Genomic DNA, 136,261 nt, shown 5'->3' on the forward strand with positions numbered 1-136,261 from the left:
CATTGGAAACTGGTTAATCTCAAAGATATTCAGATTCACAACATGTACTCAAATGGCTTAAACTCTAAGCTGTGCTGCTACTCAAAGTGTGAATTATCTTTTTGAGATAATTCTGGTCAAATTCCAAAGTTTGGAATGATCATCTTGGTATTTCAGATTATTCTGTAAGGATTTTGTGAGCTATTTATGATGTCTACCATCTTTAATTTGACAGTGTTAACTCCACCTTTTTATTGTAGCTGTCTTCTTAGTATTCTTACCATTACCTTAATATCATGAGCCTTCTTCTCAACAATTCTCAAAACTTCTAGAAGAAATCCTGATAATAGAGCCCACATATGTATGAATAATAGTGTATTCCTCTTTCAATCCTCACAAAAATATCTCTGTGCCAGGAAGACATGAAAAGAGCATAAGGATTTCTAGGAAACCCTAGTCCTCAGGTATAGTCAAGTGTTCCTTTCACATGTACTTTATACATAACATTTTTGATGTGGCCAGCTGATAAAAGAACAGGGATCTGCATATTGTCCTTGTGAGATGTTTCCTAAAACCCATTTTGGTTTTGAAATAGAGGAGTTAAAATTAATTTATATAAATGAATATTTGCATAAAATTTGATTATACCTTTCAACAGGTTCTCATGGATTTTCTGGCTTATTCCTCATCAACTGAAGTTGTCGGAGTTGTTGCCTTGGTGTTGTTTTAGTGATTTTATCTCCTTTGTCTCACTTATTCTGCTTCATACTCCCATATTAGAAGAGTGAAGTAAAAAAGAGCTAGAAGCACATAAAGAATAAGAAAAAATGACAGAGCTCGTAGGCAATATAGGCTATCTTATGACATTAATTAGGCAACCCTTGCCTTCAAAAATCATTATTTCCTTTCATTATAATGTGCACTCACAGGGTATATCTTGCCAAAACCTGAAGGGTGAACTTCCTCTGGGTCAACCAGCTGTGGTTATACTTCTTAGAGCAGGAGAAAACTTTAGATAGCTATTAAGGTGGGAAAGTCCAGGGGAGGAAGGGGACCAGAGAAGTTTACAAATGGCAGTAAGGACTGGAAGTAGGCCAGAGCTCCACAAAGACCAGAATCAGACAACTGAAGTGGGATGATGTTCAACCTGGTGGCCAAGAAATGATGGTTAACATCCAGGGGCATGACAGTTATAAATTCTGAGATCGGGACTAAGGTAAGGCAAGGAAATGGTGCTCATCACACGCAGACAGAGGTGACAGGGGTGATGGACAGAGATCTAGAGACATTTGCAAGGATCTCTTCTCTGGCTTAGTGGTTCTTGAAGGATGCTGATCTTTCTGGACAAGGGATGATTCAGAACTGCCCTGGAGCCCTGGAGTATGTCTGTGGATGCAGAGGCCCATCAAAGAAAAGACTATTTCCCTAACTTCAGAAAAGGAACTTCTGTTTATATTGAAATTAATGCAATTATTTAGAAAACTCTATTTAGAAGGTGCATTTTAATTTTTTTTAAGTTGACAGTTCAATACCCCAGATTCTGCAGCTGTCTCTTTCGAGGAGCCCTTGCTATAAAAGGGCAACAAATTTGAAGTGAGACCAAGAAGACAGTACTAAGAAAACATGAGATGATGTCCTTTCAATACAGACTTTGAAAAATTTGGGTTCCCATAAATATTTTGCACTGCAAGAGGAGACACAGGAACAGAAATTTCTACAAGAGATTCTGTGTGATGTCAGTTTTGGATCACATTTTGAGAGTAATGGTTCCATCCAGGAGTGATTAGATGTTGCTAATCTGCCATGTTTTAAAAAGCTTTGTTTAAATCCGTATCACAAAGATAAGAACATGCTGTGGAAACCAAGCAGTTTCATGGGAATGGCATTAAAGGACCATTAAGCTTTGGCCTTAAGGTTTTTTGATCAAATATGCTTTGTGAAAACTAATTGTTTACCAGTAGTTTATTCACTGAGATCCACACAAAAACAAAGCAAAACACATTGTGACTAAAGACACATATTAAATAGTAAAGATTTGTTAAATATTAAACATGCAAATTAGATGATGGGTAGTAAAGATACATTAACACATCTTTGTAAAATATGAATAAACTGAATTCCTCCTTAGAAATCATGTTGAAACATACTACCTTTCAAAGCAAGTAGTTTCAGACCTGGCTTCCCAAATTTATCTTGAGAAGAATTTAAAGAAATATGTAGATCTTGTGACAAAAAGAAAACAAATACATTAAATCATCACCATCATCACCAGATGTTATTTAACTCCATTTTTGCACACTTTGGTATGAACCAAACACAAAATTTTGGATCCATTGACAACCACGGTATTTAAAACGCTATGAAGGAAGACTGAAAAAATACAAATTTAAAGTTACCTCTTTTGACTTTAGATATGAAAAATGCTATTAAATCAGAAGAAAATCTTTCCCCAAATTTTATGTAAAAAGAAAGTATATTTGAATAATTCAATGATATATTCAATTTTTCATTTGGATTTTAATAACTATGAAAATAAACTGTGTTCAGAAATAAAAACAATACTCTCTCTTTCCTTGTAAAATAGGGGAGATAACACCTCATCAGTTATTCCCCTAAATAAATCTCATCACAGGGATATTGCTCAACATATGTTCATTTCCTCTCTTCAATGACAGTGATCAAACTGTAACTATGGGAGTTCCCGTCGTGGATCAGCGGAAATGAATCCAACTAGGAACCATGAGGTTGCAGGTTTGATCCCTGGCCCTGCTCAGTGGGTTAAGTATCCCAGAGTTATTGTTATCAGCGGTGGTGTAGATCGCAGATGAGGCTCGAATCTGGCATTGCTGTGGCTGTGATGTAGGCTAGTGGCTACAGCTCCAATTCAACCCCAAGAGTGGGAACCTCCACATGCCATGAGTGTGGCCCTAGAAAGACAAAATAAAATAAAAGAAAATAAATAGAATATACAATTGAGTCACTGATTTAAAAAAAATGTAATTATGAATATTCCTCTGGATCACTTAGGACAAAATAAATCGTGACCAGAATTTAATTATTTTCATTCTTAGATCAAAAGTAGGAAACTGCAGTGGTAGAGAAATCTGTAGAAAATTATTTCCCCCCTTCCAAGAGTGCACTCCCATCTACCCTCGGTAATATTATTGAACTTGGCAATACTAACACCGCATCCAGTATTTTGTAACTCTGATGTCTGTAATTAACAGAGCTAGATATTTAAGAGTTACTCTTAAAATTTATTTTTTAAGCAAAACTATAAAGTAATTCAGGGTGAAGCAATAACAACACAAAATAAAGGCAACTTGAAGACACTGATTTTATGATGGAAAACACGTAATATCTATAATCACGAGATCTGGGTTTCAATTCCAGCTACACACATAAGCACTGTGTGCTGGAAACCTAATTTCCTTTCCTGTGAGATAGAGATGATGCTTGCTGCGAGAGTAAAATAGTTTATATAGGACATCCAACCCACTGCTTATCTTACAATATTCACTCATTCATTCATTCAGCAATGTTCAATGAGTTTTTACGCTATGTCCAGCAATGTGTTAGACACTGGAAATACAACAGTGAAAAAACAAACATGGTTTTGTTCTTACGGAGCTTAAAAATTAGGGCAGAAGAAGCAGATCTTAGGAATAACACGAATAATTGTTTGATAAATAAGTAAAATTTATTCTAACTAAAAATTAATTCCCTTTTCCCTTTCCTCATTTGTCATAAAGGGAACATTTGGCTTTCCACTGTCACTTATGAGATTTAAGTGAATTAATGAATGTGAATCCACTTTTGAAATTTTAAAGCTCTCTGTAAATGTCTATTGATATATTTGCCATAAAAATCTATCAAGTGCATTCTAAGTATAAAGATGAACTGGATGCAAGTTCGTCCTGCTCCTGTGGGGGGAGGTAAGACAACTGGCACTGTGAGCTATGATTCCAGCATGATTCCAGTACTAAAAGGTGCTTTGAGAGAAGGAGGAGGGAGTACAGGAATTTTTGGAGGAGGCAGAGATAGGGTCAGTTAAGCCTTAACGGAGCAGGTGCAGTTGGACTTGACAGTTAGGAGGCACCTGCTCTCGAGGAGATCAGGCAATAAAATGTTTAAGCAAGCGTACAAAAGGGGAGATCATCAAGAGGCAACAAAGAAATAGTAGGCAGTGCATCTTGTCCTGACTGAAGAAGGCACTAATGGCAGTAGATGGCAATAAGAATCTGGACAAGCAAGTTTAAGATCAGATCATAGAGGAGTTTGGAGGCAGAGCTAGAAAGTGTGTGGCCTGTATTTTTGACAGCTGCAAGCCATTAAAGGAGTTTGAGCAAGACAGTAACATGACGGGAACTGTGACTCAGCAAGAGTAATCATCCTACAACAGCATGTCAAGTGGATGGTTACAACTGCTGCTATGATTTGGCTCAAGGGTTTGGAGAAAGAGCTTTTGAGGTCTTATATTTTGGTCTTCTTGAAATCTAGGGTCCTGAAGCCATCAGAGTTGGAGCGATCCAGGGAACTTGAAGTATTTTTCTATTTGCTGGTGCTGATGCATCTAGAAAACAAACTTCCTTTTTTGAATAATATGGAACTCATAGAACCAGAGAGCATATTTCTTTGGTGAAAATAAAGCACTCTGTAACTACATCTCTCATTTGCCTTAGCACAGGTCACATTATGTATAACCTTGTATCATAGAAATAGGGAAGAGAGAGACACCCGGAGGTAAAAACAATTAAAAACTAAGCTGCGGAGTTCCCGTAGTCGTGGCGCAGTGGAAACGAATTGGACTAGGAACCATGAGATTTCAGGTTCAATCCGTGGCCTCGCTCAGTGGGTTAAGGATCCAGTGTTGCCCTGAGCTGTGGTATAGGTCACAGACGCGGCTTGGATCTGGCGTGGCTGTGGCTGTGGCATAGGCTGGAGGCAACAGCTCCAATTAGACCCCTAGCCTGAGAGTGCTGCCCTTAAAAAAAAAAAAAAAAAAAAAAAAAAAAAAAAAAAAAAGGCAAATAGAGAAATAAAAACTAAGCTGTTATGACTCACCATTCCAAAAGGTACAGACCAGACCCTCTGCTTCACATACACATCATGCAATAATGGCTGGCTGATCAGAGCAGCTTAATGAAATATCCCTGCTCCTGGAACTCCCATGGGCTATGCACATAGGACAAGCTGACCCTGACTCCCTCCTTCCCCACCCTTGAGCCTCTCAGAGCCAAAACAGCTGTGGGAGATGAGTGGTGGCTGGTCAGCCAATCAACAAACAGCTGACAGATGACAGGCTCCACTTGTGACTCGCAGAGATGGTGGAAGAAGCCAAGTTGCCCTGCCCAGCTGGGTTCAGAACCTTTCGACTGAAAGAGAATAACAGATGTTCATTTAAAAAAAAAAATGAAAAAAAAACAAACCTACAAACCCCAAACATAATTTTATTACAAAAATTCATGCCAGTGAATATTTGGAGAATAAGAACATTTTTGCCAGCTCTCACAGGGTGTCTGGAAGACGGACAGAGAGAAGAATCTACATATTTCTAATCTCCATCACATTTCCATGATGAACTCCAGAAAGTGTGAGACATTGTCTTGGTATGTCTCACAGAGGAGTTTTCAAGGCTAGCTCTGGGTTTGTTTAGAGCCAGGGGCAAACATGGGACTGGCTTTCCTATTCCCAAGGTGAGAAGACCTACTTAAGTAGGAGTAAGATAAGTAGGTAGCTGAAGATGTTGTCCTATTACTTCATGTAAAAGTCGTTACATTAAGTAAATGCATATTTGGCCTGCATTTACCAGTGTAGAAGAAAATGATACTAAACCACCCAGAGAAGCTCAATGTCCAGTATTTAATATTCTCTTCATCCAAATAAGCAACCAGCAACTAGGGTTGGGCCCTCAATGAAGAACAGATTATGCAATAAATGGAGGCAGCCAGAGGTTAAGCCCTTTCTCCCAACAATCGCAAATAAGTGAAAAACTCCCATAAAGGGGAGTGCTACCTCAGGACCTGTTCTTCAAAAGCTTCACCTTGCTGCTTTGGCTCAAAAGCCAGTGTGTTTATGACCAAGGTGTGAGGTCATGAGGTCACAAACTCTGCAAAGGGCAAGGAAAGGGCCAGAAAGCTCTCGAAAGACTGTGTGGACTGATCATCTACATCTGAGGCTATGTCTTATCGGAAACCTCCTCCAAGGTCTTCCTAGTCCAAGTATGAAAAGACCTAAACATCCACCTCAGTATCAGGATTTCCTGAGTTCCCAGCTGTCTCCTGGGGGATTGATTTGTAACTAGGAAAGAACCAAGTTGGCTTCTGGTAAACTTGAAGTTGTGCCTGTCCAAAGCAATCTTTCTTGATGATTTACTGTTGAAGTGGAGCCTTGGGTTAGAGATCAATTTACACCAAGAACCCTAGGCAATGCCCATGAAAGAATTTCATCTAAAATAGAACTGGAGACTATAAAGAGAATCTCACACACATGCCCTCAAGAAGACAAAACTTAAAGACTAAGGGACTAATTTCCTATAAACCCCTGATTTACAGAAAACTGAGAGTGTCAGAATTTTCTCAGATAATCCAGGCCAATCAGAGGTTGTCTCATATCAACCCTGGGAAGTTTTGTCAAAGGCACAAGTAAGAGATGACCTAGGTTGCTTTGGTCTCATGAAGTGGGCTGAATTGTGCTTTGTGTGACTGAACTGATTTTGTTTTTTATTTTAACAGACTCTAACTGAACTCTCCCCTCTGCTTTCCCTGCCTATAAATACTACCTGTTCCAAACTCTCAACAGACTTGCCTGTGGCTTACTGCAATTTGCTTGTCCAGAACTGCAAATCCTCTGCTACTCCCAGATAAACTCATTTTTTTGAGTTTGCCTCAGTTTACTTTTTATTTAGGTCAGCACACCTTTGAGGATTGTGGCAGCAAAATTAACTCCAGCAGGCACCTAGACAGATGTTCTGGACCCTGAAACCCTAGGGTTAGGTCAAGAGGTCAAGGCAGGGCTCATAAAGCAGAGGTCACAGGAAGATGTGAAACAGCACTAATCCAGGAATAAAGGCATCTGTGAAGTTACGCTACATCGCCAGGAAATATGACCCATAGTCACACTTACTTACATTCAACAACCGCCATCTCAGGGGATGCTTCCTGCCTTGTGCAAACTGTTTTTGGTATAATTAATTGATGGAATTATCTTAGATATCCAAAGAGGCTTCTGACACAAAAGGCTCAGACTTTTCCCTTTGAGGTTGACATACATAGGCTATTTCTGCTGTGGATTTGTGTACACTGGAAAATCTTAAATAATTTCTATAAAGGTATTAATACAATGCACTCATTTTATATGTTTGTTTCCAGATCCTTTTGAGGAGATCTTTGTGAAAGTACGAGAGGTCCATGTAACTCAACAAAAATTTAGTCCTGAGGAAAGATCATTAACATTAATCTACTTCAGCAGTCACTAAATGTCATAGCGAATGATTTAAAGTTTGTTTGCAACCTTACCTTGAAATCTGACAGAAAAATATGAAATTTATTTTATTTCAGATTTGACAAATTGGGTTGTAATTGCAAATGTGCACTAAATTCTTAGGATGATGAAAAAGTGACTCACCTGTTGATTTGGGGAAGAGTAAGATTTTCCAAACAAAATTGCAGAATGTGGCCTAGTATCCATCGCTTCGCAGTTGGACTTTTACAGCACAGTCTCCATGAGGATCACATTTTTAAGCTTTCCTTTCTTCTTTCTTTTTTTAAATTTTATTTTTTAATTTTTAATTAAAGTAAGTTGATTTTTCTTTTTTAAAGCATGAAACATTATTTAAATTCTACAATGCTTTACTCCTCAAAGGTTTCACACACATGATTTCACATAATCCCATAATAACCCCTTTTTAAAATTCCCTACCCCTACATTGCCTTGCCCCCATTCCTTCTCCCTACTGGTAACCACTAGTTTATTCTCTATATATGCTAGTCTTCTTCTTTATTGTTTTATTCACTAGTTTGTGGTATTTTTAAATTCTCATAAAGGTGATGTCATACTTGTATTTGTCTTTCTCTGACTTATTTCACTTAGCATAGAGCTCTCCAAGTCCATGCATGTTGCTGCAGATGGCAAAATTTCATTCTTTTTTATGATTGTGTAGTATTCCATTGTGTGTGTGTGTGTGTGTGTGTGTGTGTGTATACAACGATTTTTATCCATTCATCTGTTAGTGAACTCTTAGATTGCTTCATCCATTGGCAGTTGTAAATAATTTATACTCTTATACAAAAATTCTGATAATTTAGACATATCACTCACCACAAAAAAGTGTACATATGTCATGTTATAAGGTACCTCTATTTTGAAATGTTAAATTAAAAAGTCACAATCTGGGAGTTCCTCTCATGGCTTAGTGTGTAACGAATCCAACTAGGAACCATGACGTTGTGGGTTCAATCCTAGCCTCACTCAGTGGGTTAAGGATCTGGTGCTGCCATAAGCTGTGATGTAGGTTGCAGATGCAGCTTGGATCCCGCATTGCTGTGGTTGTGGCAAAGGCCGGCAGCTACAGCTCCGATTTGACCCCTGCCTGGCCTGGGAACCTCCATATGCCATGGTACGGCCCTAGAAAAGACAAAAAGACAAAAAAATAAAATAAAAAAGTCACAATCTTTTAAAAATAACATAAGTTATTTTATTTCTAAAAGTAATTAAAACCACAATCTTCTTTCTGCCTTTTTTTCTTTTTCTAAGTTTTAAGTGTAATCAGGTTAATTTAGACCTACTGTGGTGAAAATAAATTCTTTCCATCTTATTCCAAGTTTACACTCCAGCAAACTTTCTTATAACCAAGTTGTTAAAACCCATAATTAATGGAATCAGCGCTCCTTGATTTCCAAATCATGCAATTAAGCTGCTCTTTAATTGGAAACAGAAGCCCTGGGGCTCTGCTTTCCCTTAATACATGGTGATGTTCTCTATTCCATGTACCCTGTTGAGATGTGTCTCTGGGGGGTTTCATAGCTCCAGTAAATCTGTGGATCTCACAGTCACACTATATGTTCTCCTGAAGACCATGGCCTTGAGACATGCACTTTGCTTGCTCCTTAAGGCATCTTCTACAACATGCTCATCTGTTGGTTTCCTTTTATGGGAGGAAATCTCAGGATGCCAAGCTCCACTTGGGTATTATACTGCAGGCACACACTCTAGACTTCCTTTCAACTTGATCCAAATTCACACCATTACCGGGTTTCCTTCAGTATGGCTGGCATTAGCACCTACTTTCCCATCTCACTTCTAGGGGTGGGGAGTCTTGAGTTTTCTCTCTGAAGTTCTCTTCTCACTGTTGAGGAACTTGCAGCAGGAATGAAACATTGATGTTGGAAGAAAGTTATACTGACAGTCATTTGGAGGATGGTTTGGAAAGGATGAGTCTGGTGGCCAGAAGACCAGTTGGAAGACTAGAACAAGCTTAGAAGTGAGAGCCAACAGGAGACACAAAGTGTAATAAACACTGCTCTGGCTTCTGATTTCATGACAGATTGGCACGAAATACATAATAGGTGAATTTCCTTCCAATGCTTAATCATTTCTCTTTGTGTTTGGTGCTTAGCACCTCTGTCTGACCCTTAGCTCCTTCTGCCACGCTGTTTTGCTAGCCTTCAACTTAGGCTGGAAGCCTGAGTTTCTGACTGCTCTTGGGCATACACCATATTCCTCACCATCAGCTGAGTGTTAGACAGATTTCATGCATTAAAAAAAGCATTCTCAGTCATAGAGACAGAAAGTAGAAGAGTGGTTACCTGGGCCTGAAGAAAGGGAAGAACAAGTAGCTGTTTTTTAATAGATACAGAATATCAATTTGAGAAGATGAAAAAGTTGTGGAGGTGGACAGTAGTGATGGTTGCACAACAATGTGAGTGTACTTGATGCCGCTGAACTCTACACTCAACATCGTTGAAATGGTAAGTGTTATATATTTTACAACAAAAAACAGAAAAGATAGTGAATAAAAGCTTGCCACACTTCAACATGTTTCATTTGTTTGAGCTGACAAATTTCCTGTTGTTTATAGAAGTTAGCTGTACATTTGCTGTTGTTTGAACCAGGAAGCCCTCTAATAAAATTATTTTTAGAAAAAAATTAACCCAATTATTCAAATTCAAAAAACCATTCACATTTTTATAGTTGAAGAAACTAAAGTTCATGGAGGTTGACACGTTGCCCACATCACACAACTAGTGAACAGTGAAACTAGGATTCAGTCTAAGGTTTGTATGGCTGCAAATTTTGAGCTGCTTTCTCAGAGGCAAAACAAATCTTATCCAATGAATGAGTGAAATCTCCAAACACGGAAAGTGTTCTTTAATCAGGATTTTTTTTTTTTCAATCTAAACTGTTCCTCTAATTTTGATGTAGTTACTCACTAGCATTTATTTATACTGACTCTGAACTTTCCCAATAGTTAATGCCAAGACTTCTGCCAAAATCTGCCATTGCAAATTGTTTGTAAAGCAACCACATGCTTTTATTTTCCATACTTAATTTTAAATAAAAATATGATATAAAAGTTTGGAAAGTCACCTGTTAACACATTCAGAATGATTCTACATTGAACTTTTTAACTTGCTTTGAAGACCACATGGTATTTTATCTTCATTCTGGAGTTTTTGTGACAGACTTTGGTTAAACCATTCAAGTTATAACAATATAGCTTTTAAACAGAGATTTTTGAGATATAATTACAATTGAATGTCTGCTTTTTTTAAAAAAAAAGCAGAGTTCAAATTAATGTGATTGACTTCAAAGTTGTCATCTTGGGAGACTGTAGATAGTGATGTTTTGATTATTCATTCATTGAAACACATAGTAAGTAGTTATTCTATGCCAGACACTCAGAGCACTTTTAAAATTCCTTTTTCGTAATTCTTCCAAAGTCAGTTAATGAACTATGCAGGAAACATATTACTTTAAAAGTCATTTATTATTTTGATCCCAACCAGAAGTATACAATTTGATCACCCACCACATTCAGTACACTTAGTGACCAGAGACTTCAGACTATGACTAAAACTCAAGTCCAGCATCAAAGGTTGAAGATACGCCATAGATTTCTTGCCATGCAGCATGTAACCACTGATCACCTCATCTTAAATGGTACCTTCATTCCCTATTACTTTTCCCTGCATTGTTTTTCTTTAGAGTGTTTACCTCTCACAAATAGAATGTGAGTTGCATGAGAGCAGGAACTCTTTGTATTCCCCAACACTGGAATAATGTCCATTGTTGTCCAGTGGATAACATACAGCTATTGCTGTATTCCCAACACTGGAATAATGTCCAATCCATACAAGGTTCTCCATAAATAGTTTGGGAATGAATGAATGAATGAATAAAATGAAGATTTATATTAATTTACATAAAATATTTTGCCTCAATTTCACAATTCCATAATTCAATACAAGTATAAGTTTTAATTTTGATGGTTTATACAGCTACGTCTCTTGTTTCTACTATTATTTATTTAATAAATAGAGATAAAGAGACCCTCTGGTTCATTAAAAGTTTAGGTTTTTTTCCTTATTTTCTTTCTTTCTTGAAAGGGATACGTTGTAGTTGGATTGTGTTCTAAGATTTTGCCATCTTTCCTTTTAACTGTATTTGATTGGTAGAGGCTTATAATTTTTGTCCCATCACTATAATGCAATGTGCTAGGAAGGATGCAAAATAAATGTAAGGCTATTCCATGTTCTCAGAAGCTTAAAGATCTTCTTGGAAGGACAAGAACCCATATCTGAGTATGCTGTACATGATATCTTCTCAGAGAAAGGCGAGTGCTTCTGAGAAACCCTATGGAAGAGATAGTACAGGGCCTGGACATTGCAGAATGAACTGAATGAGGACATGTGTAGTAAGGACCCACGGAGAAAGGGCCAGAGGTAACTTGTGGTTCAAAGTGTGGGTGAGAAAAAAACCACCACATGCTCCTCCTGCCTTCCTTCCCCTGCAAGATGCTCCGCTTTCCGGTCCATTACCTTCTTCTCATCTTCTAAATATTGTATGCCAGGCCATAGAAATCTTCATCTCCACCTATATTTGCTATTTAAGTGGTTTCTCCCAGCTTCATGCATTAAATAGCCTTCCACACTTACAACCCTTGCCCAGTCCTCCTTGAAGTTCAGACTCATGTACCAACAGCCCACTCAACATCTGCTCCAGAGTGTTGAACAGAAATTTTAACTAAACTTGATTGTCTTTACCCCAAACTTCTCCTGTGGCTCTATCTTCAAAATAGATACCAAAGAGGATTCATTTTCTGCACCTACTTGGCCCCAGGCACCCAAGGCAATCTACCAGCCCTTTCACTTCCTCCAGTGCAATAGTTTCCTCACTGCTCCCTGCCGCCATTCTTGCCCCCAAACCCTGTCCTCCAGGTAGCACCCATTTCAAACCAGGTCTCAGGTTTTGACACATCCTTGCTAAAGTTGCTCTTCTAAGACAGTTGTGACACAGTCCCTGCTTCAGTGCTTATGCACTTGCTGTTCTCTCTTACTTAGAATGTTCTTCCCTCCCCTAATTCTTGAGTAGCTTACTCTCCTCACTTCAGTTAGGATGATTCTCCTTGACCCTTATCTAAAATGGCCTTCTCCCTTCATTGCATTTTACTCCCCTCCCCTTTAAAAATTTCCTCCAAGGGAGTTCCGGTCATGGCTCAGTGGTAACAAATCTGACTAGTACCCATGAGGATGCAAAGTTCAATCCCTGGCCTCGCTCAGCAGGTTAAGGATTGGGTGCTGCCGTGAGCTGTGGTGTAGGTCAAAGACACAGCTTGGATCTGGTGTTGCTATGGCTGTGCGGCAGGCTGGCAGCTACAGCTCCGATTTGACCCATAGCCTGGCAACCTCCATATGCTGCAGGTGGGGCCCTAAAAAGCCTTAATTAATTAAGTAAAATAAAAATATCTTCCAAGCACATGCCCAGGTCTAGGTCTATTTATTTGTTTATATTCTTATTGCCTGTTTCTTATAACTGGCACAGAAGCTCCATGAGGTCAGGGAGTGTTCATCACTGTATCCCTAGTGATTGGAACAATGCACTGAATTGCATTGTTGAATGAATAAACTGCCATCCTATTGGCCGACCTTTCCTTAAGTGAGTGATGGGATCAGAACCTGGAGTGCAAGGTCAATTAAAGAAATAAGTGAAGGACAGGGCAGTCCTAGCAGGGCAGGTGCAGGAGACAGCCAAGACGGGATCTGGGAAATTGAGGATGACAGACCTGGCAGGCAAACCAGCACATCCTGCCAGGTAGAGTATCTTGGACTCATAGATGCTAGTGTACTTTACAGCCAACAGAACATACTAAGCAAGTTTTCCAGGTGCCACATAGTAGCTGCCATGGGAAGCCTCTTTCGTGGTAAAGCCTGCTCCAGGAATCAAAGACGCAAAGTCTCCAACAGGAATGGAACCACAGCCTGTACTGAACTTTTATATGAAGAGGAAGTTGGCAGCACTGCTGAGGAGAGTTTATCTTCTCCAATAGACTATGAGCTTCTTAGAGGAAGAGACTGCCTGGTTCTCAATCATTCCTGATACAGAGTCTACACTCTTGGCAAAAGAAGGGGTAAAATAAGGGAGAAAGAAATTGGATCATTGGTCTCTCCTTGGTTATATCAAAGGGTATGGAGAGACTCAGAATTGTCCCCGTGGGATAGGTATAAATCATTTGTATGTATTAAATGGCCAATGGTTAAGACTTTGATCTCAGTACTGTCTACTCCTTTTCAATTCAAAACTAAACCCCCAAGCAGCAAAATGAGGGGCTGAAGATTTAAAATGAGCCATTAAGTTATTCACATAGTTCCTTAATCTCTGCTACGGCAAGATACTTCAATTTGCTTTAATTAAGAATTCGATATTTTCCTTGGCCATCATCAAAAAGTCTACAAACAATAAGTGCTGGAGAGGGTGTGGAGAAAAGGGAACACTATTACACTGTTGGTGGGGATGTAAATTGGTGCAACTACTGTGGAAAACAGTATGGAGATTCCTCAGAAAACTAAAAATAGAACTACCATCTGATCCAGCAATCCCACTCCTGGACATCTAGCCAGAGAAAACCATGACTTGAAAAGATGCATGTACTCCAATGTTCATTGCAGCACTCTATACAATAGCCAAGACATGGAAACAACCTAAATGTCCATCAACAGAGGAGTGGATAAAGAAGAAGTGGTACATATACACAATGGAATATTACTCAGCCATTAAAAGGAAAGAAATAACAGCATTTGTGGCTATGGACTTAGAAATTATTGTGGTAAGTGAAGTCAGTCAGACAATGAGACACCAAGGTCATATGCTATCACTTACATGTGGAATCTAAAGAAAGGACACAATGAACTTCTTTGCAGAAGAGATACTGACTCACAGACTTTGAAAAACTTGGGGTTTCCAAATGAGACAGATTGGGGGAAGTGAAGGGATGCATGAGGGTTTGGGATGGAAATGCTATAAAATTTGGTTGTGATGATCATTGTACAACTATAAATGTAATAAAATTCATTGAGTAATAAAAAAACTACAAAAAAAAAAGAATTCAACATTTTCTTAATTAAACAACTTTCCACTTGGAAAAAAGTCCTTTAAGTCCCCCCACCACCACCAAAAACAAACAAATAACAACAGCAACAAAAAACACAAAAAAACTGAAGTAATCAAAACTAAATGAATAAAAAAAAAGGATATTGAAACTGTTCTCCCCCAAAGTTTTGGCCCATATCTACCAGGTAACTTTTATTTTGATTTATTTATTTTTTTTTTAAGTATACATATACCTTAACTTTGGATTAAGCCTGTGACCTTGTTGACATTTCAGGGACAAGTTCAGGGTGTTTCTTTTTGGGGATTACCCTTTCTTCGGAGCCTCCCTGGGCCGCAGCAGCAGCCTGATTATGGGCTTTCCCCTTGACTTTGCTGTTTATTACTTTAGTTTGTCCTATACTAAGAAAGAGAAGAGTTCGTTTTCACTCTGAACACCATAAACATGGCTGAAAACTGAATTTTGATTAAAGTCTGCAAATGGAAAAAGGGAAGAAAATGGCTCTGCTCTTTTTCCTGCTGGGGGTACCGGTTATCACAGAGTGGGAGAGGTGGTTTCCCTTCAAGACCACATGAAGAACTTGCATCTTTTTCCTCTTCATTTGTTTTCATAGTTTCCTCTTCAGTAAATAATTTTTTTTTTTTTTTTTTTTTTTTTTTTTTAGGCAGTAGAACAATGTTTTGAATCCAGTCAGTAAGATCCACACAGTGTTGCTCTGTGCAGAGGATCAAGTGTATGTGACAGAAACGATAGTTTCTCTCGGGTGCCTGGGACAGGATATTTTCCTGAGTCTTAGTCCCAGGTCAGTGCAGTTCTGCTCAGTTAGCACACCCTCCTCTGCTTGCCTCCTTATGTTTAGTATGATTTTCATCAAATAATCCCCCCTATCCCAGTGTCACTGAAGTAATTCTGTTTTGCACATTCTTTCCTTTACTCCCTCCAAATTACTGTGTGACAAATGTCAGGCAGTGTCTTGTCAGTGTGTTCCTAAATTAGGATTTCTAAAATCTAGTTTTGGATTTTATTCTTTTTACATTTCTCTCAACATTGATCTCAAAAATCTCTCTCCACTCTCTTTCTCTCTCTCTGCAATTAGTTACTATTTCTTTCTTAGGTAACAGAAAAAAAAAAAAAAAAAAAAAAAAAAAAAAAAAAAAAGGAAAGATCTAGGTGGAGTGCTTTTAAAAATAGAGATTTTAGGAGGAGTTCCAGTTCTGGCATAGAGGAAACAAACCTGACTAGTAACCATGAGGTTCTGGGTTTGATCCATGGCCCTGCTCAGTGGGTTAAGGATCCAGCGTTGCCGTGACCTGTGGTGTAGTTCACAGAGGCAGCTCGGATCTGGCGTTGCTGTGGCTGTGGTGCAGGCTGGCAGCTGTAGCTCCGATTGGACCCCTGGCCTGGGAATCTCCATATGCCATGGGTGTAGCCCTAAAAAGACCAACAACAACAACAACAAAAACCAGAGATTTTAAGCCTAGAAATTGACTAGAAATGGACTAGAAATTGAAGATCATTGCAAATCATACATCGGTATGGGCTTTTCCAGAAAGAGGTGCATGCTAACTTGCTTCCTAACTGCTCTTAACAGATGTATGCTCCCTGGACTTTCCTGGGAATATTTTCTGAGGTCCCAGGAGAGGCTTTATGTGTTGAGGTTGAAAAATGCTTGTGAGTCTGTGAGAGGGTGCGGTGGGGAAAACTGGGGAGACACTGAGGTGGCAGTTAGGTTTTCTCCCTCCTGTGTGTTTAGCGTGCCATCTAGTGGCTGATGCTTACAGGAGGGAAGAAAGTCTGAGTCCCCCCAGGAAGACACAGGTCAGGATTGGGCTGGCTTTCCCCGTACAATCCAGGTTGCTAAAGTGACTTGATTTCAACTTTACCATTGCATAGATGACGAATGTTATGCACATTCTGTGTAGGTTAGTGGAAGCCATGGGATATTCAAGAAAAAGAATAAAAGACTTTAAGGACCTATTAAGAAAGGCAAAAAGGATGGTTACACAATTATTCCAGAATGAAGGACTCTAAAAGTACAAGTGCTCTGGCTAAGCAAATAAATGAAACTCTTTTATGAATTGGGGAACACAAAAAGAAATTGAAGAAAAAGGAAAAAGAGAAGGCAGAAGGCATGGGAAGAAAATGATGGGGGGGGACAGTTTAATACAATGCTTTGTAGACACCTGGGTTCAAATTTCAGAGCCACCTCTTAGCATCTGTGCAACAGTAGGCAATACTTCCGTTCATTCAGTCTCAGGTTGTTTATCTGTAAAATGAGGACCATCCCATCTATCTGTTAGGGATGCTGTGAGGGTTAAAGACTACATGAAAGTGTCAAGCCCAGAGCCTCACGTGAAAGTGCTCAATAAATGGTAGTTGTTGTTAGCAGGGAGAGGCGCAAAGAAGGAAGGGAGGCAGGCCAGTAGGGGACTGTGTGGAACACATGATGATTCGAGAAAGAAAATCACATCCAAGACTGTCCAATTTAGCACAGGGCATTTGATCAACTTAACAGGTGAATCCCAGGAAAGAGGAAATCTCTAACTCCACTGGACAGAGGATTTCAGCCTGAAGCCCACCTTTGTTCTGTGCTCATGGGTGTCTGAGAGGGCTCCACAGGAAGGCCTTTTCCTTGGCACCCTTTGGTCTTCATGCTGTGGTCTGAGAACCTGACAGTCAACCCCTCCAGGTGGTCAATTCACTGCTGGGAGCTTATGTGAAGGAAAAGTAAATGACCAGTCTGAGGTGGGGCTGATCAAAAGGAGTAACTAGGCACCATGTTTTATCCAGAGACAGTAGCCACTGATACAGCCTAGCTTATAGGGATCCTTCTGAAAACCCTGGGTCACCAATCTCTATGGCAGTTAATACTGCTTGAATGCACTTGGAGAGGCTGGAAGAAATATCTACATAACCCAAGGCACCTTTCCTCCCCACTAAAAGCTGAATCCTCATGGCAGATCCAGGAGGCATACTCACAGAGCTGCCTCATTCTCTCCTTTGGGATCTGACATGGTTACTTCTAAGGACTGCCTAAAACCCTCTGGACACGCAAAGCCTCTGGAGAGCAAGATATTGCAACACACACACATGCACACACACTCATGCATACACACTTGTGTCCTCTGAGGAAGCTCTCGGCCTACCTTCTCTAGCCTGAACCCAGAACTGGAGGTCATAATAGCCTTTCCCTGTGTAATGGCTGACCACAATCTCAGGAGAACAGCAGCCACTGCCTGCATTTCTAACCTTTTACCAGCTTCCTTTCATGCCAAGTAGAAACTAGGAACAAGAACACAGTAATACGATCTCCAATTAGCATAAAATAAAAACAACACCAGCCATGTTTTCCATGGACTTTTCCAACCTCAAACTAAACTCATGAAGCAGGGAGAAAGAGATAAAAATATACCCATGGAACTAATATATATATACTGTCGTTGTACGTACAGCCAAGCACTCTGAGCCAAATGAGTATCTGTCACTAGGAAAACCAAGCAGTCAGATGTAGAAATCTGAGAATTTTCCCTTTTCCAAAGTGCAGTGTAAGTACAAACAGGAAGGGACAGTGTCCTGATGACTCGGTGGGGAAGGGGTTAAGTCCTCAGCCATCCAGTTCTTAAGTGATTTATGATGATGTGCAATGTTTCAAAACTTTCCCCTACCCCAAAGAACAGCCCCCTCCCCTACACCCCCTCCCCAGTCCAGGCTCACCGCTCACCGTGCTGAAATGGGAAGGAGGCGGTGTTTTGCTGATCTGTTAAATTCTTAGTGAAGTTTCCTTGATTTCCAGTGGCTGCTGTTGTTTGAGTTTGGTTTGGATCAAAACTGAGGTTGTCCTGGCATTTCTGGGATTGAATCCAGGCAAGAGGAAGAAGAAAAAGGAGAAGGAAAAAGAGGAGAGGAAAAGGTGGCGAGAAATAAAGGGAGGAGAGAAGCCTAAGGAAAAGAGAAAAGTCCTTTTTCAACATCACATTCCTGTGTTTTCCCTCAGCCTGGAAAACATATTAATCCCAGGGCTTTTACGCTCGGAAACAAAAGGACGAAGCCAGACTGTGGGGGAAAGGGTGATAAGAATCCTGGAACTGGAAAGAGAGAAAGAGCAAGATTCAGAAAGAGCTGGGGCTCCACTTTAAGGGGAGTCCAGTGCTGTCGGCTGTGGGGACTGGCACACACAGACACAAGAAGCCCCAGCAGAAGCGGCAGACACATGGAGATGCAAAGACTTAAAAGGACAGCTCCTTTCACCGCATCCTACTTGTCAAGAAGGTAAAAAGGCACAGCCAGAAAGAAAAGAAGACAGCTCAGCCGTCAGGTCCGGACAGGCGGTGGTCTGTGTGCGGCTTTGGGAGCTGGAGCTGCAGCACACCCCTTTGTATCAGCCAGCCTCTCAAAGGAGAAGAGAGTTCGGAGGAAAAGTATTTCATCTAGGAACTGTCCTGGGAGCACACTTCAGATTGCTTTTTAAACCCTCCACATTCCATCTCCATGAGCCACCATGTAAGTGTGTAACCCTGCCTGTCTTTGCTGTGTCTGTTTGTTTCTTTGTTGCTTTTTTTTTTTGAAGAACTGCAATAGGAATGTTGTCATAATTAATATGCTCAGTGTGCCTTTTCTCTGGAGCATCAGTCAGTTGAAACAGTGCAAGCATGCTGAATGGGGAATTGAGTGGAGTTTCCTGCTTAATGTAACTGTCTCTGCTAAGCACGGATAAATTACAGGGACTAAAAAGCAACAGGATCTCATCCGATTTTCCACTCCCTGACCTCCCTCCTTCTTCCCTATCCACCCCTTCCCCCTCCCCCTGGCGGAGATAGTGAAAGAGATAATGCCCAGTTCTGTTTGCAATTAAATGATTTTCTTTCTTTCTTTTTTTTCTCTGGCCTCCCCTCTCTGTCTTTTGACCCTGCTGCCTCCTCAAAGTGGATTGCACAATGATATGGAGAATGGGACCCAGTTTTACCATGCTGTTGGCATTGTGGCTGGTGTGCGGATCAGAGCCCCACTTGCAGGCCAGGAATAGAGTGAGCCATGGAGGGCGGAAAGCGCCTCTGGTTTCCCCCACCAACAGAAGGCCAGCTCGGTTACTGAGGCACACAGGGAGGTCTCAGGGAATTGACAGAACCACTCTGGGAGAACCAAACCTTCAGTCTCTCCAAAGAAGGAGGAGCATACCGGTGTTGAGAGTGGCTCACGCAACGGCACTGCCAGCCTCGCTGGGCATCAGTGGGGCCCCGGTGAGAACTGAGCAGAGACCAGCAGCCCAGAGCTCTCCCCGTCAGATGGTCCGAGATGAGGGGTCCTCGGGTCGGTCAAGAATGTTGCGCTTCCCGTCTGGGTCCAGCTCTCCCAACATCCTTGCCAGCTTTGCAGGGAAGAACAGGGTGTGGGTCATCTCGGCCCCTCACGCCTCGGAAGGCTACTACCGCCTCATGATGAGCCTCCTGAAGGACGACGTGTATTGTGAGCTGGCGGAGAGGCACATCCAGCAGATCGTGCTGTTCCACCAGGAAGGAGAAGAAGGCGGCAAAGTGCGGAGGATCACCAGCGAAGGCCGGGTCCTAGAGCAGCCCCTGGACCCCAGCCTCATCCCAAAGCTCATGAGTTTCTTGAAGCTGGAGAAGGGCAAGTTCAGCATGGTGCTCCTGAAGAAGACACTGCAGGTGGAAGAGCGCTACCCTTACCCCGTCAGGCTGGAGGCCATGTACGAGATCATCGACCAGGGCCCCATCCGCAGGATAGAGAAGATCAGGCAGAAGGGTTTTGTGCAAAAATGTAAGGCCTCTGGGGTGGAGGGCCAGGTGGTGCAGGAGGGGAACAATGGTGGAGAGGCAGGAAGACCAGGCCTGAGCAGTGAGAAGAGGAAAGAAGAGCAGAGGAGAGCACAAATGCCACCAACCAGAGAAAGCCGGCTGAAGGTGCTGAGAAAACCGGCCACCCCGACGGGGGCCCCTCCCCCACCTCCTCCAACCCCACGGGCCACCACCCTGCCTCCTGCTCCAGTCACAACAGTGACTCGGGCCACCTCTCGGGTGGTGACCATAGCTGCAAGACCTACAACCACCACGGCCTTTCCAACCACCCAGAGGCCCTGGACCCCCCGGGCCCACCCTTCCGACCACCCCCATAGGTCCCCTGCAACAGCCGAAGTGACCACTGCCAGGGGGTCCGTGGCCTCAGAGAATCTCTACCCTCCACCCAGGAAGGAGCAGCCTAAGGAAAAGCCGCAGACCACCAGGAAGCCCAGCAAAGCCACCAGCTTCGAGAGCTTCACGGCTGCCCCTCCCACCACCATCTCCGAGCCCAGCACCCGGCCCGGCGCGGGCCGTTTCCGGGACAACCGCACAGACAAGCGGGAGCATGGCCACCGGGACCCAAATGTGGTGCCAGGTCCTCACAAGCCAGCAAAGGGGAAACCTCCCAAAAAGAAAACCCAGGACAAAATTCTTAGTAATGAGTATGAGGATAAGTATGACCTCAGCCGGCCGACGGCGTCTCAGCTGGAGGAGGAGTTGCAGGTGGGGAACCTACCCCCAAAAAAAGCAAAGGAGTCCAAAAAGCATGAAAAGCTTGAGAAACCCGAGAAGGAGAAGAAAAAAAAAGTGAAGAGTGAGAAAGCAGACAAGTTACTCAAGAGTGAAAAACAAGTGAAGAAGGACAAGGCTGAGAAGAAGAGCAGACAGGAGAAAGAGAAGAACAAGAAAAAAAAGGCAGGGAGGACAGAGCAGGATGGGCAACTGAAACCCACCAAACATTTCACTCAGAGTCCCAGGAAGCCTGTGACTGACCTGCTGGGGCCCTTTGAAGGCAAACGAAGGCTCCTGGTAAGTGATCTTCTCCTTGGCTTTGTTCTGTGAGCTTGAGGCAGTGTTAGGGTTTGGTGTGTTATTTTTCTAAAATCACATTGTTGGATGGCAGGCTGTGTCAGAACATGTACTATGTTAAGATCAGGAAGTTTGTCAAGGAAGGGCAGCCAGGCCAGCAGCTCCTTTTGGTTTAGATATTCTTTTAATTTTTATCCCCACGGACTCATAGGCTGTACAGAGTCAATGGCTGGGGAATCTTAGATATGAGCCCAGGAAGCACCTGTACCCACCTTCTTCCAAACCCATCAGCCCCAGCCTCATCCGTACCGCTCTTTTCCATGGGACAGTTCTAGGTAGAGCTCCCTTTTGCCAAGTTCAAAGAATAAAAAAAGAGTTCCTAGAATGGAATATGTTGACTGCTGTCACAATTTAGGAAAATGGTTTCTCTCAGTATGAGGTTATGAACTAGAAGCATATGTGTGGGGAAATGACGAGTGTCTTCCTTTCCCCCTTAATTAGGTCTGTATCAACAATTGGAAGACTCTAAGGAGAAAGTAGCTCAGCCTGGGGTTGGGGGGACTGGGAGTGGGGAAGGGTCCTGGTTGGTCTGTCCCCATGAATACTTTTAAGAATACAAACTATTATATTTAGAATGGATAAGCAATGAGGTCCTACTGTACAGCACAGGGAACTATATCCAGTCTCTTGGGGTAGATGATGGAAGACAGTATGAGGAAATGATTTTATATATATATATATATATATATATATATATATATATATATATATAGCTGGGTAACTTTCTGTACAGCAGAAATTGACACAACATTGTAAGTCAACTATACTCTAATAAGAAAAAAAGCCAAACAGTTGGCTAAAATCTTCTCTCCTAAGGCTGCCTCCCTATGACTTCCCAACTACCAGTAAGAAGCAAAAAGGATGGAGTATAGGGAACTGGGTTAATTGTTCCAATTTCTGATACCCCAGAGACACAGCTGGATTTGGAGTCAAGATGTCACATCAGTTTCTCCTGAGGCTCTAGAAAATGAGTGTGTGTGAGAAAAGGAGATAAGCAGTCCTTACTTGTACTTGCCCTTGGGTTCTGAGTGCCCTAAGTGTTGAGCAAGTCACAGGTCCATTTCAGTAACTCTTTTGGAAGTTCCTTGCCATTGTCCAAAGAATGATACCAGAATCTAGTCAGACTGCAAAGGGCTTTGGATGGGAACAAGCCCCATGTTAAGTGTAAGGACAATTCTCATCAGCAATGAGAGCGGCTCCTTCTTCTTCAGTGTCTCCTTGCCCCTCTTTTAGTGCTCTCCCAAGATTTTACCCCTAGCTTTTCAATGCTATCATTTTACTCTAGACTGTCTAGGAGGAACAGGTATGAGGCAGTTACTCCAGAGGAAAAGATCAGTAAGTTAATGTTGGGTCTCCAGAATCAGGAATGATTCTCTCAGAGAGCTGGGTGGAAGGGAGCCGTCTCCTGCAATTGGTGCAGCATCTGTTCTGCTGAAGGAACAGAGTGCCTCCATACCCTGCTTTCCTGCCACCAAAAGAGATAGACACTCTTCTCTTAACACATCTCTCAGAGAGTCTTTTAATTTTTTCAACTAAATTTGGACAAATGACCTGAACAAAGCGACTCTGCTGTCTACTTATCTTTAGTGGTTTTAAAAAGCTAAATGAGCGTTTGCGTTTGAAACACTATTCAGAGCAGAGTGTGTTGTGTTTTTCATGGCTGGGCATGATCCCAGATTCTCTTAGCTGTTCCATCCAAAGCTTATCTTTGTATTAGAACAAAACCTAACTTTTGGTTGATTCTACAGGTTTGTGTGTGTGTGTGTGTCTTGTTATATACTTTTTGTATGTTGTTACTCGTTTTTAACCAAAGCTTTAAAGTAACTATGTAAACAGATTAGCAGAGGATAGGCTGACTGTTAGAGTAGTTTAACAGCTGCTTGGTTATTCCCTGAGTATATAAGTTTAAGTGGAAATCTTCCATTCAGAACCAAAAGAATCACTAACTTCAGACTAGAACTCTACCTGGTACAGAACCTGCAGGGGGCAAACTGCTCTCCTTGGGGTGTGGGAAAGTGTTAGTGCTCTATTGCTTAGAGTGCTCTAAGTGTTTTATTGCTCTCTTCCTGAGGACCTGTGACTTCGTCCACCCTGCTAAAGCACATCACCCAGCCCTGGCCATTTGGTTAACAGGGCAGGCATCGTGTTCCTCATGGTCAGGTTTAAACCAGGGGGGAAATAATCATGGGTAAAATGTCAGGATTGTTATTGTGCACCCATCTGGCGAATACTTCCACTGCCTCTCGTTTGTGAGTCAAAAGAAAGGGGTTTTCATACGATATCCCTGATATTAGTCATGCCTTTTTTTTTCTCTCTTTCTTTCCACTCCCTTAGTCAGGGGTTTGAAAACCCAGCTGGGTCTTTTCTGCCTTTAACGGTATTCCTTGATCATAAATTTCTAGCAAATGAAACTCAAACAACAGCTTCTAGCTGATGTCATGTGAGGCAAAACAGAAACCAGCTGGGATTGCTCGTGGCAGTGTTACACTTTGGGGCTGGACAGAGAACCAGGATTGTTATTAGAAAGAAAGTACCAACAGGAGGCATTTCGATTTTGTGATCCCACGTGAGCCCAGCTGATGATCATAGCAGAACTGTGTTCTCTGAAGAGCTAAGGATGTCTAAAATAAGAATGAATTTGAAAAGATATGATGAAATAAACAATGTAAAGTCAAAAGATGGAGAGAAAAGAGTATTTTCACCTGACAGAGAAGAGACCTGTGTTTCTGGGTGAAAGATACTGCTGGTGCCATTTATCTTTTTATCCATTCATTTTTCCCTTCAAACATGACTAATGCATTCAGGAAGTTTCAGTGATTCAATTAATATTCATTATGGCTTCGCAGTCTCCAAGCTGTTCAAGTACAGCTGATAACATATCCATCCCTCCAACTGGCCTCTACCTAACCCAGTGCACTAGAACTAAAATAAGGCTTACATTCCAAGAAATTCTGCAGGCCTTTTAGCTCATCTTTCCATATTTTCTACATTTAATCATAAACCCCTAGTGTTTTGCATTTATTTATATAATTCTTTAGTTATGAAAATATCACATAATTGCTACTTAACCAATTACTTAGAGAAACACTAGCCATGACGGTTTAAGTTATGGTAGAGTGAACAGCATCCTAATGGCTGTAGATATAGCCAGGCATCCTATTCTTAGGCCAGAGGTCAAGCCTCCAAACCCCCTGCCTTTCAGCCTGTCAACCAAAAGGAGCACATCCTGCAAGGTGCTTTGCTGAGTCTGTGTGGGTTACTCTTCAGAACAATTCTATGAGGCAGGATTTATTAACTCCATCCATAGAGGAGGAAACAGAAACTTAGTAAGATTGAGAAGTTTCCCGAGGTGTATAACCAATATGGGACAAAGCCAAAAGTAGAACTGAGGTCTGTTTAATTTTAAAACTCAAACTCAAGCCGCTCTCCCATGCTGCCTTCTCATGGGTATGAGCTTATCGTGGGCATCAGCCATAAACTGAAGAGGAAACAGAAATTAACCTGTTAGTTAATAATACAAAAGTTTGGGAGTTCCTCTGTGGTTCAGTGGGTTAAGAGTCCAGTGTTGCAGGGAGTTCCTGTTGCAGCTCAATGGAAACGAATCTGACTAGTATCTGTGAGGATGCAGGTTCCATCTCTGGCTTCACTCAGTGGGGTTAAGGATCTGGCATTTCCATAAGCTGTAGTGTAGGTTGCAGACACTTCTCTGATCCCGTGTTGCTGAGGCTCTGGCATAGGCCAGCAGCTACAGCTCCAATTTGACCCCTAGCCTGGGAACCTCCATATGCTGCTGGTGCATCCACCCTCAAAAAAAAAAAGACAATAATAATAATAATAATAATAATAATAATAATCCAGTGTTGTCACTGCAGCAGCTAAAGTCACTGCTGTGGCGCAGGTTCAATCCCTGGCCTGGAAACTTCCACATTTCCACATGCTGTGGGGCACAGAAAAAAAAAAAAAAAAAGGATGTTTTAAAATTCATTCTCAACCTTAAATTACTCAGATATATGGTAAGATATACTAATGGACAATATTTTGTGCTGAGCACCAGTGTAGTGTTTCTGCCTTTGATACCCAGCTAGTTCTCTGTGTCTCAACTTGATGGTTTTCCACCCAGTCCACGGAGAACAACAGATTGCATTCCAGTTAACCTAATCCCTCAGACTGGTTGGTGTCCATTTGGGACTGACGACAGTGAGAATACAGATAAGCTGTTTATCACGGAAACATTGGACTCTGTGTGTATAACTAAAACTAGGACTAAAATGCAGGACTCCCAGTTTTGACTGCAATCCCCTTTCTCTGTACCACTCTGCCTAGATTCCTCTCATTTCATGATATAGATTGGCTATAGGGTAAAGAGGTCATGCAAGGGAGGTATAGCAGAAAAGGTTAGCAAGAGAACCCATGTGTATAACTGAAAAGCCATCATGTTGGGCCCTGAGATTTTCCTACTTGTCAATGAACAAGAGGACTCAGCATGCTGAATTCCATGGATTGGAGTTCAGTTTAAGCATTCTTTGGAGAGTGCATCTCCCGTAATTCAAGTCTGCTAACACTTTTAACCTAACCTCAGAAATGTGGATATTGGGACAACAATCTACTTATTTGGTTTAATTTTAGAAAAGGATATGAAGCTCCAGTTTACTAAGGCAGGCAACCAGCTGGAATGTTATTTCTCAGAATCCTGTAAAAATCTAGTGCTTTGAGTCTAACACAGTATTCAAATAAGATAAGCCTTCGAACAGCCTCTTCCCATTCCTGCTGGCGTCCTTTACTTATGCAAACTGGCTTCATTACACTCTGAGGCTCCTTGTGGCAACACACCAGTTGGAACAGAAACATAAAAAAGAGCAACACAATTCTAAATTCATGAAACATGTTCTGATTTATCACCAGCACACTGGAAAGAGGCCAAATGCGAGACAATATGTTTACCGAGATGTTCTAGAATGCTCTTTTTAGGAAGAGGGGACTGGAAATGGTTACCATGTTAAATACTGTTTGAAAGGCTGGCATCATAGAAAATGAATGGTATGAAGATACCAATACACAGGGAAAGAGTTGCTGAAATACGCTCAGATGATGAGCCTCCTCTATTCTCCCTGATGCAAACTCAAGGAGCAGATTGAATGTAAGGGAGAGTATCTTTACCAAGGGTTGGTGGGCTGCATGTGGACCTCCATAACCACGGGAACCAGTCCTCTGGCTGGACTGATCTGTGCACCTCGAGGAACCTGGGCCGGCACTGTGCTCCTGCTCTCTGCACAGCAGTGATAGGGCTGGGGCTTCAGGGCCTTGAAGAATTTATACTCTGGTTGGTGGAATGTGACATAAACATAAGCCAAAAAGGTAAATCAAGGAAATAGATAAATTCCAGGTGAGTGGTGCAGACAGTAGGAACAGTCTTTAAAAGGAGAAAGTGATGGTTTAGGGCTAGAAGAGACTTGGATGCTGTAGCTGAAGAATAACTCAGATTCTAATAAGGGGGAGAGGAGGGGAGGGCTTCCTGGATGGGAAGGGTGATGTAGGTCAGGGCAGAGGAAGAAATACGAGTGAGTTATTCGGAGGCAACATCCATCTTACAGTGCTCTGGTGAACACAGCCTGTACATATACCTTTTTTTTTTTTTCTTTTCTTGATTCTCACTACTTTATGAGTTGGTAGGGAAGTGGTTCCATTGTAAAGGTGAGAAAGCTAAGGTCCAGAAGGTTAAGTGGCCTTGTTGAGGTTACGGAATAGCCAAGGGTTGAACTAAGACTAAAATGCAGGACTCCCAGTTTTGACTGCAATCCCCTTTCTCTGTACCACTCTGCCTAGGTTCCTCTCATTTCATGATGCAGATTGGCTATAGGGCAAAGAGGTCATGCAAGGGAGGTATAGCAGGAAAGTTTAGCAAGGGAACCCAAGGCCAGGCTGTGGAGGGAAGCTGGGAAGTGAGTCATGCTAAACGAATGTCACCTCAGGAGTGGGTCAAGGCTTCCTTGGGCAAAGGGCCTGAGGTGAAAACAAACATCAGAGCTCTTTATTTATTTAAGTGCAATTCCCACTGGGTATCCATGGCCCAAGGCTACTGTGTTCAGAATACTTGGAAGAAACTGCCTGGAAGAAAGAATGAGGTTCTGTATGACTATATATTCCCTAAAATTCTCAATTATGCACAAGGGAGAAAAAAAAGACCAGAGGGAGCTTCGAGGACTCTTAAAATTATGTCGTATCAGTCTGTCCATGGACGAGGGTCCATAAATGAAATGCAAACTCTGTATGGATTTGAAGTTACAGACGCAAGTAATCATCAGTAATCTAGCATATATTCTAAATAAAGCCTAATTCTTCATTTAGAATAAGGAGTCCAAAATCACTACCAGTAAATCTTACCTTTGTTTTTGGCTATTTTCTGTTCTCACTTAAATAGTCACTTTATATATTCAAAATAACACATTTGTGAGCAGAGAAAAGCCAGAAAGAAAAACCCAAAGCATACCACCTAAAAATAAAACTCTAAGATATGGGCTACCATCAAAACCTAAAGAAATATTTTCAAAGGTCGAGTAGCTAATTAAAAATAACAAACAAAGCAAAGGTACCATCACTATATCTTTTAATAGCCACCTTAAATCTTTTTTTTTAAAGCTAGGTATGAATCCATGAATAAATTAGGGGAAATTTTATTATTTTTCCTCTTGGGAAACTATATTTCTAAAACAAGCATTTCCTACCCACCCTGTCCATCTGAAGAGGCATATAAACACAAAACCAAAAATAGATGAAATCATGTGTACTTTAAAATAAATAACAACCTGCGAAAAAAATAACTTCATCCTGGAAAAACCTTTCTTAATATCCCACTCAGAAGCTGTTGAACTCACTTTGATTTCCATGAAGGATAGTATTTTGTCAAGCACAGAGAATTCTTAGACGGGAAAGCCTGCAGGCAGCAATAAACACATCTGTGACAGAGAAAAATAAACAACAGGATGAGCTGGGACCAGATTTATTACCATTTTGATGAAGTATTTGATAAAGAGGTTAACGGCAACTTCCCCTCTGAAACATGCTGAGACAATAGCCACAAACTTCAGAAATATTTTATAAGGTTAGATGGGTAAGTAGAAAAGTGGCTAATAAATTTGAATTGGTTAAATGCAAGAAAGTGTGTAGAGGCTGGCCTCTGAGCTGATGATGAGCCTGAAAAGGGTGACTCGACAGTGTTTACTGCAGATGTCAGCCTAGTGAACTATTTGGGGTCGAAGAGATCAACAACTACCTGGTTGGTCTTCATCAGAATAAAACTTCATGTCCTTCCACCTCCAGGGTGAACAGCATATGTCCACGCACACATGAGTATGGCACACAGTTTGGTGTCTGCTCAGGAAAAACCTGGTAAAATTGGAGAAGGCTCAGGAAAAGGCAACAAAAATAATCACAAGAGTGAAAAGGCTTTTATATCAGGCTAGATAAAAACACTGAGGCATTCTTAGAGTTTAAGAGGAGCCCTAAGAGTTCCCATTGTGGCTCAGCAGCTTATGAACCCATCTAGCATCCATGAGGATATGGATTCCATCCCTGGCCTTTCTTGGTGGGTTAAGGATCCAGCCTTGCTGTGAGCTGTGGTTTAGACTGGCAGCTGCAGCTCTGATTCGACCCCTAGCCTGGGAACTTCCATATGCCGCAGGTGCAGCCCTAAAAAGCAACAACAACAACAACAACAAAAGTACCTTTCTTTTACCCAAAATAAGGAAATATATGTTTTCTCAGGTAGCTGGTGACTAAAATATCTCTTTCTATTGCTCTTTTGTTTCCCCAGATGTTAGGGGTTCAAAGAGAGACACAGGGGCTAGGCAAAAAATACTGGGTTTGAATTGGAGAGAAGTCTGAACTGAAAGAGGAAAATCCATCCTGCTGGAGGACTCCAACATCAAAGACATCCACCACAAGCTCTGTGCAGTTCCAATATGACAATGATTTCATTCTATGTGACAAAATTGGGCCCAAATTCCATCCTAAAAATTCTTTGCAAGGTTACTGAAAAAAGATTCTAAACCATTGAATGTCCTGTAGTGCCCAAGGCCTGGCTCTGAAACTTAACCCTGTGAGACATGAAATAATAGTAACCACTGAACTCATGAATGTCTGACCAACCAATTAAGGTAGTGAAGATCAAAATAAAAGAAGAGAGCATTTGGAGGTCCCGCTGTGGTGCGGTGGGATCAGTGGCATCGCTGCAGTGATGGGACGAAGGTTTCATCCCCAGCCAGCATAGTGGATTAAAGAATACGGCATTGTGGCAGCTGCAGCATAGGTCTCAGCTGTGGCTCAGATTCAGTCTCTGGTCCAGGAACTCCATATGCCATGGGTGGGTCGGTGAGGGGAGGGGGAGAAGGCAGGGGGAGTCCTTTCCAAATGGTCTCTTTTTGGCCTTAATTGTGTTAACTATCCAACAAAACAATTTAGTCTGGTTTCTTTAGCATAGGTGTCAGGCACTGCCAGTCCTCTATTCCAAATCATCCCTTTGGATATTGCCTCAGTGTGAAACTAACACTGTGAGTTAACATTTGCTTGCTTTTACCCTCCTCCTCCAGCTGATCACGGCTCCCAAGGCTGAGAACAACATGTATGTACAGCAGCGAGATGAGTATCTGGAAAGCTTCTGCAAGATGGCCACGAGGAAAATCTCCGTGATCACCATCTTTGGTCCTGTCAACAACAGCACCATGAAAATCGACCACTTCCAGTTAGGTATTCACTTTAATTATGTTATTGTTTTTCTCATGGCTCAAGTGGGGCACACCTTATGGGAGAGGTTGGTGAGGAATCGGAAGGAAATTCAAGAGGGCTCTTTTCTGGTAGTTAACAAAGGTCAGCCTGCCTAACGCCTTGTATAACCATTCTGGATGGTTCTGGTTGTTTGGGCATTTTATTTATTTATTTGCAGCATGTGGAAGTTCCTGGGCAAGGGATTGAATCCGAGTCATAGCAGTGACCCATGCCATAGCAGTGACAATGCGGGATCCTTAAGCACTAGGCCACCAGGGAACTCCCTGTGTGGGGCACTTTAAAATGAAAAATTTTGCATGCCCTCTATGCTTTGAAAGTCGGTAAGGTAGAGGAGATTGGATGAAGTGTTACAGTGTGGGGAGACCCAAGAGAGGTATTCTGACACTTTCTTTTTGGTCTGGATCCTGGGTCTTCTTGCCTGTGCGCAACATCTTCCACCCTCCTGCAACCTCTAGGCTGTAGACAACGCATTCACAGATGGGGTCCCGCCAGACCCTCGGGAGTTCTTGACTCTGGCAAGGCTGGGGAGGGAGTGAACCAGGACTGAGAGAAGCCATGAAGCTAATGAAAGTCATTGGAAATATGGACTGAACTGCGCCCACGTCCTTGTGGAAAGCAGAAGAATTTGGCTGAATGTAGTTTTCACAATTTTTCATGTTAATGATGCGTGTAAGGTGTACAGCTCAGCACTGGGCAGCTGAGGGCTAACTCATTGCAGTTCTCCTGGGAACCTTGCAAGCCTTACTGTGAGTGGCTATGCCTCATAGTCAGAAGCGCTAGATCTAACCCACCCAGTTTCTTTCTTTCTTTTGTTCTTTTTGGCCACACCCATGGCATATGAAATTCCTGGGCCAGGGATCAAATCCAAACTGAAGCTGTGACCTAAGCCACAGTTGCAGCCATGCTGGATCCTTAACCCACAGTGCCAGGCCAGGGATCAAACCCATGTCTCCACAAAGACAATGCCAGATCCTTAACCTGCTGTGCTACAGTGGGAACTCCCACCCAGTTTCTTTTATAACTATTCCATCTCTAGAGCTTTACTTTTTTTTAACTTTTTTCTTACATGGGTTCTGTACTTTTGTTTATTGTTGTTTCAATTATAATGAAAATGCTTCTTCTTGTACTGTTTGCACAGTTTGCATATTTTTCATAAAGTATATTTCATCTGAAACCACCTAAAAGAATATAAAACATACTTTCCCCATTAGTTAACATTTAACTACAACACATAATACATGTTACCTCACAGATTTTTCTGGCATGTGATCTTGATATAATTGAACACATATCAGTTGTAATTATGTCATGATAATGTCCATTTGATTATAATATAGCCTAGCTTTCTAAGTCATATATTTTTATTGTGGTAAAAACACAGCATGAGATTTACCCTCTTAACGAACGTTTAAGTGCGCAATACAGTATTGTTTACTATAGGTACAATGTTGGACAGCAGGTCTCCCAAATTTATTTAGGTATGAACTTCAGTTATGCATTCCCTATTTTTATTAGCTCACCTTTCCCTGAGATAGTTCCAAACAAAAATAAATAACATCATTATTTCCAACGTCTTATCATAAGTCATAGTAGATCCATGATTGTTTTGTGAACATTTATCCCTGTGCTGTGTCTATACTATGGCGGGAGAACAAAAAAGAGAGAGAGTGAGAGAGAAGAGTGTGTGTGTGTGTGTGTGTGTGTGTGTGTCTCCTTACCAATAACAACAATAATCATACAAAGGGAAGACACAAAAAAAGTTCTAGAGTCATACAAACAGGTTCAAATCCATAGTCATAATGTATTTGTTGTGTGACCTTGGGAAAGTTACTTTCTAAGTCTCAGCTTAGAACATAGTTATCCATTTAATAAGGTGAGGATTTAATAAGATCAGGATGTAGATACCTCTCACAGAGTAAGTACTCTTACTGTGGTCATCACCACCACCATGATCTGACTGGCATCTGGAGATCTGTGAGGTGTCATGGGACTAGAGCATCCCTAATTGAAAAATCCTTATTGGTGCTCTCTGCTAATTACACAATGTTGACAGGGAACCTTCACAATTGCTCCTCACGGTCAGGCTGTGTTACTACTTTTGGTGATAAAACTGAAGCCTGAGGGCCATATTACCAAGCCTCATATTTAGTGGTTAACTGATTTCAACTATTGGCTTCCTGGATTTTCAAAGAGTAGCATGAGCCAGTGAGTTTGGTTGTAATCCAGACGTCTAAAGAGGAAGTAGGTATTCAATCCAGTACAGAAACTGATGCTGGCTGGTGATGAAAGCCTTCCTCCGCCAGGTGTTCCCACTGTCAACTGTGTAACCCACCAACTCACGCAAAGAGTTCTCATTCTTTATTTCAGAGAAGTTTGGAGAAATCATTATATCTTCCACCTCAGCCTCTGTATGGTCCTAACTGTTACAAGCATCTGGTGCTGCTTTGGCCGAATTTTAACATTAATCCTGCTGTTTTTTAGACATCTGGATTGAATATAAACTGTAGAGGGCTGAGGTTTTCTCTTCTGCCTTATTGGAAATCAGGTATTGTGATTTGGGTGTTTGCCACTCACTGAATGGCAGCTTGGACATGATTTGGGGGGCCTTTTATTTTGTTCCTCAACTAATTCCTGGAAGGCCTTTCTCTCCTTGTGTCATGTCCCAGGTTACCCTTATGGGAAAGGCTGTGGTACTTTCAGCCAAGACTGGGAGTCAGCCATGGGAAAATAGGAATTGGCATGCGCCATGGTCCCAGTGAACCAATCTCCAGCCCTGACCGATTTTCAGCTGGAAATCTATCAGATGGCCTTACTTTCCTTAAAAATAAATCAAGTATTCTCTACTCCTCCAGACTTTTACTGGGCCTTAAAAGCAGAGGCCCATATCCAGCTACAGTGTGGGCTGTTTCACCAGCTGGTCCATCTTGCTAAATGTATTTGAACATCGATGATGGATCTGCAAACACCAGGAAACTTTAAGATTTAATCATTATCCTAACGAAAGTTATTCATGCTTGGGCAAATTCCAGGGCAGAAGAAGCGCATCTGGTTTTGTCAGTCCAAAGCATGTTATATGTGAGGGTTTAGAAGGACCTAACAGAAAAAGGAAAATTAAAATTTTTAAATAATTTAAAAATTAAGTTTAAAAAAATAGAATGACCTAACACATAAAGGTATTCTTAATTGTTAGATGTTAGAAATATCAATCTGGGAGTTACCATTGTGGCTCAGTAGTAATGAATCCAACTAGTTTCCATGAGGATGTAGGGTTCAATCCCTGAGCCTGCTCAACGGTTTAAGCATCCAGCGTTGCTCTGAACTGCGTGAGCTGTGGTGTGGGTCGCAGATGCAGCTCGGATCTGGCATTGCTGTGGCTGTGGCGTAGGCCAGAAGCTGCCACTCCTGTTCAACCCCTAGCCTGGGAACTTCCATATGCCATGGGCGCAGTCCTAAAAAGATATAAAATAAAATAAAATAAATAAAATAAAAAATATCAATCTAAGATAGGAATATTGGTGTCTATGGGAAAGACTTGCTGGAGAAAGGCACTTTATTACAGATGAAAAGAGAAGTGGGAGGAAAACACAGCAGGCATGTATATATAGATATACATATATACTTACATGATTAGCAACTTGTAGAGATGAAAAATATTTTGATGCTGGTACTGATCACTAGATTTTAAGGGCTAAAACACAGGACATTTTTATGGGCCAAAGGCAGCTCTTTGATAGCTTCTTTTGAAGGAAGGAAAAAAGGGAGGTAGAAGCTTGATGGAGGGTGGAATGTGGCCACATGCAGAGAAGGTGTTGACTCCTTATTCGTATGAGTAAGGAATTCCTAGGTGAATCTCTAAAATAACTTTTATAAGGGAGAATGGTAGAATACGTTTCAGCCTGAAATACTCTTCTGTCTTTGATGCTGTTGAAGGGACTTGTTCTTTATGGACAACCTCATAACCATAAAAAATGCTGCTCTCCCTCTGGAGCACCTGAAAACTTGACCCTTTGCCCCAATCCCTCCTTTCTTCAGTGGTGACAATGCCCTGCAGCTGCTTTCTCTAGACCCTGCTGCCCTGTGCTGGGAGACAAAGCTGGCTGAGTGATCAGATTTCCAGACACTGCCCTTGGGGTCCCTCTCTGTTTATTCAGTCTTTGATTATCAATCACTCCGTGCCCTAGAGGCTAGAGAAACTGTCCCCTAACTCGTCCACTCATGCCATGCCACTGCCCTTTGCTGCCTCTAACATCAAGTGTATCAGTGTCAAGATCAACCCCTGACAATCAAGGGGTGAAAAGCACCTGATAAATGTACAAAACAAGTGCTTAAAGAATGTGGTGGAGGGATAAGCTCTTCCAATTGCAGTCATCACAGATGGTCCGCATGAGAGAATTTTGAGAAGTGAGTGGACTTGAAGGAAGGGCCTGGAAACTGTAGGTTTTTTTGATAGATGATGGCTCTATCAAAAGCACTTTTTTTGTTTTACTCATTTTTTTTTTTTAAAAAGATACATTTTTTTGGATCCAAAGCTACATAGAAAGGCATACATGGACAAGTCTTACGCCCATTCCTGACCCTTTACCTTGAAACTCTCTGCCCCCAGAGAAATATTTACGATTCCTTATTTATCCATTTAATGCTTTTTCATGCAAACACAAATAAATGTAAATACCTATATTCTCCTTTTTTAAACAGTAAAATGTTTTATTATCTTGAGTAGCAAAGACTTTTTTTTAAATTGAGGTATAGTTGGTTTACAATGTTGTGTTAGTTCTAGATATATAGCAAAGTGGTGATTCAGATACATATATATGTGTGTGTGTGTATACACACATTGTATTATATACACACATTGCGTATATATAGATATATACACACAATGTTGTATTAGTTCCAAGTGTTTAACAAAGTGGTGATTCAGATATATATATTAGATTATTTTCCATTATAGGCTATTACAAAATATTATATATAGTTCCCTGTGCTATACAGTAGGTCCTTGTTGTTTTCCCTTTCTTTTTATACAGACTATAGTATATTATGTATACTGTTTTGCATTCTGCTTTTTTCACTTAAATTTTTTCCTGGAGATCTTTTCTTGTGAGTGTATACAGAGATTGTCTTCATTCGTCTTCTTCTTTTATTTTTTTGCTTTTTAGGACCACACCCACGGCATATGGAAGTTCCCAGGCTGGGGTCAAATCAGAACTACAGCTGCCGCCCTATACCACAGCCACAGCAACACTAGATCCGAGCCACATCTGTGACTGTACCACAGCTCATGGCAACACCAGATCCTTAACCCACTAAGCAAGGCCAGGGATCGAACCTGCGTCCTCATGGATACTAGTCAGATTCACTACTGCTGAGCCACAGGGGAACTCCCACATTTCTCTTTTTATGAATAAGAGTGAACAACTTTTCATATGTTTCAGGAACACTCTTGCTTTGTTTTCAGTGTCCTTTGCCCATTTTTTCTATTGAGATCTTTTCAATCTCAACTTATAGGTATTCTGTATCAATTAGAATAAAAATTCAGACTCCCACTCCACAATACTGACTCAGTTTAGAGATGGGGTCCAGGAATCTGTTTTTTAAATGTTGCTCAAGTGATTCTGCTTTGCATCTAGGTTTGCTCTAGAGCAGAAGGTTGGGCATAGGGTAGAAGGGAAGGGGGCACTAGAAATAGAGATTGGCACCCAATATTAGAGGATTTCCAATACCAGGACAAATAATTCAAATTAGTTGGTCAATCATGTGGAGTAAATAAAGATTTCTAAATATATTTTTCGAATCAATTTTAGATAACTTTTAAGGTGTAGTAGTCAGTTTCTAGGGCAGAAAAGCAGCCTGGCAGGACACATTCTTCATAGATGAGACAAACCACTCCTTCTAGGGATCAGATGAGAGCAGCAACTTTGTGATCAGGCATGGCCGGGGCAATCCCATCTATCTATTTAATCCACTCACTCATCCCACAGTGGGGTGCTAGGCAGCCAAATCACCCATTCAGAGTAAAATAGGAGCAAGTGGATCAAGGACAAAGTTATTTAAATTTATTCCTTTCCAATCAAAAGGAAGTAAATCCCATAACTGGAAGCCAAGATTATCCTAACTAAAATAATGTACTACACACTGCTTAGCAATCCTGGGAATATTCTTGAGATAAAAGCAACTCAGCTTTGTTGGAGCCTTTGCCTCCAGATGACTCCAGTGCACAACCAAGAGACTCTTGGCCTGTACTGACTTCTTGAGCAGGACAGTTATATTTTAAATGCCTTATGAATATGTTTCAGTTATGTTGGACATTACTCCAGGACAGAGTTTAAGATATGGTGCTGTGGCATAGTGAATCACACTCAAGAGACCAGAATGCCAAAGGAAAATAGAGTTTATTACTCACGGGCCCTAGAGGGGAAACTGCAGCACATCTCACAAGGCCATGGGAGGGACACCAAGTTTTGGTCAGGAAGCAGAAGCCAGAATGAAAGGAGAACCTGGATTATGGCCTTTATTTGGGGTTTCCATGGGAAAGATAAGGCGAGCAGGGTGAATAGCTGGATGGGCTACTTTGAACAGTTTTGGTAGGCTTGACACACTAGGGTGTTTCCTAATTGCCCAGTATCTGGCCCTGGGACCACTGATTAAGGCAAAAGAATATTGCCCCCCCCCCGGGGAATGGGCCAGATAGACTAGATAGGGCTCTGAATTAATAAGGTGGCATAGAGCTGCTTCCAGCTGAGCCCTTTGCTATCTCTAAGAACTGGCTAGCCCAAGGAGGGGCAGACTCTCCCTAGCCAGAAGGATTTTTTAAGATGTCAAAACCTCATAATATACAGTTAATTAAAAATGGGATTAATAAAACTGAAAAGACCTCATACATGAAAACCCAAATTTAGAAAAAAATTATATATGATGTGTTTTCTCTACACTTAGCAGGGCTGTATTGAATGCTCACAAAATCATGAGGGTTTGGTGATGGGTTTCCTATGAGAATCTAGGATGGCTTACCTTCTTTCCTCTATCCTTCACTAATCTCTTTCTTCATGTGATATCTTTCTTAGGGGAGAGTTTTCACATTACCACATCTGTGCTGAGTGCTCACTGTGGGCCAGGCTATAAGGATACTGAAGAGGATTCGAAACTCAGTCCCTTTTGTTGAGTTGTTCATAGCTAGTAAGAAGACAGACATGCAATCAGTCAGTTAGCAATGCAAGATGATAGTCATTGATGTAAAAACTTTTATGAGTGCACAGGTGAGGTAAAGACAGGTAACTAGGAGTTCCTATGTGGACAAGAATAGGGGTAACATTTCAGAAAGAGGAAGAATGTTTCTAGAAAATAAAGGGCTAGAGCATAATGTATAGTCTCTATGGTCTTTTTTTTTTTTTTTTTTTTTTTTTTGGTTTTTAGGGCCACACCTGCGGCATATGGAGGTTCCCAGGCTGGGGGTCCAGTTGGAGCTACAGCTGCCAGCCTATGCCACAGTCACAGCAACAGCAGATCTGAGCTGCATCTGTGACCTACACCTTAGAGCAACTCCAGATCCTTAACCCACTGAGCAAGGCCAGGGATTGAACCCACAACCTCATGGTGCCTGGTCGGATTCGTTTCCGCTGTGCAACGACGGGAACTCCCATAACGTATGGTCTTAAATTTGGACTTTATACTGTGGGACAGTAGTTCCCTGTCCTTAGTGTTCATTACCATCACCCTGGAAGCTTATTAAAATGCAGATTCTTGGACCTCACCATTAGTGATTCTGATCCAGTTGATCTGGATCCAAGGATTGTAATTTTAACATGTGCTCAAGGTGTTTGTGATGAAGGTAGACGATGGATCATACTTTGAAAAACTGCAGGAGACTGGGAACTTCTGAAGCAATGGGAGAGCTGAAGTGGTCCTGGGACATTAAAAGAATAGCCTGCATTTAGGGTCAAGAGAATGGGAGGAGGAGAAACCGTGGACATCACAGAAATGCAGCAGTCACAGAGAGAGGCCTCAGACATAATGGCTGACACACAGTGGGTGCATAATAAGTTGTAATTGAAGCTGAATTTTTCTGCAGTATCATTGCTGTCTATAGTCAGTCGTGGAAGAACAAATACATGAACAAATACGTAAATTCAGAAATACCTGAATTTAACACTGACTTTTGGAGATGGATTTCTTCAAGGATGGGAAGTGAGACATGTTTTGCTCCTCATCAGCACACAGCAGAGCTCACCCTTCCTCCTGTTCTTCCTCAAAAATCTTAGGTTCAGGAGCAGCTTGTGTGGAATGGCCAAACCCCACCAAATGGGCTTGCATCTCTGAATCATTTTAATCATTTTAGTTGGATCAAGACCAGGGGGACAGTTTATAGGATGTGTTCTGAAGAATGTTTGCTTTTAAGCCCTGTCACCCTTGACAAGGACTAGAGAGCTTTGGCAGAACTTGGATAAATTTAGTAAGAAGCTGCCAATTTTATATTGCTTTCCCAGACTGAAGAGAACCTCTTGTTTGCCCAGCCCTAATTTAGACGGAATGCAGAGTGGAACAGAAACTGTGTTGGGAGCAGGCAGCTGGAGATGAGGGCTGGCCTCACGCATACCCTCCTCAGAATTCAGCCAGAGGTGGACTCTGTTTTGCTCTAGAGTGCCCCCCATTCTAGTTGGATCCAGTGTTCATCAGGGCTTTCATTGTTCTTCTTTCTCAGATGTTCTCAGTACAAACTTTCAAGATGTAGATATTTCTATAGTGTAGATATTTCTGGGAGTTCAAAATGCTTCATGTATCATTTTTATTTCTATCAAATCATTTCAGAAAATACTTCCAATGAAAGGAGAATCCAGACCATGAAGCTGAATTTTTTGCCATGTCATAGTAGTACAAAGTTTGGCTTAAATCTTGATCCTGGTCCACTTTATCCTTGAGTGTGACGTATTTTGTCAAAGTAGTGAGAACATAGGATGGGAGTGAGGTCGTATTACCTGAGACCTAATCCTCACTCTGTTATTAATTAATTAATTATTTATTTATTTATTTATTTACGGCTGACCATGACATGCAGGTGTTCCTGGGCCAGGGACTGAACCTGCGCCACGGCAGTGATCCAAGCCAATGCAGTGACAACACTGCATCCTTAACCTGCTGAACCTCCAGGGAACTCCTCCCTCACTTACTACTTTTTGTGTGTGTCTTTTTTTTTTTTTAGGGCCACACCCACAGCACATGGATGTTCCCAGGCTAGGGGTCTAATCGGAGCTGTAGCTGCCGGCCTATGCCAGAGCCACCGCCACACCAGATCTGAGCCACATCTGTGACCTACACCACAGCTCACAGCAACACTGGATCCTTAACCCACTGAGCAAGGCCAGGGATCAAACCTGCAACCTCATGATTCCTAGTCAGATTCATTTCCGCTGTCCCACAACGGGAACTTCTCCTCCCTCACTTATTAATTAGCAATATGAACTTGAGCAGGTTGCTGCCTCTGCAGTTTCTGTGATAGGTTGGTTCTCTGGGAAATAGACTCTGATTTGCATGCAGTAGGTTAATGGGGAATATTGTCAGAAATAATGATGGGTGAGAAATAAAAGATGACAAAGCGAGCATTTGAATATAATGCAATTGCCCCTTCAGAGTTGTTCACTTTGAGGCAAGGAGGACAGCTTTTATATCCACTCCCTCCCCCACTGCAGCAGACATTGAAGGTGGGCTCTCCTTGTAAGGGTGTGACTTGGGGAAAAACAGAAATTGCTTTTCTAAGGAAAGCAATTTTCAGAGAGGGATTCAGTTGGTAACTTTTTTTTTTTTTTTTTTTTTTTTGTCTTTTTTGCTATTTCTTGAGCTGCTCCCGTGGCATATGGAGGTTCCCAGGCTAGGGGTCTAATCGGAGCTGTAGCTGCCAGCCTACGCCAGAGCCACAGCAACGCGGGATCTGAGCTGCGTCTGCAACCTACACCACAGCTCACAGCTGTGCCGGATCGTCAACCCACTGAGCAAGTGCAGGGACCGAACCCGCAACCTCATGGTTCCTAGTCAGATTCGTTAACCACTGCGCCACGATGGGAACTCCATCAGTTGCTAACTTTCAAAGCAGCCTCAGTTCTAGCGGTAGGATGTGGGCAGCACACCAGCGTGTCCACTACCATCCTTAGTTTCATCCTTGGTAATATGACTGGGTTGGGCCAGATAACATCTATAGCAGTTATCTACTGCCAATAATAAGGCTGTATAATAAAGACCCACACACACCTCAGTGGCATATGACATTAAACGTTCATTTAGTCACAGTCTGAAAGGTTCAGCTGATTTAGACTTGGCGTGGTAGACTTGCCCATGGGGTTTTCAGTCAATTGCTGGTTGGCTAGGTGGTTCTGCTGATCTTGGCTGGGCTTGCACATGTTATGGGTCAACTTACTGTCAGTTGATAAGGAGTGGCTCCGGCTGAGATGAGACCAGAGTAACTTGGCTTGACTTAACCCTCCAGAAGGCTAGTATGGGCATAATCTCATAGCGTTGGCAGAAGCAACAGTAATCCCAAATGTACAAGCCCATTTCTAGCCTCCGTTTGTGTCACTTGTGCAAAGGTTGGCTTACCCTGGCCAAAGCAAGTTGTATAGATGAACTTTGAATTAAGAGGCAGAACAACTCAACTCATCCACCATAACAGGCAGCTATAGTTACTGGGCAGAGTATAGGGAAGAGTGAATTGGGACCATTTTTGAAATCTACAATCTCCAATTTCCTTTCATCTCAGCCATTCAGTGGTTTTTGTGACTTCATATGTTAGGTAGATGTTAATGTTCTAATTTTGATTCAATTAGGAGTTTGAACTCTGTCCAAGTTACTTATCTCTGAATCCAGCACCCAGCACAGAATCAGCTCAGGACACTGGCAGCAAAAGCAAAAATGAATGTATGTTGAAGATTGAAAATAGCAGTTGCTAGGTTCAAAATAAAATCTGGTTTGTAAAGTCTTAGAATCAGAACATTAGTTGTTAAAGACAAATCAGTTTTTTTAATGATTTCCTATATTACTGTCATCGTTATTAATTACAAAATAAAATATGCTCCTTGTTACAATTTAAATAATTATGGACTTACAGAGAGTAAACAGTGAAAGTTTCTACCTCACCTCTTCTCACTCCCCAGAGGCAACCACTGTTATCAGCTGTATGTCCTTCTGGACTTTTTCTTATGCATATTTCCATTTAGACGTATTTTCTTTTGCTTTATTTCCTTTTAACCAAAAATAAAGTCACACTATGCATTTTATTCTGTAAGTAGATGTTTTTATTCAATGAGATATATTAAACACAAACCAACACATGACTTTAGCAAATTTTGTATTAATTTATATTTTATTAATGACAGAAAAGAATGTACATTTAAAAATAGTTTAGGAGTTCCCTGGTGGCCCAGAGGGTTGAGGGTCTGCTATTATCACTGCTGAGGTTTGGTTCACTGCTGTTGTGTGAACCTCTGCTTCCTGCAGGTGCACTCAAAAAAACAGTTTATATGTGTAAGGCATATCATTTTTTATTGCAGACAGTGCTTGGTCCTCATATAGGCTCTCAGCTCTCATGGTGTGGGACCACTTGCATGAAGAACTGTTATGAATTTAGGGAAGAAAACAGATTCTTCCCCCTCTTATTCTGATCTGCTTGAGAGAAGCAAGTTCCTTGTTCATATACTTTCAGCAATCCTAATCAAATAAACCAAAGTAATAATTAAATTGTAACTGTCCCCTTTTTATTAATAAAAGAGTAATAGTCTGTTGTACTCAAGCTGTATAGCCTCTGTATCTACAAAACTGTGGTTGTTTCTACTGCAATACTAGTCATTGGGTAACAGTGTTGATATTAACTGATAGTTTCCCTTCTGTGATAGATCTATAATCACATATTTGCTAACTTTAATTCTTGCACATTTAAAAAAATACGGGGGATTATTTTGCAGATAAAAATGTTAGTAGGGGAGGTCCCGTCGTGGCTCAGCAGTAACAAACCTGACTAGTATCCATGAGGATGTAGGTTTGATCCCTGGTTTGCTCAGTGGGTTGGGGATCCAGCATTGCCATGAGCTGTGGTGTAGCTCACAGACGCAGCCTGGATCTGGTGTTGCTGTGGCTGTGGCGTAGGCTGGCAGCTGTAGCTCCGATTTGACCCCTAGCCTGGGAACTTCCACATGCTGCAGGTGTGGCCCTAAAAAAAAAAAAATGTTAGTGGGGTTGAGGAAAACACTGACTTTTATGGGAGGGGAGAAGTAAATAAACAAAATGCTTTCCAGACATAGTAGTTTTCCAGGTTCATACTTCCCATTAACCAAGTGGGACCTTCAGGAACCATTCTGAATTATAAGTTACTTTTTAGGGCTTGATGTTTGGAAAAATACCTAACATTAAAAACTTCCATAAATTCAATAACATTTTCTTGAAATTGTATTCACTCACAAAATTTGTATTATGAATAGCTTGATTTTTTTTTTTTTTTTTTTTTTTGGAGCCAAATGACCAGATTTGAACAGACTTTTTATTTTCCTCTGTAGCAATGACATAGTCCATTGAGTCCCAAAGTGATTCTCTAGTAAAAGGGAGGAACAGATACCAGTTTTAGACTTAACCAAATAACTAAAACTAAAATAAATTTTAAAATGAGGTAAAACAACTAGAAAATCTGGGTCTAGCCCCCTGGTTAGCTAGGGTGATGACTCATTTCCAGGTGAGTTGACATTCTTCCAGGGATGACTCAGCAGCTTCACTGGTTCCCTACGACCTGGGTGGGCAGACATGGGGCTTGATCATCTTTGGAAGAGTGACTTTTGAAATGAGTTTACCTATTCATTTGTTTCTATGTTTATTAATCCACTGGAAACTTTTGTTCAAACAAAATGCTAGCTGAATATATGCAACTAACAAAAGCTGTTCTAATTAACTCAAGATGGAGGCTCGCAGTCTCCACCCTTTCATTTTCCACTGTTTTGTCACACCCATATTTATTCACATTTCATCTGCCTTAAGACAACGAGAAACCCATGCGCGTGGTGGATGATGAGGACTTGGTAGACCAGCATCTCATCAGCGAACTGAGGAAGGAGTATGGAATGACCTACAATGACTTCTTCATGGTGCTCACGGATGTGGACCTAAGGGTCAAGGTACAGGTTCCTGTTTTGAATGATTCAGTTCCCTTCCTTAGGAGAACAACTCAATTTTTTTTCAGTGAGTCTATTATACATATGAGGACACACTAATTATTTCATAAATGGGAAGGGTTTGCAATGGTCCAAAGAGTCCACATTGTCCTGTAGAATTTGTGTCTAGAAATGTGGTCAATCGAAAATACTGGATTGGATAATCCTCTGTGGTCCAGCTTGACTCAGACTAAATTATTCTGTAACATCAAAGTTATGCATTTATCAGATACTTGTTGAATAGCTATGCTGTGCCAGGCTCCGGTGATAAAAAGAGTATTTGGCCTGTGTTTCCAGAAAACCCAGATTTAACATAGGCTTACTTTGGAAGGGCCTGGAAGTTTACCTCCTGATACAACATGGGCAAGACAGTAGGTTTTTTTTTTTATATCTACTTTCTTCCTATGATAGGGACAAAGGTTCTGAATCATGAAAAACTGTGCTATGTAGTAATAATAATAACTTTATGGAGTGCTTTCATTATGCAAGGCAGTCATCTCAAATGTTTACAATCCTTATCTCAAATCTCTATGATAATAACAAGTATAATTTTTGTTTCACAGAAGACAGAGACCCAAATTCACCTAGTTAATGTTGGAATTCACACCCATGCAGGTTGGCTCCAGATCCCACGAAAATCCTTAGGAAAAAGGCTGCCTGGGCTATTACAATAGCTGAATCAACCTGCAGTATTTTTCTGGATCTGGAGATAGATACCTTCAATAATTCATTCCGAATTTGTGTTGTGCCACTTCTAACATGAGAGGTTGGACTAGATGATCCCTAAGGTATCTGCCAGCTTTCACATTCCATGATTTACTGAGTTCCCATTGAGGGGGTAGTTCCAGGACATGTCCAGCCTTCTCTCTCTAGCTTATGCTGATTATGCTCAGTCAGCACCCCCATCTATCTCAGGTTGCTGTTGTAAGTCCGGACAGCTTTGATGCAAGAAACTGAATTTTGTTATCCTTAAGTTAGATTCCAACTTTTTTTTTTTCTTTCTGAGAATATATAGGCAAACATGACCTAATTTTAAGTAATGCTCACTCAGTAAAATAGTTTCTGGGAATCACAAAGAGTTTATGTAGTTGTTTTTTTTTTAAGGGCCACACCTGAGGTATGGAAGTTCCCAGGCTAGTGGTTGAATGGGAGCTGAAGCTGCCAGCCTACGCCAGAGCCACAGCAATGTGGGATCTGAGCTGAATCTGCAACCTACACCACAGCTCACAGAAATGCTGGATACTTCACCCACTGAGTGAGGCCAGGGATTGAATCCACATCCTCCTGGATACTAGTTGGGGTCATTACCACTGAGCCATGATGGGAACTCCTATGTAGATTCCTGATGACCACAAAGCAGGCCTCCTTCTGGTGGAAAATTACCCTTATTACTCAGATCAGATGCTCTAACATGTGATTCCCCTTGGTTTCTTGTGTTGAGTACAGTGTTTCTGACTTTCTCTCCAGTTGTGTAGTGAACAGGAACCAGCTTTGTCCCAGAGGCAGGGAAGGGAGCCTAAGATATGTGTGGTGAGGCTTGGACATTTCCAATAAAAAGAATGATGTTAAGGGAGTTTCCTGGTGGTCTAGTGGTTAGGGGATGTGAGCTTTCACCACCAAGGCTGGGGTTCAATCCCTGGTCTGGGAACTGAGATCCCACATCAAACTGCTGCCCGCCATAGGCCAAATAATAATAATAATAATAATAAAAACCAAAAAAACAGAGAAATGATGTTAAGAAGAAATCCTCATGGAAGTAAAAGTGGTTGTTTTGTGGGTGAGAACCTCAAAACATCAGCAGAGGTCCTACTGCAGGAGAGAGTTTATAAATCAATGAGCCCCCAGCCTGATTTCCCCAGAGCTCCCCTGAATTTTCTCAGGCTCCCTATCCTGTGGACAGTGGGAAAAAAAAAAACGCTTTATACGTTATATACTTCCTATTTTTTCTTCAACAGCAATATTATGAGGTGCCTATAGCCATGAAGTCCGTGTTTGATTTGATTGATACTTTCCAGTCCCGAATCAAAGACATGGAAAAGCAGAAGAAGGAGGGCATTGTTTGCAAGGAAGATAAGAAGCAGTCACTGGAGAACTTCCTATCCAGGTACATCACCTTTGCAGACCCCAAGGCGGCAGATGGGAGTGTGTCCTGAGTGAGCTAATGAAACCACAAAGAAATACAAAGCAGACACGCATGCCAAGTGACCTTCCCTGGTGAGAGGTCTGTCATGGTACTCTGGCCACTAGTCTTGTCCTCTTGGAAGTGGCTCTGGTTGTAAGGCTGGCTGGGGTCAGCGCCAAGCTTGAGTTTTGATTTGATAGCTTTGTTTCTGTTTTTGCTGCACTTGTGGCAGGTAGAAGTTCCAGGGCTGGGAATCAGACCTGAGCCACAGCAGCAACCAGAGCCACGGCAGTGACAACACTGGATCCTTAACCTGCTGTGCCATCAAGGAACTCCTTGGTGGCTTTGGATAGGTCTTTTCTCCCTTTTATGCTCTTTTTCGAGGGGCACAGATATAGAATTCTGACTTTTTATGGGGGTTAATTTATTCAGCTCATCAATTTAGAGGGCTCTGTATACAGTACTTTTATTTTACATTTTTATTGGGCCTCTTTTAGTTCCAATTAGGATTTGGAACACTGTGCTTCAGTTTCTGCTTTCTTCAACTCTTCAGAGATCAAAAATTCCACTAAGACCTGACAAGGAGAAAGCCTCTTGCCCCAGCTCCCTGATTGCTCAGAAAAGCATGGTTTATTGAAAACCATTGTAGAGAAACTCTGGTACATACACAAAAAAGGGTGTGGAAAAGAAATCAATTTTCTTCCCTTCTCTATCCCTTCCCCCATGTTGAATAAAAATTTTACGAATCTTTGGGACCTTAAGAGGTGCAAAGCTGAAGAAAATTTCACCCACAACATCAAGACTTCCGTGATTAGTAAATGGATAATCTGAATTCCTGTAGATTCAGGAGGCTTGGGTCTCTTGAGGGAGAACATCATGATGTATAAATAGCATAGGACTTCACCATTCATCCAGGTTTTCAGCTTGCAGTTTCCTAGGTATGTTGCCCCTCTGTGTTTCAATCAACCTGCCTTAAAAAAATCTCTCACTCATGAGAATAACGATAGCAAGTAGTCTTACCTCCATCTCAGGGCTGCCATAATCATCTTTTGTGTGCTGACCTCTATGCCAAGCACTTCATATTCCCTTCAGAGTCAAATCTTCAGAACAGTCCCATGAACTAAGTACTATAACTGTTGTTGATGTTATAAAGACATTTGGCCCTAATGGAGATTAAATAATTTTCTTTCATCACTGAGCTAGTTCAGTTCTAGAATTTAGTGTTCCCAGAATAATCTGGCTCCCAAAGTCCATGTTCTTAGTCTAACACTTTTTGAAAATATAAATGTGAATTTATTTTTAGTGTGAACCCAGAGGACCAGAGTTTGAAGTGAAGAAAGATACTCCTAAAACCACAGATTTCAGAGCTGAAACTAACCTGAGGTTCTTCCTTCATCCAAATTTTCAGGGCAGTGCAGATATCTGGAAAGGAGATAAAAGATGCATGTCTCCATAAGGACTCAAAGCAGTCTTCAGGCTGAGAAAGGGCTCTAGGGCTCTCCTGGGCAAATGGCTTCTTGTCCAGTCCTGGGGGCAGCAACTTCTAGTCCAAGGTCATCCTTGAACATGGCGTTGATTTAGAAGATTGATGATAAGAGCTTGTTCTTGCCCTTCAGGTATTTTTCCCCTCCCCCACCCTCCCCTTCCTTTCTCTTTACTTCTTTACCTTTCTCTCTACTTCTTTACCTTTCTCTCCTTTTTTTCAGACAGGAAAGATTCTTTAGAAGTTTGCTTTTGATTTTAACAATTAGTGTTAAATATATCCAAGTTATAAATTCAAGACCTTAGTTTTCTCTTAAACTTTTAAGTTAGGCTTTTAAATCTTATCATTCTCTTCATAATCTAGCAAATTTTAACTGTCACTTTTAAAGAGCTTTGAATGTTTGGTCTCACTTATAAACAGTAATTAAACAACATCATTATGTCAAACAGCCATTTTACATTTAATATATTTCTTTCAATTGCTTGAAATAAGCAAACAAAGCTTTTCTGAGTAAAATGATCCATAAGTTTAATAAGTTAATCTTATAAATACAATGAATCTAAAGTTTTCTGAGCTGTTCCAATAATTGCCTATGCTTAGTAAGATTTCAACCTAAAACCATACATCTAAACCAATTACTCAATTACACTTTTAAGGTTATCATTTTATTAAGCCAAATTCTTTAGTTTTATAAGAACATAAATTAAAGAAAACCAGGATCCTTCTTACAAATGTATATTATTACCATGATTTTGATTCTTTGCAAACTTCCTCTTCTTAATTCTAAATCTTCCAGGACTAAAAGATGCATTCTTTCTGAACCAACTCGTTAAATTCAGAAACCCTGATTTTTAAAGCAGTTACCATCCAGTTCATTGATATTATTTATAACCAAGGATTTGGCCAGCCATGAGACCTGCAACTACAGACATTCTGAGGGATTATTCTCACCATTTCCAGATAGAATGTCTTTTTATAATCACAGCGTTATGGGTTTCAAAACTTGGAAGGGAGAGCTGACATTATCTCACTTTGTTCACTCACAAAGCTTGCAATGCTCATTCAAGTTGGTCACTGATTTGGATTTGCATTTTTGATGCTACATTTTGCATCTAAAGTCTTTTGAACTGCATAAGCATAGAGCCATATGATAATATGTAAATGTATCTTCCTTCTAATGTAAGAGCCTTATGGGCTTTTATATTTATTACTATTTCAGGAACATATATTTCTTATGGCTCTTCAGAATGGCATATGGTTATAATTTAGATGTCCTATAGCTATATATGACTTGTCACAATTCATGAAATCATTGTGCTGATAATTATCATAGATCATAAAAATTTAAATGAAATAGTGTATTACTAAAAGGCATGAGCAAGACAGCCCTGACGTTGATTCCTGGTTTCTCCACTTATTAGCTGTGTGACCTTGGGATAATTGCTTTAATCTCTTTGGGCTTTAGTTTTTTCGTTTGCAAAATGGGAATAATAAGTTTATCTATTTTTAAGATTGTTATGAAAGGCAAATTCAATATTAAAGGTAATAACAGTCTAGAACCTAACACAAAGCAAGTCATCAATAAATGCTGGCTATTAGTAGTATTAGGACCAGTTATTCAGGTCCTAGTTAGAGAACTTTCTCATCAAAGTAGAGCTAAGAGGAGATTTAATAAATACCTTCAGAATTGAAACCTAGGCAAAGGGGACTAAAAAAAAAAATTTTTCCCCATAAATAACAATTCTATAAATAAACTGGTGTCCAAATGGGAATTTTCCTTCAAATTTGCTGAGTTGTTGGTGGGTCTATACAGCCTGGTTTCAGCTGACCAAACTCTGAGCCCGTCTAGCCTTTAGCAACACTCATCTGGTTCAGGCTATAATTACCTTTCTCTGAGACAGAAGCCCCAAAGAGTGGGCGAATGCATACTAATTTGGGAGCGCCAGTTATGAGAAGCAAACACATGCATAGCTTGTAGAATTTTTATTTACTGACAAGCTTAAGTGTCAGAAAAACAATCTGTCCAAAATCAGTGTCTGGGTCACATTCACATCTCTTGTTACTTCCCATAGAAGGTGGTTCCTTTGGTGCTGTGAGCTGGGGCCCTCTATTTTACTGTGAAGGACTGTGGGATAAGAATCATTACTTAGGGGAAATGACCTTCTCTTGGTTGTGTCTGTGAAGGGAGTCTCCCACCCCATGCCTCTCCAATCCGACAGTATTCAGTGGTGCATACAGGTAAACAAGCCAAAATATACCTCACCCAAAATAGCTCCCTCCAGGATACCCCGTAGCCCTGTGTGGGGCCAGGAAGGCTGGCCTGGTGTGGGTGCTGGCTGGGGGGCCAGGGCTGGTCTGGCATGCTTCCTAAGGAAACAGGGAAAACACAGGAGACCGTTTCTGTGATCCGATGCAGTCGATGCTCTCTTTCCCAGGAAACCTCGGATGGTCACAGACTCTTCTCTCCCCTCCTTTGTGCCAAACATATTCATCTTCCTATTCTCAGTGGAGATTTCAGTTTTTCTTTCCCTTTGAAGGAAAACAAGCAGGGGAAGCTAATGTAATGTCACAGCAAGCAATTCTTGGCAAGCCTAGCTACAGGCGCCCATTCAGAGGTTGGATTTCATCAGACTATCATTTTCTCTCATTCACCCAAACCACTATTCCCCCAAGAGGCCATTTTCTTTGGGACTGAAAACTCTCATGTTCTCTCCGAGGCTAGAAGGGGCACAGGGAGAGAAACCATGAATAAAACCAACTGGCTTCCAGCTCGGTGAGTGCACTAACACCCCACCATCACCAGCACTGAAGGCAGAAAGCAAAACCCCTTCTCCAAGTGAAGGTGGAACTCGAGACAAAGGCACTCAGCTGGCCCTTGGGTTCACACCCTCTCTCCTTCACTTCCTCTTATGGGCCCTGACAGCACCAGCCAAGCATCGGCCCCTCTGAGTGGGGTGGACTAGGGAGAGAACTGAACCAGGGGTCAGAGAAATCTGTCTTTCGGTACCACCTCAGATTTGCTAGTTAGCAAGTTTTGTTATCTGTAAAGTGGGGAAAACAAGCCATACCCTCACTGAACTCTGGTGGGGAACAAATATTGTGTAGATGAAAGTGAGCTATAAAATGATGCATAAGAGTTCCCTGGTGGTCTAGTGGTTAAGGATCCAGCATTGTCACTGCTGTGGCTTGGGCCAGATCCCTGCCTGGGGAACTTTTGTATGTCCCAGGCTCAGCCATAAAAAGAAAAAAAAAATTTACACGCAAACATAAGGGTTAAATCGATTATCATATGGTGTCATGGTAGATAATGTCCAAGGTCTGTTAGTGGAAATTATCCAACTGTAGGACAAAGTTTTCGATCTAGAAGCCTACAGATAAAGACATGGTCTGTATTCATGCCATCAAACAGATGACTTATATAGATGGTTCTTAGAGTTTAATTCTTATAACATCTCTTTGAATAGATGCTCTTTTTGATTCTAGAGATAAGGGGAAAAAATGTGACTTAGACAAATTGAGTGTGACATGCTCAAGGAAACCAAAAAGTAGCAGTGACAAAATGTGGACTCAGGTTTCTCAGCTACAAGACAAAAGCTCTTTCCCCTGCCCTACTGTGTTGGAGCTGTAAGAGCAGAAAAGTTTACTATATATATATATATTCTAAAATTCTATGGCTCTAGGTTTAGCTCACTTTTATTCCACAGAGGTACTCCATAAGTGGTGGTTCTTACCATCATTTTAGAACTAGTTTTTGCTTCTGGAAGAACCACTGGCTACTGAGAAAAGTACATAGGGCTTTGTTTTCCCAGGAACCCTCCTTGACCCTCTGAGACACTTTCCCATTTTCTTTCTTCCTGTCACTGTCATCTACTTACAATTCAATTCTTTTTTGTTGTTGTTGTTGCTGCTATTTCCTGTCCTTATATTCATTTCTTGACTCCCCGACTCCCTGCCAAACCCTAGGGAACTCTACCAGAACTTGAGTTTCCTTCAGTTCTCTTCTGATTCCCTTATTTCTGCTAATATAATTTACTGTACAATATAGGCCAGTTTTCATTGCATCTGAGAGCTTCATCTCTCCCTGAATGACCTCATCAGGCATGGTGACCAGACTCATGCCTGACACATTATGCAAATGCCACCCTACCAGACTGTGAAGTTACAAGAGAAAAAGTACAAGAAATGTGGTAATGCAGCTTAATATCAGGCTTTGAGAAGCTATGACATATTTCTAAGGGCAACTGTTTTTTTATTCTGGGCCCAGGAAAAAAAATGACAGCCAAAGTTACTCTGCTTTTCCATAGTGGCATCTATTGTTTGAAGCAGTAATTGTAGCTTTCTGCCTCTTTTCCAGGTTCCGATGGAGGAGGCGGTTGCTGGTGATCTCCGCTCCTAATGATGAAGACTGGGCCTATTCACAGCAGCTCTCTGCCCTCAGTGGTCAGGCATGCAATTTTGGTGAGTGGGAAGCCTCGTCATCACTGCTTTCCCATACCACTCTCTTCCCGGTCAGTTCTAAAGTGGGACATAGAGGCTTAGGTCATCCAAATATTCCCCAGGCCAGACTGTAGATTCCCAGACTCTTACTCAGTTATATTGAGTAGAAAGTTGCTTTCAGACTGGAGCCTTAGTCAACTGGAGTCTGTTTCTCTTTTCTCTCAATATTCTTCCCTCTCAGGTTCTTTACTGAAGCATTTGAAAATACCTGCTGCTTTACCTTCAGTGATCTGTATTAAGTATATTGTTTGCTTTTAAAAAACATATCTCAAGACCATAAAACTCAACTATCATCATTTACTTAGGTAATACTTAGGTACCAACACTGAGTACTTCTCCATAGATTAAATGTCTTTTGTAAAACACAAATGTTTTTGGGAATTAATGTATGAATTAAAGCATACTATACTATATTGCCACTCCCTTAGAAAGGATTTTGATCTACAACTGGACACCAAAAAGACAGAAAGATCTGTTAAAAAAACAAAAAAGAAAACAACAAAAACTTATATTTGAAGACAAACCATTCAAAGAGAAACATAGTTTATTATTACTATTATTATTTGTAATGAATTACTCAGTGTTTTGTAAATGCTTTCCTTACCAAACATTATTATCCTAGTGGCCTGAAAGAGCTAATATTATTTTGAATATGGACATATGGAAAGGAATGCAAATACACAGAACTTATTACCAAGTTCAGTGGTGAACCAAAGAGACAATGGCAAATTTCAAAAGTGGAAATCACAACTGAAATTTAATTTAATTTAAGAAACACCTCTGCAGAGGAAGAATTTTGAGAGAGTTATTAGAAGAGAGATAAAGTAGCTAGGGGTCACAGATTTAAAAAATCATAATTAGAACCTAGGTAAAGCACGATTATTTTGATGCCTTTATTAGGGAGAAGAATCATTTACTAGTTTTAAAGCTGTGTTTGACCTATAAAAGGTAGGGGAGTGGGTATAAATTTTGTAAAGTATTAACAGGGCCAGGGCCCTTGTTATGACCCAGTATCTGTAAATTATAAATACGTTTCAAGTTTTTTTTTTGTTGTTGTTGTTGTTTTTTTGTTTTGTTTTTTTTTGGCTTTTTAGGGTTGCACTTGCAACATATGGAAGTTCCCAGGCTAAGGGGTGAATCAGACCTGCAGGTGCCAGCCTACACTAGAGCCACAGCAACCCCAGATCCCGGACCCACTGAGCAAGGCCAGGGATTGAACCCGCATCCTCATGTATATTAGTTGGATTCATTTCCACTGCGCCACGGCAGGAACTCCCAATGCATTTCAATTTTAAGGTGTGAAATAATAACTCAAAGGAAGGCAGGAAAACAAGCTCATAACAGAAGAACAATTAGAAAATTTGTGAGTTTTTATTTACACTCCTATCATGAAAGTTAATGCTTTAAGAATTTATATCAACATACGTAAGATTTGATTGTGCCAGTGTTAAGAATAATTTATTTATAGCCACAAATAGTGCTGGTTAAGATGGAAGTTCTTAGAGCAGTTAATAACCCTTCACAGTAAGAGTCAATAAAATCATGGTTTGTTAATTTTCCAAAGATGTCTTTGCAGTAGCTATTAAGTGGAGTTTAATCTTGAATCTCTGCACACAGACCCTAAGTTAAAACTCTTGTAATAGACAGGAAATGTGAACAGGAATAACTAAATTCATGATCTTCTCTTTTGAAAACGTGACTCAACAACATGTAGAACAAAAAAATGCTTCACTTCTCTGGGAGAAGATAAAGGGCACAGCATTGGTTTGGAAGAGCATTTTGCCTGGATTTCAGCTCTTCCTTAAAAGAGCCCTTCATGGTGGCTTTCAATTTTCTCCCCTGGACAACACCCTCAACATTCATCTGTAGTAGTTCCAAGTTACTACTGTCCCTAGGCTCGGATTTTGTCCAAAACCATGAAATCTTGATAGGATGAACTGACAGCCCCCCTGTACTTCTGTGTTCTTTCTCCTGAATTTTTTATGTGTGCTTCATCTTCAAAAGAATTCCAACAAGCTACCAAGGCATGACCTTCTCTCCTTTCCTGAAACTTTAGCTGAGGGTGGGAAGCAAGCTGTCCCTGCCTAAGCACTGCCCCTTTGAGTCATCCAAATAAGTGATGAGAACCCACCCTTTAAGCTGACAAACTTTTGTGTGGGGAAGCCAAAAGGATTTCTTAAACAATCACAATGGCTGGGGTGTGTAGTCTTTTCTTTGAGAGAAAGTTAAATTCTCCACATAAGCTGTTAATACTTTGGGCATGATTTTTTTTCTAGAATGCTAATTGGCTTAGATCTCAGCTATTTTACAGTTCCAATGGTTTTGTTTTTGTTTTGTCATTTAGTAGGGTGAGAATCACAGTTTAAGAGCAAGTTCTTTTTCAATCTATAAAAACAAAACAAAACTACATCTGACCCTATTGCTAATCCTAAAATCTGTAATTGGTCTTTTTCAAGGTTTTTTAAGTAAATACTTTTCTTAAGGAAAAACTTTATCAAGTGAATTATTTCACCTAATCAGATTATGTACTACATTCTTTTTAAACTTACAGACATCCAGTCTTCGGAAGTGAAAGAAGACTTATGGATTCTATGGCTTTCTTTTTTCTCCTAGGTCTGCGCCACATAACCATACTGAAGCTTTTAGGTGTCGGAGAGGAAGTAGGGGGAGTTTTAGAACTGTTCCCGATTAATGGTAAAGTGTTGTTACTTTAAAACAGTATAAATCACTGATAAGTTCAGTTAAATTATATTAAGCTGCATGTAAGCAGTGGGTGTACCCCTCACATGAAGAAAGTTCACTAAACCCTCCCTTCTCATGTATTTGCCTGTGTGTGTGTGTGTGTGTGTGTGAACAGCATGCATGTAGAAGGGGAAGGGGAGCACAGGCGCTAATATTATTTTTTAATGAAAAATTATTCCTAAATGATGGCAAAAATATCCGTTTTCTTAACTAATATATGTAATTCTTTTTTGTATGGGACATTATTGGTTTATAAGCATTTTCATCTATGTTTATCTCATTTATTTATTTATTTTTATTTTTATTTTTGTCTTTTTGCCTTTTCTAGGGCTACTCCTGCAGCATATGGAGGTTCCCAGGCTAGGGGTCAAAATCAGAGCCGTAGCCTACACCACAGCAACAGCAAGGCCAGATCCAAAATGTTACTCCTGTAACATTTTTTAAAAATGTTACAGGAGTTCCCGTTGTGGCCCAGTGGTTAACGAATCCAACTAGGAACCATGAGGTTTTGGGTTCGATCCCTGGCCTCGCTCAGTGAGTTAAGGATCCAGTGTTGCCATGAGCTGTGGTGGAGGTTGCAGATGTGGCTCGGATCCCGCGTTGCTGTGGTTCTGGCGTAGGCCAGCAGCTACAGCTCTGATTAGACCCCTAGCCTGGGAACCTCCATATGCTGCAAGAGTGGCTCTAGAAAAGGCAAAAAGACAAAAAAGACCAAAAAAAAAAAAAAAAAAATCGCTGGCACAAACGCTGGACAGAGCAGATGCCCAGAAAATGTCAGCACCCTTCCCCAGTTCCCTTTCTTCTTTTCACTAATCATAATAGTTTAAATACACTCATCTAGCTCTTAGGTAATTGGCATTTTTCACCTTTGGCAATGAAATAAGATTTTTGTTATAAAGATAACAGAAACAAAAGGAAAACTTGTAATTGCCAAGAAGAAACTAAGCTAACTGGATATAAACTTACAAACAATACAATCTTCGTTAGTGACAGATTTTAAAGAAGTTGATCTTGCCAGGATTAAATGAAGGGACTGGCCATATATATATATATATATATATATATATATATATATATATATATAAAGTGTGTGTGTGTGTGTATGTGTGTATTTAGTTGTTTGTGGGTTTTTTGTTTTTTTTTTCCAGGGCTGCACTTGTGGCGTATGGAAGTTCCTAGGCTAGGGGTTGAATGGAAGCTGCAGCTGCTGGCCTATACCAGAGCCACAGCAACGGCAGACCGGAGCCACATCTGCAACTATGCCGTAGCTCTTGGCAATGCATCCTTAACCCACTGGGTGAGACCAGGGATCGAACTAGCATCCTCATGGATGCTAGTCGGGTTTGTAACTGGCTGAGCCACAATAGGAACTCCCAGGACTGGCTTTATATTTTGTAGCACTCCTATAAAGAGACGTTATGTGCCCTGAAGTTTGACAGTAATAAGGTTGCAGAATAGCAGGGATATTTCATTTCTAGTAGAAAAATCAGCAAACTTTCCTTTTTTTTTTCTTTTTAGGGCAACAGTTGTGGCATATGGAGGCTTCCAGGCCAGGGGTCTAATCGAAGCTACAGGCTGTCAGCTGATGCCAGAGCCACAGCAATGCCAGATCTGAGCCATGTCTTCAATCTACACCACAACTCATGGCAATCCCGGATCCTTAACCCACTGAGCGAGGCCAGGGATCGCAACCTCATGGTTCCTAGTCAGATTCGTTTCCACTGCACCATGATGGGAACTCCGCCAAACTTCTTTAATTAGATTTTTGAGCTAAAGAGAACAGAGTCCCGGGTCCTCTCTTTATTCTCACAGTGATTTTTTTTTTTCTCACTCTGATGCTTTGCTGAGTGTTGCTTCTTTAATCCACTAACAATTTTTCTAATCCTATTCTAGGGAGCTCTGTTGTGGAGCGAGAAGACGTACCAGCCCATTTGGTGAAAGACATACGTAACTATTTTCAAGTGAGCCCAGAGTACTTCTCCATGCTTCTAGTTGGAAAAGATGGAAATGTGAAATCCTGGTATCCTTCTCCAATGTGGTCCATGGTGATTGTGTACGATTTAATTGATTCAATGCAACTCCGGAGGCAAGAAATGGCCATTCAGCAGTCACTGGGAATGCGCTGCCCAGAAGATGAGTATGCAGGCTATGGTTACCATAGTTACCATCAAGGATACCAGGATGGTTACCAGGATGACTACCGTCATCATGAGAGTTACCACCATGGATACCCTTACTGAACAGAAACATGTAACCTTAGCCCCAGCCAATTTTCCTTGCAGCTGTTAAAGCCACATGTGGCCAGCTATGTAAAGGAAAGTTCTTCCACACTGCCTACATTCCCTGCCTTTTTCTTTCAGTGTTCTTCCAAGATGAAATAAATAGCAAACTTTTGCCTATTGATAAGTTTTTATTGAAGCCTTTAATCATAAAGACTTTTAAAAGAATTGTTTCTCTAACTGGAGGGGATCTGCTGCTGAATAATGGTAATGAAAATGGATATTTTCCTTTTCTTAATATGGTGGCCATGATTTGGAATACAAAATTCTATAGACTATATCTCTCTTTTACTTTTTTTTTTTTTTTGTCTTTTTGCCTTTTCTAGAGCCACTCCTGCAGCATATGGAGGTTCCCAGGCTAGGGGTCTAATGGGAGCTGTAGCTGCCAGCCTACACCACAGCCACATGGGATCTGAGCCGCGTCTGTGACCTACACCACAGCTCACGGCAATGCCGGATCCTTAACCCACTGATTGAGGCCAGGGATCGAACCCAAAACCTCATGGTTCCTAGTCAGATTCGTTAACCACTGCGCCACGATGGGAACTCCTCTTTTACTTTTTTTTTAGTATGAAGTGGTAAGTGAAATCTATGATGGTTAAAGAAAATTAATGATCACAGCACAGATGTTTCAGGTGAACATCTGAGCAGATGGAACAGACAGAGCAGATAGTTTTTTAACCCTTTTTTTCTATATATTTTTTTTCTTTTCTCTTTTTCTGCCACAACCATGGCATATGGAAGTTCCAGGCCAGGGATCAAATCCAAGCTGCAGCAGTGACCTACATTACAGCTAAGGCTATGCTGGATCCTTAGCCCACTGTGCCAGGCTGGGGATTGAATTGGTGCTGCCACAGGGACAAGCTGGATCATTAACCCACTGCCCCACAGTGGGAACTCTTTAACTCTTTTTGAAATGCCAGTCTAAAAATGATTAAGATGGCTCTGCTTTATACTGTGTTTCCTTCCTGACGCTTGATACCACAGGAGTCCAGTGACATTGGCTACCAAAGCCAAAGAAGTACTAAACTCAGCTTTGTTATCTTAGCCACTTCCTGCCCTGTTGCTGTTACCTTTAGTGTCTTTTCAGGGAAAAGGAACACTTACATCACCACTGGAATCTGGCTTTGCAACTTTCAGAGTTCTCTCAGGTACCTGGAATGCCCTGTATGGGAAACCTTGACTCTTAACACTTGACTCCTTCTACTTATCTGCTAATGGGCCCATGGCCACACTGGTACCTTGTAAAATAAAATTACAAAGAAGGAGTTATTTCCAGGGGTTTTTTATGTTTTCAAAGGAAAATGTTACTAAATTACAGTGGTAACATGGTAACTGGAATGAAAAATATAATACTTATCTTTGAAATAGAGCATTGATTTTTTACATGTGGCATGTAAGTATTCTCCCTTCCTCCCTCTTTCCCTTCTTTCTGTCCTACTTTTCTTTTTTACAGCAAACAATGGCCAAGTAATGTTACCAACTAATATGTATGAAATTGTCCTCAGGCCTCCCTGGCATTCAGCATCCTGATGGTGCCAGCCTCTGTCAGTAATGGGGATGCTTATTTTTTGTCACTGTTACTAACTCATTCTCTAGAGAATCTTCATATTGGTTATTAACTCTAGTGAGCACAGATATTAATAACTGCATTCAAACCACATGTACTACCAGCATTTGTCTGTGCTTATATGCACAGATGTGACTTTCCATCATCTGAATATTGTTATAATTACAGTAAAAGTGGAATCTGTACCTCAAGGAACTTCAGGAATCACTTGTTTTGCCCCTTTTTCTCCATGAAGACGATTCATTCTTACCTGCTTTTCAGGAAACTGAGGTCCTGAAAGTTGTGACTGCAGAAACAGTTTTCTTATTGTATCAATTATGCTCCCATTGCACCCCTTCCCCATGGTGGAGAGCTTTCCTCCTCTCACCCATAGAGTCTGTACCAGCCACTTGAGGAGTGCAGGTGCAAGAACCAGGTGGATATGCATTGCTCTTAAATTTTTCTCAAGGTGAGGCACAGCTTAAAATAGCCAATAACAATGAATTTGTTTATGATTGCTTCGGAATCATGTAGGGACAATTTCTAAGTAAGAGGCTCAAATTGTCTCAATTTCAGAAACTATAATAATATGGGAGTTTCCCTTCCCAAGGAAACTAATTAGATAAGAATAATAGAAAATTTATTTACAAAATAATAATAATAAGTTTCTAGCTCCTGCACACCCAAAGAAAGACAATACCTTTTCATAACCTGAAATTACTTTTTCAAGCTGCCTTCTGGTTTCACTGACACTGAGATGACTGTTACCAGTACATCTGAACACTCCTTTCTCTAACGAGTGGGTGGAGAAGTCATGGATAAACATTTGAGGTTCTGCAGAATAAGCCATAAGTCAGTAAAGGGGAACATTCGGAGGAAGATGCAATTAGTAAATGTCCTCAAATCCTATCATCTGGAAAAATACAGAATAAATCTCAGCAAATGGAAAGATTGAATTAGGTAACCTGAATCTGTCTTCTAGGGGTATAATCAGGTATTTGGAAGTCTGGGTATTGTTTTTTCTTTAAAAGCACTTCTTTCCAGGAGTTCCTGCTGTGACACAGCAGGAATGAATCCGACTAGTAACTATGAGATTGCAGGTTCAATCCCTGGCCTTGCTCAGTGGGTTAAGCATCTGGCACTGCCATGAGCTGTGATGTAGGTCACAGACGAGGCTTGGATCCTGCATTGCTGTGGCTGTGGCTGTGGCTGGCAGCTACAGCTCCCATTTGACCCCTAGCCTGGGAACCTCCATATGCTGCCAGTGAGGCCCTAAAAAGAAAAAAAAAAAAAAAAGAAAAGAAAAGAAAAAGAAAAAGCACTTCTTCCCCCCAAACAGAAACAACAACAAAAGGACAAAGGTAAGAAACAAACAAAATATAGCGTTTTGAGGATTATCGAATTATGGTATTTAGAAAGAAAAGCATCCAGTTGAGTTAGAGAAATATGGAACACTAAAAAAGACAGCCTCACCAAATTTGCTGGTTGTCACAACTCCCTTCTGTGAATTTCCAAGAATTGTTTTTCACCAGAGAAATCCCAGGGCTCTAAGGTGAATATTAATACAGGAGGGAGATCTTAATGCTGCTATAGAGGCTGGTGGCCCAGACAAAGCAGAGTCAGTGGAGCCCGTGGGTCTCATCTTCTGGAGTGTAGTTAATAATAAAGCTCACACCTTCTCAACATTTAATAGCCTTGAGGATAAAACAGCTCAAGGCCAGGGCGAATGATGGCCTCAGCCGACCCTGACTGATGATCCAGTACTCAGCCCTGGAGAGTCCAGAAAAAAAGAGATGCCTCTTGAAAAGAACCTCTGTCCTTTCTCTGCCACCACTAATTCCCCTTTCCCTGCTGAGGAATCCTTTCTGTTCCATGGCTGCTCTGTACTTAATGGTTTGGGGTATGCAGACAGAGGGTATGGTGGTGAGTACTCCTTATTTCAGGTGAAGCTCAGTTAAAATGCTAACTACTTCTTTCAGTCCTCTCAGAGTTGGTGCTAAGTTCTCAATATCAGACTAAATGTCATAGTTTTAACGTGTTATGAAGAACTTAAGAATTGAATTGGGGTGGTGCTTCCTGATGTCTCAGCCATCATAGTGATGCTATCACCCGGGGATGCCTGGGGTCACTAACCTGGCCTGTACCACTTTGTGGCGGTCCCTGCAGACATTTCCCAAATAGGAGTCGATGTTGTTGGCTGGATGGGCCCTTGTGGTTCTTATTATGATCACAAAATGCACTTCAGCAATTACCATGTTGATGAAAAATTAATCAATAGCCGATCTAAGAAAGAAATGGAAATTTTATTTGAACCAAAGTGAGGATTATAACCTGGGAGAGAAAGCTCTGAGGACTGTTTTGCTGGTTAGAGGGTCAAGGCATGGTTTATATAAATTTTTGAGACAAAGCATTTTATGTCAAATGACTTATTATTGACAGTTAACAGATCTACACTTACAAAGTGAGTAGTGGGTCATAGCTCATAGTGGGGCCTCTTACAAGATTAAAAAGGAAGGTTATCTCCTAAGGACGTCTGGATAATGTGGATGCACAATACACACTAAAGGGGAGAGAGGAGGCCCAAGCGACAAAGGAAAATTTTTAAATTTTCTCATCTTGCCATAAAAAATACAAGTTTTATGTCATCAACCATCAGGAACTTTTGTAAAAAAAAAAAAAAAAACAAGATTTATCACTCACAGGTCCTGGAGGATACACACTGCTCAAGGTTGCAGGTAGAGAGAGAGTGCAGACCTGGGGTTCTGCCTGTACTGGGGTTGAGGGTGGGGTGACTAAGGTTTCACAGGTTTACTCTTTATTGGTGAATTTAAAACATAAGACTGGGAATTAAAGCACAAGAAGAGAAAAGTGGAGTCACTCAAGTGGCCAGTTGTCTAGGTCACCCGGGGCTTTCCAACAGGGGACTTCAATGAGTCTCCTGGATCTTTAGGTAGCTGTGTAGCTGGCAACATGTTTATTCCAGATGGATGTCTTTGAAATGGATGGCTTGATAATCAAAAGCTTAATGTTAACCATTTACATTACAGTCAAAAAACTAATTGTCAGGCCCTTACACTAAGGATGGTGAGGGTTAAAGGGCCAGTTGTAACAGAATTCAATGGGTGTTTTAAAAAGACCACTGGACTTGGAAAAACTACTGATCCTTGCCCTGACCCGAGATGAGTCACTTTACCTCTGGGACTGTTTCTCATCTCCAAATGAGAAAGTGGGACTAGAAATTCAAGTTTCCTCTAATTCTGTGATATTTATGAATCTGTCTTGGCCTTTAGGAAATGGAATGCTAGGCTCAGAGATTTCTTATGATCCAATCAATGCCAAATTCTCCAGACTTCGTAGTTCAGAATCCAGTTCCAAGTTTTTATGGGAATGGGGAAAGGTATTAAGCAACTTCATTGCATCCTTCCCAACGGTGTGCACTGCCACGGCCGAGATCCAAAGGGGTCATCACCTCTAATACTCAGAAACCCTCATCATCATTATCCTTAACAGCCAGGCTGGAGCTTCCAAGGAACACAGGCTGGCAAGGACTATGAGCTTCCTGAACTTTTCTGGAGTCCCTTCAACAGGGCACACGCTTGTGCTTAAACATGAATTTCCTTATTTGGGGACCACATGCATCACCTGAAGCTTGGAAAACTGGACCATCCCTGGGCAGACTCCAGAGACGTTAAATATTAGTACTTCCTTCTAGAAAGTGAAAGAATGGTCCTCCATCCTCCAATCCATGAGTTGATATATGTTGGACTTCCCCTGTAGCTCACATCATGGGTTGATACTTGTGCCAAAGAGGCAGGGTGAAAGAGTGGGTGATTTTAAATAGCTGAAACAGGCCTTGTGCAAGAATTTCTTTGGTTTCCCTTATCTCCCATAAGCATCCCTTTCCTTCCTCCTCGCTCTTTCCTCTTTTCCCAGGCTCCTCTCTCATGAATCATTCTGGCTCACAGATGGCTGCAACTGATTCCATGTAACTGAGAGGCTAAAGGTGCCATCCTTTCCAAGGACATCTGCAATGCAAAAGGAGATCCTTGGAGGGTGGTAGAGAACAGCTTGGCAAAACATTTCTGAAAGATTGTTAATCTATGGAAGCTAGCCTCACTTTGCTTCTCAAAAAGTTTAGAGAAAGAGTAAATTCTTCCTGTGGACTTCACCATCATTCCGTTGGTCTCTCTTAGTGCTCTTTTGTGTCTTTGGCTTGCTTCTTGTCGTGAACAGCCTTTAGAAAGCCATATTAGAAGAGGGTAGACAGAAGCAGGAATATACTCAAATTTGGCAAGACTTGATCAGGAATAGCTGAAAACCTTGATGTGGGCAGAGAACCATCTAACCATTCCAGTTATTAATCCAAGATACTCATTTTTAGGTTATATTCAACTTATATGATGATTCAAACATTTATTGTATTTATATTGTTTTTCTATGTACTCTGCTAGAAACTAGGGATACAAAACTGAAAAGATATCTCTCAGTACAGATGAGTAGACAACAGCCATGTACACAGTTAATGGTAAGTTATATATAATCAGTGATGGGTCCTTATTGGGGGGGGGGCGGATAGGAGGAAGGGACCAGGGAGAGATAAGTGGTGAGTCCTTCAAACTTTTGGAGGCTCCACATTATTTAAGCAAGTACCTCATACTGACTCCATTGTCATCATGGTCAATGGCTTTCGGATACGCACAGTACAGGTGCTGCGCCTCCTGGGAACTTCTCTCCCAGATTTAAGAAGTTGTCTGGATGTCCACAGAAAGATGGTGGTACTAAAATTAATTCATTCATAAAAACTACCCCCTCCCTGAAATAAACCAAAATGAACAGTAAGTAGTGAACTGATAGAAGAAAACTTCTATCAAGATTGAAACTAGGGAATAACCTTAATCTCAGAGCATGAACTTCTGAGTAACATGTACCAATTGACAGTATTGCCCAAGCAAGGATCAGCTATACATATGGAGGATGGAGTTGGTTTACAGCTAGATTGGAAAAGCTCTTTTTTTGTCTGGGGACATGGTAGTGTCTGCTTCTCAACTCTTGGCCAAGTAAAGGCCGTGGGATTTATGATGTGCTCTTTAAAGTTTAAAACTACCCTGGGGATCCCCAGGGTTAATTTCTTTAATGATGGTTTCCAATTGGCCTAATAGATTACATAAACCTGGCTGATTGCATGGCCAGAGAGGCATAAAAATTCTACTCTGAGCTCCCCCAAAGTCAAGATTTTCCTTCCACAGATACTGGTAGTTCCAGCTGGAAACAGTGCGGTCTCTGTGTAGGAAGGACCCTGGGGAGCTTAGGCATGGCTCCCTCTCGGACCCCCAATGTCTACACTCTTCTTTTCTTGGTGCACCACATCTTTTGTCTTAAATAAGTCTTTCTTTTGGGGGGGGGTCTTTTTAGGGCCACACCCACAGCATATGGAGGTTCTCAGGCTAGGGGTCCAATCAGAGCTGAAGCTGCTGATCTGCACCACAGCCACAGGAACAGCAGATCTTTAACCCACTGAGCAAGGCCAGGGATCGAACTTGTGTCTCATGGATACTAGTCTGATTAGTTTCCGCTTAGCCACGACAGGAGCACCAATAAAAGTCTTATGTGAGTGTGTTCTGTGGATTCTGGTGAGTCCTTTCAAATCTACAAACATACAAAATCTTTGCAGCAGGTCAACATGTGTAAATTTTACATATCAAAGTTTACAAAGTATTAAATATTAAAATATTTTATTAGTGTGTTAAATGTATGTAATACATTAAGCATAAGAATATATAAACTACTATATAAGAATTCTGGTAGCAAATTTCACAACTGTAGAGAAAGCTCATGTATTGCTTTCAAAGCACTTCACTTAGCCTGACTTATTACCAAAGCAGGGGGCTCAGTCTCAAATGGAGGGACAAAGCAAAACAAGTGATACCCCCTCCTCACAAACAGGAGACACCCTGGGGTATCTTTATAGAACTGACTCTCAAAGCAGGAGTTTCAACCAAGAGGAAAAATACACACCCAGGAAATTACACTTCATCGTGATTTGCTGTGGTCCTGCTTCCGCTCCATCTTCTTGAAGCAGCTTCTAGTCTTTAGCAGAACTTCAAAGATGGCATTTAGGGTCCAGCTAAAGAGCAACTGGGGAAGGAAGGTTTTACCTACAACACTTTGTGACAAATATTGGGCCTGATGAGAATGTTAAACTTTGTTTAAAGATGAGTACACAGGAGTTCCTGTCATGGCTCAGTGGTTAATGAATCTGACTAGGAATCATGAGGTTTCGGGTTCGATCCCTGGCCTTGCTCAGTGGGTTAAGGATCTGGCATTACCATGAGCTGTGGTGTAGGTAGCAGACGTGGCCCTGGATCTGGCAGCACTGCTGTGGCTCTGGCATAGGCTGGCGGCTACAGCTCCAATTCGACCCCTAGCCTGGGAACCTCCATATGCCACGGGCGCAGCCCTAGAAAAGACAAAAAAAAAAAAAAAAAAAAAAAAGAAAAAAGAAAGAAAAGATGAGTACACAAAGTTTATAGAAAGGATTTATACAAAAGACATCCATGCACCGAGGCTCAAAAAACAGCTCACCTACAAAAAGGAAACAAATTATACGCACACACGCATACATAACATATATAATACAGCAGGGAAATATTTAACTTCTTGGTAACACTAAATGATAAAAAAGAGATTTCTGATGAAAAAAAAGTGACTTAAGAATTATTTTTAGGGAAAGTCATCATTTATATTAAATGGCTATATAAATTAATAAAAATGTAAAACCTCTTTGAGCAATAACATGACTAAAAATCTTGCACTTAGTAAATAGCTATTAGATGCGGAAAAAAATAAATAAATAAAACCTCAGGAAGAGTATCTGCCAAAAACACTTTCAGAAGAGAAAAGTCTATTTTAAGACAGCTCCCAGCTGAGAAATGAACTGCCATTTAAAATTTATGAATAAGTTATATCATGCACAAATAAAGTTTAATTAGCTGTGATAATGGGATTACAAACTAAAAGCCAACCTATTAATTCTTGAAAGAAAAGGTGCAAAGGAAAACATTTAAAAAGAACTTCCAAATTACATTGTATTCATGACAGCATCAAATCTAAGAGGTACCACATCCTGCTAAGAAACACTCTTAATTAAACAGATTATTTTGTCATTTAGAATTTTCATTTTATATCTTGCTTAAAGAGCTTTTAAAGACTTTATTATGTAGCATTCTCTGATTACATAAAAAAGGAAACTATAAGTTAAATAAATTAAAATATTTCTAAAATGTCTTCCCATTTTGAGGCTGTATCTCTTGAGTCACATTTTGATGCAGCATCATAGACGTCTGAGGTTTTCCAGGCAGAGGGTTCTCTGCACCACTGAGAGATGTGATGATGATGAAGCATTTTAAGAGAATTTCTCTGCTATCTCCAGGGTTTTCTTCTAATCTACTGACATTCATTGTGTAAAATTTTATGCTGGCATGTTCTTAATCTTACCAAGAGGTATTGATAAAAGATTTTCAGACAACAATTAGGACTCTTATCTTCCCCTCAAATGGTCCTTAAGTGGTTTGTTGACTGAAACATCAGGAAGTGGTATTTATCCAGCTATGCCAAATGCCTGCATGTGCAAGCAAAGACAATTTCATCCTTCTGCTAGGGGGGAGCAGCTATATTAACATGCCATTGCTTAAAGCACCCCAATTTCAGAGATGGTAATGTGAAAACACAGGAGTCTTAAAATAGATGAAATCAAGTATAGTAGACCTGGATAAAGTTCTCAGAGCTTATTAAGAAAAACTGGGAGTGGGAGGAAATGTAATACCTAATTTCCCCATCTTTCAGTGAAAGGAGTCAATAACCATATTTTAATTTTTGAGGATGAAACATTTATAAATAAAGTTCTACATTCGTTTAAAATATGTAACAGTAACTACTAGAAATGAAACAGACAAAAATGCAAGTTGAGCAAATCTAAAAAACACCAAAAATCTTTCAAACTGGTTCAAAATATCCAAACCAATACCAACTTTCTCAAAAAAGTTTTTGTACAGAGGACAGGCGAAACAATAATAAATTCAATAAAAATATGCAAATGACAACAGAAAGAGTACAGATCTCATTTTCTAACCAAGTGTATAAAAACTAGAAATTAACAAAAGTATGAGTAAAATCCTTAATGACACTACCCTTGACTCAAAACAGATTTAGAAAATAATGATAATGCTGTATTTTAAAGTCTTTCTGACTAGCCTAAAGTCTACTTACTCCAAGAAATTCTTCTACTAGCTATAAACATGCTCTTCAACAAGCAAGAAAATAAATGCATTTGAAGTAGATCAGATGGAAAAAAGATCAAAACAAACTTTAGAAAAGCAGAACACAATAAACTTCAATAAAGTAAAAATTAATTAGAAAATGCTCATTAACCTATTTAAAAAAATAGAGACACTATTCATACACAAAGTTAAAAATGAGAAAGAAAACACGACTCTGGCAAAAGAGGAAATTAAAAGAATTAAGAGAATGATTCATAAATTCCTAAGCAAATATGTTTGAAAATCTGGATGGTTAATTTTTTGGCATCTGTGTTTTAAATGATCAAGAGTGAACCAAGAAGAGGATGAAGAAGAACCAGAGAATGTTGTAGAAAAAAAAGTGCTTCTCAAAAAAGTACCACGCCTAGGCAATTTTATTGGTGAGTTCTTTCAAAGCTTCAGGGAACACACAAAGCTGACGTTTTAAAAAATCTTTCCAGGGCGTCTCGGCCAATGGGAGTTGGCAGCTTGAGCCACACCACATCCGTGCGGGATTGTTAGGGACATGGGGTGATAAATCCCAGCAGGATTAAATGCATCATCAGCATTGTCAGCAGGTTTCAGTTATCTGGGCAGAGACAGGATGGCGCTTGAAGCAAGTAAAATCGCAAGTGAGGACAGTTCTGCAGGACTGTTAGGGAGTTTATTGTGATTCTATTTGAGCGACATTATCACCTCACTAAACTCCTATCTGAATTGAAAATTGACTGGTTTAATAGCTTGATATTTTAATTGTAAATTTGGTTTTCATATAAAAATTGTAAGCAAGGAGTTTATTCTCCATGTTTGTATCCATTTAAATAATAGTAAGGAAGAAAAAAGGTCTACACTGAGATCTGTGAGAGGTTTTTTGTTTCTGTTAAAGGAAGGATACCTATTACTTGATTTCTGAAAGTCTGCTCTAGGCTTCAGAGAAGGAAAACAACTCTCCTTTGCATTTGACTTTCTCTGCCTCTTATCCACACTAGAATGCTAAGAATTCTCAGGAAAAACCAGGACTTAGGTAAAAGGAGAAGTTGCCAAGGAGGCCCTGGGCTGTTCCGGTCAAGGCCGGGCCTGTACCAGGGCAAAAGTAGTCCCTGCAGCTCCACAGAACCTAATCCAGCACACAAGCAAACAGGGCTTCCACATGGTGGTTTAGAGGCAAAAAGCCTTAGAGTTGTAAACAAAGTAACTCTGCCCCAGAGCCTCCTCTGCACTCCAACTTGAAAACCTACCGCAGCAGGACAGTGCCGGCCGAGGATTTGAGATCCTGGGTCTCAGCCACATCCTGCTTCCCCCCAGGATCAGGCATACTGCTGGACAGAAGCCTGGTCCTTTGACCAGTGACGGAGCTGGAGTCAGGTCACTGCAGGCCACACCTGCGGTCCAACCAAAGGCTATTCAGAAACTATGACAGGAGCAAATTCAGTGCATTAGTGGTAGGTCATAACTGCTTAGAAGAGACTCTAAAATTAGGAAGGGACTTCAATCACTTAGACCAACTTCTGTACTAGTGATGGACTCTCTTCTAAAACATCCTGCTGATAAAATCTCCCCTTGAACACTTGAGTGATGGAGAATTTACTACTATTCTCTCCTACTCTTTAGAAAGGCCTTCTCGTCTGTTGGGAAGCATCATTTGTTAGGAGCGTTACCCTATAACTTGTAGTGTAGTTTGGTTCTTTAGGACAGGAAAGAAGTCTACTTCTCTTTCCACATGACAAATCATTCCTCTCCCCAGGTCAAATGCTTGATCCAAGATGACAGGATATAGTTTCTAGAACTCTCAGCTTCCAATTCCTCTCCTATTAAAACACTGGCACCCACAAAAGCCCAGGCTTTCCTTAGTATCCACAGGGGATTGATTTTAGGACCTACTGCAGTAGCCGGCCCTCTGTGCCTGTAGTTCCATATTCCAGGATTGAACTAACTGATGATCGTGTTGTACTGTATGTATTTATTGAAAAAAAAATCTGTATTTAAATGGACATGTGCAGTTCAAACCTGTGTTGAGAGGTCAAATGTACTGCAGTGCATCTGTATCAGAACTTTACATTTTAGTTCCAGCTCCTTCTCTCTCTCTAAATAATTTGTAAGTTAACATGAGTAAACATCACTCTGGGCAAAAAATGCTTTCCTGAAAAGGAGGGTGGAAAAAGTAACTGTAAATGAGAAAATCAATCTCCACGAACTAGTAGCATCTGCTATTGAATATATTCTGTAGGCCATAATTTTACAAGTAATATTGTTGCAGTTTTATCTGTTGCATAAGATAAATATGTTTTGTAGGCTGTATTTCTTAAAAGTGAGGTCTTCCTATAGCTGATTATATTTACCTTTAAAATGAACTGCCACAAGAAAATAATCTTCCTGTTTCACATAACTCTGGTGGAATGCCTATGACAAAGTAAGCAATTTTGCTATCCTCAGAAGTCAAGATCTACTAAAAGAGAAAGTTTTTAAAAAGTTCTTTTTTTTAAAAAAGTTGTTTTGAAATTAAAAATACTCTGCATTCTACCTCACATGACAGAGCGGCAACACAAGAGAAGGATTTAATAATTACTTTATTTATAAAATTCTACCAATTCTTGCCATTTATATTATTCTGAGTATCACAGATGGATTATATAATATTATCTTTTGCTTATCTGTATGAAAACTAGGGGAAAGGAGATGTATGGACTACACGAAAATGACATCTTAAAGCTCACATTTATAGGGCAGCACTCTGTAAACACACAGCACTGTTAGCTGAAGCTAACTCTTGTCCTATTGCCACCCAGCTGTATGCCTTGGGCAAGTAACTTTTGTTTACTCATTGTTTAAATTACCTATCACCTGATTTCTCTACCTCACAGACTCAATGTGATACATGCAAAAATACCTCAAAAATACCATGCAGTTTAAGCGTGAAATAGAGTTACTATAAGATGATTTATTACTGGCCTTCCTCTTTTTACAGTGACACTATTCACATTTCATTAAAAGTTATTTCTTTGCAAAATGACTCTTTTAAAAGGAACTCTTGGAGTCCTCACTGCGGTGCAGTGGGTTGAGATCCAGAGGTGCTGCAGCTGTGGCACAGGTCGAAGCTGTGGCTTGGATAGGATCCCCGGCCTGGGAACTTCCATATGCCATGGTTGTGGCAAAAAAAAACCAAAAAACAAAAAAAAGGAACGCTTCAGCATTAGTCATACTGACAATCTGGCATGATTCTGAAGCCAGTGCCTCAAACTTTAGGAACAAAATATGATATAAAAATATATAATAATCATAAGTTGTATTTAAGAACTAATTAAAATGGCTTATTAGTTCTCCAAAATAGAATAATTCAAGAGTAATGTGGTCAAGCCGAGAAAAAATCTACCATGGCTGGTTTAGGTGATGGAAAATACAAATAATTGGTGAATAGGCACTAACTTTCACCTAAATTGAAGCTTATTGGTGCAGAAAAACATCAAAAGATAGTCACTAAAAATCAAATTCCGTAGGAATTGCTAAAAACTAAAATTCTGAGATTTTGTTGAAAATTTTTCTTTGGCAAAATATTTAGCACAGACATTACTTTCAAATCAATGTTGTGGGCAGTTATTAAAATCCTTCAAACAAACTTTTGAGGAGTCACACTGCTTTTTAACTGCAAAATGACTATCTCCATGGTGTCAAAATTTAAGGGACAACTTAGGTAATATTTATGATGATAGAAAAGGGAAGACTATGGCATGCCAAGCAAACTACATAATTATGAATATCTGGCAAACTGGTATCCATTTGCATATTAATAGGGTACAGCTCACATGGTTATTACAAGTTTTTTGGAACCTTGGAGAAACAAAGAAAATAATCTGCGAATATAACCTGTTGACCTACCGGGCCATTAATGCAGTCTCTACATTATTACTCTTATGTCAGTTCCTTGGAACTTTTTAGCCTTTGGGTACTCTAAACTTTGGCTGGAATTACTTAGGGAGTGGTCAGATATATGCAAAGAGTTTTACGCTTTAGAAAGGTTCTTGGTTTATCAAAATGCAAAGATAAATATCATACATGCTTAAAATGTGCAAATAAGGTTTGTAAGAACTGCCAACTATTTGGGTACCACTTAGAAAGTATCTTAATCTGACTCAATATCACTGGGTTTGGTAAGTCTTTCCAGTTCTTCTCCATCCTAAAAGGAAACATGAAATCAGTAATTAATTAAAACAAAACTAGAAATGCAGCATTTTAAATGATTGCTAAGGAGAAACTCTACTAATAAATCATGGATTTTATTTCATTAAACCATAATCTGGTTAAATGAAATGAAATACTGGAAAGTTATCTTTTTAGACATAAAATGAGATCATTAAAAATTAGAATGCACCTCAGTACTTTAATTTCAAAGTTAACTAGAGCAAAGTGAGGAGCGCCCCCTGCTGGTTCTGAAGGGAAATAACTAAAGGTTGGAGAAATAAGTATAAACTAGGCCTTGTTACCTAAAATGGTTTTCCTTTTTTTTTTTTTTTTTTGTCTTTTCTAGGGCTGCTCCCACTCCCTTGGCATATGGAGGGTCCCAGGCTAGGGGTCTAATTGGAGCTGTAGCCACCGGCCTACGCCAGAGCCACAGCAACTTGGGATCCGAGCTGTGTCTGGGACCTACACCACAGCTCACGGCAATGCCGGATCCCTAAACCACTGAGAGAGGCCAGGGATCGAACCCGCAACCTCATGGTTCCTAGTCGGATTCGTTAACCACTGAGGCACAATGGGAACTCCTAAACTGGTTTTCTTTAACTTAAAAAGTAGGGCAAGCAGTGTTACTAGACTGTTGAAAAAGAATACAGGACTTAATATAAGAACCTATACTCTCTTTGGCTAAGATAAGGGCATTTGGGACCCAGTCTTCTAATTTTTCATCTTAAGAATCTGTTGTATCATCACTACAGGAGGCATTACTGAGGGAAGTTAGGCCATGAACTCTAATAAGCAAGATTCATTTCCCCATAGAGTAAAATGCTCATTGTGTGAAATAATTCATATTTTGTGTGTTCTTGAAAACTGTAAATTTCAAGCTAGAGAGAGGACTCTATTTCATGTTTTATTTAAAAATATGCCTAACTCCTAACTTGAGCCTCCAAAAGACCATTATCCATTTGCTACCAGTATGACTGGTAGACCTTCCTAAAACAATTATAAGCAACCAGCAGAATACTACTTATTCAGAATAACTGTATAAGTGTTTTTCTAGGAACAATTTTCTTCTACATGCAGTGATCTTTTTGAAAGCTACCTTCTTAGTAAGACAAACAAGGCTGGCCCGTCTGGCACATCCTGGTTTATGAATAACTGGGAAAATGGAGCAGCCAGACTTTCTACTTATATTTAACAAGACTTACTAATGTTGAAGATCAACTTTTCTCATGAATGAGGCTTATTTCCCCAACTGTGGTGAAGTGGAAAAAGTAAGACTAAAGAGTCAGACCTTGTGGGTTTGATACCAGTTCTCTCACTTATTACCTATAACTCAGCTAGCCTCTCTGAGCCTGTTTCTTTACATGCAAAACTAGGGAGACTGGACAAATAACCCATGAGGCATGTACTGATTCTGTGACTCTATAATATTCTATGTGACAACTAATGCATAAGGCCCTCAAGACTGTGATTTACACTTTTTCTCAACCCCTGACAGCCTTATGATGACCCCTTACCTAAAAGGAGTGCAACAAATGTTTGTTGAACCACTTTTAAAAGTCACAGAGATCCACTGTGTCCTGTGATAAATTCGCCCTGATCAATTTCTTTTTTTGTATAACCACGCTTTGCATTTGGGAAGAACAGGCAAAAAGCAGCATCCTCACAAACTTACCCCACTGGAGCGCTCCCAAAGGCTGCAATTTAGATCTCGGATTCTTTCTTGCCTGGGTGCATATTCAAAACCTTGAGGCTTGCTGGCGTTATAAATAAATATGGAGAGAAGAACTGATGGGGCTTCTAAGAAAAACTCCAGTGAGGGCCTGAAGTCAAAGACCAGGACAGACACTGTTGTGATGATGACAGTGGTGACCTGGGCCATCATGACATGAAACATGTTATCCAAGAACTTCAGAATAAAAGCCACTGAGAGGCCCTGGATTGCGGTTACAAAAATCAGGGCTACTGAAAACGCATTGTGGCCATAAAAAAACCCACAGTTCTTAATCTGATCACGGTTATTGCTCTGAAGGCCCAGGGTCAGTCCATTAAAAAAAACGCCAAAGAAGTAGAGTTTGCTGTTCTGTACGAAGATGTTTTCAGTGAGCTGGTTCCCTTCCTTCATTATCTTTTCATTATAGATATTGGCCATTGAAGAAATAAAACACTGGACTATAATAAGAATATGGCCCAAGCCAAGACGGATATGACTGAAAACCTGGGCCGTGGTGTTCCACCGAGCCTCAGAAAACGTCCACTCTTTTGCTGTGCAATTGTCTTTTCTGGGACATTCACTTCTGAAAAGAAGACAGGAATTGGATGGGCTGAAGAAGGCATCATGATGAAATCCATGCCCTACCAGGTTATGCTGTGACGTCTCAGTCCCAGAAGTGAGGGCCACAATAGACAGAAACAGAATCAGGAGGGAAGCCCACTGTATCCAATTTAGATGCCTCCTGTTCAAAGAAGAAAAAAGAGATCTTAATATTAGTTTTTCCCCTTTTCCCTATCAACTGTTTCTGCTGAACACTCAAATCACTTGAGTACTTGGTTGCATGAACTACACCCGGTTTTTGCTAGCATTTCCCACAATTCAAGTTCAAAGGAAGAGGGCTGGTATGTCTGCTTCTTGATTTGCTATTTTTATTCACTTTTAAATTAACTGTCCCCTAAGGTCAGTCATTTCTCCTCATTTTAAGTTTCCCTTTAACCTATGGGTTTAGCTAAGCCTGCTTTCTACCTTGAGAACTGATCTTAGTTCGTTGGTATAATAATTTTTTATCTTGTGATAAAGTCAGTCATAGCAGGATTCTCAATCTGGTTTCTATGAACCAAAAAGAATGTGATGGGTTTCTGAAATCTGTTATTCCTTGCAGTGGGTACCGGATCCTCTATATAGGTGAATTCCTGGCCTTTCCCCACTCACAGGAGACTCTTAAAAGCTTTGTCAAATTTTCAAAGGCATTCATGGCCAAAAATGATTTGAGGAGGAAACTAGCTCCTGGATCCATGGCCTGATCATAAAGCATTATACAACAACCTACTGTTTGATAAGACAAGGAAAAAATACTTTTGGTTCTTCAGCTTACAAAGTTCTAACAATGCTTTAGATATAAAGGCTATGATGATCATTATTCCATTTTGTGGATTCATTTCTGTTCAACAGACATTTAATAAGCAGGAATTATGTGTTGGGTATTCTGGGAAGATGAAGCCTTAGACTCGGCCTCAAAGAATTTACACTTTAATAAGGAGAGAGCCTTAAAACTAAATGATGACAACATGTGTGACATGATACAAAGAACACTGAGGAGGGAACACTTGATCTGTAAATGGAGGCAGATATGCTTCGAAAAAGAAATGACACTTGAACTAAGATAAACTGCAGGTAGCCATGCAAAAAGGGAGTTGGTGGTACATCCAGGCAGAGGCAAGAGTCTATGCAAAGGCTACAAGAATGTCCATGGACTAAAGAAAGTATACTGACCCAAGTGGGGACGGGCAGGGAGGCCTCTGCGGGGAACGACATCTTCACAATTAAAGGTCAGTTAGATCAGGAGTTCCTGTTGTGGCGCAGTAGAAATGAATCCGACTAGTATCCATGAGGATGAGGGTTTGATCCCTGGCCTTGCTCAGTGGGTCAGGGATCCAACGTTGCCATGAGCTGCAGTGTAGGTCGCATATGTGGTTTGGATCCTGTGCTGCTGTGGCTGTGGCATAGCCCAGCAGCTATAGCTCGGATTCGACCCTTGCCTGGGAACTTCTATATGCTAGGGTTGGGGCCCTAAAAAGCAAAAAAAAAAAAAAAAAAAAAAAAAAGAAGAAGAAGAAGATCAGAAGATCAATTAGTCTTGTAAGAGTAACATGAGCAAAGGCAGAAGTGTAAAGCAGCAGGTGAGGACTAGAAGTTAAGGACTTTTAGCGCATCTGTTGAGCACTTACTCTGGGTCACGCAATTCCTGATCTACATACAGAAGGAAACTTTGCAGAGATAAGCTGACTTCCCTAAAGCCATGTACTTATGAAGGAGCAAAGGATCTGAAGCATGGTTTCTAAGACCTTCTGGACCAATGCATCTCTCAAGCACAGTTCTGAGTTCCCAAGATGCATATACAGGGGTATGTGTCTGATTTCACTAAAGTTCCACAGAGTGTCATTCTGTGAAACTGGGAAATGCACAGACAGCCCAGAAAGCAGCACCCCTGTGCACATGTCTTCTTGTGCATACACTTTGCAATAACCAGATCTAGCACTCAGTGATGGGACCAGCAAAGTCCTGTGCCATGAGGTCAGAAATGGTCAACTAACCACATACATTTCTGAAGGTGCGAGTAGTCCAAATGAAGTGGTAGAAAGCAAAATGAAGAGAAACTGAACAGAGATGAAAGGTGGGTGCTCAATTTGTAAAAATCATTACATAATCAACTCTTAAATATCAAGACAAGTGAGGTGACGGTTCTTTAGAAGTTTTCCATTCTGACAGCTATAGGTTTTCCACTGAACTGACTTTGAGAAAAAAGAATCTAAGGAAATAAAACCTTCAACAAGCTAAATGGTGCCTACTGCAAATAATTACTCATTCAAGACAATGTTCTAGGGAAGGTAAAAATTATTAAAGATTAGGCTGAATATAGATTTTCAGCAAAGAAAATAAAACAATAAATTATCCTGTAAAGTCCACTGAGGACCGTGCTCTTACACCTGACGACTGGACGAGCATGAAGAGCTTGCTCCCCATAGTTCAGTGGATGCAACAGTAGAAACTCACTTAACTGACCTCTCCACTGCCCCAGGAAAACTTCAGATTGATGCTCAGAGCTGAATGCTTCCTGCTGGAAGGCTGCTGAACCTGAGGGCCTCTGCTCCCAAGTGAACTGTTTGCTTATAAAGAGTTTCTGTTGTAAAATGTGTTTTTGCCAGGTGACCTCATTATTGCAAATACATATTTTAATGATTACATAAATCATAACTTACAAAAAAAAGGACTGCTGTTTTTATGAAAACTAAGTTGAATGCTTTGGAAAGATTAAAGGCAAATCACAACAAAAAACTGCCTTTGAATTAGGTACGGGTGAGTTAATTTTAAGATTAGGGAATGGATAATAAAAATCTATATTATTATGCATCTATAAGAATCTACTTCAAAAATATTTTTAAGGCTTGCTCCACTCTAAAGGAACTGAAACCAGAAACCACAGATGATATATAATGAATGTAGGTTCAAGCAGAAAAGAAACCAAAGAACTCTAATCAGCAAACCTCACACATACCCAAAGGAAAGGCCTTAGGTTTTCATCAAAAGAATGAAGAATGGGCACCTACATATCTTAAGTTAAATTGTCTTAAGTACATATATATATTTTTAATGACTCCCCCATTTTGAGTTTTCCTAGTAACTCAATGATTAAGTCCAAATTGTGGCAGGTATTTATTTGGTGGTAAACCAAGGCAGAACAAGAAAATAATTAAGTGGAAAGACTCACATTAAGTTTTCTCAAGAAACCATACATAATACCTTCCTTAGCATAGAAAGAGTGACTGGGGCAGATTTATCATGAGAAATTATTTTTAAAAAATTTTGGAGTGAATTAATGATTTTTGGGAAATGCCTATATTACTGAGTGGCACTTTTATTTTTGTGCTGGTTCAGATAGTAACTAAACCTTATCATACATAACTTCCAAGAGACTCATCATATGTTTTGGGTTTTTTTTTTTTTTTGGCCATGCCTATGGCATGTGGAAGTTTACAGGCCAGGGATCAAACCTGTGCCACAGCAAAGCCGTTGTAGTGACAATGCTGGATCCTTAACCCACTGCACTGCAAGAAAATTCCATCATCATATACTTCAAAATGTGTTCCTAGCTTTTCTTGGTTGATATTATCTCCTAAAGCCCACTTTGAATTAGTAGCTATATTTCAAAGAACAAATCTATACATTCACATGGAGCTAAGAACAAGACATGTGGATGGTAATAATTTTACTTTTTCCATTTTCAAATTCTTCCAAGTAATTCTTGCATTTAGTGACCAGACATTTTTTTTTCTACCTGTTATATTCTTTGCCTGTTTGGGAGAGGTATTTGATGGTTCTGCTAAAGTCAAATACAAGGCAAGAGCTTTAATATTCTAAATGAGCTATTTACAGCAAACAAAATAAGAACTTGTGATAGAACTCAAGCTGCTACTCTTGGATTAAAATTTTATGGCCAATGGCAAAAGATCATCAAATGATTCACAAAGAGTAGATTAAATGGTGGAAAAACAAACAACATACATCACCACCATCAGAAACTTCAAAATGGAACAAAGTTGATTTTATTTATTTATTTATTTAATTTTTTTTTTTTTTTTTTTTTTTTTTGGTCTTTTTTGTCTGTTGTTGTTGTTGATGTTGTTGTTGCTGTTGTTGCTATTTCTTGCGCCGCTCCCGCGGCATATGGAGGTTCCCAGGCTAGGGGTCGAATCGGAGCTGTAGCTGCCCGCCTACACCAGAGCCACAGCAACACAGGATCCGAGCCGCGTCTGCAACCTACACCACAGCTCACGGCAACGCCGGATCGTTAACCCACTGAGCAAGGGCAGGGACCGAACCCGCAACCTCATGGTTCCTAGTCGGATTCGTTAACCACTGCGCCACGACGGGAACTCCCAAAGTTGATTTTAAAATGTAATAACAAACAACAAAAAAATGTAATAACAGGTAACACTTAAAAGACATTTTCATAAAAGACAGCATTGGATTTATTATGATATTTTGGCTCAACTATTTAGAGTAACTTCAGCGCTGATCTATCAATCAGCCAAATTGAGACCCACTCTGGAAACTAAGTTAGTGCTTGTGGAAATAATAAAAATGGAGTGATTTTATTGTTCCTTTAATATAAACAACTTCCAATGATAAAAAACAGAGACAGTCACAACAAAGCAAACACATACCTTGGAATCAATATTACTGCTTTGACTACTACTGCTTTTTAAGAGGTAAAATATGTGGAAAAAAAATGTGAACTGTAGTTCATAGTAACATTGTTTGCCATCCTGTCCCCAGATTATCCACCTCAGTCTCCCTCCTCTATAGCCGAAGGGAACTGCCCAAATGCTGCAAAATGCCTAGTGGCTCTGGGCTCCAAGCAGATTCAGGCTGACCGCACTTATCTTATGGGGTCATTGTGGGATTAAGTCAAAATAGGGCAGAAAGGAGGCCTTCGTGTTTTCTGTCCAGCAGAGACCCACACAGCTGTGGAGCCAAGTCTGCAGAGGGCTCTTTGAGTACACCTCACCTCGGCTCATGGCCCCCTCATGCTCTGAAGTCACTAAAAAAACAACCAGCTGCGGGCACAGCTATGGCTACTGGCCAATTTCTAGTCAGGCAATACATACCTTTTATCTTCTCTTTGGTAAATTCAGTTTTAAATTACCACAACTTTGACATAAAAACATATGTATTATATAAAACCTAAGGATAATACCATGTGTACTCATAAAATGTCATTCCATAGGAAAAAATTTTTTTTTTTAGGCCGTGCTTTGGCATATGGAAGTTCTGGGGCCAGGGCTCAAACCTATTCCACAGCAGTGACCTGAATCCACAGCATTGACAGCGTTGGATCCTTAACGTGCTGAGTCAATAGTGAACTTGAAAAAAATTATTTTTGCTTAAAAACAAACAAACATGTTTTTGAGACTATCACTACCTATTAAATTAGTGAGCCTTTTATCAGGTGTCAGAGCCAATAAGTTTTCCTTTATGGAAGTGCATCTCCAATTTTTTTGTTGTTGTTGTCTTTTTGCCATTTCTCGGGCTGCTCCTATGGCATATGGAGGTTCCCAGGCTAGGGGTCGAATAGGAGCTGTAGCTGCCCGCCTACACCAGAGCCACAGCAACGCGGGATCTGAGCCACGTCTGCAACCTACACCACAGCTCATGGCAACACCGGGTCCTTAACCCACTGAGCAAGGCCAGGGATCGAACCGCAACCTCATGGTTCCTAGTCGGATTCGTTAACCACTGAGCCACGACGGGAACTCCTGCATCTCCAATTTTATCATAGCAATAAATATAAAAATATTATTGCTTACATATGTTTTCTCAGAAGTCAACTTTTATCCTATGAAGTGATTTTCATGTTGATTTTAAAGACTTTAAAACGTCTTTAGATTAGCATTCTTTGACTTGCTAGTTGAGCTATTTCCACAACTCTTAAATAAAATGAAAAATGTGATGCAAAAGCAAATCTTAGTGACTCTAACATTTAAACTGGATGAAATGCTATGTTCATTTTTTTCCTTCTCTTAAATCAATCATTAGGTTGAAAGTTTCCTCAGGGTAAAAGAAAATCTTTCAAATATGTACTGATGGCATCAAGGGATTCAGCAAATAATTATTGAGTACCTATGCACCAAGTCATTCAACCTTCTTGAACACAGCAATTATGAAAAACACACTATGATGTAGCCCATTGAAAGACAAATTAGGGAGTTCCCGTCGTGGTGCAGTGGTTAATGAATCCGACTAGGAACCATGAGGTTGCGGGTTCGGTCCCTGCCCTTGCTCAGTGGGTTAACGATCCGGCGTTGCCGTGAGCTGTGGTGTAGGTTGCAGATGCGGCTTGGATCCTGTGTTGCTGTGGCTCTGGCGTAGGCTGGTGGCTACAGCTCTGATTAGACCCCTAGCCTGGGAACCTCCCATATGCCGCGGGAGCGGCCCAAGAAATGGCAAAAAAAAAAAAGAAAGACAAATTAGAAACAGAAAGTGAATGTAAAATTAAAATAAGAACAATCATAACAAATACAACAAACAGTTAATTTTATTTTTATCACTACCATCATCATCATTATCAAGTAACAAACTGGAGTTAAGTACATGTATCCTGTATGACCTTAGGTCACTCTGGCCCTTGCTTTGTAGCAGAGCCTACTTAAACTTAAAAATGTTTATTTTACACAAAGATGCTCCTGGAGATAGGAAAGACTAGTGATAACACTTGGAAATTCTAAAAATTTGTCATTCTTCTGAATTGTAATTTTGACTAGATTCCTCATGCAAATCTTCTGCCACGTGGAGCTTAAACCACATACTCATCTCAAGTAGTTTAATAAAAAAAGACTTTGCCACTCCAAACTCCAAATAGCAAATATATTAACCTTATAAACTTCTTGGTTCCCTATTAGTATATAGAGACTCTCCCCCGACCCTGCCCTCCCTAAAAAAGCAAGCTAATGAATTCTGTGTTGAAAATCTGGAACTAAAAATTAAAAGAATTAAAACCCAGTCAATCATCTCTCTCTCTCTTTTTTTTTTTTTGAGATGCTAAGAGAAAACACTTCAAACATTAAATTGCAGAGAATTCAGACAGGGTAACACTTCGGCTGCTTTCCAAATGGTTTAAACAACATGCCCAATACAAAAAGCCAATTAGCAAGAAAATCCTGGCCTTGGGATTCAGAGGGTATATCATCTGAAACAAGGCTGTGCTGTTTTAAAATATGATATATGCTTTCATAACAAGTTACTTACTTCAGCACTATCCTGAATAGAAGAGCTGTTGTTATAATGCTAAAATTTGAGAAGATAACAGCCATGGCCTAGAAAGAAAGAGAAGATAGAGTTACAATACAGACAAAGCACTGACCTCAGAAATCACCCAACCTGGTCGTTCACCTGACAAAAAAAGCTTTTTGGTCAAAACCCAGAGGGGTTATTAGGGCAGCTACTTCACTAGAGGATTAAATTCTATTTTTATTGCTTGTTAAACTTATGCAGATATGATCAAATTATTCTACAGACTTTGAAAATGTGTGGAAATTCAGCATATACCTGAGTAAATAATATCAATAGGCAGATCTGGAAATACTTATAAACGCGAAAGGTTTAGGTTCAGAAATAAGTTACCATGATTATAAAGCATACTTTTTCAAGCTCTCAAAGTGCTTTATAGACTTTTAACACTGATTCTGTGGGTAGACAGAAGGCAGGTACTTACTGTTAGGCTCTTTTCTTTCTTTCTTTTTAAGGCTCATTTATTTCTGAAGAAAATGGAGGTATAGGTTTGTAAGCATTTTTAGTGGTCTAGAAATTAAATCAATTTACTGTGTTGAACTGTAGTGACTCAATAGTTTGGTAGTGATTTGGTAGTGATTCACAACCAAACTCGTATTTGACAGTCCTTTGGAGTTATTCATACTGCTCTAAACACTTAGAAATGACAGTGAGATTTTTATAAAGGTTTGTTTTTGTGGATTCAGTCACATTTCACATAGAAGGATATTAATCTAAACATGTATACATTGGGCCTGGAAAGTATGAAATTTCTCACTGCCCCCATAATCGGATCTGACAATAATTTTAAAAAACAAATACTACTGTTTTAGTTCATCCTGCCTTCCTCCTTGCTGTCACTTTAAATTGATCAAACCCTAAAGAGTATGCACAATCTCATATATCCAGCAAACATGACTAATACGCAGCTGAGTTAAAGAAATACAAGTGAATCCAATAAAAAGTAGCAAAAATCCCCAAAACACATCACTCTCTTTCTCCTGAATTTTTATGGAAATCCACCATTTTAAGATTTTGTCCATAGACAAATGGTTGCTAATCCCTGGTGTGGAGAAGAGTAAAAGGAGATGAGAAAAGAAAAGTAGGTGGCTGGTAAGACTGGGGAAGTGGTGGCTCTGATCAATCACAGTAACCAAGGTGCAATGTGTAAATGTACCTAACAAAGCAGCCTGCTGGCCTGTGAATTGTGTCAACTCTTTCCAAACAATAGCATAGAATAAACGAAGTATCGGAGCTCTTTGCCCAGGAACTTTCATGCATTTCTGTTTAATTCTTTCCAACGAGGCTTGGGCACAGCAATGCACAGAATATGCCAAGTATTTTATTTTGTAATATATGTGATTGCACACAATCAGGAAGGAAGAGCAAGGCAATAAGTTGTAAGAACAGGAAGTTGCGATCTTGCTTTGGTACGCGGGATTTAGGAAAGGGATATACATTTATAGCTAGTCTGTTGCATAGAAATTAAATACAAAAAATATATACTTATTGAATGTGAATGATATGTTGTTGGGTACAGGAATTCTCAGTTGTGGAAAACTAAATGAAAGCAAGAATTCATGAGAGGACACATTTTAGATGGAATGAACACTTACTAATGAAATCGATCACAGAGCTGAAAGGAACTTCAAGTGGTCCCCCGGCTCAGGCTCAAGTCCTTGCCTTTGGGCCAATATGGTAACATTATTCTATTTTACAGATGGGCAACTGATACTTAGAGTAGGTGGCCTTGCCTGGTTCCGTATCTATTAAATTGTGCAAAAGAATCAAACTCCTATTTTCTACCTCACAGCCCTCTTGATCCCTCCTTTCTTCCCACTCTCAAACTGATTTGGCTATACTTCAAATAGATGACTAGTGTCAACAGAAATTCTATTTCCTTTTTTTTTTTTTTTTTGTCTTTTTGCCTTTTCTAGGGCCACTCCCGTGGCATATGGCGGTTCCCAGGCTAGGGGTCGAATCGGAGCTGTAGCTGCTGGCCTATGCCAGGGCCACAGCAACACGGGATCCAAGCCGTGTCTGCAACCTACACCACAGCTCACGGCAACACCGGATCCCTAACCCACTGAGCAAGGGCAGGGATCGAACCCGCAACCTCATGGCTCCCAGTCAGATTCGTTAGCCACTGTGCCACGATGGGAACTCCAGAAATTCTATTTCTAATCAAAATGCCTGAATTTGCACTTTAAAGAAATACACTTTGTTAGCAATAGTAATAGAAACCTTTATTTTATAAAATGAAAACATACAGGGAAAATGTGTACATCTGATTCAAACTGAGTAATAGGTAAAAGCAGAAGATCAAACTTTATTTCTGTTTATTAATAGCTCTTGCACAGAAGAGGTCAGGAGAGATGAGAAGTGTTCCTAGTATTATTAGTTATTCACAGCGTTTAGATTGGGAGGGTATAACCTCTACCCTTAAAGGACTTGGTTAAATGACAGGTCTAACAGACAAGAAAATCACAATGGAATACATATAAACTACATTAAAACAAGTGTAAGAAAGGGCAGTACACTGAGTGTATAATTTTCTGAGTTAATCATGGAAGTCTGCTTGGTGGTCCTGGATGTTGAGATTAATATTAGAAGCAGGTGCCTACAAAATAGCTCAGAAAATAGGTAATTTGGTTAAGGTTACACAGGGAGATGGCTCTAGACTCAGTGGTCAGAAGCAGCTCCCATAGAACAGCCAGCACAGTTTAATACAGTTATTTATTTATTTATTTATTTTGTCTTTTTAGGGCCATACCCACAGCATATGGAGGTTCCCAGGCTAGGGGTCAAATTGGAGTTTCAACCACTGGCCTACACCACAACCACAGCAACGTAGGATCCGAGCCACATCTTTGACCTACACCATAGCTCAAGGCAACGCTGGATCCCCAACCCACTGAGCAAGGCCAGGGATCAAAACTGCATCCTCATGGATACTAGTCAGGTTCGTTAACCACTGAGCCACGATGGGCTCAGATAACTCCTAATACAGTTATCTTTACCAGTGAGAGAGTTGACAAGCAGACTGGTTAAGTCAGTACTCAGATGCTTCTGGTTAAACCTCAGGAAGGCCAGTGAGGCAATAAGAAACTAACAATGCCAAGGAAAAAATGATTTAAAAGAAGAAGAAAGTTAATTTTGAGGTTCACTTCTGTTTTTCCAGTGCTATATTCTTTGTCATTATTACTTACAGGCTGAAGATAGGAAAGGACATAGAAGACAATCAAATTATCCAGGTAATAAAGAAAGGCAGGAACGGACCACTTCATGATATTAAAGAATTTCTTCCAGGAACCACATCTTAAGGTTCTATTCTGACGATCTTCTAAAGAAAGAAATACAGAAATAAATATATTATCTTAAGAACGCACATTTTTAGAGAAAGTAAATTGTATTTGATTTCTGATACAATTCTTAAAAAAAGGTTTAATGAACTTGCTTTCAAAGCGACTATTAACCTTGAGAAATCAAAGACAATATAGGATTTCATTACTGTCTTTCTTCAATGCATCACTGTGCCCATGCAGCAACACCTCAGGAATACTGATTTCCTTAACTCCTGCTAACTTGAGATAGACATAGATGTATCACTTAAGGCAGCAACTCAGAATACACTTACAGTTTTTCTTACTATTCTGAACATAAAGCTAAAAGAATTAAATAAGTAGAAAAGTAAGCATTTGTGCCGGGATATTTTTTTCCTTGGGAGCTGTGGGAGAGATCAAGAAAGGGAACTATTAGATGAAAATTTATATATATGGGAGTAGAGAAAATTAACTTTTACTCATCCTAGTATGAATTATTATCCTATCTCTAGGTTTCCAAAAACTTAGGAAGGTACTTTAACAGAGAGAAAGGACAGAAAACAACTTAAGTTTAAGCTGTATATATAATGCATAAATTTCATGAGATTAAGAAATGTATTCCATTAACTAGAAATTTTGTACTGGTTGAAACCTTTGAGCATGAAAAAACATCTCTTGGGCCAGTCCTTTAATACTCTAAATTCTATGTTTGCCTGAAGCGGGAAGGCAGATCAGAGCAGGAGAGTGAGCTAAGGTTCAATAATCAGAGAAATAATACATTTTAGGAGCCACAAAAGGCTACATCCTTTAGATCTGATGAAGGATTAGTAGTATCCTTATTTAATAGCTGATGAAACTGGTAAAAGTAAAATAATCTGCCCCAGAATACAGTCTGACTCTGATGCACATGCTGCCTCCCCTAAAGGAAATAAGAGACCTTTGCAGTGCACTACATATCAAGTTAGACAGCAGCAATTTAGATAATCCTGAATTTGAGTAAAAACTAACTTGCTGTGTGACCCATCACAGGAATAAGTCAAGAGGCAGAACACTGGACAGGCGCTGGGACCCGTGGGTTGGAGTCTGGGCTCTGCCCCCTCTTAGAACCACCTAATACTTTCTCTCTGAGTCTGCGTCTCACCTAAAAAACATAGGTAACCTAACCTATGCTTGTATCTTTAGCATCTTCATATATAAATTAGTGGGCCAGTCTAATATAAAATGTTTCTTTCAATTTTAATATTTTTTCATTCTGTGATTTTTAACAATGTATTAGTAGCATTTCAAAACTCAACTTTCTTTCTTGTTTTGTTTTTTAGGGCAGCTCCTGTGGTATATGGAAGTTGCAGGCTAGGAGTCCAATCGAAGCTGCAGCAGCTGGCCTACACCACAGCCACAGAGATGCAGGATCCGAGCACAACCTTCAATCTATACCACACTGGATCCTTAACCCACTGAACGAGGCCAGGAATGGAACCCAAGTGTTCATGGATACTAGTCATGTTTGCTACCATGAGCCATGACGGGAACTCCAAGACTCACCTTTCTTTATAACCCAGAAAGACACAAGCACACAAAAAACCAGCTTCACCAGTTCTGAGCACATATTCACAGTAGTTGGAAGATAATCATATTTGTTTTCTGAAATGTAACAAAAATGTTTAATTATCAATTTTGTTCTATACAATGTATACATACAATTAATAATTTAGAGCTGTTTCTAAACTTAAAAGTTGGATTTTAATACCAGTTACATTAAAATTCATACTACTGGCTTTGCTCTTTTGGATTTTTTTAATCAGTTCACCTAATGTGTAGGCTATCTCTACCTCATTCAGCATCTTATTATCCTTGAAACTGCAGAACATGGCTCTCATGTTTTAATTTAAGTTACTGATAAATGTGTTGAGGAGGCTAGGGCAAAAGGCAAAGGAAGCTTTGTGGCATGTCATTATAGACTACCCTTTAAACTGACCATTAATTAACACAGGGCCTGACTCATCAAACAGCTATCAACTTATGTGACTGAATTATTACCCAGCTCACGGTTCCTCTTGTGTGACTTGCTTGCCTTACTAAAATCAATGTACACTCTGTGAAACCTATAACTCAATTTTTCTGTTTCATATCATGGTAGACAAGGAAAACAATATTTGTTTGGCATGTGACAAATAGTACGTTGGAGTAATAGATGGAAGCTGCTAGAGACAAGTGGCCCAGGGGATGAGGCAGACAAATACACTGACACACCCAAACCCACTGACATATAAGGAAGCTACCCAACTTACAAGTCAATCTAATTAAGAAATGAGGCTCGGTTAGTATACTGCAATCTTAGCTGTTATCGCTGTCTTTCCTATTTTTTTGCTTTTTTTTTTTTTTTTGTGGGGGTGGGTGCACCTACAGCATATGGAAGTTCCCAAGCTAGGGGGTCCAATCAGAGCTACAGCTGCCAGCCTAGGCCACAGCCACAGCAACGTGGGATCCGAGCTGCCTCTGTGACCTACACCACAGCTCAAGGCAACACTAGATCCTTAATCCACTGAGTGAGGCCAGGGATTGAACCTGCCTCCTTTTGGGTACTAGGCAGGTTCGTTACTGTTCCTGTTATGATGGGAACTCCACTTCCGTCCTTTCTCAATGCTTATAAATAACTTGCTTATAATTTTGCCAAGGACAAACATAAACTTTCTTAGGTACTATTTTGAGGAATGCATTTTTTTCAAAAATATCTGCTTGTTTCCCTTGGTCATCATAGGAAAAACTGGCCAAGCACAGAGGAAAAAAGCCAACTCAACATTCTTTCTCCCCAAAATACCATTTCTTACTCTTTTCAGTGGTTTTCTCTGACCTCAGGGGAAACATAATTCTTTATTTATCTCTGATTCTGCAGTACTACTATAATAGATCAGGTAGGGCATCCCTGGAGAAAGAGAACCAGGCACGGCTTTCTTGACATAAGAGAAGCCAATTTTGGGCCCAAGTCATTTTGTGATCTAAGCCTGGCTACAATTTCTGCCCTTGAACAGGTCCCAGCAAATAAGGATCTTACAGGAACAAAAGAATACAGAGGCTGTCATTAAGCAAGAGAAATGACAACAGCAAAGATAATATATCAGTTGTAAGGACTCCCGATTCTGTCTCCATAGTAAAGATGAGCTTGTAGCTACTAAATCAACCACCAGATCAACTGGAACCTAAGGGTTGATGGTGTTGACCTTTTCTGACCCTCCTGACTTCAACTAAAGCTTGGACTCTGCTGACCACCAAAACCCCTTCATGAATATTCATGTACCCTCAGCTTAAAACTTCCCCAGTTTTGCTATTTGGACAGACACTGCTTTGGGAAATAGCCCTGGTGTTCTCTTTACTTGATGCAAGTGATGATAAATCCTTCCTTCTCCCGTCTTTTGGCTCAAGACTCACCAAGTGAACCCAGTTTTGGGGTAACACTACCTGTAAACCTTTACTACAGTACTTGTAACACTGTATTATAGTTATTCATGTTGTATGTCTTATCCTTAAAAACTGTAAGGATACTTACAAGATGGGCACCATGTTAGTCACCTTCCTAGATCTGGGAGTTAATAGTGTTCTGCACTTGGTAGGCACTTAGTTGCCGGTTAAACTTTCTCCATCTATTCAAAGCCTAGTTAAAAACATTTCCTCCTGGAGTTCCTGTTGTGGCTCAGTGGTTAACGAATCCGACTAGGAACCATGAGGTTGCAGGTTCGATCCCTGGCCTTGCTCAGTGGGTTAAGGATCCGGCGTTGCCGTAAGCTGTGGTGTAGGTCGCAGATGTGGCTCAGATCCAGCATTGCTGTGGCTCTGGTGTAAGCCAGCAGCTATAGCTCTGATTCGACCCCTAGCCTGGGAACCTCCATATGCCATGGGAGCGGCTCAAGAAATGGCAAAAAGACAAAACAAAAAACCTCTCCTCCTCCTTTTTCTGAGCTCAAAGCTAGATTGAAATCATACTCCCTTATCCTTCAATCATACTTGACATTACTCTCTAGCATGAGACACATGAGTGAACACATAAAAACGTGGGGGTGGGGTGGGGCTTCAGATCACAACTTTTCATCATTTTTTTTTTTTTCCCTTGCATTTCTCTTATAGTGTCACAGCATCATGTGTGACCTCCCTCCACTCTTCTCCGGCCAGCACTCACAACCTTATCTACATTACATCCATTCTTACTGGTTTCCCTTCAGTGCCAGAAAGAGGAGCCAGAGCCGCACTATCCACCCATCCTGTTAAAACCTTCCCTTCTCTTCGGAGGCTTTGCTCCAATAAACATTTCCTCCGGCTTCAGCATATCTCCTTTATATTTCTATTAACTGCCTTCCTCCTCTCAGCCTATAAATACGCTCAAAACTTTGCCAAATGAAATACAAAACAGAAGATCCTACCCCTCCAGCTACCATACGTCCTCCTTATTTCCATTAAACAGTGTCAACATTCATTATTTCACTTTACCCACTTTCCACTCAGGTCTTGTCCCCAAGCAATTTGGTTTTTGACCCCACCACTGTACTCAAAATACCTGGTCCCTGAGATTACCAAACATATCCTAGTTTCTAATTCTAAAGGGCAAGTTTTAATCTTTATCTTATTGTGATATTGCAATTCCCTTCCAGCCTTCAAACTCCCTTCTACAAATCATGAACATTTAGTTCTCTCATCTAATTCCTTCTCAGCATCCCTCTGAGTGTTAGCACACCTGTTACATGTTGGCATTCCTCGGAGTTCTGTCCTTGGCTCTTTCTTATCTTCTCATTCTGCATGCTTACCCTGAAGGAGCCCTCCACTCCTTGGGTTTTAAATGTCAATTTAATGTTTCCAAATCTGCATCCTGGGACATTTAATGTTCACTAAACATATCCATATGAATAACTATCTCCTATTTACTCACTTAACTGGCATTTCCTTCACACGTGTGAAGTGTTGAAGTGCTAGATACAGCGGGATACTGCAATGAACAGGACACAGCCTCATGAAAGGTACAAAGCTAAAACTGTCTAATCTCCCTGAAGTCTGTCCCATCAGTTCTTCCTTAGTCTCCATCTCAGCTGAACATCACCAGTTTGGAGAAACTCTTTTCTCCAAATCAGAAACCTCTGAGCTATCCCATACTTCATTTCCTTTAATTTCCACATTTAATATATTCCCTAAGTCCTGTCATTCTATGCGTAAAATATTTCCTGAATCTATCATCTCTTCTCTGTTCCTATTTCTAAGCCTCGGTTAGTTTTCATCATCTGTAGCTTGGATTTGCAATAACCCCCTAACTGGCTATTTTTCTTCCTCTTTAGTTCATTCTCCATTCAGCTACCATAACAGTCTTTCTCATTTAACCCTCCCACTTACATTCCAAGTATTCCTTGTCCCATAATCTCTGGGGCCTAAAGGAAAAAGTCCCAGACACATAGCATGGCCTGTGAAGTCCTTAACTATCTAATCATTGCTTCCCTCTCAGGCCAAGCAATCCTTCCCCCACCTCCTCCAAGTCCCTAAAACTTTCAGCTCAGTAATTCTGAACTACATATTCTCACAATCCAAGTTTGATTTTTTTTTTCTCAATTAAAAAAATTTTTTTTTTATGGCCACACCCGAGGCATATGAAGTTCCCAGGCCAGGGATTGAACCTGAGCTACAGCTGCAACCTATGGAACTGGATCCTTTAACCCACTGCACCACAGTGGGAAATTCATTCCTACTTTTTAATACATCTGTTCATTTTTTACAGCTGTTGCTTCTGTTTTGAATACAGCTGCCTACCTTGTCTTCTTGTAGATCAACTGTTAGCTTATCAGGGAACTGTTCCCTGACCTCTCTGCAGCCCACATCATGCTCTCCCAGTCAGAATATATACACTTTCTACTCTGAACTATCTCTGCATTTTGGTATAAAACTAAACTTATTATAGTGTATTTTAATAATCCATTTACATGTATTTCTCTCCTAATAAACTGTGAATCCTTGAGAATAAGGTCTATCTTATGTACTTTGAACCCTGCTACTAATATTTATTAGCTTAGTGCCTGGCAGAGAAAGGTCAACCAAAGAGAGACTTATATACATATCTGACTTCCCAAGCAGACCATTAACAGTCACAGTATCCAACTTTATGTGTCCTCAATAACTAGTGAGAGATTCTCAATAAGGTTTTATGGAATAAAACTGTTTAAATACAAATTCTTCTGTTAAGAACAAGATTTCTTGAGTATGTATTTGTCAAAGCTAATAACCTATACTGTTTCATTGATAATGTAATTAAAATACTATCTTATAAATGCCAGGGGATCAACAAATATCTCATATTTCAAGATAAGTTATAATACATATTGCTACAGGCCCAGAAACACCTGTTGACTGAATAGTCAGATGTTATGATCCATTCTGCTAAGGGTTTGATTCTGTACTTGCCTGACCCAAATTTCACTCAGCATCAAAAATTTTTCTTGCTAAGGTATGAAAGGTTAAAGAACCAAATTGAATCATGCTTTATTACTCACATGAAGCAGAGTACTTTTAAGGATATAATCCCCATTTTACACACAAGGAAACCAAAGACAAGAAAGACAATGGGTGATTAAATGGCAGAGTTCCATACATAATCCAAGTCTTAACTTACCTTCATTGGCTGAATATTTTACAAGTAGGATGCGACTTGAGCTTAAAGCAATGAATACCACCCCTAGCAGGAATGCATACATTGTTGACCAGGAGCATAACACTGGAAGACCACAACATGTGCTTTCCATTTCACTGTTTTTTCAACTGCCTTAAAGAGAAGGACATGTTCATGAACAACCCTGACAGCCGATTAAGTATAATGTACATACCACTGACTTGTGAAGAACAGAAAAGGAATTTTTTAGATGTCTATATCAAAATCAAAAAAGTTGAGAACTACAAGAAAAACTATGGTGAAAGGAAATGAAACAGTCAAAATTTGATAGGAAGGGGAACTCTAGACACAGAAAAGGCAAGGGCTAGATTAGAAGTGCTGACAAAAGGACAGTTTGGGACTGCAGAATTTTGCAGAGAAACAATTCTTTTAACTTTCACTCTTATGAGCAACTGTGGTCTAAAAGATAATTTCAGATTTGTATTTTTCTCCTTAGTAGCAGCTTTTCCATAGGAGGAAAAAAAAGAACTTGCAGTGAAAGATTCGTTAAATAATGACCAAAATGGAAATATCTGAAACACTGCTGTTACTTTAATTTCCAACTAGTGTTGGAAGCAGAGGGGAACTTAGAAATCAATGACTCCAAGGCCCTTTTTTGAGATGTTGAAGACACTAGACTCTACACTGAGTAGTTACCCTGCCCAAAGCATGCCAGTTTAATGGAGCGCAGAGCCGGTGGTATTGGTGAGAGATGGGCTGGAAGTACCAACACCCACAGCCTAGTGGGCCCAAGTGTACCAAAGCCAAAAAGACACCCCTCCCCACCCGAAGGGCAGGTTTCCCTCCACGATTTAGGAACGCCTTCTGTCACCCGTGCGCCCTCCCCTCAAACGCACGCGCATTCTTTTGCCTCTGCCCCCACCCCGCCCCGGGGTGGGGGCGCTGTTACCTTGGTCCCTTCGAAGAGCTTCCTGCGGAAGAGCATGCATCCTAGAGCTAAAGCAGTAACTGTCTGGCTCCGCAACAGCAGCAGCTTTTAGGGCACATAGGCAGGGAAGCTATGGGTGGAAAAGAAAGGCGAATAAGCCTCTGCACCCAACCCTCCTATTCTGGAACAGAAAGCACAATAACTACCCGACGCTAGAAAGAGCGGACCTGGCGCCCATTGCGCAGGCGCGCTCAGTGTTACGCTTCCGGAGGGAGGGGAAAAGCGACCCGATCCCGCCCCAAGCGCGGCCTTTCTCGCGTCACGTGTCGGGAGAGTCCTCTGTCACGTGAGGTCCAGGTGGCGGCGGAGCTACGGCGAGAGAGTGAGAGGAGGAAGGAGAAGCCGGAAGGGGTGCGAGTGAAGCTAGGCGGAGAAGACAGCCCCTGAGAAGGCGAGGGTGCGCGTGCGCCCGCTTTTCCCCCTAAGTCGGCCCCACCGCTCTCCCTTGCGGCCTGGTGACAGCTGGGCCCGGCCCACCGCGCGCTGCCTGGGGCGCGAGGAGCGCGCTCCCCGCTCTCTCTCGCCCCGCCGGCCGCCCCTCCCCCTCGTCCCGTCCGTCCCGTCGCGTCTCGTCGCGTCTCGTCGCCTCGGGTGTCGAGGCCAGTCGTCGGCGGCGGGGACGTTTTCTGACTCCCGATCCCTGTCCGGCTGTCCTTTCCACTCTGTCTCGGGGCCGGCCGCTCCTCCGGCCCCAGGATGCAGAATGTGATTAACACGGTAAAGGGAAAGGCACTGGAAGTAGCTGAGTACCTGACCCCGGTCCTCAAGGTAAGTGGGCTTGTCAGGGACTGTCACCCACACGCTTGGCTTTGCAGGGATCTAGGGCCGGGCGCCTGGAGAGTCACCTGGTTCTCCGGTGGCAAAAAGTGTGGGAAGGCGGTAGGAATGGTACACGGGAAAAGGTGCAGCCCCTACCTGCGGTCTTACCTAGCTGTTCCCTAGGTGTTTCCTCTGGCTCTTGGGTAATTTGGACCGACTCTGCATACTTCTGTCTCCCACCCGTCAGCACTCAGCTCCTCTTGGTACAATCAGGTTGGATGGTGGTCCGTAGATAAGTGATTTTTGAGGACGTTAAATCCTAACGTCGGAAGTCTTTTGAACTACTGAAATGAAGATTTTGCTTATCTTAAAAAATGAAATCAGTTTGGTATTAAAATGAGATGTCACCTTTTTCTTTCAAAGTTCATAGTAAGTCTCTTTTAATTAGGGGTTTGAAATAGTAAGTTGTGACTAAGGTCCCAAATTACTAGATTTCAGAAAAAGAAGGTGAAATTTGCAACATTATTTCTTTCAGTACCATTTAACCCAGCTAACAGACAACACCCCCCTTTCCAAGTTTTTAAAATAACTGAAACTAGTTATTCATCTTGGACGTCAATGATAATAAGGAGTAGGCTGACCCTTCTAGATACTTGGTTTATTTACATTTTTAAAGATATTTTAAAGTAAAAGTTGTAACATTAGTTATTAGAAGAATGACTGGTTTTACTTTCAAAGATGCATTTCTAGAAGTGCATTCAAGTTTTTCTTTTAAAACTCTTAAAAATGTTTTAGGAGTTCCTATCGTGGCGCAGCGGAAACAAATCCGACTAGGAACCATGAGGTTGCAGGTTCTATCCCTGGCCTTGCTCAATGGGTTAAGGATCCAGCCTTGCGGTGAGCTGTGGTGTAGGTCGAAGACGTGGCTCATATCTGGCATTGCTGTGGCTCTGGCGTAGGCTGGCAGCTATAGCTCCAATTAGACCCCTAGTCTGGGAACCTCCATTTGCTGCAAGAGCGGCCCTAACAAGCCAAAAAATAAAAAATAAAAAGCCAGTTTTAATTAAATGAATTTTATTATATTTATAGTTGTACAACCATCATCACAACATAATTTTAGAATATTTCCATCCCAAACCCCCAGTCCACCCCCCACTTGTCTCTTTTAAAGCTCTTTTAGGGTAAGTTTTTTGTTACTTTAACTTTATTTTTCCTTTCTGAAAAGCAAACAGTGAGAGTAAATGAATAGCGATTTCTTGCTTAGTGTTTTTTTTTTTTTTAACCTTTCAATTAAAATTTTACAAATTTTGGTGTGAGGATGGAATATTCTTGGAAATGGTTGTTCCTCTTTATTCAAGAATTTCCTCTGGTATGCTAAGAGGAATAGTGAACAGTTTTACTTTGCTCCCTTTCCATGCAAAGGGAAACGTTAGTCCTGTACTTTGTTTTTATATTTCTAAGAATGATTTTAAAATGATACTTGTTGGGCCAAGTTAAAAAAAAAATTTTAAATGAGAATTCCAGTATTGCTATGCTTTTATTTGTTGCTTATGAAACCCATCTAAATTAAGATTATTCAGTCGACTTTGAAATTTTGACATTTGATCATATGATTCTTTTGCATATTATATCATCTTTTCAGAAACATGTCTACCTAGACAAATAGGATTTAAATAATAAACCATTGTTATAGCTTTTAGTTTCAGGGAGAGTGGAGCAAAAGAAAGAGACCTCCCAAGATTAAATATAAAACTGCTATTTTACTGGACACTTGTATTTTATTGAACTTATAACATAGACTTCTGTTTTGAGAAATCATTCTACTTGTTCGCCAAACGGAAAGGATGTGTTAGCTTGTTAGGTAGGTAGTTTTAGTAATAAGGAAAGCAGAATTAATAATCCTCTTCCTTACTCTTCCCTGTGCAAATTGTTGGTTTTCAGAGAGAATCCTTGTAGTTTCCTACTGGTCATGGGGAAACAAGGGAAAAAAGCTAATGATTTCTCCCAGCCAGTAAACATTAAGAAAAATCATGGTTTGGACTTACTACTGGCTTTTAAACAAAAGCCCTTGCTCACTTCCATGTTATTTGTCAAACACTCTCTTGCCTTGGGTGTTGCATTAGTTCTTCCCTCTGCCTGAAATGCTCTTCCCCCAGACAGCCTTGTGGCTGATTTCTTTCCAGTCTGTAGTCACTTATCAGTGAATTCTTTGTTCTCTTGCCATCCTATTTTAAATAACCATTTATCTCCCTCCACCCCTACCCAGTTTCCTCTCTGCCTCACTTTTCTGTGTGGTATTTATTACCATTTGGCTTTTCTCCCTCTACTAAACTTTAAACTTCTTATGAGGACAAAGATGAGTTTGGTCCATTTTATTCACTCTGTGTCCTTATTACCTCAAATAGTGCTTGGCACATAGTAGTTGTTTGGTAAACATTTGTTGAATGAATAATGTTCCTAAATGAATCTTTTCATTTTTACAGATTTCTACACAAAAATCTTACATATAACTTAAACTTGAGAAAATTTTGATAATAACATCCTTCCTTTAGAGGAGAGATTATGTATAATATCTTGGTGGAAATGTGAATAATGGGAAAGTATTAAATGATTTATGATATCTAGGTTTGGTGTCTAATATTACTCAAACATCTTTAAGATTTTTTATTCTGTAAAATAATGATATTGGGTCATTTCACAAAATTATTTTAAAGTTTAATGTTTGTATAAACGTTTGAATATTTTTCCAAAGAGCTTTGCTCTAATATTGTAGTACTGATCAAAGTGTACTGTTAATTATTTTCATGTCCATTTTCCTCTGTTAGACTTGTGTGTTCCTTGAGGTCAGGTACCAGTGAGAGAGTCTTTTTTTTCTGCACATGCTCCAGTTGCCTAGATGGTGCAAGGCGAATAGTCGCCCACAAACATGTTTTAATTCAAAGTGAAATAGTGTAATACTATTGTGCTTTTTTGCTCTCTTTAGGAATCCAAGTTCAAGGAAACAGGTGTTATCACCCCAGAAGAGGTGAGTATCGAAGATATTTTACAGCTATTTTACAATTAATAAAACTGGGTGGCTTTTTTGCTTTATAAGAAAACATCTTGGAACTTTAATTTTTGACTTGAGTAAAATTAGTTTCTGTTGACTGTATTAGCAATTTTGTACGGATTTCTACTTCCCATAGAAGAAAATGTAACTTCCCTCTCAGTTTGCCATTTCTCATTTTCCTGTAGTTCCTCTTTATTTAGAAATAAGGATGGGAGAGGGAGTGGAGAAGATTCCTACAGCTACTTATCGTACACTCGTATTTGTATTATATTGAGCTATGCAGTGGCCTCTCTGGTGTTTGCTCTGTCTTTACCCCAAACATGAGTTTTCGTGACTTTCCATTTGGAAACTTTGGCTCAATGCTTGGATGTTAAGTTTTCTGTCAGTATTCAGCTTAAATATTTATTGCTACATACTTAACACTATTTTTTAAACCGTTCTTTCACTTTTTCTACTAACCAAATAATGATGAATCAATCTGCTTAATGCTGAAACGGATGACTGTGTTATAGGCCAGTTGTGCTTTATTGAATTTTTAACATAGAATTTTTGAAGAATCATTTTACTTGTTCACCAAATCTATATGATAAAAGTGTTCAACCCTTAGGTAGTTTATTTTATTATCTTTAGAGAAATAAATTCTGATCTAAAAGTACTTTTATTTATTTATTTTTTGTCTTTTTGCCTTTTCTAGGGCTGCTCCTGCACCATATGGAGGTTCCCAGGTTAGGGGTCTAATCAGAGCTGTAGCCACTGGCCTAAGCCACAGCCACAGCAATGTGGGATCCGAGCTGTGTCTGTGACCTACACCACAGCTCAAGGCAACGCTGAATCCTTAACCCACTGAGCAAGGCCAGGGATCGAACCCGCCACCTCATGGTTCCTAGTTGGATTCGTTAACCACTGAGCCACAATGGGAACTCCTAAAAGTACTTTTAGACTCTGGTTTTGCAAATAGTTATGGTTGCATCAGACTTATGTTTTAGTCTTAATGAATGGCAAATAATGTACTCAAGCTTCATCTCTCTCACTAAAAGTATCTTCATTGGCAGTGGAACTTTACTCTTTGTTTTGAAAGAAACATTTTGAAATCAGCTGTGTTGTATGATCTGGCTGTAAATTAATTCCATGACCTCAAGCCAGAGAATTAACTGAATTCTCAGTTTTCAATTATGATGGGATCTCTTCAGTCTCAAATCCTTGTAAATTCAGAGAATGGTGTGTAGAACTGCCAGTTGCATCTAAAGTTGTCTTTATTTTTACTGAAGACACATGGTGGTATGGACAAAACCTAGAAGACATGGCTTCTAGACCTATTTCTCTAATTTCCCCTCTTCTGACTCAGGCAAATCAGTTAAGCTATCTAGGCATAGGCCTCATGTTTTCTTATCTATAAAATGAGGGGTTATGGCTTGACATTCTCTAAAGGACCCAGTCTGTCTTAGGCTCCATGTTTAATATCTTGAATGCCAAATGAAACTAAGTTTTGATCTTAAGGATATCATTAATGTTCTTGCCAGATACAATTGAGACATGACTCTTGAAACTAAGTATTTAAAATACAGAGCAGAGATGCAGGTATTTTGTTTTTCTTATATCCTTTGGCTTTATCTCCTCTATGTAAAGGTGACTAATTGGTAAATAAATAGATGGAGTTAAGAGATTCAAGTGCATGGTCATTTTAAAACAGCTACTAATCCTACAATGAATAACTGTTACCCCTAATTGTATCATGAAGTGCTTTATGAATTTTCCCCTTTTTAAACAAATGCAAGCAAGGCAAACTAGCTCCGCTCTAGCTCTGCTGGGTACCAACCATGTAATAGTGGATTGAGATAGAGCACAATTACAAGGTTTAGTTAGAATGAGTCTAAAGGAAGAAAAATGGAATACATAATTTGCTTTGGATAAATGCTATGCTGAGTTGATCTGTTCATTTGCTTTCTCTCACTCTTTCTGGGCTTCTGGCTATCAGCCTGTAAGTTTCTTTTGTTTTCATCAAGAGATGTGGAAGTATTGTATTTAAAAGAGGGACAGGTGTTATCTAATATGGTACTATCTGACTGAAAATACTTTACTATTCAACATGTATATGACTTGAAGAAGTAGACGAGTAGTGAAAGAGACAGTTTGAATAATGAAGTTGATTATCAAAATTTTAATATTGATTCTATCTTGTTATTCAGTATTATCCAGTATTTAATCACTAAGAGAAATCTGCTGTAAACAATATTGAGAATTTAGAAATTTAAAATTTTCATTTGGACATAGAAAAAAGTAATAATGGCCACTGCCAATGAGAGCAGATACGTGCATATGCTAAATATCAGTTCATTGCTATGTTGTTTTTTAGTTTTCCTTATCTTCTAGTGTTATTGTTATTTTTTTAATAGATGGCAGCAGAAGTGCTATGGAGTAAAGTGTAGAGTTTTGGAGTTCTTGTGGTTCAGCAGGTTAAGAACCCAACGTAGTGTTCCTGAGGATGCAAGTTCTATCCTGGCCTCACTCAGTGGGTTAAGGATCCAGCACTGCCACAAGCTGCATCGTAGGTGGCAGGTACAGCTCAGATTCGGCATTGTTGTGGTTGTGGCATAGGCCAGCAGCTGTAGCTCTGATTGGACGCCTAGCCCAGGAACTTCCATATGCTGCAGGTGTGGCCCTAAAAAGAATGAAACAAAACAAACAAATAAAATATAGAGTCTTGTGACCTCAAGGCAATATCACTAAAGAATTTTTAACTTTTTTGTTCTTTTTTGGCTGAGTCATAGCTACGACCTACACAACAGTTGTGGCAATGCTGGATCCTTAATCCACTGCACCAGGCCAAGAATCAAACTTGTGCTACCGAAGAGACAACACTGGATCCTTAACCCACTGAGCCACAGTGGGAACTCCAAGAATTTTTAAATTTTTAATTCTTTGTTTTGCTTGCATTAAATTAATAGTCATTTGTTGGTGGTGAATTAGTTCTTGATAGCCAGAGTTAAGTGTAGCATCTGGTTGCAGTGACCCCAAATGCTTAAACTTGGGGAAGAAAGTATTGCTTTCATTTGGGTTTTTGTCTTTAACCAGTTTAAATAGAAGAAATTCTTTAAAAGAACAGAAATGTTTTGTAAAGTTACTGTTGGGAGGACACAGCTAAATCTTATCTTGTTAAGATATCTTAAAAGAAGTTAATATTTTACAGAGTTTTACTCTCTCAAGTTAAAATAGAATATTATCTGTAGATGTATTTTCTCAATCTTTCAATTAAAGAAAGACTTTAGAAGATTAAGGATAATGTAGTTTTTTGCTGTGTAATAAACTTGTGAACCATATATGATTTTAAGTTGGAGCTTTTGTGAAATAGAAGTAATTGGGGAAGTATGGGGACACTGCAGTTGTGGTCAACATAATTTCATTTTCTGCTTTCAAAAATAGGTAGGATTTCTGTCTTGCAATAAGATCAGTTCATGTTCATGTATAATGGAAATTCTCAAAAGGTTAAACTACTTCTTCCTGAGTCTGTTTCTTATTTCTGAGAAACAAAAACTTGTAGAATGTTCAGCCTGCCCAGAAAATCCAAGATTTGATAGAGGATTCAGTTTCTTAATTTTTTTTTTTTTTTTTTTTTGGTGTATTTTCCAGTTCAGCCCAGAAGCTTCTTTTTACCCCATTGTTTGGCACTACATTTCTTACTTTTTGTTAATAATTCCTTTAATAGTGTGAAAAAAACTTTCAAAATTAAATGTTACTTAAATTTAAAAAGAAAATGGAAACCTGTGTAATATGATGTAATAAACTATTCTTACAACATAGACCTGTATTTATTTAGTAGTTTTTTCAAAGGTCTTCATTGAGCTTTCACCCATCAGCAGGAGTCTCTCTACATTTTATTCATAATAATGGTTTTTGGCATTTTTGAATCCTGTTGTGTTGCCTTTATTCATTTCATGATACTCTCTGTCTTTGGCATTATTTAATCTAATCCAATGATTAAAATTGAATAAAAATTAATAGCACTTGTTATTTTTGTTCCCAAATTAATTTGAATTTTTATGGGTGTTAAAAATGTATAGTTTTAATAATATCCAAAATTAATTTTCAGGCTGGTAAAGCAAGTTGATAATGTTTGCATTTTAATTGACTGTTAAGTATCAGGGTTACCTATGATGATCCCTTTGATATTTTGCCACCTTGCATTCAGTGATATTCAATTTTTCTTTTTTCCTTTTTTCATATTCCTTCTAAATCCTGACTAGTTTGTGGCAGCTGGAGATCACTTAGTCCACCACTGTCCAACATGGCAATGGTAAGTAATTTTGAGTGGGGAAGAGAAAGTTCATAAAAGGTATGAGTTCATAATTACGACAGTTTGCGAAATAGATTAGTGCATGAAAATTAGGATGACCAGTTAACCCTTTTGTAGTAGATTTTTCTATTAAACAGTGCCCTAGTGATACCCAGTAAAATAAATGAAGAAAAAGTGTGCATTATACTTGTTTTATTTTGCTCTCTTAGCACAAAAGATGGACATTTTGAGATAATTACCTTTCTTCATTTGCCAGTATTCCCTTTCTTTAGAGTGTCTAGGTCAGTCCTGTGGCAGATCTTTAAAAAATAATTTTCAAAAGTTTAACACATTTGGTCAGCTATTTTTTTGTTTGTTTTGTTTTGTTTTTGTCTTTTTGCCTTTCCTAGGGCCACTCCTGCAGCATATGGAGGTTCCCAGGCAAGGGGTCTAATCAGAGCTGTAGCCACTGGCCTACGCCAGAGCCACAGCAACGTGGGATCTGAGCCATGTCTGCGACCTACACCACAGGTCAAGGCAATGCTGGATCCTTAACCCACTGAGCAAGATCAGGGATCGAACCCGCAACCTCATGGTTCCTAGTCAGATTCGTTAACCACTGTGCCACAACGGGAACTTATTTTTTGAATTTTTTAATGACATTGATAAATGCAGATTTTGCAGAGTCTTGAGGTTCTTTAAGACTTTCTTTAAGATTCAAAAGTCTCTATATTTTTTAGAAGTTAGCTCAAAAGAGAGAATCATGATACCAAATAAGGTCTTAATTGGAAATCCACTTGTAACAGAGTTTCCCAATTTTTATCTTCTTTAAGTTTCTCTTTTAGTTTTAAAGAAATTTAAGCCATTTAGCAGTTCTCATAACATATTTTTAAAATATCTAAATAATAACATATTTTTTGGGTTTTTTTCCTTGTCTTTTTGCCTTTTCTAGGGCTGCTTCTGTAGCATATGCAGGTTCACAAGCTAGGGGTCTAATCGGAGCTGTAGCTACCGCCAGCCTACGCCAGAGCCATAGCAACAGGGGATCCGAGCCTCGTCTGCGACCCACACCACTGCTCACAGCAACGCCAGACCCTTAACCCACTGAGCAAAGCCAGGGATCGCACCCATAACTTCACTGTTCTTAGTTGGATTCATTAACCACTGAGCCACGACGGGAACTCCAATAACAGAATATTTTAAAACAAATTCAGTTTCATTACTTTCAGTACTTATCGATAAAACCACCTGACAGTGGCCAAAAAATTGATCCCAATACTGGCAGACTATTTTAATTAGGCTAGAATTGGGAGTTCCCGTCGTGGCTCAGGTTAACAAACTCGACTAGCATCCCTAAGGACGTGGGTTCGAACCCTGGCCTTGCTTAGTGGGTTAAGGATCCAGCATTGCCATGAGCTGTGGTGTAGGTCACAGACACAGCTCAGATCCAGCGTTGCTATGGCTCTGGCATAGGCCGGCGGCTATAGCTCCAATTGGACCCCTACCCTGGAAACCTCCATATGCTGCGGGTGTGGCCCTAAAAAGACAAAAAAATAAAAAAATAATTAGGCTAGAATTGTTTGGAATTATTTTGTTTGGATATGAGTGATTTAGCTTGTTACATCATTTTTCCCTCAGTGACACTTGTTCAGTTGTAATTGAGTCATACAGTTTTGATTTGGGAGCAGAGGTTCTAGAATTAACAAGATTATGATTGATAATGTTTTCCTTAATATCTAAAGAGCTTTAAATAATTAAACTATTTAAAAATTGCAGTTTGGAACTCTTTCATTTGTGGTCTATCACTCTTAATTTTTTTTTTTCTTTTCTTTTTTTTGCTTCTTAGGGCCGCACTGGCGGCATATGGAGGTTCCCAGGCTAGGGGTCGAATGGGAGGTACAGCTGCCAGGCTATGCCACAGTAACGCCAGATCCGAGCTGCGTCTGTGACCTGCACCACAGCTCACAGCAATGCTGGATCCTTAACCTGCCAAGTGAGGCCAGGGATCAAATCTGCAACCTCATGGTTCCTAGTTGGATTTGTTTCTACTGCACCACGACAGGAACTCCCTATCACTCTTAATTTTTTAATTTAACACTTGCAAAATAGTTCTTACTGCTTTTTTATCAATTGCTCTTTATCTTGTAGAACATTGTTTTCTATGTACAAGAAAGGGCAAAATGTCAGGTTCATTTATTTTTTATGTCTTTGTCTTTCCTATGTGTATTTCTGTTCTGTGTTTTCAGTTGTGTTCATACCGTAGAATCTCTCTGAAATAGACCCCCCCCAAGTTTTTAAAACAACATTGAGCTAGGTTCTGGTCTGTAATTTGTAATATTTCAAGTCAAATAAGTATATAAAATTAAAATAATAGTAATTTTGTAGAAAAAGAACTAAATTAGGATTTTCTTCAATATGCATGATAGACATACATTTTCTTTATTCAGATTTCTTTGTTTTAGCCCTTAATTGCCTAATTAGTTATATGATTTAGAGTATTGTTACAGGGTTAGTATATATGGACTGGATCTTTTATGAAGAAGTAATTTATAATTCCACTTCATGAATTATGATGGTTGAGATAATTATTGTAACTTAGAAATTGTTATACCACACTCCAACATCCATACTCCTGGCTCTGGTTGGGGCCAAAGGAATTATTCTTTTTATTGTTTATTTATTTATTTATTTTTTGCTTTTTAGGGCTGCACCAGCAGTATATGGAGGTTCCCAGGCTAGGAGTCGAATGGGAGCTACAGCTGCCAGCCTATGCCACAGCCACAGCAACGCTAGATCTGAACTGCATCTGCGACCTGCACCACAGCTTACAGCAATGCTGGATCCTTAACCTGCTGAGCGAGGCCAGGGATCAAACCTGCAACCTCGTGGTTCCTAGTCAGATTCGTTTCCGCTGCACCTCTTCGGGAACTCCTTTTTTTTTTGGCTTTTTAGAAGAATTATTCATTTTAAATTCATGCTAGGAACTGACCATTTCTGTCCTGTATGCTCATGTCAACAAGTGCCATCATGACTGTATTATATCATCTTCCCTCAAACTTCAGGCATTACCATGATGTTGAATTTGACAATTGGGAATGGTTTAAAGAATCCTAGAAAGCTGCCAGATTGTATTAGGGCATTTCCTGGCTTTGTCTTATGGTCACATCTTTGGTTTGAACTTTAGACTGAAGTTGGAGAGGGCAGCAGAACTTCAGATTTATGCTCATTTATATTTGTGACTGATATTACATGCCACCCCAGCCCTGACCAATTTCAGTAGGTGACCCACAGAATTTTTGAGCATATTTCTTAGCGAGTTATTTCCTAGTAGCCCCCCAAATCAGAGATGTTACATCTGGCTCTGACCCACAGGGGGAGTAGTTCTTGAGAGCAGAAGCCCCAGGCTGACTTGGCTTGATCCTGGCTCTTCCACCTTCTGGCTTTGTAATTGTGCAACCTGACTTCTTTAAGTTTCTGTTTACTTACTTATGAAATGGCACTATTAATATCCCTTACTTCTTAGATTTCTGAGGATTATATGAAAATAACGCATGTTAGAGTTCTTGAGCACTTAGTAAAAAGATTTTTTGTTTGTTTTTGATCGTTATTATTCTTAACATTATTATCTTGTGATTCAAAGCATCTTTTAAGTCTTAGTTCCAATTTTAATACAGTGGTTAGGAATATGGATCTTGTCAACCACCTACTTTGTTATGTAATGTTATGCAGCTATTTTTCTGCCTACACTTGGTTTTACGATGAGAAATACTTTAAGATTAAAAATCTGAATGAGATTCTTTTTGTTTAGAAGGAAACATAATAGTTGTATGATACAGTTCTTTGTTATTCTACCCTTTTGTCTAATATGTAATCCAAATTTTCTTGGTCTGTCTACATCCGTTGGTACATTTCACTTTTAATATTGCTATGCTCTTCAGTGGCCTGACATATATCACTTAATGGCATCCTTCCCAAACAGTCCTAAAATAGTTTTCTGAGGGGTTTGGATTATGTAGTTTGTAGATTAATGTGTGATATCTTTTGTCTCTGCCTTTTAAATTTTTTTTTTTTTTTTGTATTTTGGTGCTTTGTATTCTTTTTAAAGGGCAACAGGGGAAGAATTGAAAGTGAAGGCATACCTACCAACAGGCAAACAATTTTTGGTCACCAAAAATGGTAAGAATCATGTTGTATATATTAGTAAATTTTACACAGTTATATTTTTTAAAAAAGCCTTAGCACTTACTTATCTTAATTTATGCTTAAAGCTGTACTTACAGTTTCTCTTAGAAATTTGGAGATTTAATGAAACTCTGGATTTTCTGTTGCTAGAGTATTTTTTGCCATACTTGATTTTTATCTCTTTCCTTTTTGATATTTCTTTTTGCCAAGAATTTAGTTTTAAGATATGAAGGAAAAATACCCTAAACAAAATTGGACTTCTCATTGGATTTTTAAGCTGCCTTCATCATTATAATCATTTCACCAATTTAATTTTAATTTTCTTTATAGACTTAAATTTTTCATGGAAAGTGTAATTGTTACTACCTTTGATATCTAAAATCTGAAAGCTAGAGGTTTTATTACCCATTGTGTCAGTGAAAGATTGCCTGTAGGCATAAAAATGTTTCTGAAACAGGTATTTAGGATGTTAATGAAATTATTTATGAAGCTAATTTGAAAACAATATTAAAGATTTTTATAGTTCCTATCCAGTCACACAGCAAATACATTGATTTCTGTTCTAACTTACTTATTATAGGAAAGGAAAACATATGTACAAAACATCATTTTTTTTATTTCCTTCAGTATATGTTTCAATAAGATTTGCCATTTGTATCTTGCTTGTTTCAAAAAAATCAAGAGATTAATAGCATTTTGTTACCCCCACATCATACTGTGTTTATAATTGCTCAGTTTTAGGCTTATGAATGATACCTGTTAATTGATGTATTTGCTATATGAAAAACTTGACACCATTATTGTATAAAAGAGTAATTTAGCAGGTTAGTGAATTTTACATCGATTTATCCATGACTAATAGCTAGAGCTTAAATATAATTATGAAATTCATATTGAAAGTTACTGTAGTATTGGAAGCCAGAGGTCACCTCTACCACCTCTGAGTATGACAGGTGGTGACTGCATGTTCTGAGAGTAAAGCCATTAAAATGATGTATTATTATTCATTAGCCTGAGGTTGAACAATGTCATCTCTGGCTTCAGGCTTGCTGTTTTTTACAGATCATCAGGGTAGAGAATACTTAGAATGCTCACCGTGGAGTGGGAGTCTTCTGACTAAAGCTATTTAGGGAAAGATGAGTGTGGTCAAATAATTATGTGTCCGTGGCCTGAATGTAACTCTTAAGTACGTTTATTAGAAGTAAAATATAATACTCATCTATTATTTTGGTTGTAGAAATATATTTTATGGAATAAATTTTCTTTATTTTCCCTAATGGATTTGTAGGAAGCAGATTGTGTGCTAGTAACCGGCCTTGCCATTTTTTTTTTATAGTGCCATGCTACAAGCGGTGCAAACAGATGGAATATTCAGATGAATTGGAAGCTATCATTGAAGAAGATGATGGTGATGGGGGATGGGTAGATACTTACCATAACACAGGTAAGAGGAGAACAGAATGGCATATGTTTAAATTGTTTAAACTCTTTTGCAATCTTTTGTAACAGCTTTGATTTAAAACAAAACAAAACAAAAACATAGTTTTGTCCCAGTAGACTTTTACCTGAAAAGAAGCAGGAGGACAAATTAGAAAAAAAGAAAAGAATGCCCCGGGAGTGTGCAAAATTCCTATAGTACTGCTACTTTAGTAGCAATTTGAAAATATCCATATTGTTTTCTTTAGTTCTAAAAGCAAGAAAGCCATCAGAAATGCAGAGTATGCATACTACTTTGCTTTAGAAACCCTTATTATATGTCGTCCCATCACTCAATGACAAACTTAGGTTTCAGGACAGGAACCATGCTGTACTCATGTTTATTTTACTCAGAGACATGGCATTTAAAAATCTTTGGTAGTTTGTTGAATGATTACTGAAAGCATTGTAAGGACTATAGGCTTCATGAAGGTAGAGATTGTTGAATCTTCAATATCTAACATAATATCTGATATAGAAGTTGTTCACTACATTTTTATTAAATAATTAAATTTAAACCTTTAATAAGAATATGTTTGCACAAGCTGTTGTAACTGAATATGATTTTTTCAGTTCACGTCATTAAAACTTATTTTGCCAGAATGTCTATGTGACTGTAAATGCCTATTATTATATGCTGCTATAGCTAACTACCATTAATGATTTAGTTTTAATAAAGAAATTATGTTCCAAGTTTAAATCTAGGATACTAAAAACAAGTTTTCTGTCTGTAGCTCCTGGCAAGTAGGAGGTATATCAAATGTCTCAAACTTAGTGCTGTTAACATTTTGGGCTGAATAGTTGTCATAGCATTTCCTGTGCATTGCAGAATGTTTAGCAGTATCTTTGGGCTCTACCCACTAGACACCAATAGCATTCTCCCAGTTGTGACAACTAGAAATGTCTCTAGATGTTGTGAAATATTCTATGAAGGCTAAAATTGCTGCCCTCTGTTGAGACTCATGGCAGTAGTCAGAGGGCTAAATAATCTGCCCAGGAAAAAAGTACCTCATTGAGTCAGTTTCTCCTCTACTCTGAGTAAAGGACACTGCCATCTGTTTCATTATGATGATTTTGAAACAGATGCAGGACTTGAGCTCTTTGATTTGAAACTTTTCTTCCTTTTTTTTTTTTTTTTTTTTTTTTTGTCTTTTTGCTTTTTCTAGGGCCACACCCGCGCGCGGCGTATGGAGGTTCCCAGGCTAGGGGTCGAATAGGAGCTATAGCTGCCAAGCCTACGCCCCAGCCACAGCAACGCGAGATCCAAGCCTTGTCTTCCATCTACACCATAGCTCACAGCAACGCTGGATCCTTAACCTACTGAGCAAGACTAGGGATTGAACCCGCAATCTCATTCATGGTTCTTAGTCAGGTTCACTAACCACTGAGCCGCAGCGGGAACTCCTGAAACTTTTCTTCTTTAATAGGTTGAAAGTTATATCAATGCCCAGAGAAAATAACAGATTGAATAACTTCTTAAAATAATTTCAAATACCATCATATTTTCCCACTGAGTAGTGCTATTAGATGGCTCCCCCTCACCCCCACCCTGATCTTTCCATTATCTTGCAGCTGCTCCGCCTTAGTCTTCACATGATTGGAAGAAATGGGTAGCACGTCTGTAGGAAATTGTTGATTGACTAGAGCCATGGGTTATAGCACTGTTTCTGATGTCAATAAGTTTCTCTTTTGTCAAGTTGTATTGTGTTTCATAATCCCTATCCCAAAATCCAGGTACATTTTTACAAAGGCGTTAATCGCAGAGATAAGTAGTTGTCAGTATGATTGGATGGACAGAAATCTGTTACAGAAATTCTAAAGAAATGCTTACCTTACTGACAGAAGACAAATATCATTTTCTTTTCTTTTTCTTTTTCTTTTTTTTTTTCTTTTTTTGCTTTTTAAGGCCACACCTGTGGCATATGGAGGTTCCCAGACTAGGGGTCAAATTGGAGCTACAGCTGCCGGCCTACACTACTGCCACAGCAACAATGGATCTGAGCCCTGTCTGTAACCTACATCACAGCTCACAGCAATGCCTGATCCTTAACCCACTGAGCAGGGCCAGGGATTGAACTCACAACCTCATGGTTCCTAGTCGGATTCGTTCCGCTGAGCCACAATGGAAACTCTAATTTCTTATGTGGAAAACAATATAGTATCATATGTCAGTTAATTTGGTGTACATAATAAATGCTAAGTAATGTCTATGAGAGGTACGCTTGGAATTTTAAGTTTAAATTATATTCTGATTGTATTAAGCAGTGCTTCCAACTGACTCACAAGTTCAGGGTACCTAGTCCTTATTTGCCTTAGTTACCTTTGCTTTATCCCTGCTTTTCTTCTCTCATGTTTCTTTTATTTCTGTTAGCCCTTGTATTAGTCATAGTTCTCCAGAATAACCATGGATATAGATATAGATAGGTTTATTTTGAAGAATTGGCTTATGCGATCATGGGAACTAGAAATTCTGAAATGTATATAGGGCAGGCTGGCCAGCAGCCTGAAGACTCAGGGAAGGCTTGATTGCTGTGGCTGGAGTCTGAGGGCAGTCTGGAGGCAGAATTAATTCTTCTTCTAGAACACTTCTGTCTTTTTCTCTTAAGGCCTTCAATTGCTTGAATGAGGCTCACACACATTGTGGAGGGTGATCTGCTTTACTGCTTTACTCTATACTGACTTAAATGTTAAGCACAGCTAAAAATACCTTCATAGCAATGTCTAGACTGGTGTGTGATCAAACATCTGGACACAGTTACCTACCCAGGTTGACATAAAAAATCAATCATCACAACCCTTGAGAGTATTACCTTCATTAGAGTCATTTGAGCTTTCCTTTCTTTTACTGGAATGTCCTACTATTAGCAGACTCTGGTTTACTACTACATTACATTTATACAGTAGAAGAGGTTTATTTTCTTTATGCGAAGTAGTAAATTCAATAAATTGTTTTGTAATACCAATTCATTATATGAATATTTGGGTTTTACTGTTAGAAAATAATCATACCTATTATAAAATAATTTCTAGGAGTTCCTGTCATGGTGCAGTGGTTAAGGAATCCAACTAGGAATCATGAGGTTGTGGGTTCGATCCCTGCCCTTGCTCAGTGGGTTAACGAACCAGCGTTGCCATGAGCTGTGGTGTAGGTTGCAGACGCGGCTTGGATCCTGCGTTGCTGTGGCTCTGGCATAGGCCCGCGGCTACAGCTCCGATTTGACCCCTAACCTGGGAACTTCCATATGCCGTGGGAGCAGCCCAAGAAATAGCAAAAAGACAAAAAAAAAAAAAATAAAAAATAATAATAATAATAATTTCTAGAAAAACTACTATGAAGTAAAAGCTTTATGCTAGAGCTATGGGTTGTGACATTTTCCATTTATAAAAGTGATTCATTGTTTAGTTTGGATATATTGAACAGATATATCAAAGCTTTAGAAGATTAAAAAAAGGAGCACAGCATATTTTGTATTTAGAGTTTTTTTTTCTTTAATATTTCCCATCCTTGTTGAACTGTCTGAGAACATTGATGGATATTTTGAATTAGAAATATTATTTAGCTGATGTGTGTGCAACCATCTGCTTAATGCCACCTTCTTTGATGCAAGTAGCTGCTTAATGAGGTACAGTGGACAGAGCATTTAACCCAAAAGTCAGCAGGTGTCGATTTGAATTCCAGGTTCTTCATGTAACTGTGAAACTTAAGCAAGTTACTCTTACTCTAGAGACTTTATTTCTTTATAGGGAGAAATTATTACCTTAACTACCTAACAGAATAGTATTTGTTACTATATAAGATGTGGAAACATTAAAATAGAAAATCTGAATAAATGTGATGTTACTTACCTCTGGATAGCCCAGATTTCTGAAGGAAATAGTGTATTTAATATAACCAGTATTTTGTTGACAAAATTTCAATGCAAGTTTAAAAGTAAACATGACTCCTGTAATCTCTTAATCTGTTCACTTTCTGAGAATGTTTATTTTAATAGACTCACAAAGGAAAGTAAATAAGTGAAGAATAGTAAATGAATGATAGAGTAGGATAATTCATGGAAAAATTATTAAATTGATATTTAACATTATTTTGTTTTTAATTTGAAAGATGCCTTTGGAATTATTTATTCCTATTAGAGTTCATTTATAAAAGTGCTACTAACATTGCTTCCTCATTTCAGAGAACTTGTGAGTGTTATTGTATTGCTCAAATCAGGATCAAATGGAGGATGTTTACAACTTAATTATTATTTTCTGCTGAATTTTAAACAGGTATTGCAGGAATAACTGAAGCAGTTAAGGAGATTACACTGGAAAGCAAGGTACTGGTTAGTTATATTTCAAAATTCAGTGACCTTGTTATTTGCATATATATATATCTATATATATACACACACACACATATTTTAAGATTACTCATATCATTCTTACACAGCTCTATTATCAAGTTCTTTTAAATTCCAACTATTTTATTCCCTCTCATTTTTCAATATCAGCATACCAAAACTCTACTGTCTCCCAGGGTTTTTTCTCTTTTCCTTACTCTGTCAAATGGTTAGGAAAAGTATTTTTGAGATTGTAACTGGTTAAAACCTATACATTCTTACTAATTGAGAAGACTTCTCTAGGCCAGTTTAAAAGAAATGACTTTTTTAGGTTTAAGTACCAAACATTCTGTAAGTGGAGGTTTTTTGAGGGGATTTATTTATTTGCTGATTAGTAGATGCTGATGGTATATTGTTTAAAATCTGTAGTAATTCATTTTTCTTCTGTAGTTTCTTAATAATTTACTGCTAGTTTGAGGAGTTTCTTGGAGTTTTTTGTTTTTGGCTTTCGTTTTCCTTTTGAAAATTTAAGAGAAACTTTAGTGTATCTTTTTTTTTTTTTTTTTTTTTTTTGGCTATTCCTGTGGCATGCGGAGGTTCTTGGGCCAAGAATCAAACCCATACCACAGCAGTGACCAGAGCCACAGCAGTGACAGTGCCAGATCCTTAACCAACTGTGCCACAAGGGAACTCCAAGATTGTGACATTTTGAATGAATGGAAGCTAAGTTAGTTGGGTTTTATTGTACAGTTTATATGGGGGGAGGGTAAAAATATATCATTGAGTAGAACTTTTCTGTTTGAAAGTTTTCAGTTAATTTAGATTATCTGCATTATATTAGTTTTTCATTTCTATAGAAAGAATAAAGTTGTTTTCATATTTTTATATAGTTTGAAATGATAGGAAAAAAATAGTACAAAATGCCTCCCCCATTTTCTTAACTGTTGTGTTAATAGTCAGGTGTTCCTCTCTTGTCTTTATGGAACATTCAACTACAGTAGTTCCAAGTTTTTTAAGATATTCTTCTTTGTGTGTTTTTGTCAGTCGGCTTTTTTGGGATTTGTTACTGGGGCATAACAGAAGGTATCAAAAACCAAAACAAGTTGTTGTCATTGTTTTTCTAGTGTACAATTTTATGCTTGCTAGAGATTAAAGTTCACTTTGTTAGCCTGATAATTCATCCTTTTGAAGTTCTGCTTTTTGGGAGAGTTTGAATAACTAAGGCAAAATAACATAAATGGCTTTGTTGCTTCAGAAGCTCTTGTTTACTCCAGCCATTAGTATGTATACTTCAGGCTTTGGGAGTGAAAATGACAGAGGAGTGTAGAAAGCATTCCTTTGATAGATTTATGGTATGTCTTTCAAGGATTTTTAATAACTGCAATAATGATTACTGTTGTACTTGATTTCCCTTTTAACATCTTTATGTCCTACTAAAGGTAGAATACTTAGAATACTTTAAACCTGGAATATATCTTCCTTCATTTCCTGTTTAATATAGAATTCACATGATTTTTTATAATTTAGTGCTTAGAATACTTGCTAACCAGATCCGAAATTAATCTTTGTTGATGATTTCTACTGTATCAACTATAAACATCACCAACATGATTAAAACTTCTCTTAATGATCAATTTGTTACATATTGGTGTATCTGAAAATTATCCAGATGCTGACAGTTTTTCTTTATGTAATAATGATACCTACAATTAAGTTTCTGGTGGTAAATAAAACTATCGCTGACTAGAATTGTAATTTAGGTGAAACTAAATGTCCAATTTTTTGACCTACCTTGACTTCAGATTTTTAAGATATTAATTTGGTGAAAATGATAATTATATATTATGTTAGGCTTATCTTTGGTTAAGATTATATCATTCTGGTATGAATATAGCTAAGAAATTGAACTAAAATCTTCTGTGTTGTAATAATTGTAATTGCCTAATTCAGCCAGGATGGTTTTAACACATTAGAGAATATAATACTTGATTTATAATAATAAATTTAACTTATAAATGTATCGTGATATATAAGTATATCCTTTTCCCTTTAAATTAATGGCATGAATTAACTTTCAGCTGATTTTATAATACTAATGAATTGGCTAACTAAAAATACTATTTTGTTGAAAATACAACTGGCAACTATTTTTAGAAGACTCTTGGTGCTTCTGTGATATGCCTTATATTTTTTCAGCCACAGCACTTAGCACACCACTTAATGATTGGTTTATGGATTTATCATCTGAAGTAGGGGTTTCTTGAACATAGGAAATATCTTATTTTTACAGTGGTTAGCACTGTGCTGGCATGTGGCTCCTCAGTATTTGAATATATTTAAGCAACTTTAAATATAATTCATTTCACAGGATGGTATTAAACTCCAAGATTGTTCAGCATTATGTGAAGAGGAGGAAGAGGAAGATGAAGGAGAAGCTGCAGATATGGAAGGTATTTATGTTCCACATTTTCTTTAGCCACAATAAAATATTAATTTTATTTATTTTTTTAGCTGAGTAAAGCATTTAATTTTTTTACAGATTTTTATTTTTTCCGTCGTAGCTGGTTTTCAGGGTTCTGTCAAAAGTATTAATTTTGGAATATATGTAACTCATGTGATTAAGAATTCTACTTCACTGAGTTCTAAATTTTAACAGTTGCGCTTATGATAATGATCCTTATCTCTTTTTTTTCTGTCCATGCCTGCGGTATGTAAAAGTTTCTATGCCAGGAATCGAACCCACTATGCAGTTGTCGCTTATGCCACAGCTGTCCAGGTTAACACTGGATCTTTAACCTGCTATACCACAAGGGAACTTCCTGATAGTGATTCTTAATGAGGCCTTTTGAACCACACAGAATCCCCTCACTGCTCTCTGAAATCACTGAGGATTGCAGCTGAGAATCAGTTACAAGAGATTAAAACCCACTGTACTTAACAGAGCACAGTAATTACAGTAATACAACTCTAAAAGTATATGGCTAGGGGGTTCCTGTTGTGGCTCAGCGGAAACAATCCGACTGGTATCCACAAGAATGCAGGTTCAGTCCCTGGCCTCGGTCGGTGGGTTGGGGATCTGGCATTGTCATGAGCTCTGGTGTAAGTCGTAGATGCAGCTCGGATCCCGAGTTGCTCTGGCTGTGGCATAGGCCAGCATCTCTAGCTCCTGTTCCACCCCTAGCCTGGGAACTTCCAAATGCTGCAGGCGTGGTCCTAAAAAGAAAAAAGAAAAAAAAAAAGTATATGGCTATTCAGAGCTTCATATTTCACTAGCATGATAATCTTTAATACAGGTGAGACCTCGGATATTTAAAATTAGATAAAGAAGTTGCTGTCATCAGGACAACCTTTCTGTTAAAGCCAATCTGTCTTTATTATTCTTATCTTCTCTGTGTTATTTATTTGATTCTGTTAACCTTTTCCTCCTCCTTTTTTTTCCCCCTTGGTTTTTATGACATGAGGTTTTCCTTTTCCTTTTTTGATTGTTTCTTCTAAGTCTTCTGGGGTTCTTTTACTCTGCCTAGCTGTTCAGCTATTAAATGTTACTATTTCATGGAGTTTCACTTTTCTCTCCTCACTGCCTATACTCCCAGGTAGATTTGTGTCTACGCTTATGGCTTCTGTAATTGCATACTTTGGTTTGCCACAAAATGGTGTGTGACAGGAAAAAAAATGGTGTAAATTGCATTAGAATCTCTATGAGAGTTTAAATATGAATATATGTATGTTTATAGAGAGAGTAGGCAGTTGGAAAAAAGAAGAGAATATAAAAAAGGGTAGGCATTTTGTAGGCTGAAAGGTTGTTAAATCCCCCAAATTCATAGAATTTACAGGGACATAGACACATCTTATAGCAGGAAGAAGTAGAAGATAATGACAGTAAGAGCCGAAGCACCACATAATGGCAGGTGGTACTTGCCAATGAGGAGGTGACAGCATGGCCAAATAGCCAGAGTAAGCTTTATTCAAAAGTACTGTTCAGCTTTGTTTCCTACACGACTTCTGAGTTTCCATGAAACCTAGCTGTATATCTGTTCCTGAATTCTAGTGAGAGTCTTAACCTTTTTTTTTTTTTTGTCTTTTTGCCTTAGTTTCTCGGGCCGCTCCCACGGTATGTGGAGGTTCCCAGGCTGGGGGTCTAATTGGAGCTGTAGCCGCTGGCCTGCACCAGAACCACAGCAACGTGGGATCCAAGCCACATCTGGGACCTATACCACAGCTCACGGCAACGCCGGATCGTTAACCCACTGAGTGAGGCCAGGGATTGAACCCGCAACCTCATGGTTCCTAGTCAGATTCGTTAACCACTGAGCCATGACAGGAACTCCAAGAGAGTCTTATCCTTGTTTCCATTGTAAACCCATCATTTGAAGAAATCCAGATGAGTTACTAGCAGCCAAATTTGCTCACAGCAACTTCATACACCCTGTCTGTGCTCAGGACTTCCATGTCTAAACCTCCAACCCAGATCTCCTGAACTTCAGATCTACTTCTTTAGTTTCATTTCCACCTAGATGTCTCGTAATTGTCAGAGCCACCTTCTTGCACAAATACTCTTTCTAGAGTGCATCTGTCTGAATAGCATGCAGTTGTCCAAGTTGGAGTGGGGAATCTTATGAATAAAGTCTTGTTTTTAGAGTACAAGCTGTGGGATTGCCTTGAATATCTGCAGCCTTTTAGTGTGTTTGTTACATTTTCCTTGGATAGAGTTAAAGAATTGCCATGTATGGAATTTTGCTTAAAGAACAATGTCCTTGGTATCCAACATAACAGTTAATTTTCACTCATTATTTAACAAATATTTATAGAGCAGTACAGTATCTATGTATCAAGTACTATATTTGGTGCTAGAGATAAGGCAGTAGACACGATCTCATGGAGCTAATATTTGATTTGGAGACACAAACCAAAAACAGTAGATGAGCAAAACATATACTGTCTTAGATGGTTATAAAGTGCTGAGAGACAAATAAAGGCAGGAGGGGGTAGGGAGTTTTGTGGTAGGATGAGTCTTATTTTTAAATAGGTTGGTCAAGAAAAGCCTCATTGAGAATATGCCTTTTGAGTAAAGCTTGGCAGGAAGCAAGTGAACAAACTATTTGGATATCTGAGGAAGGGTTCAAAGGCCCCAAAGTAGGAGCATGTGTGGCTTGTATAAAATACTGCAACGAGGCTTCTATGTCCAGAGAGGAGGGAGGGGAGTGTAATAGGGCCTGGAGTCAGAGGGGTATGGGGACCAGATAATGAAGGGCCCTGGCTTTAACACAGAGTGAGACAAGAAGCATTGGAGGGTATTTCTAGGTACAGGAACAACTGAAGATGAGATTTAACATTTTAACAGGATAACTAACTGTGACCACACTGCCGAGAATAGACTGAAAGGGATGGGGACATTTAAATGGCTAGTTTGACAATCTAGGCAAGACATAATTGTGGCATGGGCTTGATTGGTAATTAGAAGTGATGAGAAACTGCAGAATTCTGGACATATTTTGAGGGTAGGGCCAAGAGGATTTGCTGCTGCTGGGTTGGATGTGACATGAGAGACACAGGGTAGTCAAGTGTGACTCCAAGATTTTTTATCTGAGCGTCTGGAAAGATGTCATTAATTAAGATAGGGAAAAAATGTAGGACTGAACAGCTTTGGAGGGGGAGTCAGGAGCCTAGTTTTTGACATATGCTGTTTGTGCTTATTCATTGGAGCCATAAGTAAACAATCAGGTGTCCAGGTCTGCAGTTAGGGAATAAATTTGAAGTCATCAGCTTTTAAAGCTATTGGGACTAAATGAAAGCATCAAGGAAGTAGATGTGAATAGAGAAGAGACAAGGTCCAGAAACTGGGGTCTTGGTTACTATAGATGATGAAGAGGAAGCAGCATAGGAGATAGTGAAGAAGAAGCTAGCGGGGTGGGAGGAACGCCAAGAAGATGTAGTATCGTACCTGAGAGAAATCGTTCCAGCGGGAAGGAAATAAAACATACCACATGTTCCTGAGGGGTCATTGAGATGAAAACTGGGAATTTACCATTGGATTCATCAAAGTGGAAGTCACTGATGACTTTAACGGGTATGTCTTATGCAATTATGTATATAATAAATAGCCTCATGCACTCTGTGGAGTCTCTGAGGAATTTGCAGTATTATTATGCCAAATGGTATCTTTAACAGACTGTAGCACAGACCAAACCTTAAGTGTGCTGACTTTTTATGACTCTGTCAGGTAAAGTCCGCTGCTTTGGAAGTATAGCATTAGCTCCCTCGTACTTATTCAATATCTGTAGTCGGAAACAAAAGCAAACCCAGGATTTGAATGATATTCTGAATATGAATTTGTTTTAGTAAAAAGTATTTTGAACTTGATTAATCTTTTGTTGCTTTTTATAACAGAATATGAAGAGAGTGGATTGTTGGAAACAGATGAGGTTTGTAAATTGAGTTTTATTTAGTTATTTTTAATGAATAAACTTGGATTAGTATTCTTAGTAATACTTTGATCTAGCAAATAAATTTTTATATGTGTACATTGCTTATAACATATAGCATTTTAGCTTTGAATTTTGTTATATCTGCTTTTGAAAAAAAATACATGGGTTGGGAAAACAGATTTTCTAAAATGCTACATTCATAGTGATTTTAATGGTTGTAAACTTTTCTCCACTATTGCCAGGCTACTCTAGATACAAGGAAAATAGTAGAAGCTTGTAAAGCTAAAACTGATGCTGGAGGTGAAGACGCTATTTTGCAAACCAGAACTTATGATCTTTACATCACTTATGATAAATATTACCAGACACCACGACTATGGTTGTTTGGCTATGATGAGGTAAAAATAAAGAAAAACTTATTTTAATGTAAATATTTTAAATTGTTGGCTTTAAATCTTTGTCATTAGGTCCATGGATATATATTTCTGCCTTTTAAATTTTTGAAATTATTTGTTTTACAATTTTATGATTAATGTTGACTTTGAATCTTATTTTGAAGAAACTGAATTATTCAGTTTGACAACACCACTATGAAAAATTAAATAGAAATAATCTGTTATAAATTTACTTCTTGAGCTTATCTCTTCAAATGTGAGGGAAAATGAAGTTGCATTTTGTTTGTGATTGTATCTCTTGGCTATGTAAGCATTTACATGATCATGTTGCATGTGTTTGTTTTTTTCTTAAAACAGAAAACCATTTTTTTGCCCATTCATTTAATTGAATTAAAAGGTAACTGAAATAAAATGAAATTGTTTAACCTATCATTCCAATGACTATAAATGGAAAAGAAAATAAAACAAAATAGGCCTAAAACATGTTACAAAGTTATAGAATGTTTTGATAGCCATGAAGCTCCCTTTTTGTGGGATTTTTTCTGCATTAGATGGTGGCTGATGTCACATAGCCTTTAATGGGAGGACTCCCTCCTCCTACCTCTACTTGGTATAAATTTTCTCTGAAGTAATCTGGTGGTTTTAAATAATCTAGAATTCTAAATCACAAGACAAGTGGGGGCTGAGCATGAATATGTTGTGAACACTGAAGTTTAGGCCTTAAAGTTTTTCAATAGTAATTTTAAAGCATGTTTTATGGTTTCAGCAACGGCAACCTTTAACAGTTGAGCACATGTATGAAGACATCAGTCAGGATCATGTGAAGAAAACAGTGACCATTGAAAATCACCCTCACCTTCCACCACCCCCTATGTGTTCAGTTCACCCATGCAGGTGTGTGTATACTTCATGGATTTATTATTTGGGAGTCTATGTAAACATAGTGCCCAAACAGAAAAAATATTTAATAAACAAGTTTCTTTTGTTTTCCTTAGAAATGTAAAGAAGAAAAAACTTACCAACTTATTTTATAAGTTTGAGTTCATTACAAATATCTTGTTCTTTGAGTGTCTTTAGCTATAAGTATAGATCTTTGTGATGATTTTACTTTTGTTATTAGCTCCAAGAATAGTTTGGAAGATCCCTTTTAGATTAAAAAATACTAATCATTTAGACATTGGTTGGCTGTGCTGTGATAAATCTTTTCTGTTAATGTGGAATATAAAGTTAAATTTGGCAGTTTCCGTTGTGGCTCAGCACTGAGGAACCCAGCTAGTATCCATGAGTATGAGGGTCAATCCCTGGCTTTGCTCAGTGGGGTTGAAGGATCCGGTGTTGGCGTAGGCTGTGGCATAGGTCGCACATGCAGCTCGGATCTGGCATTGCTGTGGCTGTGGCCTAGGCCGGTGGCTACAGGTCCAATTTCACACCTGGCCTGGGAACCTCTGTATGCCGCAGGCACAGCCCTAAAAAAACAAGCACAAAAAAGTTGTGCTTTTTCTAGGTAACATGTTTATCTCCTTTTATTGATTAGTGAAGGGAGATGTATGCAGAGTTTCTCTTCTCCTTTATTTTCAGTTAAGTTTTCAGTCCTACCAAATCAACTGCATTTTATTTTATTTTTTGTCTTTTTCCAGGGCCATACCCGAGGCATTATGGAGGTTCCCAGGCCAGGGGTCCAATCAGAGCTGTAACCGCCATCCTACGCCAGAGCCACAGCACCTCGGAATCCGAGCTGCATCTGTGACCTACACCACAGCTCATGGCATCACCGGATCCTTGACCCACTGAGCGAGGCCAGGGATCGAACTCGCAACCTCCTGGTTCCTGTTTGGATTTGTTAACCACTGAGCCATCATGGGAACTCCCTCAACTGCATTTTATAATTTGGAATTTTCTTTGTATCAGTGTGTTTTCACAGAGCCCAATAAGTAAAGCTGATGTACATACTCTCTTCAGAATTTTTCTTTTTCTTTTTCTTTTTTTTTTTAGCTTTTTAGGGCCACACTCATGGCACATGGAAGTTCCCAGGCTAGGGGTCAGATTGGAGCTGTAGCCACTGGCCTATACCACAGCCACAACAATGCTGAATCTGAGCTGCATCTGTGACCTACACCACAGCTCATGGCAATGCCAGATCCTTAACCCACTGAGTAAGGCCAGGCATTGAACCTCATGGATGCTAGTCAGATTTGTTAACCGCTGATATTCCATTGCTTAATTAGAAAGAAAGCCTAGCTCATTTTTCAAGTTTATTTTATGTCAAGAGTTTTTAATATTGCCAACTGTGAAAAGTAATTCAAGGGTCACTAGTTTTCATTTTGAATTATCTAATTTAAAAGGTTTTCATTTTTGAGAGTTATTTTGTTGGTTCCTCTTGTAATTTGAGATTGTAGAAGAGAACTTATCAAACTGAGGCAGGTCTCTTTCTGAAGTGTAAACTTTACTCAGTGAGGAAAAGAGACAACACCCTTTTCTATACAATGGGGGAGACATCAGTTGGCCACAAAAAGATTTATGGAACACTTCAGATAAATCTTTCTTTCTGTTGAGAAGCCAAAAAAAAAATTTCTAAATAAAATCAGGTAATTTTGGCAATATGCATTAGGATGAAGAAAAAATATTATTAACTCTGACCAATTAGCTTTTCTTTAACTCACGTTTCGCTTTTTCTCAGCTAGATACAGTCAAAATCACAGCATTGTAAATATCTCTTTGTGTGGTATTTTTTTTTTTGACCAACTTTATTATTGTGTAGTTTCTTTGAATTTATGTGGTATGATTCCTTGTGTTTCTTAGAGCAGACATGCCTTGCTTTGCAGTTATGCCCTGGCATGATTTCCCTTTCTCTGATTTTCTGCCCTACTCCCACCCCCGCTTCCACCCCCAATTATGGAAAAGCTAACTAGTCCCATTGTGTTCACTTGTGACTGTCATAGCTTTTAAAAATTACCCTCTCCCCCAATAAAACTGTTTACATGACTCAACAATCTGGCTTGTTGGGGAGTAGGGAGGAGAATATTTTACAGCATTACTGTTCTATATTAAAATTAACTGACAGATTTTTTTCCACAAAGACTTGATTTTCCTGTTTTGGTCTGACTGATTCTAATAAGATTTGTTCTTTTGCTTTTAGGCATGCAGAGGTGATGAAGAAGATTATTGAGACTGTTGCAGAAGGAGGGGGAGAACTTGGTGTCCATATGTATCCTTACCTGTGTATGTGATAGTAGCAAATTGGCTTCTGAGATTCCCCCCCCCCTCCCCTTTTGGGAAACTTAGTGTGAGCTTAATGGCACAGTACCTGTAACTTATTTTAGCCCCTGGTATCTGGATTTTAGTGGGAGTCTTTATTTAGAAAATGTTACATTGTGATAGTTGTGGTCTTATTCAGTTGATTACTACATGTGTCTGTCTGCACTGGTTAGCTCTGCCTTGTTTCAGAACCTCAGAGCAGTTATGTGCTTCTAGGTAGCAGCTTGCCAAATGTTTTCATTTGTTGAAGAGGCAATGGCTACAAGTATATGCTTCCAAAACAGCTCTTGCTGGAAAAGAAACTCAATGGGTTTAATCTACTGATGAAGGATGAGTAACCTATGAATTTAGAGGAAACACATGAGTGTCTTTTCCTTAAGCATATTTCTAATTTAACATATTATCAAAAATGTACTTTTTCCCCATCAGGTAAAAGTAGAGTTGGATTGTATCAGTCTGAGTTCTCCCTGAAACAAAGAATTCAAATTAAACAAATAGGCTAATTTAAAAAGTAAAGCACATGAAATCTATTTTCATTTTTCTCCAGCTAAGAATATCCCTTTAGTTCTTTGGGGTTGACAAGAGGGTATGAAGCAAACTACTGGATCCTGAAGTATATGTACCCATAGCATGGATTCATCAGAAGCAGTCAAAGTTAATGATTTAAGTACCAAATAGCTCGAATTAATTTGATGTTAGATATTTGATTTTTGACTTGGTGGTTCATGCCACTCAGTGTTAGATGTAAACTGGGGGGGCAGGGAGGGGGGTCACCACTGTCTTGAAACTACAGATAACCTAAGCATTGCTGGTAGAATGGCATCCCTCAGAGAAACATTGGGCTGATTTCTATTGAGACAAACCATAAAACTTTTGGTCCAGCCAGATTTACTCCTAAAATCCTATTATGCATAATTTGAGCATTCATCTCTATTATGGAAGCTAGGTAGTAACTTGAAATACTCCGTATATCAATCCCCCCAGTAAAACTTAAGCTCTTAAGAGATCCCATCGTGGCGCAGTGGAAACGAATCCAACTAGGATCCATGAAGACGTGGGTTTGATCCCTAGCCTCTCTCAGTGGGTTAAGAATCTGGCATTGCTGTGAGCTGTGGTGTAGGTTGCAGATGCGGCCTGGATCCTGTGTTTCTCTGGCTATGGCTGTGGCATAGGCTGGCAGTTGTAGCTCTAATTTGACCCCTAGCCTGGGTACCTCCATATGCCATGGGTGCAGCCCTAAAAAAGCAAAAAAAAAAAAAAAAAAAAAAAAGCTTCCAAGTGCAATGGAACATAGAAAAAAATTTAGGAATTTATTAAAGACAGTCCAATATAGCAGATTCTGTGGCAAGTACATATACTAACCTAGAACCAGTCTTTATGGGGATTTTTATTTATTTTTCTCTTTTGTATCAGTATTTTTATGTTCTTTGTGCTGTCTCATTTTCTAACATTCTCTGGTAAACTTACAGGCAGTAAAAGGACCATTTCCCACTCATTAAACATGTACAGCCTTGTCCTTATTTTTATATTAAAATTTGGGGGCTAATATGAACTTGTACTCATTAATAAGTTTTACAGGAGTTCCCCTCATGGCTCAGTGGAAACAAATCTGACTAGCATCCATGAGGATGCAGGTTTGATCCCTGGCCTTTTTCAGCGAATTAAGGATCTAGCATTGCTGTGAGCTGTGGTGGATGTCGCAGACGTGGCTCAGATCTGGCGTTGCTGTTGCTGTGGCATAGGCTGGCAGCTACAACTCCAATTAGACCCCTAGCCTGGGAACTTCCATATGCCCTGGATGCGGCCCTAAAAAGACAAAAAGACACCAAAAAAATAAGTTTTACTTGCAGATATTAAATGGGAATGGGTCAGGCATTCTTAAAGTTATAGAGAACCTTGTGTTGAATAAATACAAACTTGTATGATTGAAATTTTTAATATACTTGATTTAAGATCTTCTGTATTTTTTTCTGAGGAGTTATTGCTTTAAAAAATTGGTAATTACAATGTTAGCTTAAATCATGGAACTATTTACCAATCTGTTTTCCTTAGCTAAAGATCTTTAGGTATCTCCTAATTTTCTTGAAATTTGTACAAGCTGTCATTCCAACAATAGAATACGACTACACAAGACACTTCACAATGTAATGAAGAGCACATAGAATCTATCCTAATTATTGGTTCTGATTTGTAAAGAATTAACCCATAGATGTGACCATTGACCATATTCACCAATATGTACAATTTCTCTAATAGACTTATATGTTTATGCATTAAATAAAAAAAGTTCCACTACCAGGCTTATTTGTTTAATAAAAATGAGTGTAAAGAGACCATTTTTCTTCCTTCTTATCAAAAGGTGATAATAGCATTTTCCTTAAGTAATAATTCTTTAAGTGCAGAGGTATCTCATACATGATAAGAGTATTTCTGGTGCACATTTATGAGGAAGATATTTAAATGTGTAATAGTGTGAGAACTAGGACTAGAAAGTTCTGCATGCTGGACTCACTCTCCCTTCTTTCTCTTCCTCTTTGTTCCTTTTGTTTTCCCTCTATAACTCATCTCCCAAAGTCTTCTATCTGCTAATATTTAATATTGATGAAGTACTTGTGTGCCAGGAAATATGTTAAGCCCTATTACTTATTTTGTTTCTGGGCTGTTTTATTCAGTTGTTACCACAGAAGTAATTTTTTATTAAGGAGTCAGAATATTTCTCCTATGATGATTGCCTGATAGAATATTAGAACTTAAGGGGGTCCTTTTATTGTATCATACCAGTTTATAGATCTGGGTCTGGGAGTTCAGAAAGGGACACACACACTGAGAGCCAAGGAGTAGAACCCAGGCCCTTTGACAACTCCTTTGCATTCTCTCTGTGCCCCTGCATTGCCCTCATCCTTGTTCTTTCCATCCTGCATATAATGGGAGTGGTTAACCCTGCCTCTAAGGAACAGGGTTCCTCCCTTATTTTTTTGGTTTATATTTTTATTCCTCATCATTCAAGAATACTCTCCTTGTCTTCATTGCCCCTTTTATTCCCCCCCCTTTTCCAATTGTAATTTAGTTTTTGCGTTTCAAGGAAATCTCCATAGTGAAGATAATGATTTGATAGAGTTGAGATGGTGTTTGATATGGTGTAATATGGAGCTGGAAACAGGAGTGTCACTTCAGATTGCTGCTTGCTCATGTGGCCAGCAAGCTACTCCCCTGGCTTAATTTAAATTGCTCTTCCAAACTGATTTTACTGAAATCTCCTATTTTTGAATACCCTTAATCTAAATGATATATAGTATTAGATATTGCATTGTCATCTTTTTTCTCTCAGTTAAGGCTTGTTTATCATAAATACAGAGAGCTTTAAGCTTTTTCTTTCAGCCAGCTGTCATATTTATCTCAGTTACCACTAGGTGGCATAAGTGATTTTGTAGGTCAACCCTTTTTAGTTTCAGATCATTTTTCCAATGAAAATCTTTGTATGGATCCCTAATACCATCAAAGTGGATATGTTAGTAGTATAAGTGTGTTTTTATCAGTTCAGGTTTTTAGCACTCCTTAAGAAAAATGTGTTGGTTTGATGGAAAATTAAGCTGTTTGATGAACTTAGACTTAGGATTCAGATTTGCATGACAATCTTAAGAGTCCACATCTCGTTTGTTTTTTATATTAGCTTTGTGGCATTTTTAAACGTGATTTTCATAAGTACTACCAAATAATAATAGTTATCTCCCTTTTTTGTTTTATAATTTTTTATTTTGAAGTAATTTTATTAGATTTACGGAAGAATTCCAAGTCCTATACACCCTTCACCTGACTTCCTCTGATGTTAATACCTTACATAACAATTAGACATTTATCAAAACTAAGAAATTAACATTGAAACAATACTTTTGAGTAAACTACAGAATTTTTTGAGCTGTTTGCACATTTAAAGTCTTTTTTCTTGCCTCCTTTTAAAAATCAAAGTATAGTTGATTTTCAACATTATATTAGTTTCCAGTATACAACATAGTGATTGAATATTTTTATAGATTATACTACAGTTAAAGTGATAATATATTGTCTGTATTCCCTGAGCTGTACAACATGTCCATGTAGCTTATTTATTTCGTATATGGTAGTCTATGCCTCTTAATCCCCATCCCTAACTTGCCCCTCCCCACTTCCCTCTCCCGACTGGTAAATGACTAGTTTGTTCTCTATATCTGCAAGTCTCTTTCTGTTTTGTTATACTCGTTCTTTTTTTATTTTTCAGATTCCACATATAAATGGTGATGTATGCAGTATTTATCTTTCTCTGTTTGACTTATTTTACTAAGCATAATACCTTCCAGGTCCATCTGTATTGTTGCAAGTGACGTAATTTCATTCTTTTTTGTGGCTGAGTAGTGTTCCATTGTTTATATATATACCATATCTTCTTTATTCATATGTTGATGGAGACTTGGTTTCATCCATATCTTGGCTATTGTAGATAATGGTGCTATGAATATTGGGGTACATATATCTTTTTGAATTATTGTTCTCATTTTCTTTGGCTATACACCCAGGAGTGAAATTGCTAGGTCATATGGTAGTTCTAATTTTAGTTTGGGAAATCTCCATACTGTTTTCCACAGTGGCTGCAACAGTTTACATACCCATCAACAGTGTAAGAGGGTTCGCTTTCTCTACATCCTTGCCAGTGTTTATTGTGTTTCTTTTGATGATGGCCATTCTGAGAGATGTGAGGTGATATCTCGTAGTCCTGGTGATTAGCGATGTTAAACATCTTTTCATGTGCCTGTTGGCCATACGCATTTCTTCTTTGGAAAAATGTCTGTTCTTCAGTCTGTTTTTTAATCAGGTTTGTTGTAGTTTTTTTTAATGTTGAGTTTTGTGGGCTGTTTTTGTATGTTGGATATTAACCCCTTATTGGCCACATCATTTGCCAGTATTTTCTCCGATTCAGTAAGTTTTTCTTTTTGTTTTGTCAATTGTTTCCTTTGTGGTACAGCCATTTTAGAGAGGAATTTGGCAGTACCTGGTCAAGTTATGTATGTCTTGTCAGATTCAGTTATTTTGCTAGAGTGGCTCACAGAACTCAAAGAAACACTTGACATTTACTAGCTTGTTACAGAATATGATGAAGGATATAGATAAATAGCTAGGTGAAAAGTGAGGTCTAGGGAGGTCCCTCAGTGCAGGAGCTTGACTGTCACTGTGAAATTGGGATGTGTTCTCCAACCTGAAGGCTCTCCGAGCACTGTCTATTAGGATTTTATGGAGGCTTTCTCACAAGGGTGTGACTGATTATTAACTCTGTTTCTAGCCCCTCTCCCCTTTCTGGGAGATGAGGAGGCAGGGCTGAAAATCCTAATAAGCTTCTGGTCATGGCTGGGTGTTTCTGGTTACCAGCCCCATCCAAGTGCCCACCCAGAACAAAAGATATTCCTAGTGCTCTTATCGCTTGGGAATGTTTAAGGATTTTAGGAGCCCTGTGTGTCAGGAACTGGGGACAGGGATAGATAGATAGATAGATAGAGATATGAGGATGCTCATTGCTGTTTTGTTTGTGTGACAGGAGTTGGAAGAAATCTGGGCATTTATCATTGGTAGGGATTCCAGGTGCTGTACAGCAATTAAATGCATAACAGATACACATAAAATAACATAGTTCCAAATTTTAAAAGTCTCAGTCATTTCCTTTGTAGTTGCCTTTTTTTTTTTTTTTAATCCTGTCTGGCATCTCAAACATAACATGTCTAAACCAAAACTTCTGATTTTCTGTGCACTGCCAAACAGCAGTTGAACTGCTGGCAGTAAAAATCCATTCACTTCTTCCAATCTTCTCCATCTCAGTTCACAGCACTACTATCCACCCAGTTGCTGAGCCAAAAATCCTACCTTCTTCTTTCTGTCCACTCCTACCCTACTCCACTGATAACATGTATATCATGTCTCAGCAGCAAGTCTTGTCCTACTTCCCAGACACATCCTGCTGCCTGGGAGTCTTTGTAATCAACCAGAAACTCACATGATTTTAATGCAGGAGACTGATTCATGGATCATGCTTTGAGAGACCCTGAGAAACCCTGTCTTCCTCTTAGTTGAGAAGTAACCTTTTCTTGTTCGATAAATTCTACAGCTTCTCAAGAGGGAAAAACTAGAGGAAGATACTTATTTGGGACTTTTTAACATAAAAGTCATTTTTGTGATTCCATTGTTTACAGTGAATCAACAAGCCTCAGATGATAATATATCTCAGTACTGTTCCAGGTGTATCTCTAGTATGTTAGCATGAAAGTTCATATATTTAGGGAGCAGGAAGTAGCTAGGAGCTGGCTTTAGAGGCAGTATTTAATTCTGAGGTCCCTTTAGTTGTGTGACCTTAACTCTGAAGCTCCAGGTTCCTCACCTACAAAGTGAGAATAGCATTTTCTAGCCATAGAATTGTTAGAAGGGTTGAAGGAGATGATGCACGTAAAGCACTTAGCACAGTTTTGCCAATGCTAGAATGATGAAAATTATTACAATTGTTTACCTCTAGAATGTTTAGTTTTGAGGTCACAGTGATCATGTCCAGCAGGGGGCAGTGGAATCGCACATGATTAAGAATTTAAGCATTCTGGAGATGGCCAGTGTTATAAAAATTGTCTCCTACTTTCTCTATTTTTTTTTTATTTTAATGAGGGAAGGGGGTGGATGGTACTGGTGAAAATTCTTTTATTATTGAGATCCTCACCCCTTCATTTATTGAACAATGAGACTTCCAGTTTACCAAGAGTTTGCAGTTTCAATCTCCTAACATCTTCCCTGCCCTGCATATCTACCTTTCTAAAATGAGAATGGACTACATTTTTTTTTGTTTTGTTTTACTGAGGTATAATTGTCAAACAATAACGTAAAGTGAACAGTGTGATGATTTGATGTATGAATAATTTGTGATTCTAACAAATGAAACAACATATCCATCACCTCATGTATTTACTTTTTTTTTTAAATGAGAATACTTAAGATTTATTTTCTAAGTTTCATTTGTACAATGCAGTGTTACCAACTATAGTCACCATGCTACACTTAGATCCTGATACCTTACTCATCATTCAAAGTATATATAGCCTTTCACCAACCTCTCATCTTTTCTCCTGGCACCTGGCAACCACTCTTTCTATTCTTTATTTCTTTGAGTTTGACTTTTTTTTTTTAGATTCCGCATATAAATGATAATATGAGATATGTGTCTTCTATCTTCCTAAAATATTTTGCTTGTTGTAATGCTCTCCTGATTAATTCATGTTGTCTCAAATGACAGGGTTTCCTACTTTTTTAAAAGGCTGAATAATATTCCGGTGTATGTATACATCACATTTTCTTTTTTTCTTTTTTCTTTTGTTTTTTGTCTTCGCCTTTTCTAGGGCTGCTCCCGAGGCACATGGAGGTTCCCAGGCTAGGAGTCTAATCGGAGCTGTACCCGCCAGCCTATACCACAGCCACAGCAACGTGGGTTGCGAGCTGCGTCTGCAACCTACACCACAGCTCATGGCAACACCAGATCCTTAACCTACTGAGCAAGGCTAGGGATCAAACCTGCAACCTCATGGTTCCCAGTCGGGTTCGTTTCCACTGCGCCACGATGGGAACTCCTGCATCACATTTTCTTTATCCATTCTTCTTTCGAAGTAAATGTGGGTTGTTTCAGAATTTTGGCTACTGAATAATGATGCGGCAAACATGGGAGTACAGATATCCCCTTGAGACAATGATTTTAACTTTCTTTGGCTACATATACCCAGAAATGGGATTGCTGGATCATGTAGTAGTCCTATTTAATTTCTTGAGGTACCTCCATAGTGTACAAAAATTTCCTTTTCTCTATTTCCTCACCACCATTTGTTATCTCTAGTATTTTTTGTAATAGCCATCCTAACAGATGTGAGGTGACGTCTCATTGTGGTTTGGTTTTGCATTTCCCTGATTACTAGTGATGTTGAGCATCTTTTCATATACCTGTTAGCTATCTGGATGTCTTCTTTGGAAAAATATCTATTCAAGTCCTTTGCCTATTTTTTAGTTGGGTTAGATTTTGTTTCTGCTTTTGAATTGTATGAGTGGTGATAAGGGGCATCCTTCTCTTGTTTCTGATCTTGGGGGAAAATCTTTCAGCTTTTTGTTTGTTTGTTTTTTGGTCTATTTAGGGTTGCACCCGAGGCATATGTAAGTTCCCAGGCTAGAGGTCAAATTGGAGCTGTAGCTGCTGGCCTGCACCACAGCCACAGCAATGCAGGACCCGAGCCATGTCTGCGACCTACACCACAGCTCACTGAGCAAGGCCAGGGATTAAACCTGCATCTTCACGGACTCTAGTCAGATTTATCTCTGCTGAGCCATGATGGGAACTCCCAACTGTCAGCTTTCTCTAGTTGAGTAGGGTGTTAGCTGTGGGCTTATCACATATGGCCTTTTTTATGTTGAGGTACATTCCATCTGTACCTAATTTGTTGAGAATTTTTATCATGAAAGGATGCTGAATTTCATCAAATGTTTTTTTCTACAACTAATGAGATAGTCATATGATTTTTACCCTTCGTTTTGTTAATGTGATGTAATATTAGTGATTTGCATATGTTGAACTATCCTCAAATCCCAGGAATAAATCCTACTTGACCAAGGTGTGTGATTCCTTTACTGTATTGTTGAACATGCTTGACTAATATTTTGTAGAGGATTTTTGAAATCTGTGTTCATCAGAGATACTGCACTATAATATTATTTTCTTGTAATGTTCTTATCCAATTTTGATATCACAATATTGCTGATAGCAGGATGTCGTCTTGTGAAATGAGTTTGGAAATGTTCCTTCTATAATTTTTAAAAATACTTGGAAAAGGATTGGTATTACTTTTTATTTAAATGTTTGGTAGAATTCACTAGTGAAGCCAATCTTGTATTTTTCTTTGTTGGGAGATTTGATTATTGATTCACAATCTCCTTATTATTGGTCTGTTCAGATTTTCTGTTTCTTCATGATTCTGAGTAGGTTGTGTATTTCTAGTAATTCATCCATTTCTTCTGGTTTATATAATTTGTTGGCTCATAATCATTCACAGTAGTTTCCTGTGATCCTTAGTATTTATGTGTTAGCTGTTGTAATGTCTTTTATTTCTAATTTTGTGTCATCTCTATTTCTTAGTCTAGCTAAAGTTTCTTTGGTCTTTGCCACTGTCTTTCTAGTCTCTACCATTTTTTTCTGCTCTGATCTTTGTTACTTCCTTCCTTTTGCTAAATTTAGACTTAGTTGTTCCTTTTCTAGTTCTTTATGGGGCTAAAGTTAGGTTGTTTATTGTGTTCTTTCTTTTTAATGTAGCTTTTTATCATAAAATTCCTTCTTAATGCTTTTCCTTCATCCCATAGTTTTTGGCATTGTTTTCATTTTCATTTGGTGGTGCTTTTAAATTGCTCTTCTGATTTTCTCTTTGACCCAATAGTTATTTAAGAGTATGTTGTTTAATTTCCATATATTTTTAGTTTTCCAGTTTTATTGCCATACTGACCTAGTTTCATTCCATGTGGTTTCAGTTGTCTTAAATGTGTTGACTTGTTTTGTGACCTAATGTGATCTCTCCTGGGGAATTTGTTCCGTATGTACCTGAGAGGATGTGTATTCTTTTGCTGTCACGTGGAAAGTTCTGTATAGGAACTTTCATTTGATCTGTAGTATTCAGGTCAACTGTTTCTTTATTGATTTTCTGCTATCCATTATTGTAAGTAGGACATTGAAGTCCCCTACAATTATTTTATTGCTGTCAATTTCTGCTTCGGATCTGTCAGTATTTGCTTCATTTAGATACTCTGATGTTGAGTGTGCTTTGTATTTATAATTGTTATATCTTCCAGTTGCATTGGTTCCAATTGAATTATTATTATAATTTATAATGACTTTCTTTTTCTCTAAAGGCAGTTTTAGGCTAAAGGTATATTTTATCCAATATGCATATAGTTACCCCTGCTTTCTTTTGGTTAAGCTTTGTATGGAATATCTTTGCATTTCTTTGTTTTCAGTCTGTGTGCATCTTCAATTCAAAAGCAAGTCTGATAAGATAGTGTATTGATGGATCTCTTGGTTTTTTAATTCATTTGGCAATTTTGTGCCTTTTGATTTGTTAGTTTAATAGTTTAAGTTAAATTATTGACAAGTTATGACGATGTTGCCATCTTCTTAATTGTTTTCTGTTGCTTTTCAGTTGTTTTGTCCCTTTTTGCCTCTCTCTCTTCTTTTGTTATTTCATGATTTTCATATAGGGATTTATTTTGCTTTTTTCACTTCATCTTTTGTGTTTCTATTATAAGTTTCTTTTGGTTAGCTTAATGCTTGCATAATATGTCTTGTAGCTATAGCTTTCTATTTTAAATTGATAAAAAAAATACTTAAATTTTATACAAAGCACATATCCTTTACTTTTCCCACTCCAACACTTTGTGTTCTTGTAGGTAGTTGGCATCTTTTTATATTGTATAACCATGAACAAAATTGTATGTTTAGTTTTTTTCATTTTTTTAATTAAACTTTTTTGAAATATAGTTGATTTACAGTGCTGTATTAATTTCTGCAGTACAACAAAGTCATTCAGTTATACACATTTACACATCCATTCTTTTCTAGATTCTTTCCCCTTATAGTTATCAAAGAATACTGAGTAGAGTTCACTGTGGTATACAGCAGGTCCCCTTTGACCATCCATTTCATATATAGTAGTGTATATGCCGATCCCAAACTCCTGCTTCACCCCCCCCCCACCTTTCCCCTTTTGGTAACCATAAGTTTGTTTTCAAAGGCTATGTGTCTGTTCTGTTTTGTAAATAGGTTCCTTTGTATCTTTTAGAGTCCATGGATAAGTGGTGTCATATAATATTTGTCTTTGTCTGACTTCATTTAGTGTGATAATTTCTAGGTCTGTCCATCTTGCTGCAAATGGCATTATTTCATTCTCTTTTTATGGCTGAAAAATATTGCATTGTATATATGTACCACATCTTTATCCATTCCTCTGTCAGTGGACATTTAGGTTGCTTCCATATCTTGCCTATTGTAAATAGTACTGCAATGAACATAGGGGTGCATGTATCTTTTTGATTTATAGTTTTGTCTGGATATATGCCTTTAATCCATTTTGAGTTTATTTTTGTGTAGGGTGTTAGAGGATGTTCTAATTCCATTCTTTTGCATGTAGCTGTGTAGTTTTCCCAGTACCATTTATTGGAAAGACAATCTTTTCTCCATTGTATATTGTTTCCTCCTTTGATGTAGATTAATTGGTGATAGGTGCATGGGTTTATTTCTGGGCTTTCTCTTCTGTTCCATTGATCTATATTTCTGTGTTTTGCACCAGTACCATACAGTTTTGATGACTGTGGCTTTGTAGTATACTCTGAAGTCAGGGAGCCCAATTTCTCCAGTTCCATTTTTCTTTCTCAGGATTGCATTGGCTATTCAGGGTCTTTAGTGTTTACAAACAAATTTAAAAATTTTTTGTTCTAGTTTTATGAAAAATGACATTCATAATTTGATAGGGATTGTGTTGAATCTGTAGATTGCCTTGGGTAGTATAGCCATTTGAAAATATTGATTCTTCTAATCCAAGAGCGTGATATATCTTGCCATCTGTGTCATATTTGATTTCTTTCATCAGCATCTTATAATTTTTAGAGTATAAGTCTTTTGCCTCCCTAGGTAAATTTATTCTTAGGTATTCTTTTTGTTGTAATGTAAATGAGATTATATCCTTAATTTCTCTTACCAATCTTTCATTGTTAGTGTGTAGGAATGCAAGAGATTTCTATGTGTTGATTTTGTATCCTGCAACTTTACCAAGTTCATTAATGAGCTCTTGTAGTTTTCTGATAGCATCTTTAGGATTTTCTGTGTATAATATCATGTCATCTGCAAACAGTGACAGTTTTACTTCCTCTTTTCCAATTTGGATTCCTTTTATTTCTTTTTTACTCTGATTGCCATTGTTAAGACTCCAGAAACTGTGTTGAATAGTTGTTGTGAGAGTGGACATCCTTGTATTTTTCCTGATAATGTCTCCCTCTCGGGCAAATGTTGGTCAGGATTGCCTGTAGCCCATGATAAGAGTGGGTTCACTAAGCTCAGTACTTCTCTTCTATAAAGTAAGCTGCTGTGTGCAGGTGGCACCCAGCCCTCATTGTGTCATCCTTTGAGAACTGGACTTAGGAAAGTGGCCCCCCAAAATGATAATACTCCAGCTACTGCTATTGTTGTAAGGAATAAAGTGTCCTTTACAGCAGACCTAGGAGATTTGCGTCTTTTGCCAGCATCCTTGAAACTATGACAGGCTGATTTGTTAACTTGTGAGTACAGTAAATTTTAACTATTTACAATTCTTGAAAATGACCTTCAACAGATTGTGGAAAGTCCCTTCTATTCATATATTTTTTTTTTCTTTTTATGGCCGCAGCTGTGGCATATGGAATTTCTCAGTCTAGGTGTCAAATCAGAGCTGCAGCTGAGGCCTACAACACAGCCACAGCAACACTAGATCCTAGTTGCATCTGCAACCTACACTGCAGCTTGTGGCAATGTTGGATCCTTAATGCACTGAGTGAGGCCAGGGATCAAACCAAATCCTCACAGAAACTGCATTGGGTCCTTAACCTGCTGCGCCACAATGGGAACACCCAGTCCCTTCTGTTCATAATTTGATGAGGTTTTTTTCTTTATTTTTTAAAGATCTGATTCTCAGGATTCTCTTTCTCTCTCAAATTTTAGTCATTTAATATAATAAATTTAGAACTTTGGGTATAAATGGACATCATGTCTGTAGCCTCATTGAATGATGATTACTAATGTACCACCACCACATTAACTTTTCCAAATTCAATTAACATTCTTTATGACATTGAAGAGCCTCTGAAAATTAAAAAATATATACTCCAAGTAGAGTTTCCCTTCTCCATTAAAAAAACTTACTTTTAAAATCATAACTAGGAGGTCCCGTCGTGGCGCAGTGGTTAACGAATCCAACTGGGAACCATGAGGTTGTGGGTTCGGTCCCTGCCCTTGCTCAGTGGGTTAAGGATCCGGCGTTGCCGTGAGCTGTGGTGTAGGTTGCAGACGTGGCTCAGATCCCGCGTTGCTGTGGCTCTGGTGTAGGCTGGTGACTACAGCTCCAATTCGACCCCTAGCCTGGGAACCTCCATATGCTGTGGGAGCGGCCCAAGAAATGGCAAAAAGACAAAAAAAATAAAATAAATAAATAAAATCATAACTAAATGTTGAATTTTGTTAAATGCTTTATTTTTATCTGTTGAAATTATCATATACATTTTTTCTGTGTGTATGTAAATTACATTTTTTTTTCTTTTGTCTTTTTAGGGCCTCACCTGCAGCACATGGAAGTTCCCAGGCTAGGGGTAGAATCAGAGCTGTAGCCACTGGCCTACACTATAGCTGCAGCAACTTGGGATCCAAGCCTCATCTGTGAGGTACACCACAGCTCATGGCAACACCAGATCCTTAACCCACTAAGCAAGGCCATGGATTGAACCCTCATCCTCATGGTCACTAGTCGGGCTTGTTAACCGCTGAGCCATGATGGGAACTCTGATTACATTGAGTTTTCAATGTTAAACTAACCTTAATACACACTATTCGGTTGTAATATATTATCCATTTTATATGTATACCTGAGTTTGATTTACTAATATTTTGTGGATATTTTACATCTATGTCCTATGTCCTTGAAGTATATTGGCCTGTAATTTTTCCCTTCTTTTCTCCACTTCTTCTTTTCTCTCCCCCTCCCTCTCTCTCGTTCTCTATATTTTATTATATTTTTCTCAGGTTTTGATATTCTGGGCTTACTGACCTCATAAACCAGGTGGGAAAAGTTACATTCTCTGCTATGAACTAATAAGATTTATGTAAGGTTTATATAAGATTTTCTTCCCTTACATATATGATAAGATGCACCAGTCCAATCATCTGGATCATTTTTCTGAGAAGACTTTGATAACAGACATAATTTCTTTAATATATATAGGTCTCTTCAGATTTTCTGTTTCATTTTGTGTCTCTGTTTGTTAGTGGTATTTTTTTCAAAGAATTTGTCCATTCATCTAAGATGTCAAATTTGTATAAAGTTACTCATTATATTTTACTTATTATATATTTTTAGTGTATATGGGATCTGTGGGGATAACTTCTTTTTTATTTCTTATATTGGAAATTTATGTTCTTTCTAACTTGAACTCTCAATTTCTTTGATCTTTTCAAAGAACTTACTTTTTGGCTTGGATAATTTTCCCTGTTGTTTGCTTTATTTCATGTTTTTCTTCTCTTCATTACTTCTTTCTACTACTTTGGGGTTTACTTTGCTCTTCTTTTGTTAGTTTTTTAAGCTTTAAACTTTTAAACTTTAAATTTAATTTAAACTTTAAATTGTGACCTTTCATCTTTTCTAAAATAAGCACTTAAATCTATAAATTTTCCTCTTAGCATGGCTGTAGTTGGATTTACAAACTTTGATATATTTTCACTATCATTCTATTTCAAAATAGTTTCTAATTTTGCTTATGATTTTTTCTTTGACCCATAGACTATTGAAAAATCCATTGTTTAATTTCCAAATTAGAAAGTTTGTCTAGATATCTTATTGATTTCTAATTCAGATAAATTGTTGTCAAAGCACATATTCTGTATGATTTTAGTCGTTTTAAATTGAGATTTTTTTGTATCCCAGCATTTGGTCTATCTTAGAGAACACACCACATACACTTGAAAAGAATATAAATTCTGCTGTTGCAAGATATAGTATTCTATTAAAATCAGTTAGATCAAAGTGATCAATAATGTTATTCAGATCTGTCTATTAACAGTTGCAAATACATAGCAAATATGTCTTTTACTTCAGGCTATGTAGTATTATGAGAACGGAAAAGAAGAATAAAGTACTTTTTATCTATGAGTTTCATATTTTAGAACTCTGACTTGATTATAATTTTATATTAAAGCTTTCTCTATATAGTTACTAATTATTAGTGGTAATAGTTGGGAAACTATGGCTAGTTACCCATGCCTACTAATAAAAACAACAAAAGCTCCATCTTAAAAATTACATAAATGTAGGGATTTCCCTTCGTGGCTCAGCAGTTAACAAACCCAACTAGGATCCACAAGGATGCATGTTCGATTCCTGGCCTCACTCAGTGGGTTAAGGACCTGGCATTGCCATGAGTTGTGGCGTAGGTTGCAGATGCTGCTCAGATCCCCTCTTGCTGTGGCATAGGCCTGCAGCTGCTCCAATTTGACCCTTAGCCTGAGAACTTCCATATGCTGCAGGTGTGGCCCTAAAAAGCAAAAAAAAAAAAAAAAAAAAAAAAGAAATTATGTAAAGGTAAGAGGTTGTTTGGTGACCTGGTGGAGGAAAAAAAAAATAGTTAAAAAACAAAAGCGATTAGATCAGATTTATGGTAGTTTGAAATGTAGTGTGTGACCTGTTGTTTCATGAATCTGTTGTGGCAAGTTTGCTGCATAATCCCTTTTCTAGTGAAACAAAAGAACCCACCATCCCTATGTCTCCATTATGTACAAAGAAAGCATGTGCAGTGAACCTTACATGTGTACATTCATTTTCATTTTTTGAGAAATGCTATAATATAGATATAAATATCTCTGCTTTTCAAATGAGGTGAGAAAGTTTAACTAGATTGTCAGGTTTATGAGCTCTGTGTAGCAGATGACAATGCTTTGTGTTCATCAACATTTAGTTTAATGTTTTTCCTTTCTGGATGTGAAAAGTTTGCTTCCCATGTATCACCTGTGCAGTTAAGTGGGGCTGAGTAATAGTTCTTATCAATGAGATATCAGGTGTGACAGTGAAAATTCTCTGCACAAGTCTTCAGCCTCTCCCTTCTCCTCATACTCAGATGATGAAATTATGAATAGAAAAAAACCTGAATTGTTGAGTCACCAGTGAAGGACTGTTGCCCTCTTACAGACACTTGGAAAGTGAGAAATAAACTTGTGATAAACCACTGAAATTTGGTAGTTTTTTGCTGTTCAGGTATTCTGATTAAAATAGAGGGATCTGGAATTTGAGCTTAGATTTATTAGATTCTGAAAGTCATACTTTTTGTACTACTTCTTCTGTTTCCCCAAAGGCAGAGGAATCAAGGTAGATGTAGAAAGAGTGCATAGACTCTTTCATTAGCCAGAGTGGTTGGGCAGAATGTATATATTAACCTAGTGAGCAGTAGTTGACTATTTTTGAGACTATACAAATTGGTCATTTATAATTACTAACCACACATCAATTGTACACTGAAAAAAAGTTCATTCTTGCATAGGTCTTTGCAATACAGGTCCCCTGACCTGGATAGATACTGCTGTTAATGGCTGTTACCAGACCCCCTACATTGGTTTGCAAAAAAAAATTTTTTTAGGGCTGTCCCTGAGGCAAATGGAAGTTCCCAGGCTAGGGGTCGAATCAGAGCTATAGCTGCTCACCTACACCATAGCCACAGCAACGTGGGATACAAGCCACGTCAGCAACCTACACCACAGCTCATGGCAATGCTGGATTCCCAACCCACTGAGCAAGGCCAGGTATTGAGGCCGAATCCTCATGGATACTAGTCAGATTCATTTCCACTGTACCACAACGGGAACTCCCTGGTTTAAAAAAATTTGAAGTTAGAATATATGCATTTTTAGCCACTAGCCACATGTGACTATTTAAGTTTAAATAAAATTAAATTAGAAATTCAGTTCCTTAATTGCACTACCTACATTTCAAAAGCTTAATAGTTTCTGGCTAAGTAACTACCATATCAAATGATGCAGATTATGGAACGTAACGTTTTCACCATCTTAGAAAGTTCAGTGATGAAACACATTTATCATTTTTCAAAAGTATCTTTGACTGTAAGAAGGATAAAAAATGAGTTCCTGTCATGCATCAGCAGTTCACGAATCTGACTAGCAACCATGAGGACGCAGGTTTGATCCCTGGCCTGGGCTTGCTTAGTGGGTTAAGGATCCCACGTTGCTGTAGGCCAGCAGCTACAGCTCTG

At 39.2% G+C, this 136,261-nt stretch overlaps 3 protein-coding genes across 3 annotated transcripts; 2 read left to right on the forward strand and 1 right to left on the reverse strand.

Moving 5' to 3' along the window:
- On the forward strand, positions 15,254-56,674 carry CCDC80 (coiled-coil domain containing 80). The gene is made up of 8 exons (XM_003132680.4): positions 15,254-19,084; positions 19,508-21,408; positions 30,054-30,210; positions 43,255-43,391; positions 45,383-45,531; positions 51,387-51,490; positions 54,143-54,223; positions 56,165-56,674. The coding sequence occupies exons 2-8, from the start codon at positions 19,519-19,521 to the stop codon at positions 56,509-56,511; spliced, it is 2,865 nt and encodes a 954-aa protein (XP_003132728.1). The 5' UTR covers positions 15,254-19,084; positions 19,508-19,518; the 3' UTR covers positions 56,512-56,674.
- SLC35A5 (solute carrier family 35 member A5) lies at positions 64,623-91,307 on the reverse strand. The gene is made up of 7 exons (XM_013982457.2): positions 91,014-91,307; positions 90,068-90,217; positions 84,973-85,071; positions 83,317-83,450; positions 80,087-80,154; positions 72,242-73,022; positions 64,623-70,564 (listed from the first exon to the last, which is right to left on the reverse strand). Exons 2-7 carry the CDS (start codon positions 90,195-90,197, stop codon positions 70,511-70,513), a joined length of 1,266 nt encoding a protein of 421 aa, XP_013837911.2. The 5' UTR covers positions 90,198-90,217; positions 91,014-91,307; the 3' UTR covers positions 64,623-70,510.
- ATG3 (autophagy related 3) lies at positions 91,031-121,518 on the forward strand. The gene is made up of 12 exons (XM_003132682.6): positions 91,031-91,820; positions 94,795-94,836; positions 99,102-99,151; positions 103,236-103,306; positions 104,649-104,756; positions 109,058-109,107; positions 111,479-111,560; positions 115,498-115,532; positions 115,778-115,933; positions 116,697-116,824; positions 119,067-119,135; positions 121,252-121,518. The coding sequence occupies exons 1-12, from the start codon at positions 91,749-91,751 to the stop codon at positions 121,331-121,333; spliced, it is 945 nt and encodes a 314-aa protein (XP_003132730.3). The 5' UTR covers positions 91,031-91,748; the 3' UTR covers positions 121,334-121,518.

The sequence above is a fragment of the Sus scrofa genome, chromosome 13, assembly GCF_000003025.6.
Source record: "Sus scrofa isolate TJ Tabasco breed Duroc chromosome 13, Sscrofa11.1, whole genome shotgun sequence".
In the NCBI taxonomy this organism is placed as follows: Eukaryota; Metazoa; Chordata; class Mammalia; order Artiodactyla; family Suidae; genus Sus; species Sus scrofa.

What these genes read in the sequence shown, in the direction of transcription:
- CCDC80 (XM_003132680.4), top strand. Translation starts at nt 19,519, where the DNA reads ATGATATGGAGAATGGGACCCAGTTTTACCATGCTGTTGGCATTGTGG. An exon ending in AATCGACCACTTCCAGTTAG is followed by an intron (nt 30,211 to 43,254) that starts GTATTCACTTTA and finishes ATCTGCCTTAAG; the next exon opens with ACAACGAGAAACCCATGCGC. An exon ending in AGAACTGTTCCCGATTAATG is followed by an intron (nt 54,224 to 56,164) that starts GTAAAGTGTTGT and finishes ATCCTATTCTAG; the next exon opens with GGAGCTCTGTTGTGGAGCGA.
- SLC35A5 (XM_013982457.2), bottom strand. Translation starts at nt 90,197, where the DNA reads ATGGAAAGCACATGTTGTGGTCTTCCAGTGTTATGCTCCTGGTCAACA. An exon ending in TTTCTGGGTTATAAAGAAAG is followed by an intron (nt 83,451 to 84,972) that starts GTGAGTCTTGGA and finishes TTCTTTCTTTAG; the next exon opens with AAGATCGTCAGAATAGAACC. An exon ending in TCCTTTCCTATCTTCAGCCT is followed by an intron (nt 80,155 to 83,316) that starts GTAAGTAATAAT and finishes CTTTCTTTCTAG; the next exon opens with GCCATGGCTGTTATCTTCTC.
- ATG3 (XM_003132682.6), top strand. Translation starts at nt 91,749, where the DNA reads ATGCAGAATGTGATTAACACGGTAAAGGGAAAGGCACTGGAAGTAGCT. An exon ending in CACTGTCCAACATGGCAATG is followed by an intron (nt 99,152 to 103,235) that starts GTAAGTAATTTT and finishes TTCTTTTTAAAG; the next exon opens with GGCAACAGGGGAAGAATTGA. An exon ending in AGAAGCTGCAGATATGGAAG is followed by an intron (nt 111,561 to 115,497) that starts GTATTTATGTTC and finishes TTTTTATAACAG; the next exon opens with AATATGAAGAGAGTGGATTG.